We start from the raw sequence: 112,140 nt of genomic DNA, 5'->3' as shown, positions 1-112,140 counted from the left end.
ACCCTAATAATTTTATTTTCACATTAAAGCAAAAGCAAAGATGGCTTTTTTCTTATTCTTTTCCCCATATATCCCCAGAGGCATTGGTTGAATTGCAAATCCTAAATGAAGATATTATAAAGTGTATATAACATACACTTAACTAGCGACAGCATAAGACTCCTCTCAGTCCCCCCCCCCCCTCAAAAAAAAAAAAAAAATTCCATCCAAAATACAAGTTTGCATGTTGTTAGTGGAGGAATTAACACTGGTGAAACATTATGGTTTGGCAGCATGGAACATGGTTTGTTTTAAGTGAAATCTCCTCATTAAAATCAATTAAACTTGACAGGTTAGAAAGTCACTGACCTGTGGATGACTCTCCCTTTAGAGGGCCGGTTTGTAGACATTTATTATAGGCACAGGCTGAATAAACTCCCCAAGCTGCAAATCTGGGACACCTCAGACAGGTCTCTGGACACATAACATTAATTCTACTACTTGAAACAGTTCTCCTTTTTACATCTTTTATTCAGGTTCTTCTTCAGTCCTTTCTTTCCCAGTTGCAGTGAGAAAAGATAAGATCAGTGAGGCTTCATAAACTAGATTTGAACAAATACATCACATGCAATTAACCACTGAGTCACTGGCACGCCCCCATTTAAACGGTCTAAATAGGCCACTTAGTTAGGTTACAATCAACACTGCTCAATACCTATGTGAGATGACCTCAATTCTAACTTTTTTTGCTTGCAGCAAAAGGCTTAATTGTGTATAAATATAGTTACACTTTTACAATATAACAAATAATTCATGTTACTCCAATGTTTAAGAGTTTTCTAGTATGAATGTGTATATTTTTTCACTTACTTTGTTCTCTAAAGAGCCATTATCTTTGTATGTACGGAGATCACAACCAAACGTTGCTATTACATGTATTTTCATATTTAAAAAATGTTTCAAGGATTCCTTAGCTTCCTTAGAAATTCTTCCTTTGAAGTTCCTTAGCTCACATGTACTATAATTGCTTTAATGTGTTAGTGAAGTAAGGCAAAATTTTAAAAACGCATAAGGTGGCTTCACTTTGCTATAATCCCTAACTCAGACTTGATGGTGCAAGGCCCATTTGCTTCACCCATGTTACGCATTGCTGAAAGCATTAGGAGTGTACTGTACAGTTCTTTTTATGAGGCAGTTAAAAAGTCACAAAATCTCGGCAAAACGGCCATCTAAAACTCATGCTTTCCATTTTAAGGTTTTAGATAATGATAGTGGCATGTGATTACATGGCTCAAATTAAGAAGTAAAATGGAAACAATACAGAAAAGAGATTTAGGCTCAAGATCTTGATCATTGTAATGCTTGAGACCTCAATTCTAAACCCATTCTCATAGGCAGAATAATAAAAAGTCTCCTGTATGCTCAGGAGCTACTTAAATGACAAAATCCAGTTACTGAAGATATCGTTCATTTATAGCATTGAGAGAATAGTTTTGTTGCTCAATGGTAAATGGTAAATGGACTGGTTCTTATAAAGCAGTTTTCTACTCTTTGTGAGCACACAAAGTGCTTTACACAACTCGCCTTATTCACCCATTCACACCCATTCATACAAGCACTTTTTTCTATGCTTTTTCTTTTTCTTTTCAATGTGACAGCTTTTGAAGGTGCTCCTGGTTTTGATGTCTAATTGCACATGATTCACATGTGTGCTTTTCACATGTCTTTACTAAATGCCAGCTGAATTTGTTTATTTACTTATGTTGTTTTTATTACAGCTTCTACTATCCTCTTGGCCAGGTCTCTCTTCAAAGAAAGATTAGAAAAAAGATATAACAAATGAAAATACAGAAAAAATAACACCTGCTGCATAACTCTCCAGATTGTTTGAGGTATATACAAGGGCTTGATTTAATATTAAAATTTGTTTGGTGATCTGAAAAACGCAAGTGTAATAAATATGCAAAGAAAAAAAAGAAATCAGGAAGGGATCCTTCATATTCAAAGTGGTGGACATGAAGGATCTAACATGTCGAAAAGCGCTATATAAATGCAATCCATTAAATACTGCAGACAGGCCTGGTTTCCTTTGAATTTAGTGAAGTTTTAGACTAAGATTGACACTATTGTTCTTAGCAAGGGATTAGACCTAGAATTGATATAATAATGGCTGTAGGTCAAGAGGTAGAGCTAATAATTGGAAGATTGGTGGTTTGATTCTTGGCTGCTCTAGGCTGCATGCCAAAGTATCCATGGGCATGACCAAGTTGTGTTCACTGGAGTGTGAAGTTACATTGAAAGCACTTGGAAGAAAAAAAAAGGTTTTGTGTAAATGAAGAAATTTGTATTAAGTATTTTCAGCCCTCAAGTAGAGTATACTCTATGCTACAGTATGTATACAATATGTTTTTGATAGACTGTAAGTCAAAGCTTGGAAAAAAAGAAATGTACCACAATTACACCACACCACAAGAAGACAATATTGAACAAAACACAAATGTAACCCTCCAGTTGACTTAAAGGTTAGCTGGAGATCGCTCTAAAGCGTAGTGATGGTGTGACGGACCATTAGTTTTAGACAGGTATAAATATGTGAATAAAAACCGCATTTTAATGACGGTGTCAAAGAAGCTCATAAAGAGCAAAGAGTCTAACAGCTAAGTTAAGTTAACGCCTCAGTGCCTCGCCAAAAATAGCACAAAATGACCTTCAGAGTTTACTGCAGTGCCGTTTGATTGTATACTGTGTAACTATATTATGTCCACTGAAACACAATCAGAGTGTGCAAGGTTAACTTCCACTAGGCGCTCATCACGCAATCACTAAAACATAAACTGTACTTCCTATGGCTCTCCATAAGGACCTCCTCCCACCCAGTGAGAGCACACACACACACACACACACACACACAAGAATAAAGAAAAGAAAAAACAGGATTGAAATGGAAACTGTAAAACAGAGATATGAAGTCCCAACATATCCCGTCATACGCATTTTCTATTCCACAGGTTGGTGTATAAATGACTTGTGTGGCGTTTGTTTGACGTGACACTCCCCCTTGGTCGATGGGAGGCCGACGTCACCCTGCCAGCGGAGGAGTGGATGGCCTGTGCAATAAAAATACATGAAGAGAATTGAGGAAAAGGAGAAGATTGGCCGGGGGAAAAGCAACAACACGGCTGTTATTCCTTTCTTCACGTTCCGCTCGTGAACCGTGGACTTGAGCTCCCTTCTGAGGCGCACTGGGATGTTTTTTCGCCTCTCTATCAAGAGCTCGGGCAGAAATGCTGTGTTATGTGCGGCTTTCTTGGCTTTTTGAGCGCACCGAGAGAGATAACTGTACTGTATCCCAGCCTAGCGGATTGGAGTGAAAGTCCGCCATATTCTGCCTTACCACGCCCGGGAGTGGAGCCATTGGAAAATAAACGGACAGCCTTATTCATGCGTTTTTCTTGTTGCCCTTATCCGCAGACGGTAACCTGAACGCGAGGGATTTCGTTTAATGAAAAATATCAACATTGACGACTTTGAAGAGAGGGTGGCCCGGCTCGGATGACAATGCTTAACGAGATCACACTGAGCAGTACAGAGGATGTGTCTTAAAAGGATCTGTTGATCATATTGAGACGGGAAAGCAGATTACACCTATTAAGATTGCACAGATATTCCACCGAAACCGCTTTGGACTGTTGTTTTGAAGCTGTCGGGAGGCCCCAGATAAGCGAAGCAGGGGGAGGGGGTGGGGGGGTCAATAATTTCTCAAATATCTAATTTTCCTTTCCACCACAATCTGTGCGCTGTTGGGACTCACTATAAGGGCGTCCACGCGTTATTTCACCACCAGTAGGCCTGTATGAGGACGTTATTTGGCATTCACAGGCCTGTTTTTTTTTTTTTTTTCTTTCTTTTCCTTTCTTTCCTTCTGCCCCTGAAATCTGGATGAATCACTAAGAGGGGAAAGGAGTGCGAGTTTTACAAAAGGAGAGAGAATGACCCTGGAATCCATAATGGCGTGTTGCCTCAGCGAGGAGGCGAAAGAAGCCAGGCGGATCAACGACGAGATCGAAAGGCAGCTCCGCCGGGATAAGAGGGACTCACGCCGGGAGCTGAAACTGTTGCTTCTCGGTAAGCTCGACGGGGAGAGCAATGCCAAGCCCGCATTCCTCTCTCACTAAAAATGCCTTTGTCGGCTGTAGGGAGTGGGGGTTAATGGGGTTTCCCCACCTGAGTGAAGTTTGGGTGGTAGGGTAGAACTATCTCGGTGTTATGAGTCGAGTGCACAGATTGGCAGGTCAGCAGAGGGAGGAGATGCTGCCCAGTAAGGCCTGCATGGCTTCCACTATATTAAAAAAACCACCTGATTTGAATAACTGTGACTGGCTAGTGTCGAGGAAACAAATGAGCGCTAGCTCTCCATTGACTCCTCCATGCTCTTTACAGGTTTGACAACAACCTGTGCAGCCAGATCTTAAGGGGCCCATCCAGGCGGTGTGCTTATAAGAGTGCGGCTGGGCCAAAGTCTGCGCTTTATTGGGCACAATCAAGACAGTTTTGCAGCTTAACACATAACCCTGGCAATCATTATATCCCAGATATCGATGTAGAGTGAAAGCTTGGCCACTTGATGTCCTATAATATGTGTAAACCTGTGTGTGATGGTATGCTCCTGCATATTATATTGTGGAATATTAAATTTCCAGACTAACAGCAGTATTCGGTGCAATACAGTGAGTAATGTATCATGGTTTTAATAGTAAAATTCTAAATTGTTATTTAAATTCTTAAAAAAAAAAAAAACCCTAAATAATGACATTCGTAACTGTCTTTGCAGTGTTTGGTTGTAAATGGGGGAGAAGGGGGCAGATCCTGTTAAGCAGCATTAGTCATACTGAAGAAATGTGAGGAAAACAAGTCATCTACTTACCATCCCGGTTTTAATTAGATTTTCAACAAAAAGCCCATTAGATGTGATGACTGTGGTCCTGGTGAGTGGTGCCAGAAACCTCGCTTCCTGATCTGCTGCTCTCCTCACTTAGTTCCTTAGAAAATGCAAGAAGGCAATGGTCTAAAGTACATTTAGGCCCTTAGATCGCAACATTGCCTCCCGAGTGATGCTTAAGAGGGACTGGATGAGAGAAGTTTACACCTTTGGCTGCTGGTTAAAACAAAACAATGACATGAATCCTTCTTAAATGGATTTGAAGGAGCTCACTGCCACCACCCTTGTTAAATAACTGTGCTGCTGTTGCCCCTTAATCTCTCATAATACACCACAAGTTCATTGTGCAAATTCATAAGCAGTCAGTGACCTTAAACAACAAAGTGTGTGCTATTTGAGGGCAGCTGTTTCTAATAATCTTGTATTTATTTAATCTTTAGTCAGTAATGTGTGAAAATTTGTCAGCCCAAAGTGAAAGGGTAGGCTGTTGTATTTCAGAGGGATTTACTTTACTTTAAAAAGATATAAAGTGAAATGGAGCATGATTATATAGAGACAGGAAAACAAGAAACAGCAGCACAGATTTTAGACGGTAGTATAGACTTTTTTCTGCTGTGTGGCTTTTTCCGGAGTTATAAGAAACATCTAAGGTTTGAGCATGGAGAGGCCGATTAGAGTATGAATAGGAAATGCGTTATGCTCAAGGCTAACCTAGGACAATAGACCTTATTAATCCTTGTAGAAAGTAGCGGCATTCATAAATACAATAGGCAGGCATATGCTTGAGCATCTAAAGCAATCCTGGATAAATTAACCATTTTATTTTTGGACCTGATTCAGTATATCAGCTCATATGCAGGGCTCTCAGTTCACAGTGATTGTTTATTTATTTGCGTGTGTGTTAATGCACACAAATACCACTTCTATTACAAGTGGTCAAGTGAAACAGAGGAAGATGTGCATATGTGAAGATGTGTGCTCTATATGACTGTGTCACCACAGATGCTCTGTGAACTATTATACAGTGACAGGATACGGGTATTCAGTTTTTCAAGCTTGCTAATTGCTTAATTTCCCCGATGGATTTGACCACTAAACTCTCCAAGTCAAGTTCACTAGTTTTCAGGATGACCATCAGTGGGCTTTTCAGAAATCATCTTGGCTTTTAAAACGTCACTTATAATCTTTCAAAACCACTAATTGCTTTGTGTCTACTGGGATCGTGTATGTTGAAACGCAGGCTACACAGCAAATGAGAAGATTGCAAGTTTTTAATCCATTCCTCAAGTATCTCATGTCCATTAAGAGCTAACCGGATAATGGGAATGTTCTGAAATTAACACTCATTTAACCTTATTGGATGACTGAGAATACATTAGCAGCAACAGTGTAGATGAGTTGATTCAGTGGGAGAAGGGCTTGATATGTTTCTCTTAAAAGCTGTCAAGTATAGATGTTGTTTAATGATAGGTCAAATACTGGAGAAACCGATGGTTTCTCTCATATAAGTGACTAATAAAGACTCTCTAGTTAACAAAACATTGATATATATATATTGTGCCTGAATATTTCATCCATACATCTATCAATCAATTTATCCATATCCATTCCCTGCTGCTTATCTGGGTTCAGGTTATAGGAACAACTGTCTAAGCAGAGAAGTCCAGACCCTCTCTCCCTCCAACCGCTTCCTTCAGCTCAGCCTGGGGGACATAGAGATTATATCTCTGTCCCCCAGGCTGAGTTGCTCTGAAACCTCTCGGTAGTACGTGCCTGAAACACCATACTTAGGAAGTGCCGAGGAGGTAATTTAGTCAGATGCCCGAACCTCCTCAATTGGCTCCTTGTGGTGTGGAGGAGTAGCAGCTCTACTACTGAACCTATTCTGAATGACTGAGCTCCACATCTTTATCTAAGGAGAGCCCAGCTACTCTTTGGAGAAACCTAGTTTCTTCTGCTACCATCTCATCTACAGTCTCATTCTCTAGCTCATGACCGTAGGAGAGGGTAGAGACATAAATCAGCAGTTTTGCTTTCAAACTCAGCTCTCTCTTCACCACTACAGACTGTCACGGCATCCACATCGCTGCAGACATGACCCCAATCCGCATTTTAGTTTCCCCAATCAACTCTCGCCTCACTAGTGAACAAAATCCTGAGATACTTAAACTCATCCACTTTCCAGCAATTTGTCCCTGATTCAGAGTTGTCATTCTTTTCTGGTTGAGAACCATTGCATCGGACTTGGAAATGCTAATTCTCATTCCTGCTGCTTCACAAGATCTCATCTTTAAGCCACTCAAGCAGAAACTATCCATCACTTGACTATGCCTTGAAATTGTGTCTATAAAAGTTACAGTTAGTTACAAAAGTTAAAAGTTAGAGTTATTGGCAAAGTCCAGCAGTCGACCGGGATGGAGTCCAGTTTATTAGCTGGTATTATACATCGAGCTCCTTCTGCCGTTGTACACGGACTTTTTTTTTAACATTAAAAAAAGTCTACACTGGATATTGTGCTTTATTTTAAACTTGAATTTCCTACACTATCATTGTTGAACTGATATGCCTGTGACCAAAAATTTTCCTGAAGTAGTTGGGGCAAAAAGCTTTAGAGTTTGAGTGCCTATAGTTCAAGAAAAGTGCATACTTACTACACATCTTTTTAGAAGCACAGCATTTGAGCTGTGAACTGCATTTTATCGGAGTTTCTCACATGACATCGTGTGCACATCACTCAAGATTTGTCCACAATGTATGATGCCAGGAAAGTATGCGTATTCTCCAACTAGTTGGTAGTGGTTCATGGAGGTAGCTGACTCTCAGTAAGTGAAACTGGTTTCTAAGAAAGTGCTGCTCCAAAAACCTCCTAGTGATTGCTTTGGTTACTAGCAGATTTACATGACCGAGAGTTTGCAGACAAACGTGAAAAACTACAGGCAATTACTCGCCATGCAGTACTAAAACTTAAATAAGTGTGATGCAAACCGGAAAGGGTGAAGGTTCACCCTCAGAGTAAAAGTTGTGTCTTTGTACTGCAACTGGTATTTTTCAGAATCTACAGTTTTTACTTTGACAGCAAATGGTTTCCATTTATGGTTTCTGTTGCACTTTTCACAGTTTCTCTACAAGTTGGAGAGTAGCTGGAGAGTATTTTTAGACAGGTCTGCCTTTTTATGCAAACTACAGCATATGCTACCAATCAAAGTAATCATGTTTTTGCCAACTGGTTGGGGAGTACATGACCCATCTGTTCCCTAGAAAAAGGTGGGTCCTGTGAAAAAATGAGGGTCACTGTCCATTTCTAGATTCTAGGCCTGTAAGAGTGGGCCTTTTAGCAATCATTTAATCAGCGACTGCTATCAACCTCATGCAACCACTTTAAGCCACCTGATGAGTTCTCATTTTTTATCTTAATAACTATTAGTTGCCATGGACCAGTCTCTAAGCCTGTGTGACTAGGACCTTATTCACTTTAGCCTATATAGTCATCACGATTGTCATACAGCCAATGTGGCTTACTAGTTAATGTCATGTGCTTAGTGGTCTTGGCTGTGTATACCTCAGTAGTCAAAACGGGATTTAGTTTTGACTATTGCTAAAAATGTTTTGTTGAGGTCAGAGGAGAATGACCAGACTGTTTCAAACTGTTAAGAAGACAACAGAAACTTAAATAACCTCTCGGTACAACCAAGGTGTGCAGATGAGAATCATTGAATGGTCTACAACAGCAGAAGACCGCACCACGTGTCACTCCTGTCAGCAAAGAACAGGAAAGCCTATGATTCACATAGACTCACCAAAGCTGGTTAACAGAATATTGGAAAAACATTGCCTTGTCTGAGTGTTTTTCTGTTGCAACAGTCAGCTGTCAGTTAGAATTTGACTTTAACATGAACTTATGGATCCATCCTGCCTTGTATCAGGCTGGTAGTGTAATGGTCTGGGGGATATTTTATTGGCATTGAACATGAATGAACTCACTGTATTCAAACGGTTTCTGTATCCCAATCCAATAGAACACCCTTTGGATGTGGTGGAAAAGGAGATTGAGATCATGGATATGCAGCTGACAAATCTCAGGTCAATAAGGACCAAAATCTCTGAGGAATGTTTCCATCACCTTGTTCATTCTATGTCAGGATGAGTTAAGGCAGTTCTGAAGGCAAAAGGGGGCCCAACCCAGTAGTAAAGACTTTAGCATCATTTTATGGAAGGGGGCAAGATTAGTGCCACGCATTTAGCGTCTGATCCAGTATGAAATATGATCACAGTCTACTCTTCCGTTCTGTTATTGTTTTTAAATAATGGCCAGTTGGCCTTTGAACTGCTGGATATATCATGTCATCTTTTTTTTTAGCTTTGTACTCTATTAGATATTTTAGGAAATTGTCTTAATTGGCACATAAACTCTTGAATTATGGCAGGAGCAAAAACCTGTTTTGTGTTACATTGCTGGTTTAAGGTCAAAGACAAATTGTTATCAGCTCATCCCAGAGTCCAAGTGGCCAAATTTGAAGAAACCCATTCAAAACTCTTTTGGCCATGGGCTGTTGTGGGAATCTAGGCATATTTACTTTATCTAGAAAATAATTTGTAGATTAATAATAGATACCACTAATAATAGACAATTCTTGTTTTATCATTGAGGTCTGAAGCGTCTGTTGACTCTGAAATGGGTTAAACATGACTAATTATTGGGCTTGTCTACATTTGCTAAATTAATTTAAAATTGCTCAATTACAAAAATGGCACGACCCAGCTCCAATCCTTAAGGGACCATTGAACCTAGTTTTTGGTGCTTGTCCCCCTTTACAAACTTTCACATGCATGCCGAAAATTAATTTGTAGACAAGTGGGATGGACTCGAAACATGAGATGCCTTTACAACTTAGGTTATAGATTTACCTCAACAAACACAAAAGATATATTCTAGAATGTCCATTTTGAACAACCAAATAATTTTGAAAATCATTGCATCAGTGCTGGCGTGACTGGGTGAATGAGGCAATTTGCGTAAAGCGCTTTGAGTGCTCAGAGTAGAAAAGCTCTCTGTAAGAAATAGTCCATTTACCATGTTGTGTCATGGCTATGACTGAACAAAGTCCAGCCCTACTTATAGCGACTCTCTCACCAGCACATGGTTGTTATTGTTAGAGGAATGCCTAAAGGTGTCTTATGTTTTGATTAACGTATCAATCAGTGTTTAAGTCATTTTTATTCATTTCAAAATCATTGTTTAGCTTCCAGATTTTATGATAGTTGGGTCCACTTTTGGACAATTTTTCAAAATTTTGCCTCCAAAATTGATTTTTAAGTCAACGTGGATGTGATTGAAGGGCAAAATTTCTACTTGAGATCAAGCGACTGACTTGGCCATTGAAGAATATCCCATTTCTTTGCCTTGAGAAACCTTTGGGTTGCTTTTGCAGTATGTTTTGGGTTATTTTCCATTTGCACTGTGCCCGATCAGTATTGCACCATCTGATTGAATCTGAGGAGATAGTATAGCCCTGCACACTTCACATTTCATCCTGTTGCTTCTATCAGGAGTCTCAATAAATCAATAAATACTTGTGACAGAGTCAACAAAGTCTATTCAGTGAGACAAAGACTTCAGTGAGACTGACTGTTCTTGAGTTAGTCAGAAGTTGTATCGTAATCAAGGAAAAAAATGCAGTCATGCACTTTATTTGTTTTCTGTGGTCTTTCAGGTCTCTTGGTGTATCTGAGCTTGTCAGTGCACTCACTCATTTTAAGCATGTGCCGGGATTGTTGTCAACCTCTTATTGAGAATTACAGTAAATAGGTACCAAATGCAAGTTAAGCACTTGGAACCAACTCCAGATCTTTTTTTACGCTTTTTGACTTAAAAGTATTTGCAATGCAAAAGTGCTGAAGAAATTGAGAATATGGTTTAATAAGGCACCTTGATACACCCCAGCAGTTCTACTGAATTCCCCTTTCTATGGAGTGTTTTGGCTCTTTTCAGTCTCTGCCATTAACACCAAATTGATCCGACTCCTATAGGAGTGATTTTCTTTAGAACCGTTAAAATATAAATATATCTGTTTTATTGTTCAAGAGTTTTAAATTCTCTTAATAAAGTAAGGTTTATTTTATGTACTTTCCTGTCATCCAGTTAAGATTGTTAAACACAGTGAAATCCCTGGTCTGCAGTGGTAGTCCTACTTACAGCAGTGGTCAGTTATGCACATGTATAACTGACCTTAGTCAGTCATAAGGATCTAAATAATGAACTAAATATTCACTTATCATTTCCTGAAAGTATTTACTCTCTTGCATTTAGTGTTAATGTATATTTTGAATACAAGATGCTGTTAAAATTAGGGAGCTTCTGTTATTTGGTTAGTCAAATAAATGAAATGTAAAAACTCCTATCAAAGTAACTGAGAGGGAGAAGATTGAAATCCAAGTCTGTCACTCTTGTAACTGTACAACAGCTGAATAGTTTTCGCTTTCAAATTTAGGACCAAAGAGCGTCTGAGTTTTGTTAAACTCTCATTAGTAGCAAGGCTGAAAATCAAGGTCCAATAATCTATGCCGATGAGGAACAAATCGAAAGTATTTGTAAAAGTGAAACTGGCACTCAGCCTTCGTGTCTTAACTCTACTTAAGGTGCTGCTAAGAACTTGGAAGTGAGTGACTTTCTTTTTCACTCATAGAGTCAGTTTAAAATGAGGTACGTTCTTAAAATGTCTGCGCACTGCAGACAGTAATGGAGTTTGGCGAGTCTTGAAAGCACAAAGTTCAAGACGTCATTTGGCCAGTGAACAGGAGAACTTTTAATTATCCTTTTGATACACTTAAACCAAATAATAAGCACATCTTAAGTGTGAGTGCTGAGTATCTTCAAGTCAAGTTTTAAATGTCCAGGGTATTTAATAATTAAAGGAAAAGGAAGACCGAGCAGCTTGTTTTTTTTTTCCTTTGGTCTTTTGTCTTATTGTGCTTTTGCTTCTGAGTCAGACAACTTTCATAGAACTCGTGCCATGGCAGATGTAATGCTGATCCATAGACACCATTACACACTTGGGTTAATCTGGGGTTGCTTCATCGATTGGAAACGTGACTCAGCAGCCACTAATGGCCAGAAGACAGTCATACAGAGCATATTTGCTGTCTCCCTATCTTTTTCAGTGCCTGTTATACTCATTGGTGTAATGGAAAAGATCCATTAAGACAGAGATGTGGTCAAGCGATTATGATTCGTTTTCGAGTAATTGTGTACAAATCTATGAAGTAATGTGTGTAAAAATATAGCATTCTTGTAGGAGAGTACCTCACTTTTTTTTCTGTGACAACCAGGATGATGTCATCGGCATCCATCCATTTTGCTACCACTCATATGGATCCAGCTAGGCATGCTAGGAAAAGCTGCCAAGACCTCACTACTCTCCACCACTAAAGTTCTTTGGGGGCTTTCCCATGCATGCAGGCCGGGCAGGGTCTCCACCCAAAGCATCTTACCAAGGAGGTACTGAGAGTGCATACTAGACCAAGCCTGATGATTGGGATCCTCACCCAGAGCATCCACTCTACCCACCTCAGACTCTGAGGTGCTAATTCTGTCACCCACTTCACTGGTGTTAGGAAAAAATGTTTTGAATGTATTATTTCTTAAAATTAGTTAAAGAATTACTACCCATTATTTAGGTTATTGTAATTGTTAACTCCCAGTCATTAACTGGAACAACAAGGTAAATAACACTATGCTGTTTGGACAGCAAATACAAATCCAAGTCTAAATCATAAAGCATAGGCTTGTATGAGTTTTGCCTTTCACCCAATTACAGCTTAGATGGGCTTCAGCCCCCAGTTGTGACCCTGACCTGGATAAGCAGTTGAGAAAATGGATAAATGGACAGATGTGGTTTTCTTTGCTTTGTTTAGTGGAAAAGAAACCATATGCATTGTGGTATTCATCAAATTAAGTTGAATATGCATGGAAAAACAATGTATTCTAATACCTTTCCTCAAAGCGACATTTATTAATTTGGAGAATGATTGCTACCTCCCTGCAAGCTTCTATTGGACTACACTAGAAAGCCTGCTTTGGCTTCACTTTTGTTACAAAGAAGTGCAGCATATTCAGACTTCTATAAGAGAGACGCTCAGTTAATATGCACTGCAGCACACATGCAAAACATACTCTTAACTTCATGTTAACTCTTGAAGTTATCCAAGAGGTACTAGTTAAGACTGTTCCACTGGTCTGCCAAGATTCTCAATGAACCAAAGGGAAATCACACCCCCAGTTCTTCACACCCAAATAGTTCCTGTCACCGCTGAGAGGACAGAGATGTTGTTCTTGGTCTGTCACCAGACTAAGCAAACAGGCTGGGAGGAAGAGTAACCAGCACATAATATCATATGTGTGAGTGCATGAGTGGATGCGTTCATATGTGTATGACCGTGTGCATGTACTGTTCATCTGTGTGTATAAATGTTTATTCCAAGACAGGATGTTGTTGCAAAAAGCCACGATTCATCTTAGGATAGGAAATATCCCTATACACATATTTATGTTTGTAATTCTGCAAGAATCCCTTTCATTCACCATAGTTACTTTAATCAGCTTTTCATCATTAACAATGGACCCAATTACTGGGCAGTGTAAAAGGGGTTGCTAATAGCTTTGTACCCATAAGAAAATCATGGGTGGATACTGAACATGGACATTTGGCTTTGATATTAAGCAGTTTATAAACTATATAGTAAAAAGGTTTTACCATCTGGTTGTGTCCATATCAAAGTAGAGCAGTCAGTAGTTGGTAAACTTAAAGCAAATGAAGCAGGTTCTCTCTTACTGTCTGCTATACTGGGAAAGAGGTAATTTCAGACAGTATCCGACTTGATTCCTCCAGCACTGTCTGAAGTTTGAGGACTGAGGACTCCTTAATATGCAACACGAGTATGGATATCGCCTTCAACCAGCAGTTTGTGTTGCTCCATGTCACGCTGTCTCTGTTACAACTTTATAAAGTAATCCTGCCTGTTTGCTTGTTCAATCTTCCTCCGTGATGTGAAATATAATAATGCAGCTTGAATAAAAAAGGCTGTTAGACAGCGGCACTTCGGCATTTTTAAAAACGTTTTTATTTTTTACTGTGGGTGGATTGCTGTGGGGTACAGGTAATTATGGAATGTGAATGAAAGAGTGTAGTTTAAAAAACGAATTTAATGCCAACATCACAAGTTTGTTTTTGTCATTTTCAATGAAAACAAATGCTACACTGCAGAAGTCTATGTGGATTTTTTTTTTCTTTTCTTCTCTTGAAACGCTCTGACAGCCAAGTAAGGATCTTGCAGGGTCCCTTCTTCTTTCTTTTTTTTTTGCTTTGGTTTATAGCAGCTAATTATGATCTGCACTTGGATTTCAGCTCTGCCCCTATAAATGGGGCAAATGCAGTGCAATCAAATTTATTTTATATCCATACAGCTATGGCAATCTCATGGTAAGGACGTTGTACAATCAGTGCCGCCTATGTTCTGCATTTAGACCACTGGCTGTGCAAGAAGCCTCCCCTGCAAGGTTTTAATGCCTTTTCTCTAGTTAACAGTAGTGGATTAATTTTTAACAGTGAAAATAGTCTTAATGTCCATTTAAGAAGCATGACTGCCGACACAGGAGACGACACGCGTCGTCTGGTTAAATGACACTTTGCACAAACCTACTGTATAAATAAACTCTGTGTTCCCTTTTCCTGTGTACTTTCTCAGGCACTGGGGAAAGTGGGAAGAGCACATTTATCAAACAGATGAGGATTATCCACGGAGCCGGTTACTCTGATGAGGACAAAAGGGGCTTCACCAAGCTGGTCTATCAGAACATCTTCACGTCCATGCAGGCCATGATCCGAGCCATGGAGACGCTCAAGATCCCCTACAAGTATGAGCACAACAAGGTAAATGGATTCTTTCACTCCAGCTTTTCACGTTCTCCAACTTAAATGGCAGTTGATGGTGTCAAATAATTAGAGAAAGAGAGAGAGAGAGAGAGACTCTACGATGTGTTACATTGTGCTTGAGTATTTTTAGAGTGCCGTCTATCTTATTTGTAACAGCCATCCATAATCATTTCCTGTCCTTTTATAGACTTCCTGTGTCCTTAAAACACTCAAGTACTCATCACGCCCTTTTGAGTATTTGTGTTTGCATATTTCCTTGAAATCCACACATGCATATATGCACACCATCCCTGCTTCTACACTACTACCATACCCCACACTACTCGCTCAAATTTCACCTTGCTCTCTGTACTTAACACGTCGGCAGAGCCTCTTTGTTGTAGAGGAGTTACCCTGGTGTTCACAGCTTTGGGAACTGGTACAGGGAGTTTTTGCTCAAAGTTTCTTCCATGTGAAAGTGACAAATTAAAGGAAATGATGCTTAGGAGTCCACACCTTGGCACAGCTACTGTGGTCTTCAGTTTCTCTGTGTCAGACTACAGTCCAGGCTGATGTTTAATGAAAGCCTTTTTTAGAGATATTGTGTTTGTTATGTCAGTGTTAAAATCAGGTGTTTTATTCATAATGCACAAAACCAAATGCGCACTTTAATGTGAGAGCATTTTTGGTCTGTCCCATTTTATCAGCATTGTCATTTCCCTAAAATACATGTGCAAGTAGACCACTGGATCCCATTCATTCCATTAGAGGGGTGCAAAGTTGTTCCAATGCATTCTTTTTGGGAACCGCTTTAAGCGTTGCATAATTAATGCTGATCTGGACAGCTTAGAACTTTTTGACTGATTGCACAGTTGCATCATTTATTTGTATTTTAAAGTGAGATGTGTTCACCCAGGTAAGAGGGTTCCACTACGTGTTGTTCAATTATGTTGGCGGTTTTCAAATAGCACGGAAATCTTCGAAAGTTTGAATAACTACACTATTCTACAGACATTAAATTCGTAGTTCAAAACGACACATCTTTTCCCCAGACATGCAGACTGTAACGAGCGAGGAGCCCAGCCACTGCTGTCGACCAAGCGCGCATTATATGACAATCAGTGCAACCTGCGAGATTTAAAATGACATCGCAGCCGTGCATGTTTATGCAGATGTGGTGCACGGCTGTTTTCACTTCCCGTCTCGTGTGTGCATTTTCATGAGGAATGAAACTGATTGTGGTATATCAGTTGTGCATTTTCACCATTATTTTGCCCACTTTAAACACTTTAATTCAGAATATGCTGAATAAATATAATGCTTTTATGATCTATTTTTATGAAACTAAATGCAGGTGGGTTTCTGCTTCAAAATTTCTTCCCAAGCTTTTGGTTCATTGTACAGTTCTCATTCCAGTTTACCGCCATGTCTTGCACACTGCACATCCGCCATCTAATTTATAGTAACAGTCAATTTGAGGTTGATGTAAAAGTCTTTTAGGACCTGTACTAAAGGGTAGAACTGATTGTCTAATGAAATCAGAGCTATGTGCACAATGGAACCGTGTAACCTGTCATAATTTGTACCCAACATCCCTCTACTCTCATATACATACGGGTAAAATGGGAAGTATTTTATCCTTGACAAAAGAATTGACTGACATCACAAGGGAAGTGAAAATGAAACCCATCAATTGTGTTTACAGTGTCTTTCTGGGCTTTTATAGTAAATGTCACTCTCACAGTCTTTCAGGCCCACCCATTTTAAATAGGCCTCAATCTTCAGACCCCAGTCTTCACATGTCTGATGTATGCACGTCTCAGTCATGTACTGTAACTCTGTCTCAGACTAGGTGATCCACACTAAAAACAGAAACTGTGTTTGTGCTGGACTTCAAGGCTTGTAGTGGCAGGTTAAGAAAAAGGTCATGCTGTGTCTGCATGTAGACAGTCACTGATTTGTAAAGGTTCAGCACGAGAGGTTAATCTGCTGGTAAAAAGACTTGTTCTGTGGCTTTATTTATGTTTTCAATCTGCCAGTTATACAGTCAATCACACAATCGCTGTAAGCAAGGACACTATTTTCTGATTGTGTCCAAGTACTGTTTACCATTATCTTCACGAGTATCACGTGCAGTTTATTGACAGGCATTCTTGTGTGTCTGCTACTGCACAAACTTTTTTTTTTTCACAATCATGAATTCAATCTAACTTCAGTTAGAATGCACTGACTCATATCTGTGTCATCACAAAAGATTTACTCAGCCATATTAGATTTAGGAACTTGCTGAATGGTTTTATCCAAATAAATATGACAACTGCAAAGTTAAAAGTAAATCTATTCTTTACATCACTGGTGCGGCTAAAGCCACTGTAGACAATATAATTGATGAACATATGTCCCACTTTGAAGCCTCTGGATGACCTTCTTTTGTAGTCTCCATTTGGTTTAGAATCTGAATTTTAAGGAGCGAGTCTGAAACTGACTGATTGTCAGTCATGAGTTGTTAGCCAGTGAATATATCCCAGAAAATCCTTATTTCCAAAACACAATATGGACAAATTTTTTGATTTAATGTGACCTGAAATAAATGATTGCGGCTGTAAACCGGAAAAGTGCTTAGAGTTCGAGTCGGAGAGCTGTTCTTTATGAGACCAGAAAAGTATTTGCAATCACACGCCTCGCCCCCTGGTGGCCATTGAGAAAAATGCAGTTTTAAGGCACTACTGCTTTAATTGAGCTCCCTTGTTTAAAAGACGTCTAACCCCACTTCTTTTATGGAGGTTTTTGTCCATATTACATATGGAAAAACAATACAATTTAAATTTAGAAAAATGGGTCCCTCCCATGTACCTCAGAGTGGTTTGTTCTGTTATTTTTACCCTGTTTACAGTTAGTAAAGTAAAAAAGGAAATGTGAGGCACTGATATTTACATTTACCACACAGTAAAATTGAACATATTTAATATCTTGTATTACAAGCATTTATTAGTACATTGCATCACCATCTTGAGTGGGATCTGGCAACCTCCAGTTGCTTGAGGAAAATGTGCATCAAGTCCTAACTCACGTTGATGGAGGCAGAAGGTCTGTTCATCTTAAAATCTGAATAGTTTTTAAGTTTTTTGTTTCTGTATTTCACTTATGATTGAATTTTCAGATTCAATGCCTCCCCATTTCACACTCATGGAAGCACCCATGCATGACATACACAATGCAAACATTACGTATCCGTCCTAATCATCAGGAGTAGCTGTGCTGCACTGTTGCTCAACACTTCAACATTCAGTCACGTGTTGATCTCTTGCCATGGGACACAGCAGAGTTTTAGTGGGAATCTGGGCCGACAAAACTTTCCCCTTAATAGGCCCAGTGGGATTTGTGCTTCAGATATTAGGTCCATGCTGAGCCCCGGGGTGCTAAGAAATTCCTGCATACAGAATAAGCGAGTGAGAGCAGAAAATACACCAGTGATAATTAGGACTGTGTAACCTGTGCAGTGATTAATTTGTGTGTCTCTGTGTGTATGTGTGAGAGATACTGAATGCTTGATAAAGTTTTGATAAGTTAAGTTTCTGTTTTCCACCAGGCTCACGCCAACATAGTGAGAGAGGTAGATGTAGAGAAGATCAACAAGCTTGAGAATCCCTACGTCGATGCAATCAAGAGCTTATGGAACGACCCGGGCATCCAGGAGTGTTACGATCGAAGGCGGGAATACCAGCTCTCGGACTCTACTAAATAGTGAGTACAGCCGACAGCCGTTCAGGAAACGGGCGTCAAACTGTTCAACAGATTTCTAAAAGATCTCAGGAAAGAGATTTGTAGTGTCTGTGAGGTGCTGGATTGTTTTTACTGCCTGCCTCCTCAGTTACCTGAACGCACTGGATCGGATCGCTGAGCCAGCCTACCTTCCCACCCAGCAGGATGTGTTGAGGGTTCGAGTTCCAACCACAGGCATTATTGAATACCCATTTGACCTGCAGAGTGTCATATTCAGGTGAGATCGGATTGTTATTTAAAAAGTGAAAATGCAGTGCTGTGTCATTATGTATAACAAAAGCACAACCACTGTTCACTGAAATGGTGTTGTGTGACTTTGTTAGAATATCTTAATAACTTGATGGAGCTATCAGCTGACCTCAGGAAAAGGAAATGAAAGTAAACAAAGTGTTTTCGAGATAGGCTCTCAATGCAGCGAGAATACATGAGTGCACTCACTCTGTGAGAGTTTGAAGACGCTCAAGTAACCTGTGGACTCTACTGCCTTTAGAAAGAGGTGCACATCATCTGATGGTTATACTTACAAGTAAGACTGGGGATTAATATTTTATATGCAAGGAGTTTGATAAGCTTATAAAATATTTAAAAAGAATATTGTGCTTTGTTAATGCAGGTATTAAACTATACTCGATACGTAATGGACTCGCAGGTTCGCCTTTGAAGTTTATCAGATGTTTTCCTGATTATTTTATGTTAATAATCTGATTGAAATCCACTGAATATCTGATTCAGAAGTGGTCAATGGCATCATCACATTTGATTTGTCTTGGGCTTTCCCTTTATTAAACAACCTGCGTCAAGGGGATTAAGTCAAAAGGACAACCACACAAGACACTTCCTGTGCTTACAGTGACGTTGTTCTCTCTCCTGCCATGGCAGGATGGTGGATGTCGGAGGTCAGAGGTCAGAGAGGAGGAAGTGGATCCACTGCTTTGAGAACGTCACGTCAATCATGTTCCTGGTAGCCCTCAGCGAGTACGACCAAGTTTTGGTGGAGTCGGATAACGAGGTGATTTGTCCTTTTATTTTATTTTTTTTAGAAAGACCAAGAGAAATTTCACCAAACTACCGAGAGATTAAATGGTTTAAAGGATGCTCTCATAAATTCCCATTTGAAAATCCTTATTTCATGCGACATAGGAGATTAGTTGTTTGTAAAGATAAAAGCTTTCCCTATTTAAAACAATGGAAATCAGGTTCTCGGGCTGCTCGGTGGTGCTCCAGCTCTTTTTCCCTTGTAAATGATCAGCCAGCTGTTTTGAATGCCGCCTAAGGCCACGTCTCTTTCTTAAGAGGAATCGATGTGTCAGGGTTTTTTTTTTAAGTGTATTAATGAGCAGGTGTGCGTTCATATGTGTGTTGTCTGTTGCTGTTTTGTTTTTTTTTCTCGCGCCCATCTGTTTCCCTCCTTTTTTTGCCTGCATATTGTGAAAGTAGAAGACTGACCAGCTTCACGACCTTTATAATCCAATAGCATTAGATAGTTTTTATTATATAATATAAAATAAGGCATTCTGCTTTGTGCTTTTGATAAACAGCAGCACTGAGAGGTGTAAGACTCGCTATGAGAAGGGTTGCTTGAAATCAAGCGCGAGGGAGAAATTAAAAACATGATTGCCCTACTCTCTCATCTTTACTGCTCTCCCTCTGGTGCCGTGAAACAGTTATTAAAATCTGCACTTAATCAGGTTGAAGGACTGGTTTTTAATTAAGAGACTAACTATCTCTCTGTTTTCTTCCTTTATTTCTGTCCTTCTGCCCCCTCCCCTTCACATAAACTCGGTGTAGAACCGGATGGAGGAGAGTAAAGCTCTGTTTAGGACAATAATCACATACCCCTGGTTCCAAAACTCCTCAGTCATTCTGTTCCTCAACAAGAAGGACCTGTTGGAGGAGAAGATTATGTACTCTCATCTGGTTGACTACTTCCCAGAGTATGATGGTGAGTGTTGAATGATTGAAGAGTGCTCGTACCAAAACACTGACAGAGCTTACGCGAAGCCCCAAAATCAAGACTGTCGAGGTGTTTTTGAGTAAAGACGTCATGTTTTGTTTAACTCTTAAACATGTTCACAGATCACCTGCTGTGCCATTATTTTTGTTAGGCTTCAGTCACGCAGCAACTTCCAGTCAGGATGGAAAGATGTGAAGTCCCCGACTGGATGGTGAGAAGTGGCGGAGGTAGCTAGGTGAAATAAATCACCAAGGGGCCCTGTTGATTGCGTCGGTCAATAACCGATGTTCGTAGATGTAGAAACACTTGCAGAGCGGTCGTAAAACTTGGAAACAAGTGTGATTCAAACTGGGAATAGAGGCTGTTAGTCTCCAAAGTAAAAGTGCCTCATCACTGCAACCAACTTGCTTTCAGACTTTTACTTTGAAGGCAAACAGTCTTGATTTCCTGTCTGAGCTGTGCTCATAGTTTCAGTATCACTCAGCAAGTAAATGCCAAGCTTTTGCAGATAAGTTGGCGTCCTCTATGGAAACTACAGACGGCCATGGAAACCTGCAAAGCAATGACAAGGTTTTCGGTGTAACATCTACACTTCATTACGACCGTTTTCACCTAGCCACTGCTAGTAACTGCTCACCACCCAGTGACCGGTGGTTGTCAAGGGGGGGTCATTGACAGCTCTCCATGCCAGTGTGACTGGGGGTCCATTAGAACTAGTTTGTAGAGCTGACAGGTTAACTATGGCAGGAAATTTCTGCTTACAGTATAATATCTGATACACAGCTTTTAATGTATCAGAGTAATCTCTGCTATTTTTGTCATTTTTTTTTATTACACATATTTGATTTAAGGAAATAAATGCCGAAAAAATATTTCAAACTCGATATCAAGTGATGCAGATTTCAAGTGCTTTAAAGTGGCCCTTTTGTGCTAATTTACAAGGTCATAATTTTATTTCTGGAGTGCACTAGAACAGATTTAATATGTAATTCTTGCTCCACATTAGTTCCTGTCTATTTAAAGGCCAGCTATGATTGGTCACAATGACAAAAGCATTGAGTGTTTCTCACGTACTGCATCATTGGTGCTATTTCTAACTCTGTATCTGAAAGATCGTTCTAACTGTAAATGTAACTTTGAGCACAAACATTTGTAAATGGGGATTTTTAACAGATTACAACGTCTTGGATCAAATATAAGACTTCAAGCAGTGCAGAGAGTTGATGGAAAAATGCCTTCAGCGTGACAGCTTGTTTACATTAGTCATACATAATTTGACAGCATTACAGCAAACAGTGTACTACGCTACCACATTTGCCATGCACTGTGCACCATGGACTAATTGTATCGGTATTTTACTGTTGTGGGGACATGATAAAAGTACATAAAGAAAGTGTTACAGCATTCAAAGCTCGTAGCTTTGGTATTTTAAAGTGTGCAGCTTTAGAAAGAAAAGAAAATGATGTTAGACTGAAGCTTAACTGGTTGCCACATGATATTCTCTTTCTTATGTATATCTGTTAGTTTTGGGTGAGCCAAATAATTAAGCCACAGAAGAGAGGTGTTGACTATAAGTGAAGCATTCCGTGCAAACATTTCTTCTGGGAAAATGTAACAGTATTTGCTTTGAATTTTGGCCTTTGTAGTTTTTTGCACCAGAAACTTACTTATAAGATCAGTAATTTGCGCTCCTGCCATTGACTCAGCATCACTCACATACATGTAGAGCTTTAAAAAAACAAAGTGTAACAATTAACATATAATGTGAAATGTGCACAGGTAGACATTTGAGGGCACGTCGCTATACTGCAGTGAGTAAAGTTTTCTAAGTACTACCTGAAGCTCCACAATGTTTTTAGCTTGAGCTCTAGGGCAAATAAAAAATCTTCGGCTGGCAGACCTGAGGTACAGTCGTGGTGCGTAAATTGGAATGATCCGACAAGTATGGCAGGGAAAAACCATGAAAAAAAAAAAAAACATGGAGGATCTCCACACTGATATTATGAATGATAAACAAGCTGTAGTAATTTATAGCTGTGCATATATACTGATCCACGATATTCCCCCATGCAGGTCCGCAGAGGGATGCCCAAGCAGGGCGAGAGTTTATCCTCAAGATGTTTGTGGACCTGAATCCAGACAGCGACAAGATCATCTACTCTCACTTCACCTGCGCCACTGACACAGAGAACATCCGTTTCGTCTTTGCAGCCGTCAAAGACACCATCCTGCAGCTCAACCTAAAGGAGTACAACCTGGTGTAGAGCAGGGCAGAGCGGGGTGTTCCGACTGCAGGCCCTCAGCACACACTGACTGACGCAATCTGTGAAAAGATAGATCATATATACACACACACATTTTAAAAAAAAAATCTAATGGTTGCATAATACTAATTTATTTGCTGTCTGCTGATCTCTTGACTCCTCGAGGGGTGAGCGAAGTAAATGTTATCTTGCTATTTAAGAAGTGATGAAAAAGTGGGGACAGGATATTCGCGAGGGTTGGGTGGAAGGCGCTCAAATGAATGCAGTGTGTTTCTGTCCCTCCTGCCTTTTTTATAAAAAAAAGAAGAAGAAAAAAAAGTTTGAATTCCTTTTTTTAGCCTTCTTCCTTACCTGTTGTTTCATTCTGAAGCTTCATCACGGGCGTTTACCCGTTTGCCCAGCAGGGAGTGATGAGTTAGATGGCTTCATTTTTTTAATTTATTTTTTTAATCTGATAGACTGATTGGCAAGTCTTTTGATGAGTAGGCAGAATTTGTGATCTCTTTTAAAATGATTTAAAATTCATTTGATATATGCGAGTGGCTTAGATCTTTATTAATCTTACTTTGCATTGGCTTTTGGTGCCATTCAGTGAGTCGAGCATGTGTTTGGAGGGAACAACCCAAGTCGTGTGTCAAGTGACGGTCGTGTCATGGTTTTCAGCTGTCGATAGAACCGTTCGGTTGAGAAATGTGAGTGAAAAAGGCTTTGAAAATTAAAAAAAAAAAAGAAGGAAAAAAAGCTTTGAGCAACAAAGTGGGGACGCACACAGGGACTTCTGCTTTGTCGTGTAAAGATGAACCATGGCAGCGGTCACTTTACACAAACTGAAGGGAGCCGAGGAGGTAATAATTTATCAGACGATATGTTTAAATGATTATGTTCAACTGTGCCACATTAACGCTTTTTATTATGGTAACATGTATATTTATTGCCAAATGCCAAAAAAAAGAGTGAATGAGTGAGAGGGACAGAGGCCCAGACTCCACAGCTGTTCACTGAAATGAAAAGTGTTGCAGACAGGAAAGAGCAGGGCTAACAAACACTGACTCTACCGACCCGACGTATCGACCCTGGAGGTTTTCTTTTCTTTCTTTTTTTTAAATACATTTATTTCATTTTTTTTTTTTGAAGTGTTCAACACAGTCTGCGGTATTCTTCCCACCCCCGACACACCGACCCAGCATGGACTGACCTGAGCTACAGCGAGCTCGTGGGCTCTGAAAGAAGGGGCAGCTACACCCGGCGCAGCTACACTGGCGCAGCTAAACCCGGCGCGTTGAACTGCCTAAAATTATCCAATCACAACCTTGCGCCGTGGGCTGCAGGCCCCTCCCTCCAAGCCCGCGCCAGCCTGCAGACTTATCGAGTCGCATTTTAGCTGTATCTTTGTAATTGTCCAATCACAGCCCGGCTGTCTTGACTGTTGTAGTTGAATAGCAGTGGAGAATAAATCTGGCTAGTTCCTGTGTGAAAGGTAAAGTGTCGACGTTCAGTTGTACCAAAGTGAGCCCTTCTTGTTTCTAATTGGCATTTCTGATCTGCAATCCTTCATTCCCCGACTTACTTTGAGTACTTTTTTTATTTTTATTTCTTTCGTAACACTTCCCTAGATCATAAGCCTGTAATTAACATTTATTGAGGCATAGTGCAATTATGAATGCTATAATCATTGTACATACATCTCTCTCTATATATATTGCAGCATCTTTGTTGGCTTTTTAATCATTACTTTTTTTGTTGTTTTTATTTGTTTTGTTTGTTTGTTTTTTGGCAGATTGAATGTGCGGTATTGAAAATATGTATCTATGTAATTGTATTGTATGTCTAATGGCTAGTTCGTTTATGGAAGGAAAACAAAGTTATTTACATGTTTGTTTTGATTTGTTTTTGTAAGAGGAGAATGTAAATTTTGTGTTATGGCAGTCTGATTTCTCAGCGACGAAACATCGTTCAGCTTCAGAACTGCAAAAAGAGGAATATTATTATCCGAGAACAGATCAATTGGTGTGCCAGTACTAGCAGTTTTGTTAAATTGATTTTTATATGGGAAAAAACACACAAAAAACCCCAACTGCAAACTGAATCTAATCTACAGGGCTAATTGTAATAGTTTAGTTCTTAACTGGCTTCAGGAACAGAGCGCTCGTCACATACGTGTAATGACGTCTTCTCTTGCCCATGTCTTTTACGTTTCGTTTCATTTCACCGCTTTTCAACCAGTATTGATTAACAAGCCTTGCACTTCCTGCACACTTCTCATCCCCACTTCCACCACCACCAAAACCAACCTGCCTCCATTTGTAGCCAAACTGTTTTGTAGTGCAGGAGCGGGAGGTGCAGGCAGGCAATCTGTCGCTTTGTGTCTGATTTTTTTTTTTTTTGATAAGAAAAAAAAAACTGTGTTACAAAGTTGTAATTATCTTTTTGTTTATGTTAATGGGAATGCCAACATGTTGTTGTTGTTGTTGTTGTTGTTGTTTTTCCCCTATTCTCCCAGATACTGTTAAAAACTCAGTACTGAGTCCGTGTACACAAAAGTGCAAGAAATGACTTAACCAATTGGCCTGATTAGCAAGGTGCTTTGTTTCATTTTTACTTGTATTATTTTTTTTTACTTCATTTCCACCTTTGATTGCCACAGTTTCACCAGAATGTACAGTATTATTTTAGACTTTATTTATGAAACGACAGCATAAGAGAAAAATACAGTTCATGTGTACATATTGCCTTACTGAATAAGCTGTGCCTCTGACGTCCCATGTGAGGCACCTGTGTTTTTTCGAGAAGTGAAGCTAGTGCAGCCGATATTGTCCTGTTGTGCAGCTGGAGGATTGTTCAGGGTGTTTTTTTGGCTCGGTGGTCTTTTCCACCGTCACTCTGTGCTGAAAAGAAACAGCTTTGAAGTGTAGCTCTCATGTAGCTAATGTCACATAAATACATGATATTTTAAGCACATTGTGACTGAGTTGTAATCAGAACACGCTTTCTGTTGTTTTCATGATGTTGTCACATCAGATTCTTGTCTTAAAACCCACAGCAGGGTGCGTCTTAAGGCACCGAGCTGCCAGATTAAAGCAGCATTTGCTCCTACGCATCAGGATGTGTAGAATGTGCTTGAAAAGGTGTCACAATCTGGACTCAACCCACCGGCGGCCACCTGCTGGGTGTTGTGTTTTTTTTCCACATTTGGCTGTGTTTTGGCGTCTGCCAGCCACTCTGGCAGGTTACCAGCCCTCGTTTGGAGGTCCTGTTGTTTTCAGGTATTTCAGCTGGCTGGTGAAATTCCATACATGGATGGTTGAGTTTGGCAGGTGACAAGTTAATTTTCAGTCCAGTCCTCGGTGTACTTGAATTCAGTGAAGATCTTACAGTAACCACTTATCAACAGCCAGGCCTAACAGGACTGATATTTGGGGCCAGTTTGTGTCAGATGTTGCCAGGGATGAATGTTTTGAAGCTGAACTAAGATTTCAGCTTCATCAGTGCTAATGATCTTCAATTATAGATTTGCAGTGATATCTGATTTTGTTTCCCTGCTTTCAAAAGGTGGCTGTTCACACAAACCCTGCTACTTAAAGGGACAATCCTTGCTTCAAAAATAAACTAAAATAAATAAAAATAAACCACATTTTGCTTTCAGCATACAGAACAGCAACTGCACGCTTATGTGAGCCTTAAAAAAGGATCTCGGATCAGCTGAGATTTCAGCTGATTCGAGATCTCACGTTAACGTTTAGATTTTGACAGTGAATAAGAAATATATCTCAACTTGCAGAAATGCACATTATGGGCTTTGTCATAAATGTGAGCCACGCAGGACTTGTTTCCAAGCTTTGCGAAGGTTGGCGCTCCTGTCATTGTTTGGAGTGAGCACACGTGAGCTATGCTGAGCCTGGATTTTCCCCTTTAAGAGAGCCAAGACTCCAGCTGACGTTGACATGGTGACACACATTGTCGGCCACCTCTGCTGCTGTTCAGAGTTCATGCAGTATGTTCAAGAGCAGTCCAGTGTTGTGTACAGTACACTGAGAACTACAGGGTGGGAGGTGGGAGTGAGAGTGGGGGAAAGCAACCCATAAACTCCTCTTTTACTGAAGTGTCAGACACATCATTTTTATTGCTTTCAGCTCTGTTTTTTTTCTTTTGGGTTTATTTGCATCCGAATCCTTAATATATGAAGTTTGATGACCATTTTTGAAATAGTGTTATGATGATCTCCAATCATAATTGTGTAAAATTGTTTCCTGTATTCATAAATTCGCACTCCTTCAACTCGTTTCTGAATGAAGCAACATATTTCTTTTCAACTCTTGTCGACTGTGATTTTTAAAAACCTTTTTCCTGTGATCACCTCTACACTGTAGTTTCATTTCGATGTTTTTGAATATGTTTGATCAGGTCACCCGAGTGGTTTTGAATTTTAAATACAGTTTGTATTACAAACTTCTGCAAGCACCAAGAGCGTAGTTTAAGCGAATCTTGTAAAGTAGAACTAAACCCTACAAAGGCCAGTTTAATGGACCGAAGATACTGTAAGGCTCACCACTGAAAGGATGAAATATGAGGTCTTTTTCTCTGTCAGATGGTTAAAAAAGATAGACGGGGAGAAAAAATCAGATGTGGTCTTAATTCACAATCTTCATTTTAAATGGGAGCGAAAACTTTGTTCTAAACTGTTCCCACTACATGCTCAGCTTTGATGATAAATGGAGAGTAAATTGCCTGAAGACTGCTTGTGATTATTTGTTTTATCTAACACTAATTTACAACTTTAGTTGTTTAGTTTTCAACTTTTTCTGAGAAAAAGAAAAGGGTTGGTTAAGTTCAGGGTAATGTTTTCAGAGGATGCTGTTTTATGATTATTAATTATAATCTGGGGCCATCGTGGCTCCACCAGTGTGTGTGTGTGTGTGAGTGTGAGTGTGAGTGAGAGTGAGTGAATAGTGGAATTGTAAAGCGCTTTGAGGGCCCCGAAAAGTGCTATATAAATACAATCCATTATTATTATTATTATTATTATTATTATTATTATCATTATTAATGAGACACAAAGAGCGAGAAGTGTTTACTGGCTCTGTTTCGGGGAGAAACTTGCTTCTTTTAAAAGCACCACTTGAAGGGTAGAACACACTTATTTAACTTCATATCCACAGTCTTAGTACTTCTTTCTTTGTGAACTGGAAAAACAGTTTTCCAGGCATCTTAAAGTAAAAAAAAATCCTCATATTTTAATTAGTTGTTATATATGTGAACTTTTCGCTACTTGTGATCATTCGACATATATACTGCCACCACTGACTGCTTATACTCTGGATAAATGCTGTGATTACCTCGCTTATATTCTCAAAAACCCTGCTGCAAGATCACAAAACGGGTACAAAACACTCATTCCTTCACTGTTGGCCTTCCCGCCCTCTAGCGGGCGTGAGGGCCAGCCAGAGGGGCCCTCCCTCCTCCCTGCTGCCGAACTGCTAAATGCGTTTCCTGTCCCTGGATCTCATGAATTGCGAGTGTGATATTATAGAAACTTCCAAGGAAAGCGAGGACAGCATGGAGCACTTCCAAGAATGAGCCATGGCACTCCATGTCCGATTAAAACTCATCTACAGGTGAATTCCTCCTCGCTCACCGTTTCCACAGGTTGTGGCAGCGAACTTCCCATTTTATTCTTTTCTATTTGTAGCCGGTGCCACGCCCTCCCGATTCGTCAGGATAAAGCTGAAGTGTCGTCCAGGTAGAGTATAACTGCAGCATTTTGTCCAATAGGAACAGCTCGTGGTGCACCTTGTTGTACACCTCGATGCTTAAGAAAATCAGAGAGAGAGAGAGCTTTGGACTTACCCCTGAAATCTAGCACTTTATATTTTAGGAGCAAACTTTTCTGTTTCTGTGGAAGTCGAAGGCGCAGTTTTGAAGATGCTCTGTGCCTTTTTGCGTCTGAAGTTGTGAAGTGCAAGAGGGGGCAAAGAAGGAGCATTTTTTTAACACGTCTGAGTTTCCTTTTTCTTTTTTTTCTTTGTCTTTAATCAAAGCCTGCGACATTTTTACAGCCGAGTGGTCGTTGGAGAGCAACCTGGTGACTTTCAGCGATGGCTGGATGCTGTGTTTCAGCGGAGGAGAGAGAGAACCAGAGGATCAACGAGGAGATTGAGAAGCAGCTGCGGAGGGACAAGAAGGACTCTCGCAGGGAGCTCAAGTTGCTGCTTTTAGGTGAGCATCACTAACCTGAACACCAGCTCGGAGGGTAACTGACTTCACGGAGTCCTCCTCATTCTCCTCATGCTCTCAAATACCATGCTGTAAATCATTCAAAGGTTTGATCTTGATTGTAGCCATAAATGTTCTTTTCCGGGCAAACGAAAAGCTTTAAAACATTTGCTCGTAAAGTTGTTCCTCTAGCGGAAGGATCCGGGCGTTTTCATTTTCAGTTGTGGGGGATTTTGGAGACGGCTCGGCAATTGCCATTTCACCGCTTCCTGGCCACACCTGGCCACGGGTATCATGGCAGGTGGGACAGAGCTCTGACGCCTGTCGACTAGTATTCATTTAGTCATATGTAAGAAGAATGCACAGTTTAGAAGGGAAAGGAGTGGGTATTATATCCAGCACGCTACATTTTGTCATTGACACGTGTGGCTACATGAGAGGATTCAAGTCATGAGCAGCGTTTCACAGTTGAGGCGCACTGGCTTTCCGAGAACATCCAGGGTATGCGCAGCCGCGCGCCATGGCGCTGCCATTGATTTTACGCGTGGTCGGGGGTTTGAATCCTTGAGTACTTTTTGTCTGCTGGGGTTGCTAAGTTTCCACCTGGCCACAGAAATGCCGAAAATGGACAGACAGACAGAGAGAAAACGGATCGTTCAAAATGATATCCGTTCCTTTCCTTTACAACACTTTTACACAGTCCTGTTCGTGATGACCTGTGGAAAGCGTTAAGGCGTGGTAATAGAGCCTTAACCTCACCCCCCCCCCCCCCCCACACACACACACACACACACACGCACACACACACTCTTCCTGAATATAGGGGGGTTGCCCTGTTCTAGGGTTATATAAGTTTATGGAAGCGGCTTCCCGATCCAGAGGAAACTTGCTGAACATGTATCAGGCGCATTTTACTGCAGCAGTGTGGGAGCACTTCAGGAACGCAGTCGCCATCCACGCCTCGGTCAGTGGTGTGTTTGAAAGCCATAACTAGCTGCTGCGGGCGCATTTCATGCAAACGTCATGCAAATGCATCACGGAGCATGAGCTATTGGTTTTTACCAACTGTTCTTTTAGCAGATCATTTCACTCAAAACACAGCGTTATGTTTCTGCCTGCAAGCCAACATTTATTTGCTTTAAAAGAAAAACATTTTCTGAGCTCACTGAAGGCTGTTACAGACAGCTGGACTGCAGCAGTTTTGTTTAACACATCACAAAGGTAGTTGAGAGAAGTCAAAAAGTGGAGTGAAACAACTTTCCAGAAAAAAGGATGACCCTGGAGTCTCTGTTCAGGCTGAAGGAGTGTCAAACATAAGGCCCAGGGCCCAGAACCTGGCCATCAAAGAGCCCAACTCGGCTCCCTAAATAACTTTGGATAATGTGGTAAATGCAAAAAAGAAGGACATAAATGTTATCATTCAAAGTGTATTTTTTTTAAAGCTTTTTTAGCGACAAAGACACCAACTGCCCGGTCATGCTGCACCAAAGTCAGTCTGCAGGATAAAGTCTGGGAAATAAACTGCTTCTTTCTGTCATTTTTAAGCATTTCATCATCATTCTCCTTTCTTAAAGTGGGAGAACAAAGAGTCACGTTGGAGTGTTTCTGTTGCTTTCTGAGGTACTTAATGTATACTTAAATGTCTTTACACAGACAGAAAAAGGAATGATTTGGAGGGTTTTCTTTTCCAGGTAATAAATCTACTGCTCCAGCCCACTAAGATCAAACAGGGCTCTGTGTGGGCCACAGTGTAAAAGGAGTATGACAGCCATGATCTAGAAAGTAGCCTTTTGTTACCTGGTCAGAGTGACTCAGCTCTCAGTGGATTTCATTAGGATGGTCAGAGTCAGGTCTACTGAGAGTGCAAGAGATTATATTATAATATTTATACTATATATGCATATAAACATGTATAAATGCACATGCACACACTTACAAATATGGATATATGCCCTCGATATATCGATATATACCCTCAAATATCTATACATACATTTACATATATAGACACTGAAATACTGTTTGGTTCTTCTTTTTGGAAGAAGTGTTGTTTTTTCTGTTATTTTTAGCTGGAAGATGTTTGAATGTAGCAGTAGATCTGCTGGATCTCTTTTTTTGTTGTTGTTTTTAAAAGTCAAATTTTGCAGATTAGTGACTTCTCATGATTTTTGTTTTGTGCCTCTGCACAGTCGCTGCCTGGCAGGTACATTTCAGTTGTGAAAAAAAGGGACAGGGCAGAGTTTGACAGGTGGTAGTAGTCGTTATCTCATGACACTAACACCACATTCATTCACACGGGCACCACCGCCTCGTGTTACAGCGTTCCCTGATCGAGGAAGTGTGCAGATATGAAGCTGTTTGTGGGCTTGTGGTCAAATCTGTTATATGTGTGTAGCTATTTCATGTTGGCCGCCGGTCTGCAGAGACTTCTGTAGCCGGCATTAATCGGTCACAAGGAAATTGTAAAACCTGACTCTGCACCACGCACACACGCACGTGTCCAGGAATCAAGATCAGTCAAGAGTCCAGCTCAAGACGTCTTTTTCAGCTTTATTGACAGATACAGTGAAGAAATGACAGGAAAGTGGGGGGAGGGAGAGAAAGAGAGGGGAAGACAAATGGCTAAAGGGCCATGGGTCAGACTTGAACCTTGGCCGGCCATTCTCAGCCTTATGGTTGCCTGCTCAACGCACTGAGCTAAACTGGCACGTACTATAAGATATCTTGGACATCCCAGACTGCAACGTGAATGACATTTTTTGTGATTGGTGTTTCAAACCTTTTTGTATCTGACAGACTATTTGAATTGAAAATCATTCATGGGGTCAGTTGTCACAGTTTATATCTACTGTAGCTTCTACCGGTGGCGTCTGAGGAAGAACATTCTGCAGGGACAGTGAAGTGATTCGTCAGTTTTTATAGCTTGACTATCCTTTAATTTTTTTTTAAAAAAATCCTCTTTGAAATCAGCACCATTTCACTAAAACAAATTCAAATGGTAAAAGAAATTTGACTGATTGGCAAGTTAATCAAGAATGATATTGACAAATAGAGAACTATCAAAAGTTCATTCTAGAGACGATGATGGCAAAGATTTGTCACAGATCAAGGGCAAAGATTAACTGAATAAAGCATTAACTGAATAATGTGACATGAAGTAACGATTGTAATACATGCAGTCCGAGCTCGTTAACCTCCCTCCTTGAGGTCCAGCCTGATTTGCCTCCAATCTGAGCACCTGCCTCTCCTTCTTCTCCAAAATGATCTCATCTCCGAGAAACTTGACTTGTAAACAAGGTGCATGCAAATGCACACAATTTGTCTAAGATTTGTTTGTTAAGATGTAAAGATGATGACATGCAAAACAGCTGGGAACCAAGGAGCTGACACACACACGCACACAACAAATGCCCACAAGGTGAAACTCCCCACCCATCCCCGCATAAACCCACACATACACAAACACAGCAACCTCCAATATTCAGGTCTGTTAACAAACACATTTGTTAACGAAATCTGCTGTGCATCATGTGATCTCAATGAGAAAATTACGAGCTTTTGCTGTAAGAGCTGAAGAGTAACATGGCAGAAAGGGACTCTGTGTGTGTGTGTGTGTGTGTGTGTGTGTGTGTGTGTGTGTGTGTGTGTGTGTGTGTGTGTGTGTGTGTGTGTGTGTGTGGTTTGCATACCTTTTAATAAGAACAAGTAAAGTATGCTTTAGTGAAATATAAGTTAACCGAAAGACCTTTTAGATGGAGAGCTTGAGTCCAAATACACACTGAGTCTCTGAGTTATTAAGCGTGCATCTGATCCTGTCACTCAGGAAAGGTTTCAGGGTGAAAAAGTGCACCGTTCTTGTTGAATTTATTATTGGAAGTTAGGAGGGCTTTTGTTTTATTTATTTTTCCATCTGACCAAAGGAAGGTCATTTTTCAGAAGCAAATTATGTTCCAGAGGTTGACTAAAATATTTTATTCAACCAGGTGAAACTAAAGCTATGAATGATATGTTGAATTTTATTTCGGGCAATTTGTGATATTTAAACTTCCTATTCTCGGATATTGGCGAGTGTCCCTTTGGCAGTCAAATATACATTCAAATCGTTCAGCTTGCGTCCCTGCGTGGACAAGCTGGGTATTGAGAGTTGTCACAGAACTTGTTTTTTTTTTCTTTCAACTTATCTCTTAGTAAAAAGTTGTTCATAAAAAGACAGATGGGTCTTTAATGTAGCTGCCAGCTGGCATACAGTATGCAACTGTCACTGTAAGGGGGGGTAGAGACTCCCATTACTTTTTTCGTTTGTGTCTTTTCAGCAGAGAGCTAAATTTGCTTGCTTGCAGTGGCCATAATATCTTTTCTTGGGATAAATGAAGAGTAGAAAATTAGGCTTGTCTTTTATCTTTAACCTGGACCAGATACCACCAGCAAGCTCTGATCAGCTGACCTCAAAGATCTCGTATTTGCATATGAATGTAGTCATTTACTAATACATGGGGGCAACTGACCATGGTAAACTGGAAATAAACCAGTCCATTTCCAATTTAATTAGCACAATTAAAGGTCAAACATCTAGCTAGCACTGACCACACACAACAACTCAAGGTTCAGTGTCTTTCTCCAGGATAGTTTGGCATGCAGAGCGGAGCAGCCGGGGATCAAACCACCAGCCTTACAACAGGTAAATGACCTGCTCTAGCTCTTGAGGCACAGCCTCTCCGTTAAATGGTTCAGACCCAAAGTGATCACTAAAATCTTGGAAGCGAGCCTAAAGAAGACAGAATGGGTGTTTCACAGTGTTGGGCAAGTTACTTTGAAAAAGTAATTAATTATAGTTACTAGTTAGTTCTTCAAAAAAGTAATTGAGTTAGTAACTGAGTTACAAGATTCTAAAAGTAATTAATTACTTGAAAAGCAACTATTGCGTTACTTTTAAAAAAAAAGTTTAATTGGCCATGTTTGACTACTTCTGATGTTTCCTCTACATTTCACCTTTAAAAACAGTTTATTTGCCTTGTTTGGTATCATTCTTTTCAGCACAACCTCACGTGTCTGAATTAACAGTTGTGTTTTCATTTTGACATACTGTATTAACACAATTGATCTAAAATCAGACAAAAAAAAACATAAAATCAGAGTAGAAAGTTATATTTTTTACTGTAACAAATGGTAAATGGTCTGTATTTGTATAGCACTTTACTTAGTCCCTAAGGACCCCAAAGTGCGTTACACATCCAGTCATCCACCCATTCACACACACATTCACACACTGTTGATGGCAAGCTACATTGTAGCCACAGCCACCCTGGGGCGCACTGACAGCGGCGAGGCTGCCGGACACAGCCTCGCCTCTGTCAGTGCGCAAAGAACAAAGTTATTTGCATCCATTTACCTTTTACCCCTTTTTTTACAATAATCATTTCAAACTATTTACATAACAATCAGCTGTTCTGCATTCAATAAGATGTCACACAAATTATTTGTGCCACTCCAAATATTTCTGTCCACTATAAAGGAGAACATCACTGCCTGACACCTGCAGGTCTGACAGCAGCAGGTGTATCACTCCTCCTGTTTTTGTTTTTTTGTTTTTTTTTACACCTTGAGACGGCAGTCGCCTCATTGTTTTGACACACAACACAAAACTATCCACAACACCACACACTAACTACACAGGACAACACATTAACTACACACTCCAAACACGCTAAACGTCACAAATCTCTCACATCTACAAACTCGCTCTCTCTCTCTTTTTCTGTTGTCTGTCTTTCTCGCCGTCACTCCTAAAACTTCCCCCTCTTCCTAAACTTTTTTTGCTCATAAGCAGAGAGTGCTTATGTTAAGTTTAGACAGTAAACTTGGAGAAACTATTCAGGGAAAAACACCGCGTATATATTGTTTATCATGACTCTGGTTTTACGTGGCCTATCAACACAATTTAAACACTGGTATATATCACCTTGTTGCTTGTTGCCCATCACTGGTGTTACATGGGACCTTTTAGAGGACCTGTTGAGCAGCCTCACAGCCACATTCTGGACCATTTGCAGGGCTTCTGGGGATGATTTGCTCAGGCAGGGAACAAAGGCAAATAATTATAGAGGCATGACAAAATAAAAAGCACGTATGATCACTGCCATTTCACAATGAGACACACACAATATGTTTGAGACAAGCAATAAATAAAAAAACACATTTGTTCTTAACAGAATGCCTGATGGGAAGTAACACCAAGACAATGTAAAGTTTATACAGAACATAGTTGGAAAAAATAGTAATAAAAATAAGAAGAATAAGAAATACTTTATTTATCCCAAAAGCTGAGAAATGACTATGTAACAGCAGTTACATATACTGTACTAAAGATAATACATTTTCTAAACACCCCTCCACCACTCAAAGTATTATTGAATTTCTCTAGTAAGTGTGTGCATATCAATACATTTAATAAAATATTATCTATGTAGCTCTCAGCAGCACACATATGAGCTCCATATCAACCTGCAAATAAGTAATGCTTACACATTTCAGTATTTATAGTATAATAACAATATCTGCTTGTACAATAAGTACTCTAGTTAGACTAATGTTATTACTGGTGGTTTTGATACTTAAATACTTCTAGGTACTATGAGAACCTGTTGTCTGATGTCACAATCAAGACAATGAAAGCAGTCGTAACTGACTCATCAGCATGAGTTCTTTAAAATTCAGAAACATGACAATTAAAATGGTCAAATCCTGCACCGATGAGCACTGCTGAGAAACAGGCTGTCACGTGAATGCAGATTTTTGAAAACAGACCTTAGACATAAAACTGCATTCCCGTCTCCTCACGCAGCCAGCAGACAATTACTTTGATTTGCAGAAGGTTAATTTGCAACGCTGCAAAAAATTGTAGACCAAATAAATCTATTATTGAGTTTAATCCTCAATGTGTCTCACAGGCACTGGAGAGAGTGGAAAGAGCACCTTTATCAAACAAATGAGGATTATCCATGGAGGAGGATATACAGACGAGGACAAGAGGAGCTATGCCAAGCTGGTGTACCAGAACATCTACACGTCCATGCAGACAATGGTCCGAGCTATGGAGGCTCTTGGTATATCTTTAACTGATCCCCAGAACCAGGTACAGGCAGACTGACTCTGTTCCAGTCCTTTACAATTAACATTTGATGGATGGTTACCTCATTGTTACCTCATTGTTACCTCACTGTCTTTTTGTCTTCTCGGTGTGTCCATAGAGCCATGCCAGCGCAGTCCTGGAGGTGGAGGTGGATAAGGTGAAGGACTTAGATAGCAACCTCGCCATGGCTGTCAAGAGTCTGTGGGGTGATCCTGGAATACAGGAGTGCTATGATCGGCGCAGGGAGTACCAGCTGTCCGACTCCACCAAATAGTGAGAATTAGGCATTTATGATGTTTAACAGTGTGCGCAGATCTCTGTACTTTTCTAGATCAAATTATATTGACAGGATTATTAAATGAGTATAATATTCATGCAGAAGGAGGAGTCCCTTCTGACCACATAGATGAGTGCCTGCTGATAGAAGAACAAAAATCTTGCTGAATATAGTCTCTGTCACTGCCACGAACGATGGCAATAAAAAGAGAAGAGCTTTTTTTCGGCTTGCTGTTTTTACTATTTTGGGAAATGCAAATTTGATCGAAGCTAAAACAAAAAGTATTTGTTCTCCTGCACTGGAGCAAAGTCTTCATTTCCCTTGAGAGTTTGGTTTACATTTTAAGTTTTCTACGTGTTTTCTGTATTTCTCCTTTCTTAGTGTTTTTTTCTCCCTGCATATTTTTCTTTTTAGCTATCTCACAGATCTGGATCGGATTTCACAGCCCTCATACATACCTGACCTTCAGGACATCCTCAGAGTCCGAGTCCCAACCACTGGTATCATTGAATACCCCTTTGACATGGAGAATGTCATTTTCAGGTGAGGTGCATATTGACATCTTCTGCATCTTCTGAGTTTCAGTTCAATTCAGTTCAGTTGGATTTATATAGCATCAAATGACAACAGCAGTCGCCTCAAGGTGCTTTATATCTTAAGGTAAAGACCTTACATGTGTAAAAGGTAAGTGAAGAAGAAACACTCAGTGCTTCATGGGAAGCCCTTAGCAGCCTAGACCTATTGTAGCATAACTAAGGTAGGATCCAGCCCTAACTATATGCTTTATCAAAAAGCAAAGTTTTAAATCTAATCTTAAAAGTAGAGAGGCTGTCTGTATCCCAAATCCAAACTGGGAGCTGGTTCCACAGAAGAGGGGCCTGAAAGCTGAAGGCTCTGCCTCCCATTCTACTTTGAAATACTCTATGAACCAAAATAATAGCAGCAGCACTGGAACTGGCCACAGACATGGCACCAACCTCGAAGGTGGCGTGACTTTTCTTGGCTGCTTTTATGACAGGATGGTTGATGTGGGTGGTCAAAGATCAGAGCGGAGAAAGTGGATCCACTGCTTTGAGAACGTCACCTCCATCATTTTCTTGGTGGCACTCAGCGAATACGATCAGGTCCTGGCTGAGTGCGACAATGAGGTGAGAATTTAACAACACAGCAAATGATGATTTCAGTTTACATCCTCCTGGAGTTTTACATGTGCTTGATCCCTTTAAACATCTCAGAACCGCATGGAGGAGAGCAAGGCCCTGTTCAAGACCATCATCACCTACCCCTGGTTCCAGCGCTCATCTGTCATACTTTTCCTCAACAAGACCGACATCCTCAAGGAGAAGATCTTGTACTCTCACATATCCACCTACTTCCCTGAATTTACAGGTTAGACTGAGTGAATGCTCATCTTGATTTCAGCTCTTATTCCACCACAAGATTTGTAATTACTTAGCTGATCTAATTAAGTCCTTCATCATACAATCACTGCACGGTACTCATTTTTATGGAAGTGTTGAAATAGACTAGAAATACTCAACTGACACTATATTAGGTACACTTTGCTGGTACCAGGTTGAACCTCCTTTACCATCAGAATTGGTTTAATTCTTCATGGCTGGGATTTAAAAGGGAGCTGAAAACATTCAGCAGGAATTTTGGTCCACATTGGCAATCATTAGTCTAAGCTCCGCCCCTCCCTCCTTGATACAAGCCCACAAGAAAGTCACCAAATTTGTTCTGTGTTAAAAACCCATAATTTGTTCAAAATAAAATAACTGATTGGTTTTTTTTAAACACATTTTTAATCTTTAAGTATCAAGACTTAGAATTTCAGTTTTGGTTTGGTGTTTTTGGCTGACAAGAGGTGAAACCATGTGTGGTCTTCTGCTGCTGTAGACCATCTGCTTCAGAAGATGCTCTTCTGCATATCTTGGTTGAAATGAGTTGTTAATTACCATTAGTTACTATATCATCGCGTCTGGCCATTCTCCTCTGACCTCTGACATCTGTGAGGACTGCTACTCACAGATCATCTTTCACTTTCAGACTATTCACTGTAAACACTACAGATGGTTGTGTGGGGAAATCTCAGTAAATTTGAAATACTCAGACCAGCCTGTTTGGTACCAACATTTAAAGTCACTTAAATCACTTTTCTTCCCCATTCTGATGCTCAGTTTGAACTTCAGCAGGTCGTAAAATGCATTGAGTTCCTGTCATGTAATTGGCAGATTAGATATGTGCATTAACAAGCAGTTGAACAAGTCTACCCAATAAAGTGTCTGGTGAGCGTATGTTGAATTTACTGACATATTTAAATAATATCAACCCTGAATTGCAGGACCTCAGCAGGATCAAGTAGCAGCTCAAGAATTCATCCTAAAAATGTACCAAGAACAAAACCCGGAGAAGGACAAGACGTTGTATTCTCACTTCACCTGCGCCACGGACACAGAAAACATCCGCTTTGTCTTCGTGGCCGTCAAAGACACCATCCTCAGGCACAACCTCAAGGAGTTCAACCTGGTGTAGAAAGGTTGCATACAACACAGGAGCAAATGCATACAAGAGAAGACCTGAGGAAAGCCGAAATAGAAAAGAATCTAATTATCAATCAAGCTTAAACCAAAAAATTTGAAATTGTTTCATTTCTAACAAGGGGGATCCAAAAAAGAGAGAATACAAACATCCTGTACCAGACATACTAACATGAAATTGTGTTTAGATGCTTTAGTTTCCCTTGTAGTTTTTTAGTATTTGCTGTAAATGATACTTTACAGTGGAAATGAGAAAGTGAAAATTAGTAGCAAGTAACTGACCTGTTGTGTGAACTACTTATTTAAATAGACATATGATCTGAGTGCTTTGATCTATGTAAATGTATCCCCATGTAATAGTTTGACAAGGATGCTCTTTAGCCCGGTTTTGTGATTTCATAATGTTTAGAAATGGTTGCTCTAACACTGAGACGCCTTAAGTGCCTTATTTACTCAGGACAGTCAGCAGAGCCACGGAGTTCATAGAGTGTCAGATGTAAATAGTCTGAGATGTGCTTTAGGAAAAAAAATACAACTGTTTCTTCTATTTATGGTTATTTTAAATAAAGAGATATAATTATTTAATAAAGAGTACAAGTCAGGTGCCTGACGTTTTCTTGTTGCGAGGAATAAATGAAGACCGCTTTGAATTCAAAAAAACTTTTGGAATGGAAAATGAAAATGGAAAAAAAAAAAAGCCAGCGGAGTGAATATTTTGTTCCCCGAAAACAAAACGACATTAATGGCAGCAGAAAGTATTTAGCAATATTAAACCGTGATGCGCCCAAGACCATGTTTGGCATTGCATATGTGTGGTATAAAAACATAAAAATCACAAAATTTCATACTGCAACCTCCTCATAAAGTCTGATGCGAGGATGGATATATACAGATAGACATCATATTAGGTCATATACAGCAAACTGATGCATGTAAGTACAGTATAAAAATAGCATGCATCTCTGACTCACACACTCAACAGTCTTTATTCTGCAATGTATAAAAAATAGGAAAAAGAAGAACTTTAAGGATGCACATTTTTTGAATTATGTGTACTATAAAGCCATACTAATTCATATTAGCATGCCTTTTATATAATCCAGTAAAATAAACAGTGTGCAACATTAAATGTGCTACAACAATTACAGTTAATTTGGCCTCAGTGATACTCGAGGGATTTTTTTTTTCTCCTATCATTCACTGTTAAGATTGACATTTCTACACCCAAATCCTCCTTTACATCCAGAAATGAAAGTTAAACTGAATCTCTAAAGCTATGGTAGGCAAAAATGTTTTTGGTAGCATGCAGTAAAGAAAAAAAGGCACTGGCACACACAGAGCTTGTGTGTTTAGCATTTCTCGATCTTCAGAGTCAGTACTTAGGTAAACTCTCTCTTGCATCCTCCAATTTGGTGAGAACCCACTGAAAATAAATAATGACCAAAGTTAGAACTAATTATTTTCACTAGTCGTGTATCCCAACTGCAAGGAAATATCAGCTTGAGTCCAAATTGCAAACTTACTTTGGCTATCTCTGGAGTTTTGAAGTTTATTATCTTCCCAAACTCTTTGGCATGAAAGACTGACTTCACTCTCTCCTGCATTGGAAGGCGAGGTTCAGTGTAGAAGGGATAATAATAATAATAATAATAATAATAATAATAATGAAGAAAAATTTGAACTTTTAAACAAAGGCAGCAGCAGTGGAAATGCTCATCTCCAGGATTCAAAACAGGGCTCCACAAAGCAACAGCTGACACCAAGGATGCTACATCCAAGTTTTATACAGTCTGTGTTAAGCTGTGGGCTGCAGCCCCCTGGTGGGAAATGAAGGTACTGCATGTCAGAGGTATGAAGTCAAATCTTTACATTAGTTACAATTTAATTTGAATGTAACGCTGTTAATAGAGAGTCAAGTACAAGAAGTACATCAGAAGATTAAAACAAATGAATGAAAACAAAGGACAACTCAGGGCATAAACAAATTCAAACAGGACCTATCTGATTACACACTGATGTGGCAAGTGACCAGTGTTGGACTGTTAGAACAGCTTTGAAATTCATATGAGCTGTTCGCACTAAAGTAAAAAGCACCATCACTTCATGCGGATACCCTCTCCGCGCCAGCTGCAGTTGTAAGGCTGAAGCCGAACAAAAAGCACCCTGATAACGACTGTGTTTAGACTGTTCCTTCCCATTCCATGCAAGGCCACCTGGGTTGGCTGGAAGACTGTTTACTTAGCCTAGCAGGGCGAAGGACACTGTCTCAGCTGAACTCTGGACACGCATACATATACACTGATATGCACACACTCATCCCCCCTCCCTTTCCAAACGCCTTCGACGCTCATTCCCTTCCGATGCTGACGGTGGATCAAGGAGACCAGCGCACAGGCTGCAGGCCCGGATGTACTGTCTAAATCGGCTGTCTCTCACCCTTTACCCACCCCTGTTGCTTGTCATGTGTTTCTTTGGCGTATTTAGAGTTTTTTTCATGTGCTATGTGCAGAGGTGTTTTTTTCTGTTCTCAAACTGATCTCCCTGTTGGAGCTCAGTCTGGTGGGAGTTATTTTTTTTCTCCTTATCTTTCCTCATGTGGTGCATTTTCCATTGTTATACCTCTCTGACCTGTCTTCCCCATGTGATGTTTGTGTAATGTATGTATGGTCAGAAGGGTAAGTCGGCGCTGGCAAAGGTCGGCAGCCTTAACCCAATTTCCTTCGGGGTCAACCTTCAGGATGAATAAAGTTTTATTGAAATGAATTGAAGTGCACAATCACATAGCACAGACAGAAATAACTGTACCTCTTGATCCCTTGGAAAGTGCTGCTGGCCATGTCAATAATGCCTCCTGTTGGTCGAGCTACTGCACCAACCAAACCTTTTCCAACACCTTTAAAAAAGCCCGCTGCCCCCTCTTTCTGGGCACCTGCATAATAACACAAACACTGCAGCTTAAGTTCAAAGATCTTCACGGCCAAATGCCAGAGTCAAGTGTTCAATGGAAACACACTAACAGAACACGTAGTTTTTTTATGCCCTTATTTTATTGGACTAACATGTTTATACTTGTGGTCAGACTCATCTTACCTTTAATAGGTTTGGTAACGATCCCTGTGATCCCACTGACAAATCCCTGTGGGAAAAGGAAGATAACACTGCAGAATAAATGACTCATTACAGCCGTGCATTTTCTTTCAGACTAGTTTGCAGTGTTGTTGTTGCTAGTCTTACTACTTCCTACATCCTGCATTAACTGCGTGTTTCCTGCTGATAAACAGAGAGGAGCAACTTAAAAACCAAAGAAACCAAACAGTTTTACATACAGACACCAGTCCTTTTCCACCCCTGGTCAGCCCCTCTCTCAGACCGCTGGGCTGTTTGTTCATAGCTTCTCGTCTCTTCTGCTGGTACTCTTCATCCATTGTGATCGCTGCGACACCCTTTGCCATGGCACCTGTTATCCTGGAGGCTGCACCTGCAATACCGCCTGAACAACAAACATGATTCGTTACCTGAGACTATTTTTTAATATATCTTAAATGTTCATGTCAAAATTGTGTCAGTGAAATTTTGCACAACACTGTAGATAAAGTTAAAAATGGAAGATAAATAAAACAAAATTAATTTTTGAATTAGAAATTCCAGTGATTATTTAGCAGTTTTGACCTGATCCTGTTGAGCTAAGGCTGACTCTGTATTACCCCTTTAACACCATTTCATGCTTACCTACAGCTCCTCCCACCAGCGCCTTAACCCCAAGAGCCATTCCTTCAACAAACTCCTCAGGGCCCTGGATGGCTCCCTAGAAAAAAAAAAGAACAGTTATTGTGAATGTTAACCTGAATCCAATGTGGCCATATTTTCTAAATTACACAACGTAACTAATCATAGGTTTTATAACGCACTTCAAAGCTAAAAGACACAGTTGAACTTGTCAATAATTTTATTGGATATCATTACCTGATAGGGCTCATAAAAGAAAGCCTCCACCCCTTCTGACAATCCTCTGATCAGTCCAAATGGGTTTCCAAGAACATCGAGGCCCAGCACCAGCACATACATCTGCTTAATAGCCTTGAGATACACATAGGTGGAAAATCAAAATATCACAACAAAAGAAGACAAGACAAATTGCCACTTGTCTGGTTTCATTGTGCTTGTATGTATTACCTGCTTAGAATAATGTCTGAGGACCTCCCACTGGAGCTGCTGAGTGGTGTAGAACTGGTATGTCAATTCAAAAAAGGCCAGCCTGAAATAAATGTCACATTCAGCCAAGAAGCAGGGTTGGAATCACCAAGAACAAGTCACATGGAAGCAATTTAATGCTAATGGATGGCACATGCATGCTGTCTATTTGAGCCTTTTTCTGTATTCATACTTGAAGACAACATCCTGCACGTCAGTGAGCGTCGCGCCGATACTCTTTAGCAACAGATTTAGCGACTGCACAGGGATCAGTTCCGAATCTCTCTTCTGTGTCAAGCCATCCTCTCCGCCTGTGCTCAGAGAGAAACTCAGCTGCAGCTGACAAAACAAAAACAAAAACAAAAAAAACCACAAAAACATCAGCAGGCATTAGTATGGCAACAAAGAAATTGCAGAGATCAGTTCAGACACTATTTGTTTGACAGAAACTGCAGTCGCACACAGCTTAATGGGGGAAATGTGGAAGTACTCGTAGAGGTTGATGGGAGATTTGTCAGCAGCAGAGACATGGTTCAGTTTATGTCCTTTTCAAACAGTTCCACCTACAGCATCAGGGGAAAGGCACAACAGCTGTTGAGTTAACTGAATTATAATTATAACGCAATCTGAACAGAAAGCTAACTTTGTGTGTGTGTCAAGGCGTGTAGCCAAAATAAAATAAAAAAAGAAATCAAATCAAAATTTATTTATAAGCACATTTAAAAACAACATGGGTTGAGCCAAATTGATGTACATAGTAGAGATAACATAGTAAACATACATAGTAATTACTATAAAAGACTAGTCATAATTGAAAGCTAGAAAGTACAATTTTGTTTTCAACTGGGTTTTAAAAATGCTGAGTGTTGGGAAGACCTAAGTGAAGGGGCAGACTGTTTGGGTGCAGCGATCACAAAAGCTTGGTCACCTCTGTTTTTCCGTCTAGTTCTGGGGATAGTCAGAAGCAACTTATCTGCAGACCTAAGTATGGAACGCCAGGACAGACATAATGAATTAATTAAATCAAAAGTCTGTAATTACAGAAAATAAAACATTTAAAATACAGAAACCTCGTGAGCTGACATCCAGGAGGGCCTAAATAGTCCTTTATGGCCTTCTTTCTCACTTATTTCTTCTCTTTGAACAATATTTTCTCCATGTGTGGAGCTGACCACCAGACACCATGTGCGCTAGCATAAAGTGACTGGGTGGAGACCCAAACTGCAAACAACTGAACCCTCGATACTTCACCACCAGAGGGTGCAAAAGAGCAAAATCTGGACATACAGCTCAACAAAACATAAAATGCAAAAGACCGTTACACTCCCACCAATCACTTGTGATTTAAAGAATAAAGTATTGCCTATGAACTAATGAATGGCTTTTAAATGAACTATTATGAATTATATTGTAAGCAGAGTGCAGTGGAGAATCTTCTTCTTCCCCTTCCATCAAAATGACTGTCTTCTGAATGGGTCTTTCCAGGTGAACAGGTTTGGAGGTACGTTTTCATTCTTTATCCAGGGTTGGATCACTCAGCAGCAATTTCACTTTGGTCACTCTTCCATCCTTTCCAGGGTACACTTCAATGATCCTTCCACTGGTTGCGTGGAGTTATCTCATCCTTCAGATGATCATTGATCTTAGCATTTCTGTGCTCTTTGGTCCACTTCTGTCTGCCTTGAAGATTTAACAAATACTCTTTTTTCCACATTGTCCAGAAAGTGTTGGCGAGTAGTTGAACATGACGCCACCTCTTACGGAGACAAAGATCTTCCTTCACAAACCGTCCTGGAGGTGGGGAGATGATTGTGGACTTCATGGTTAGTATGTGGTTCGGTGTTAAAGGTTCTGGGTTTGATGGATCACATAGTTGGTCAGTAGTCAATGGTCTGCTATTAATCACTGCCATGACTTCATACAAGAATGTCCTTAGAGAGGAGCTCTAAGGACGAGTTGTCTGGCTGATTGTTCCAGAATGGACGTGAGAACACTTCTTATGGTGCGAATTTGTCTTTCCCAGACACCACCCATGTGACTAGATGCTGGGGTGTTCATGATAAAATCGCAGTCCAGTTTCCCTAGCTTGGCTTGATCCATCTCCTTAAATGCTTGCTGCATCCAAGAATCCAGAATCCGTTAGCTCGAAGTTCGTTCATGGTGATCCCTTGTAAATGGTAAATGGCCTGCATTTGTATAGCGCTTTTCTAGTCCCTAAGGACCCCAAAGCGCTTCACACTACATTCAGTCATTCACCCATTCACACACACATTCATGCACTGGCGACGGCAAGCTACATTGTAGCCACAGTTGCCCTGGGGCGCACTGACAGAGGCGAGGCTGCCGGACACTGGCGCCACCGGGCCCTCTGACCACAACCAGTAGGGTTAGTATCTTGCCCAAGGATATTTGGCATGCAGCCAGGAGGCAGCCTGGGATCGAACCACCTGCTGACCTGCTCTGCCACCTGAGCTACAGCCACCCCTTGTCCTTGATGGTATGTCTTCTCATGGCAATGTTTGACCAGTGTTGTGAAATCAGTTTTACCTCGGTTCTTTTTATTCCTCGAGCATCCAGAGATGGCACCGGACTCAGTAGTCATTTTCACAAAACCTTTATTCATCTTTACTCATCTTTACTTATCTTCATTTATCTTTACTCTTATTCATTTATCTTTACTCTTCTTCATTTATCCTCATTTAAGCATGCATCTTCTAGAAGGGAAGACTTGCCAGACCGGTGTCCCTCTGCAAATCTTCACCCCTTTGTTCGTTACAGCCAGCTTTATAGAGGCGTCCCCATCATAAAACCCCCTACGGTGTGCTGCAAACTCTGTGTCTGTATCTATGTGCACGAGCACATGAATGCCTACATGTGCGCGTTCCCACGTGTCTATGTGAGTGCTCGTGTGTGACTGTGTACGCATACCTGTGTGTATGTGTGGGTGCACATGAGTGAGTGTGCGTGTGGATGTGTGTGCGTGACAGTTAAAACACTGTGGGTGTAGGTGACTCCCTAGGTTATAAAACCCATCTCCCTTCCAGACCACAGTTATCCAGTTACAAATGTTGAGACCCCCACCCAAACATCCTCTGGGGAAATTCCACTCAGCATTAACTCTTCTCTGTTTTACTTTCACAGTTCAAGTGGGGGAGGGGTCTCCTACTCCTAAGTTCACGACACAGTGAAGCCTTTATTATATTGAGGGCAGTGTCAATGTCTCTACAATAGTTCTACATTCTATGTTAACACATTTCTAAACTCTAAAATAAGCTAAACACTCCTACACCAGTAATGCTGACACGTGACTGTCTCTTGGCAGGATTGCAGGATGCTTGACATTGGGATGCAAAGCTGCATGTGTTAAACGTCCGCCTACCCTAAGAATGCCTTGGTCATCAAGGAATGGACATAATTTGTGTAATTTGTTAACCTTGTCTTTGAACTGCATCACATCGTGATGTTGCAAGGTTTTTATTTCCTGAGCAAAGGCTGTTTCTTGAACCATCTTTATGATTGTTAACTCTGCTTCCTTTCTTTCTTGTACATTACTGATGTCGTGTGATCTACTCTTGTGAACCTTTGCTTCTTTCACCTAGCGCTTGAGTCTAGCAACTGCCTTAATCATTCTCCACTAGTCGGTAAACTTGTGTAGGCGATCTAATAGAGACCCTTGTTCCTCCACTTATATCTTGTGAACTTGAACCTTCTTAACCTCTGGGTCACTGGTTGATAACTCTCCCACCTTAATTTCACCACTGGGTATGACTTTCTGCCAAAGGAGATCTGGGCCTTTGAACCAGTTTGATGTTACAAGTTGTTCTGCTGTGATGCCTCTTGAGGAGTGGTCTGCCGGATTATCTTCAGAAGTTACATACTTCCATTGGGTTGAATCTGTACTTTGTTTGATGCGTTCCACTCAGTTTGCAACAAACACATGAAATCATCTGGCTTCATTGCTGAGGTATCCAAGTACCACCTTTGAGTCAGTCCAATACCTTTCTTCTGAAATTTCCATTTCCAATTCCTTTTTCAGCATGTCACCAGTGCGCACAGCAACAACGGCCGCTGACAACTCAAGCCGAGGTATAGTTGTGACTTTGGTTGTTGGAACTCTCAATCTTCCCATCACCAATGAGCACTGGACTTCACCAGATGTGCTTACTGCTTGAAGTTTGTAGTGCTGTGCCTTGAAGTTCGAAGGAATGTAGCATCTGCGAACCTTTACGTCTGCAAGGTTTTCCAGGTCACGCAACCAAGACTCCCACTGAGGTTGAAGACTGTCAGGTAAGGTCTCATCCCAGCTGAGTTTATCTGGACACATTTGTTGCAAGATCTGCTTTCACAGCAGAATGAAAGGTGACACAAACCCAAGTGGATCGAACACAGAGGCAACTGTGGCCAATACTCCTCTTCGGGTGAGTGGTTTTTCCTTAACAACTACTCTCAACTGAAATTGATCTGATGCGACACACCATTGTAAGCCAAGTGCTCTTTCCATATGTACTTCACCGAGTGCCATGTCTAGATCCTTGGCAGCTGCAGCACATTCTTCCTTCGGAAGTGAAGCTAGAACTTGGGTGCTCTTTGAGATGAACTTGTGCAACCGAAGTTTGACATGCTGCAGAGTTTGTGTGCTTGATTAACAAGCTGTATTGCCTGATCTTCAGTGTCAACACTTGCTAGTCCATCGTCAACATAGAAGTTGGTTTTGATGAACTTAATGGTTTCTTCATCAAAACGTCCTTCTCCTTCAGCTGCAAGATGCTTGAGGCTGTAGTTGGTGCAACCTGGAGAAGATGCTGCTCCAAATAGGTGTACCTTCATCGTATAGACAGTGAATGGAGTTTCAGGGTCACCGTTCTCCCACCACAAGAACCATAGGTAATCTTGGTCGCAAGCATGCACATGGAATTGGTGGAACATGCGTTCGATATCACACATGAAAGCCACTGGACCTCTTCGGAAGTGACACAAGACTCCGAGCAAGGTGTTTGTTAGCTCTGGACCAGTCAGGAGATGGTCATTTAGTGAAGTGCCTTGAAACTTGGCAGAGGTATCGAAGACGACACAAATCTTTCCGGGTTTTTGTGGATGATACACGCCATGGTGTGGGATGTACCAAACTGGTGTTTTGTCAATGTGTTGCTCTGGGACCTTTTCGGCATCTCCATGGGCTAGCATCTCATCCATGAATTTCTTATAGTCCATGTAGTTCTGCTTGTTCCTCTTGAGCCTTTTTTCTAAACATTTGAGACGATGAATAGCACATGCCTTGACTAATGCCAGTCTTCATCATTGTTAGAAATTTGAGATCTTCTTGAGAGACCTTTGTATCTTCTGGTGCTTTCTCAACAAAGTCAAACTCCAACATCTTTTGGACCTCTGTGGGAGAGATCATTTCCTTTATTTGAGTTCTGTAGACATAGTGTTAAAAGTCCGCTTGTTCATTGTAACTGTTTTATACTACGTTACCCATGGCAATCAGTGCAAACATACATTACACATAGTGAACCTTGTTGGTGAGGTTTAAAGAGGGCTGAATGTCAGGCACTACTTCCTTCACAATGACTTGTTGACTTACTCTGAAGGCATCTCCATAATCGAGACATGGATTGCCATAACCCACAATACTCCATCCCAGATCAATTCTTTGTGCGAACGGCTGATTTTCCTTTCCAGACACAACCTCACGAGGATCAAATGCTTGGGGGCAGTTGTACCCAATCAGCAGACCAACATCACAGCTTTGAAGTGGAGCGATCTCACTTGCAATGCATTCGAGATGAGGCCATGCCTTGGCTGTTCCAGGCATTGTAATGTGATCTCGGTTTGCAGGTATAAAATCTCTGGCATATGTTACTGGTAGGGAAATGGTCTTATCTGAGTAGAATCCTCTGACTTGTAGACCTGAGAGCTTGCGACAGGACACAACTGTGTTTCTTGAAGACATGGTAGTGAGCTTTAGCTGAGTCTATTCACCTTTTATATGCAGAGCTTGTGCCGTTTCTTCAAGAACAAAGGTTGTATCGCTCTGTGTATCAAGGAGTGCGTACACAAGAATTTCATGTTCTGGCTCACCTTTGGTTGAAACCCATACTGGAATAATGGAAGATGTGTGAGTGTCGTCAACATTCAGCGTGACTCTGTTAGAAGTTGGTGGACTCTTTCAATTTTGTTCAACATGTATCAGGTCCTACTCACACAGCTGGGCATACTCTGGACTTGGTCTTCACCTGTGGTGTTTCCCTTGACCACATGAACTTAAATGATGTTTCTTTTAGCGATCATGAGTCAGTCTTTTTTAATGTATTGTTCAATTCAAAGTCTCTTCCCCAAAGTTTTATTAGGCGCAGGCGCTTTATTGATGACTCTGTCATTTTAAAGTTTTCTTCTCTTTTTAATTTTAAACCTTCTTCTGACGAGATTGACGTCCTTATTAATTCTTTTAATGAACACTGTCTTGCCATTCTTAATCAGATTGCTCCTTTCAAAACGAGTCATTGCACTGTTAGTTCCTGCACACCATGGTTAAATAATCAAACCCGTGGTCTTCGACGCTCCTGTCGAAAAGCAGAGCGTCTCTGGAAGTCCACTGGGCTGGTTGTCCATCGGGAACACTTCAAAGAACTTCTTCACTTATATAATGAGTCAGTTAAAGAGGCCAGATCCTCTTACTTCAATAATCTCATAAATCGTCATAAAAATAACCCAAGAATTCTATTTGATACTATCAATAGTATTGTTTCTCCTTCAACTCAGCATGCTGTGTTACTTTCTGACGAAGACTGTAGCACTTTCCTCAATTACTTTGTAAATAAGGTGATGGACTTGAGATCCAAAACCTCCTCAAGTGCCTCCCCTTATGAAGATGCCCCTTGTTGTCCCGGGTCATTTACTTCTTTTTCTCCAATCACACTCAATGACTTAATTGCAGTAATAGGTAAAATGAAATCCTCATCATGCTCCTTAGATATATTACCTCCCTCTGTCCTGTCTGGGACTCTCACCAGCATTCGTCCCACATTACTATCCATCATCAACAATTCAGTGAGGCAAGGCCTATTTTAAACATGCTGAGGTAACCCCTCTGTTAAAAAAACAGAATCTAGATCCTACCTCCCCTAGTAGTTATCGTCCTATTTCAAGATTGCCATTTATAAGTAAATTACTAGAAAAGATTGTAGAAAATCAGTTCAGGTCCTTACTATGCCGATTGCAGATTTTTGACCCTTTTCAGTCTGGCTTTCAAAAGCAGCACTCTACGGAGACCGTTCTCTTAAGGGTCTATAATGATCTACTAATGGCATCTGATGCAGGAAATTGTTCCGTGATCATTTTGCTTGATCTTACCGCTGCCTTTGACACCATCGACCACAAAATCCTACTCAACAGGCTGAAGGTTCTGGCTGGTGTATCTGGCACTGCCTTAGACTGGTTTTCTTCCTACTTATCAGACAGGACTTTTTCTGTTAGGACTGATAGGTTCTCCTCTAACACTGCTGCCCTAACCTGCGGGGTTCCACAGGGTTCAGTTTTGGGTCCATTATTATTTTCTTTTTATATGCTTCCTTTAGCTGGCATTATTCAGTCTTTTAGTGACCTGTCTTATCATTTCTATGCCGATGACATTCAGCTGTATATGTCCTTTAAGCCTCATCAGCTGGATAGGCTGTCCACCCTAGTCCAGTGCTTAACTCAGGTTTCTGACTGGCTTTCTAACAATTACCTTGTTTTAAACATGAACAAGACAGAGACCATGATCATAGCTCCTCCTGATCTATATTGTAAAATCAGTCAGGTTCTTGCCCCTTTCTGTTCTTCTGCTAAGCCAAATATTCGAAATCTTGGAGTAATATTTGACTCTTCTCTGGGCCTTGACTCACACGTAAAATCTCTGTCTCGTTCCTGTTTCTTTCATTTAAGGAATATTTCTAAATTGCGACATATGGTCTCCTTAGCTGAACTGGAAAAAATTGTCCATGCATTTGTGTCATTGCGTTTAGATTATTGTAATTCCCTGTTTACCAGCTTGGATAAATCATCTCTTTCTCGCCTCCAAGCTATACAAAACGCAGCAGCCAGACTACTAACTCGCTCTAGCAAGCGAGCTCACATCACTCCTATTTTATGTTCTTTACATTGGCTCCCAATAGATTTTAGAATTCGTTTTAAAATTATTGTTTTAACGTACAGAGCACTAAATGGCCAAGCCCCAGATTATTTATCCAAGCTTCTCACAAAATACACTACTGCTCGCCGTCTCCACTCACAGACTCAGAGTTTGTTGGTTGCTCCCAGAACACGTCTGAAGATGAAAGGGGACAGAGCCTTTCAGTCTGTGGCACCAAGGCTGTGGAACAGTCTACCTCTACAACTACGTTTGGTTGACTCTGTGGAATCCTTTAAAAAACAGTTAAAAACTTTACTGTTTAAACAAGCTTTCTGTTGACCAATGCTTTTTACATTTTTATATTTTTAATTTACATTTAAACTCTATATTGTGTATATTGTGCATTTTGCTATTTATCATACTGTTTATTTTAATCTCTGTGCGCAGCGCTTTGTGACTACCTGTCTATGAAAAGCGCTTAATAAATAAACTTTACTTACTTACTTACTTACTTAGAAGTTGCTTCACTTGTTGTTGGTGTAACACTGTCGTCTTGTGAGACGTCTGAGTTTGTTTGTCTTGTCCTGTCACTGTTCTTGGTTTGGTTTTTCCTTGTTCTCTCTTCCTTAGTATGATTGTCATGAAGACATGTTGGATGCCGTTTATTACATGTGTCACAGGTTTCTCTGCTTTCACAATCTTTGGAGTGATGACCAGAGTTTAGATAGCCAAAACATAACTTCTTGTCTTGAGTAAACTTTAGTCTCTCAACAATGCTCTCACTTATGAACCTTCTACGCTTAAGTAGGCTGTGACCCGACCTTTCACTGTACACACAACTAGCACTAACAGTCCTTTCATTTGAGTTAGTTGCTAGCACCTTTGCTCCATTGCCTCTGTTCCTTGGTGTTTTTGCCCCTTCAATTTCACTTGGCTTGAGAGCAATGAGAGATGTTAATAATAATAATGGATTGCATTTATATAGCGCTTATAGCGCTTTACAATTCCACTATTCATTCACTCTCACATTCACACACTGGTGGAGGCGAGCTACAGTTGTAGCCACAGCTGCCCTGGGACAGACTGACAGAAGCGAGGCTGCCATATCGCGCCATCGGCCCCTCTGGCCATCACCAGTAGGCGGTAGGTGAAGTGTCTTGCCCAAGGACACAATGATCGAGACTGTCCAAGCCGGGGCTTGAACCAGCAACCTTCTGATTACAAGATGAACTGCCAACTCTTGAGCCACGATTGCCCTGTTATGGGATTACTAATGCCACTGCATTAATCACACAAATCATATGTTAACCTCATTTAATTTTAGTTTTAAAAAACTCTAATATTTCTAACAGATAGCTGGTGCTTAGAATAAAGTTGAATAACTATTAAAAAACAGATGATGTAATATTTCTGTACAGGTTGCAGTCTTCATGATTAAAATTAATTAATTCATTAATTAAAACTGTCAAAAATTATTTAAGTCTATTATTAAATAATTAAATGTGTAAATAATTAATTAATTAAATGTGTCGTAAATATTGGGGTTAGAGTTAATTAGGGTTAATTAATTATTTCCAATTTTATTTAATTATTGCCACACTTAATTAAATATTTAATTAATTCATTATGGCAGTCCTGGCATTCCATATATAAGAGCTCTACTTGGATTCCTTTTTGTTAAAAGGTCCAAGAGATAAGATGGAGCTAATCCATTTAGAGATTTAAAGACAAACAACAAAATCTTGAAGTTGATTCTACGACGTACTGGTAACCAGTGTAAACGTACCAGGATTGGGGAGATATGATCAAATTTGCGAGTGCCAGGCTGTCAGGAGTCGGGCCGCCCTATTCTAACTGCAGACGCGAGAGTAAGGCCTGGTTAATACCAAAATAAAGACTATTGCAATAGTCAAGCCTAGAAAAGATAAATGCATGTCTCACTCTCTCAAAATCGGCAGATGACAACATGGTCTTGATTTTTGCAATGGCCCACCCCGAGTTAGAAAGAGCTGGTTTTAATAATAAAAAAATGTCTTTGTTTCTCAAATGAGAAAGAGATATCGAGAAACCAGGGGCGATTCTAGGATTAGAGCTTTGGGGGTGCTGAGCACCCAGAGAGCTGCCCAGCAAGGCAAGATAAACTTTACACGTCACGATGAGACTTCTTCCCTGGCTCTGTCAGTCCCTGCATCCTTAAATGTCTCCAGTTGTCCCGAGTTCTCTATGACTGTCTCCTTGGTGCATTTAAACCCCTGTTCCTCCCTGGCCTCATCGTCTGTTGTCTTCATCTCCGTTATCAGTCATCATAATTTTACCATCTCTGTGCAAGTCTGCAAATTTCTTTATTAAGTCATAAGATTCTTAAATTCATCAAGTCTTTCTGTGCCTGGGTCCTCGTCACAAAACATGACATCGCTGTTTTGTACATTTTAACACAATTTAATCCCACATTTGTGAAAGAAAAACAAAACACTTTTTTGAAAAGTCTGTAAAAAAAACATCAAATCTGATAAAGGTTATTTAAATGCTGCAAAAGAAGAATGGATTGGAATTTTAAAAAAACATATCCTAACCTTAATTACTGGGGGGAATAATGAATGATGCTAATAGTGAGTAAAAAGTAAACAGTATAATACAGATACATAAAAAACACTCCCAAAACAGAATAAATTATTACAAAATATTAATAAAAAACTATAAAAATGGAGGCAACTTTGCCTGTGGTAGAATGTATACAATGTATGAAAAAATCTTTACTGCAGATACTAATTTGACTAATTTAATAATACTAATTTTGTGTTGTAACATTTATGAGTTTCATGCTTTCATAGTGGTACTTGGGAGAGCTTGACATTTTTATCAGGTGGTACACACTGTAAAAAGTTTGAGAAACACTGATAAGTGTATGTGTGCTTTTGGAAAACATTTAAAGCTGCTGTACAGAATCTTTGAAACAAGCTTAAAACATTTTTAGAATATAAACAGAGCACTCTGCTTCTCTTTACAGCTCCTCACTCCACCAGGGCACCGTTTGGCACTTTCTGATAGTGTGCAAATGTGATGTACGTACTGCAGCAGTCATACAGACAACTGGTCAGTCCAAAAGTTGGCCTACCTATTACTGGCTGAGGTTTTAGTAGAGTTGTGGCTGAACCATATAAAAATATATCATTAATTTTAATCTCCCCAATCAATTATAATGTTATGTTGGAATGTTGTTAAAGAGGGTCAAAAATGTTTCAACCCAGTTTGTTTTGCAGATTCTGTATAGCAGCTTTAATATAGGGAGGACACAACCTCCAGATTGTGAGTAAAATCAGGTTTTTTCTCTTTGTCAGTTTAACAGTTTCTGTTTTGCCTGTCACTGCTCCCTGTCTGTTTTCTTACCTGGTTCTTCCTGACCTTGCACTTTCTCCTCACATTCTCCTCTTTCCTCTCTCCCTCTTTGGACTGACAATCATACACAAATAGATTCAATTAGATGAAAAATTACATTAATATGAAAAAAATATTATTAAGATCACTAACAAAAAGTCCTCTCTCAGTGTACTTTCAACCATAAGGCAAATAACCAAACCACATGAACATATAATAAAATATATAAATATTGAAACACTGATCCAACATTATTCTTGATTAAAGGATCATTTGATTTTACACTTTTACCTGAATGTGGCTCCTTTTTTGAAAAAAGGAGTTATAAGGTTAATGGGCATTCGGTCAGTTAGCTAGTTAGTATCCATTTCAAACAGGACAGTTAGTAGCGGTTTTTGATACGGGCGACACGGGCGGCTGCCTGGGGGCGGAATCGTGGTGGGGGACGGCATCACGGGCATCGGCAAAAATAAATAAATAATTGCTCGTACTCATGCTGCCCCGACATCAGCCAGCGCATATTGGGAATGGCATAGGCACCGATCGGTTTTCTATCGCCCATTTGCTGGGAGTAAGGACGCCCTCCGTTTGCGAGGTGTGCCTGCTGCTTGCGACACAGGGAGGAGAGGGCGTGGTGGCGGGGGATTCTCTGGCTGGCTGGAGCAGCATCTTATAACCAACTTGCAAAATAAAACAAAATAAAAACAAAACAACAAACACGAAAACACCAGACATTATGATACAGACTTATAATTTGCACTGATGTATTTTCAAAACGTGAAAAGTGAGCGCGAGAGCCCTCGGTGCGCCTGCTCGCTGCTGAAGTCAAAGTAAACTTTATTGTCATCTCCGCTACAGTCCAGTATATAGAGAGACGATATGACGAGGCTCCAGTTACAGCAGCGCAAGTACACAAACAATAAATATAAGAAGAGTAAGAAAATAATTATACACTTTAGGACCAGGGGTAAAGGGATCAATAACAATTTAAAATTTATAATTTACAGTTTGATGATTTAAAGTCTCACACACAACCCGTCGAAAGGGGAGGGGGGCCGGCTGCTTCCAAACAGAGCACATTTCATTCATAATATTGTAAATCCAAGCCCATTATGTATTCGTGATTTGAATCTTTGGTTGTGTGAAATCCCAGAAATACACCTTAGACAAAGTGAATCTGTGAACTAAGGTGTAGGTCTATTAGGTTAAGTTGTGGCGATCCTCGAGTTGGTGGATTTGTGTTCATACTGGAGGGCAAAATTAAAACCAATAGAAGATGGACAAGAAAAGTTCAAAGCCATCAGGTGCTCAGTTTAGAAAAAATAGAAAAGAAGAGGAGGAGAAATGAGCAAAAGATACAGGTAAGCAGATGTGTCATTGGATAATGGCAGGTCATCCTGAAACAATCAGAATCAGAATTCTTTATTAATCCCTAAGGAAATAATGTGGATTACAGTTGCTTCAAAAAGAAATGGTAAAAATAGTAACAGTAACAGACTAAACTCCAAAAAATACATCATGTTACAGATTTTAATATTAATTAGTCATTGTCAATTGTTGATTTGTCCTGTTCTCATTGTATGGCGAATTATGATGGCTGTTTGGTAGCCATTTGCATGTAATGTATACTCTCTCTCTCTCTCTCTCTCTCTCTCATATGTGTGTGTGTTTCTCTGGTGAAATTCAGTATGGTTCCGACATGTTCATGTACAATCCTTAATATGTTTTGTGTGTGTGTGTGTGTGTGGGGGGGGGGGGGGGGGGGGGCAGAGGGAGTGTTCGCCTGGGGAGCCAAACAGGCTAGGACCGCCACTGAGGACAGTGGTAACAACAGTAGGCTAAGGACAATTTTAAGTTTTAGATTTTAAATAGGCTGTATCCATTTCAGTGGGAGCAACAGGACGGTCAAATGTCGCTGATTTTACTACAGAGTAGGACGGATTGTAGGGTAGCAAACATCTAAGAAAAGTTTTCAACACTGCAGGTTGCCTGGGTGCAATGTTCTTCAGCTAAAAAGAAACATGGCCTCCTACCGAACTATATAAAGAGCAACTGAAGGTTAAATGCAGCTAATATGTCCTGTTTTAAGCCAGGCACTAACACCTCCGCTCCACTGCGTCTCAGCCACCATCGCTCTGCAGCAAGAGCGCTAGAGCCAGAGGAAGGGAGGGGAGAGCTGGAACAAACCATTTCTTTTTTTTCTTTTTTTTGGGGGGGTATCTATACTTTTGTTGTTAAAATGTTACGTCTCAACCAAGTACTGTATGCTTTTTATATTAGTGTGTCACACAAACAGCAAATATTGTCATGAAAGTAAGAAATCTTTGGGGGTGCTTTGATTCTGTGTCTGTCTGTGCTAAAATCGCACAGACAGACAGACATTTTGGGCTAAAATCGCCCCTGCGAGAAACACTCCTAAATCTTTGGCAAACGAGGTTCTGAACTTTTCGGGTGGGCCAAGGTCAACGTTTAGGGAAGAACAGGGGCTGAATAGTATGATCTTTTTTGATCATTTATATGCAAAGAAAATTAACGTGAACCATGATTTAATGTCATCAAGACTCGTGAATTACGAGTGTGATATTATAGAAACTTCCAAGGAAAGCGAGCACAGCGTGGAGCACTTCTAAGAATGAGCCATGGCACTCCATGTCCGATTAAAACTCATCTACAGGTGAATTCCTCCTCGCTCACCGTTTCCACAGGTTGTGGCAGCGAACTTCCCATTTTATCCTTTTCTATTTGTAGCCGGTGTCACGCCCTCCCGATTCGTCAGGATAAAGCTGAAGTGTCGTCCAGGTAGAGTATAACTGCAGCACTTTGTCCAATAGGAACAGCTCGTGGTGCACCTTGTTGTACACCTCGATGCTTAAGAAAATCAGAGAGAGAGAGCTTTGGACTTACCCCTGAAATCTAGCACTTTATATTTTAGCAGCAAACTTTTCTGTTTCTGTGGAAGTCGAAGGCGCAGTTTTGAAGATGCGCTGTGCCTTTTTGCGTCTGAAGTTGTGAAGTGCAAGAGGGGGCAAAGAAGGAGCATTTTTTTTTAACACGTCTGAGTTTCCTTTTTCTTTTTTTTCTTTTTCTTTAATCAAAGCCTGTGACATTTTTACAGCCGAGTGGTCGTTGGAGAGCAACCTGGTGACTTTCAGCGATGGCTGGATGCTGTCTTTCAGCGGAGGAGAGAGAGAACCAGAGGATCAACGAGGAGATTGAGAAGCAGCTGCGGAGGGACAAGGAGGACTCTCGCAGGGAGCTCAAGTTGCTGCTTTTAGGTGAGCATCACTAACCTGAACACCAGCTCGGAGGGTAACTGACTTCACGGAGTCCTCCTCATTCTCCTCATGCTCTGCTGTAAATCATTCAAAAGTTTTATCTAGATTGTAGCCATAAATGTTCTTTTCCGGGCAAAAGAAAAGCTTTAAAATATTTGCTCTTAAAGTTGTTCCTCTAGCGGAAGGATCCAGGCGTTTTCATTTTCAGTTGTGGAAAAGCTCAAAATTTGCCATTACTTCACCGCTTCCTGACCACGGGTATCATGGCAGGTGGGACAGAGCTCTGACGCCTGTCGACTAGTATTCATTTAGCCATATGAAAGTAAAATGCACACTTTAGAAGTCATTGACACGTGTGGCTACATGAGAGGATTCAAGTCATGAGCAGCGTTTCACAGTTGAGGCGCACTGGCTTCATCCAGGGTATGCGCAGCCGCGCGCCATGGCACTGCCATTGATTTTACGCCGTGGTCGGGGGTTTGAATCCTTGAGTACTTTTTGTCTGCTGGGGTCGGTAAGTCTCCACCTGGCCACAGAAACACACACACACACTCACTCTCTCTCTCTCTTCCTGAATATGGGGGGGGGGGGGGGGGACGCATTTTACTGCAGTAGTGTGGGAGCACTTCAGGAACCAGTCGCCATCCACGCCTTGGTCAGTGGTGTGTTTGAAAGCCATAACTAGCGTTTCATGCAAAAGTCATGCAAATGCATCACGGAGCACGAGCTATTGGTTTTTACCAGCTGTTCTCTTAGCAGATCATTTCACTCAAAACACAGCGTTATGTTTCTGCCCCCAAACCAACATTCATTTGCTTCAAAACCAAAACATTTTCTCAGCTCACTGTAGGCTGTTACAGACAGCTGGACTGCAGCAGTTTTGTTTAACTCATCACAAAGGTAGTTGAGAGAAGTCAAAACGTGGAGGGACTTTCCAGAAAAAAGGATGACCCTGAGGTCTCTGTTCAGGCTGAAAGAGTTTCAAACATAAGGCCCAGGGCCCAGAACCTGGCCATCAAAGAGCCCAATCCAGCCCCCTAAATAAATGGTAAATGGCCTGTATTTGTATAGCACTTAACTTAGCCCCTAAGGACACCAAAGCGCTTTTCACTACATTCAGTCATCCACCCATTCACACACTGGTGATGGCAAGCTACATTGTAGCCACAACTGCTCTGGGGCACACTGACAGAGGCAATAACTTTGGATAATGTGGTAAATGCAAAGAAGAAGGACATAAATGTTATTATTCAAAGTGTATTTTATGTCAGTCTGCAGGATAGTCTGGGAAATAAACTGCTTTTTTTCTGTCATTTTTAAGCATTTCATCATTCTCCTTTCTTAAAGTGGGAGAACAAAGAGTCACGTTGGAGTGTTTCTATTGCAAATGCGTTTGTTTTTCTCATGCCGTCTGAGCTATTTAATGTATACTTAAATGTCTTTACACTGACGGTGACCGAAAGTCTCCTTATATTTCAGTCGCATCGCTATAAGTGCAATGAACCACACGCATGTCCGCCCCTCCCACACTTGTTCAGTATGCCTACTGCTGTACTGTTGAGCTGCTGTTAACTTCCATTAAAGTATATCCGGACATCACTCTCTGTGCCCCACTCTCTGACCGGAGTTTAAGTCCTGAAGGAGCTATCATCCCAGCATCCCAGAGATAACTCTCTAACAGACAGAAAGAGGAATGATTTGGAGGGTTTTCTTTTCCAGGTAATAAATCTACTGCTCCAGCCCACTAAGATCAAACAGGGCTCTGTGTGGGCCACAGTGTAAAAGGAGTATGACAGCCATGATCTAGAAAGTAACCTTTTGTTACCTGGTCAGAGTGACTCAGCTCTCAGTGGATTTCATTAGGATGGTCAGAGTCAGGTCTACTGAGAGTGCAAGAGATCAACACCTTCACTTTCTGCCCTTTTTTGTCAGAGGCCTTAAATTTGACTTGAACAGCTGCCGACTTGCATACCGAGTCATCACAGCTCAGTAGATAGGTATAGTCAAATATTCAGTATGTTAGTCGTCTGTGTATAAATAACTCAACTTTTTATGCCTGAGAAGGATTAAGAAGAAGTATAAACTTATATGATCCTACCCCTCCTTCCTATTTATGGAATGATAGCAATATTTATCTTACTTTCAAATGACCTGCCAATTACCCACACACACATAAAAGTGCATTCATACCTACACATGATGTGCATACAACAAACATATGCAATTATACATCTATACATACATGTATCCTTACATTCACCTACACACCTACCCACGCTACAGGATCGTTATCACAGTTGTGATAAATAATATTATTTATATTATAATATTTATACTATATATGCATATAAACATGTTTAAATGTATACATGCACATGCGCACACTTACAAATATGGATATACACATACCTTCGATATATACCCTCAAATATCTATACATACATTTACATATATAGACACTGAAATACTGTTTGGTTCTTCTTTTTGGAAGAAGTGTTTTTTCTGTTATTTATAACTGGAATATGTTTGAATGTAGCAGTAGATCTGCTGGATCTTGTTTGTTTTTTTTGTTTGTTTGTTTTTAAAAGTCAAATTTTGCAGATTAGTGACTTCTCATGTTTTTTGTTTTGTGCCTCTGCACAGTCGTTGCCTAGCAGGTACATTTCAGTTGTGACAAAAAAAAAAAAACCCCGGAGAGGACAGACTTTGACAGTAGCCGTTATCTCATGACACTAACACCACATTCATTCACACGGGCACCACCGCCTCGTGTTACAGCGTTCCCCAATTGAGGAAGTGTGCAGGTATGAAGCTGTGTCGTACATGCAAGCTGGACACACACGCACACACCGACTGCCCAAAAGGTGAAACTCCCCACCCATCCCTGCATAAACCCACACATACACAAACACAGCAACCTCCAATATTCAGGTCTGTTAACAAACACATTTGTTTACCAAATCGGCTGTGCATCATGTGATCTCAATGAGAAAATTACGAGTTTCTGCTGTAAGAGCTGAAGAGTAACATGGCAGAAAGGGACTCTGTGTGTGTGTGGTTTTCATACCTTTTAATAAGAACAAGTATGTATTCATCTAGTAAAGTGTGTTTTAGTGAAATATAAGTTAGTCGAAAGACCTTTTAGATGGAGAGCTTGAGTCCAAATACACACTGAGTCTCTGAGTTATTAAGCGTGCATCTGATCCTGTCACTCAGGAAAGGTTTCAGGGTGAAAAAGTGCACCGTTCTTGTTGAATTTATTATTGGAAGTTAGGAGGGCTTTTGTTTTATTTATTTTTCCATCTGACCAAAGGAAGGTCATTTTTCAGAAGCAAATTATGTTCCAGAGGTTGACTAAAATATTTTATTCAACCAGGTGAAACTAAAGCTATGAATGATATGTTGAATTTTATTTCGGGCAATTTGTGATATTTAAACTTCCTATTCTCGGATATTGGCGAGTGTCCCTTTGGCAGTCAAATATACATTCAAATCGTTCAGCTTGCGTCCCTGCGTGGACAAGCTGGGTATTGAGAGTTGTCACAGAACTTGTTTTTATTTCTTTCAACTTATCTCTTAGTAAAAAGTTGTTCATAAAAAGACAGATGGGTCTTTAATGTAGCTGCCAGGCAGCTGCCAGCTGGCATACAGTATGCAACACCTGTGCAACATCACATGTAATAATCCAAATTTGGATCTTTTTTAATGTAAATATTATAAATATTGAGTTGCAGTAATAACTCACCAGGATGCAGCTCAGTAATATTTTAAAGTATATATAAACTTTATGCTCTTGCAGAAGGGGCATGGATGCATGACACTGGGCAGGGGTACATTTTACTGTATCGTAGACAACTTCAAGTTTAAAATTGTCACTGTAAGGGGGGGTAGAGACTCCCATGACTTTTTTCTTTTGTGTCTTTTCAGCAGAGAGCTAAATTTGCTTGCTTGCAGTGGCCATAATATCTTCTCTTGGGATAAATGAAGAGTAGAAAATTAGGCTCGTCTTTTATCTTTAACCTGGACCAGATACCACCAGCAAGCACTGATCAGCTGACCTCAAAGATCTCGTATTTGCATATGAATGTAGTAATTTACTAATACATGGGGGCAACTGACCATGGTAAACTGGAAATAAACCAGTCCATTTCCAATTTAATTAGCACAATTAAAGGTCAAACATCTAGCTAGCACTGACCACACACAACAACTCAAGGTTCAGTATCTTTCTCCAGGATAGTTTGGCATGCAGAGCGGAGCAGCCGCGGATCAAAATGACCTGCTCTAGCTCTTGAGGCACAGCCTCTCCGTTAAATGGTTCTGACCGAAAGTGATCACTAAAATTTTGGAAGTCAGCCTAAAGAAGAAAGAATCGGTGTCACATGGGACCTTTTAAGGACCTGTTGAGCAGCCTCGCAGCCACATTCTGGACCGTTTGCAGGGCTTCTGGGGTTGATTTGCTCAGGCAAAGGAACACAGACAAATAATTATAGATGCATGACAAAATAAAACATCCCTCCACCACTCAAAGTATTATACTATAGGGTAATTGAATTTCTCTAGTAAGTGTGTGCATATCAATACGTTTAATAAAATATTATCTATGTAGCTCTCAGCAGCACACATATGAGCTCCATATCAACCTGCACATAAGTGATGCTTACACATTTCAGTATTTATACTATAATGATATAATCTGCTTGTACAATAAGTACTCTAATTTTCTTATACTTAACATTTATTTTCTTCCTCTTTATTGCTGTAGTTAGACTAATGTTATTACTGGTGGTTTTGATACTTAAATACTTCTAGGTACTATGAGAACCTGTTGTCTGATGTCACAATCAAGACAATGAAAGCAGTCGTAACTGACTCATCAGCATGAGTTCTTTAAAATTCAGAAACATGACAATTAAAATGGTCAAATCCTGCACCGATGAGCACTGCTGAAAAACAGGCTGTCACGTGAATGCAGATTTTTGAAAACAGACCTTAGACATAAAACTGCATTCCCGTCTCCTCACGCAGCCAGCAGACAATTACTTTGATTTGCAGAAGGTTAATTTGCAACGCTGCAAAAAATTGTAGACCAAATAAATCTATTATTGAGTTTAATCCTCAATGTGTCTCACAGGCACTGGAGAGAGTGGAAAGAGCACCTTTATCAAACAAATGAGGATTATCCATGGAGGAGGATATACAGACGAGGACAAGAGGAGCTATGCCAAGCTGGTGTACCAGAACATCTACACGTCCATGCAGACAATGGTCCGAGCTATGGAGGCTCTTGGTATATCTTTCACTGATCCCCAGAACCAGGTACAGGCAGACTGACTCTGTTCCAGTCCTTTACAATTAACATTTGATGGATGGTTACCTCATTGTTACCTCACTATCTTTTTGTCTTCTCGGTGTGTCCATAGAGCCATGCCAGCGCAGTCCTGGAGGTGGAGGTGGATAAGGTGAAGGACTTAGATAGCAACCTCGCCATGGCTGTCAAGAGTCTGTGGGGTGATCCTGGAATACAGGAGTGCTATGATCGGCGCAGGGAGTACCAGCTGTCCGACTCCACCAAATAGTGAGAATTAGGCATTTATGATGTTTAACAGTGTGCACAGATCTCTGTACTTTTCTAGATCAAATTTGGTTTACATTTTAAGTTTTCTACGTGTTTTCTGTATTTCTCCTTTCTTAGTGTTTTTTTTCTCCCTGCATATTTTTCTTTTTAGCTATCTCACAGATCTGGATCGGATTTCACAGGCCTCATACATACCTGACCTTGACGACATCCTCAGAGTCCGAGTCCCAACCACTGGTATCATTGAATACCCCTTTGACATGTGGTCTAAGGATCAGAATGTCATTTTCAGGTGAGGTTGCATATTGACATCTTCTGCACTGCACAGAGTTTCATTTCAATTCAGTTCAGTTGAGTTTATATAGCATCAAATGACAAACAGCAGTCACCTCAAGGTGCTTTATATCTTAAGGTAAAGACCTTACAGTAATGCAGAGAAAGTGCCAACAATTAAACAACTCCCTTTGAAAAAGCACTTGGTGACAGTAGCAAGGAAAACCTCCCTTTTAACAGGATGAAAACTCTAACAGAATCAGATTCTGGGAGGGGCGGCCATCTGCTGCAACTGTTCGGGGATAAGGTGAGGGCGACAGGACAAACAACACACTGTGTGAGAGAGCCAGAGATTAATAATAGCTAATGATTAACATTAACCGCCTCAAGGTGCTTTATATCTTATATCTTATATCTTATGCATGTGTAAAAGGTGAGTGAAGAAGAAACACTCAGTGCTTCATGGGAAGCCCTTAGCAGCCTAGACCTATTGTAGCATAACTAAGGTAGGATCCAGCCCTAACTATATGCTTTATCAAAAAGCAAAGTTTTAAATCTAATCTTAAAAGTAGAGAGGCTGTCTGTATCCCAAATCCAAACTGGGAGCTGGTTCCACAGAAGAGGGGCCTGAAAGTTGAAGGCTCTGCCTCCCATTCTACTTTGAAATACTCTATGAACCAAAATAATAGCAGCAGCACTGGAACTGGCCACAGGCATGGCACCAACCTCGAAGGTGGCGTGACTTTTCTTGGCTGCTTTTATGACAGGATGGTTGATGTGGGTGGTCAAAGATCAGAGCGGAGAAAGTGGATCCACTGCTTTGAGAACGTCACCTCCATCATTTTCTTGGTGGCACTCAGCGAATACGATCAGGTCCTGGCTGAGTGCGACAATGAGGTGAGAATTTAACAACACAGCAAATGATGATTTCAGTTTACATCCTCCTGGAGTTTTACATGTGCTTGATCCCTTTAAACATCTCAGAACCGCATGGAGGAGAGCAAGGCCCTGTTCAAGACCATCATCACCTACCCCTGGTTCCAGCGCTCATCTGTCATACTTTTCCTCAACAAGACCGACATCCTCAAGGAGAAGATCATGTACTCTCACATATCCACCTACTTCCCTGAATTTACAGGTTAGACTGAGTGAATGCTCATCTTGATTTCAGCTCTTATTCCACCACAAGATTTGTAATTACTTAGCTGATCTAATTAAGTCCTTCATCATACAATCACTGCACGGTACTCATTTTTATGGAAGTGTTGAAATAGACTAAAAATACTCAACTGACACTATATTAGGTACACTTTGCTGGTACCAGGTTGAACCTCCTTTACCATCAGAATTGGTTTAATTCTTCATGGCTGGGATTTAAAAGGGAGCTGAAAACATTCAGCAGGAATTTTGGTCCACATTGGCAATCATTAGTCTAAGCTCCGCCCCTCCCTCCTTGATACAAGCCCACAAGAAAGTCACCAAATTTGTTCTGCGTTAAAAACCCATAATTTGTTCAAAATAAAATAACTGATTGTTTTTTTTTAAACACATTTTTAATCTTTAAGTATCAAGACTTAGAATTTCAGTTTTGGTTTGGTGTTTTTGGCTGACAAGAGGTGAAACCATGTGTGGTCTTCTGCTGCTGTAGACCATCTGCTTCAGAAGATGCTCTTCTGCATATCTTGGTTGAAATGAGTAGTTAATTACCATTAGTTACTATATCATCGCGTCTGGCCATTCTCCTCTGACCTCTGACATCTGTGAGGACTGCTACTCACAGATCATCTTTCACTTTCAGACTATTCACTGTAAACACTACAGATGGTTGTGTGGGGAAATCTCAGTAAATTTGAAATACTCAGACCAGCCTGTTTGGTACCAACATTTAAAGTCACTTAAATCACTTTTCTTCCCCATTCTGATGCTCAGTTTGAACTTCAGCAGGTCGTAAAATGCATTGAGTTCCTGTCATGTAATTGGCAGATTAGATATTTGCATTAACAAGCAGTTGAACAAGTCTACCCAATAAAGTGTCTGGTGAGCGTATGTTGAATTTACTGACATGTTTAAATAATATCAACCCTGAATTGCAGGACCTCAGCAGGATCAAGTAGCAGCTCAAAAATTCATCCTAAAAATGTACCAAGAACAAAACCCGGAGAAGGACAAGACGTTGTATTCTCACTTCACCTGCGCCACGGACACAGAAAACATCCGCTTAATCTTCAAGGACGTGAAAACAGCCATCCTCAGGCACAACCTCGGGGACTTCAACCTGGTGTAGAAAGGTTGCATACAGCACAGGAGCAAATGCATACAAGAGAAGACTTGAGGAAAGCCGAAATAGAAAAGAATCTAATTATCAATCAAGCTTAAACCAAAAAAAAGAAATTTGAAATTGTTTCATTTCTAACAAGGGGGATCCAAAAAAAGAGAGAATACAAACATCCTGTACCAGACATACTAACATGAAATTGTGTTTAGATGCTTTAGTTTCCCTTGTAGTTTTTTAGTATTTGCTGTAAATGATACTTTACAGTGGAAATGAGAAAGTGAAAATTAGTAGCAAGTAACTGACCCGTTGTGTGAACTACTTATTTAAATAGACATATGATCTGAGTGCTTTGATCTATGTAAATGTATCCCCATGTAATAGTTTGACAAGGATGCTCTTTAGCCCGGTTTTGTGATTTCATAATGTTTAGAAATGGTTGCTCTAACACTGAGACGCCTTAAGTGCCTTATTTACTCAGGACAGGCAGCAGAGCCACGGAGTTCATAGAGTGTCAGATGTAAATAGTCTGAGATGTGCTTTAGGAAAAAAAATACAACTGTTTCTTCTATTTATGGTTATTTTCAATAAAGAGATAATTATTTAATAAAGAGTACAAGTCAGGTGCCTGACGTTTTCTTGGTGCGAGGAATAAATGAAGACCGCTTTGAATTCAAAAAAACTTTATTGAAAACAGCATGAAAAAGAAAAAGCCACTGCAGTGAATATTTTGTTCCCCGAAAACAAAACGATGTAAATGAAATTGAGTGATATTATATCGTGATGCGCCCAAGACCAAAATCAAATCTTTGAAATATACATCAGAGTAAACAGCAGCTGATAATAATAATTAGCATTCCTTTATTTTCAATATATACCTTTTCTCTGTATAATTCATCAGCATGTTTGGCATTGCATATGTGTGGTATAAAAACATAAAAATCACAAAATTTCATACTGCAACCTCCTCATAAAGTCTGATGCGAGGATGGATATATACAGATAGACATCATATTAGGTCATATACAGCAAACTGATGCATGTAAGTACAGTATAAAAATAGCATGCATCTCTGACTCACACACTCAACAGTCTTTATTCTGCAATGTATAAAAAAAAAAATAGGAAAAAGAAGAACTTTAAGGATGCACATTTTTTGAATTATGTGTACTATAAAGCCATACTAATTCATATTAGCATGCCTTTTGTATAATCCGGTAATAGAAACAGTGTGCAACATTAAATGTGCTACAACAATTACGGTTAATTTGGCCTCACTGATACTCGAGGGATTTTTTTTCCCCCCTACCAGTCACTGTTAAGATTGACATTTCTACACCCAAATCCTCCTTTACATCCAGAAATGAAAGTTAAACTGAATCTCTAAAGCTATGGTAGGCAAAAATGTTTTTGGTGTCATTATGAAAGGGGGGGGGGGGGGGGGTCAACAATAGCGTTTGTGGGGGAGTGGGAGTCCTCTTCTACCTCTTCTTGGCTCTCTTGGGCAGTGAGAAAAAGGTGGAGGGTTAAGAAGGTTTTCACCCGCTAGAGCCGGGGGTATCCACATGAAGCTCAAGGTCAACAAAAATCCGTTTTTAACTGTGCGTAATGTGCAAAATCCTGCGCTCATCTGGTGGGAGAGACTTTAAACTGAGAGGTACGAGCTGCAGGTGGAGGCCCGCTCATTCTTTTCCCCTTTCAAAGTTTGTCCAACAGCAGCTTTAATGTGTGTTTGATTAGAACAAGTACATCTAAGGAATCACAATCCTCCATTCGTACAATCCTTCAAGCAGGCAATAACAGAACCTGTTCGTAAACTCCAGACTTAACGTTTTAATAAAGAAAACCATAATAAAAACAAAAAACATGACCAGGTGTAAAATAATGAATGCAAAGCAAAGTGGATGGAAATCAGCAATCTGTCTACATGCACACTGTGTCTTTCAGCCCCGACACACACCGACAGTCCACATCGTTTATTCACTAGTCACACATGGAGGGAAAAAAAGTAGCATGCAGTAAAGAAAAAAAGGCACTGGCACACACAGAGCTCGTGTGTTTAGCGTTTCTCGATCTTCAGAGTCAGTACTTAGGTAAACTCTCTCTTGCATCCTCCAATTTGGTGAGAACCCACTGAAAATAAATAATGACCAAAGTTAGAACTAATTATTTTCACTAGTCGTGTATCCTGACTGAAAGGAAATATCAGCTTGAGTCCAAATTGCAAACTTACTTTGGCTATCTCTGGAGTTTTGAAGTTTATTATCTTCCCAAACTCTTTGGCATGAAAGACTGACTTCACTCTCTCCTGCAGTGGAAGGCGAGGTTCAGTGCAGAAGTAATAATAATAATAATAATAATAATAATAAAGAAAAATTTGGGTAGTAAATAATGGTAACATCTTTTTTGTTTGTTTGTTTTTACCTTGGCCTCAATGCGAAGTCGGCGGTCCTCTATAATGGTTGGATCCTTGGTGAACTCTTCAAACAGATACTGCCACTCACAGGTCAGCTGACCAAAAGTGCCTTTGGTCACAAAAAATATTCCCCTGGGAAAAAAAAGATGAGTGTTTAAAAGGAATGAATATCTTGTGGAAGAACAAAGAAAAATTGAAACTTTATATTTCAGTTTCTTTATCCCCAAAACAATGATTTTCAGTCATAGGCATTAAAAAAGTAAAAAGACATAAGCTGAAGCCAACATGGGAGTGCCTTAAACCTTAATCTGAATGCCACCAGATGGCGATAGCTGTGGTTGTAAAAAGACTTTTGGTTCCATCTTTGTGAAAACAGCTTCCTGTCTCGACTGTAAACATTTTCCAGCTCAGTTTGTGGGTCAATCATTCATTTTGGTTTAACTGAATTAAAAAAAAAATGGATTTTTGAATAAAACTTCAAAATGACTTCCCAGTCAGTATACAGCTTACTATCTCGTTACATCCATATTTTGGGCGGGATTTTTTGCTTTTTTTTTTTTTTTTTGGGGGGGGGGGGGGGGTGGTGTTTTGCTTTGTTTTTTTAAACCAAGACAGCAGCAGTGGAAATGCTGATCTCCAGGATTCAAAACGGAGCTCCACAAAGCAACAGCTGACACCACGCCAGCTACATCCAAGTTTTATACAGTCTGTGTTACAGTGTGGGCTGCAGCCCCCTGGTGGGCAATGAAGGTACTGTATGTCAGAAGTATGAAGTCAAATCTTTACATTAGTTAGAATTGAATTCGAATGTAACGCTGTTAATAGAGAGTCAAGTACAAGAAGTACATCAGAAGATTAAAACAAATGAATGAAAACAAAGGAAAGAATTTTCTTCACAGTTGATCTGAAAGCCTTGGTAGAAATACGCAAATACTATATAAATTTTACAAAAATTTTAGCATCCAAACTGATTAGAAAAGAAAAAATTATGCATCATTTGAACCATATCTCAGCTCTTGGTCATTATCTCAAGTAAAACACTGTCTTGAACAGAAGAAAACAAACAAAAAAGGGTAAAGAAAACCCCCCAAACAAAACCACTCACCTCTTGGTGATCATCAGGAAGTCAGATTCATTGACTTTAGCATGAGCAAAGTACCTGTAGCTGGCAAAACGTCCATTCTCAATTTTCTAAAAAAAGAAAGAGACTAGAAAAATATCTGTCCAAACAACAACATTGAAAAATACATCACTGTCTGTCAAAAACTGTATATAAAAGTAAAGGAAGCATGAGCTACCACAGCAAAAAACAGTGAATCAGTATCTGCACAATAGTTTCCCTGTAACGAGACTGGAACATGTTGTGGGATGCAGATGCAGGACAGGATGAAACAAAGACGATGGCAGGTGGAAGTTTGAAATGCAAAGACTTTATTAAGAACAAAATATCAGTGAAAGGTTCCAAGTAATGACAAAAAAAAGATAACAATGAAGGAAAAAAGTGTGATTATGATGACTTAAAGATGAACACTAATAAGTAAACTATTGAGAAAATGCCTGGTCCACAACAATGGCTTTTTATAAAAAAACATTGCACTGTTAACATGCAGCTCTCAGATGACATTTCAGGATATTTAATTGAGAGACCTTTACAAGTGCTAGGACTGTGTTTTAGTTTGGACAAGAGGACACAGACTTTCAGACTTTAGTTTTCTGATTAGATCATACGAGTCAGCATGTGTGACCTTCACACAAACCTTCTCCAGCAGGAAACAAATACATCAACCTTAATCATGAATGGTTAATGGTCATGTGATACGAGGTTTACAGCCAAGTTGGACTTGGCTGAAAAATGGTGGCTGGAGATCATTTTTAGTTTGTTGTTGTGGAGCAGGGGAAAAAACAAAACAAACAAAAAAAGGGTGATGAAAACAAACAAACAAAAAAAAAAAAAAAACACAGTTAACAACAAAATATAAAAAATAATAAAATCTTCTAAACCAGTGACACCAGTAATGAAAGTCCCTACTTTGGTTCACTTTAATCTAACCAAACATGATCTCCAAACTTTGAGACAACCCTCCAGCACAGACTACACACAAAACACCAACTCTACAGCTTTCGCTTCTGTCACTGCTAGCTGTTTTCACTCATCTCCCTTATCCTCTGAGCCAGATCTACGCCATTCACTGTACGCCACTTGCCTCTGCGGACATGACAGGAGAAAAGTGTGGAGGGTTAGATCAGACAGAAGGTGCGAATCTTTCTGCTGATAAGGCGACTTCAAGGTGAGAGCCAAGGAAAAGTCTGGGTGACAAATCTGCAGTTTCAGACTTTAAAAGTATGGAGAGTAATATGTCTTAAAAGTGTTACAAATGCGTATGGTATGATCTACAAGTGTAAACTAAGAAATCACACAGGAAGTAGAGATGTCCTAGTTTTCCAGTGGGACTTGAACACAGTGCAAAGTGCACTAAAGGCTTTGCAGGTAAGTGAAAGGGTTTTTTTTGTGTAGTTTCAGACATTTGTACAGACAGAAAGTTTTTTAAAAGAGAAAATGATCAGATTTGTGAAGCTGAACTTAAAAAAAATGTGTCTGTAAATGAAACTAATTTTACTTGAGGCCAAATTACTTTGTATGTGTGTGAACTGAAGCACGCATTTGTGAGTCATCGAAAGTTTCACACAATAGAAGTCATTTACAAACAATTTTAAAATATTATATCTGACCTGAAAAGACTAACAAGCATTAAATGCTCTTGGATCTATAAAAATGTAAATGGCTGTAAACTGGATCACAAAGCCCTAATGCAATAGCTTAATTATTGTTTGGGCAGATAAGATAATTATGGTGGACCTAAAAAGATGAAATTTGCCAGACTATCAGTTTAAACAGATCAGAATCCCTCCCAGCTTAGACTGTGATAAGCATTCCCTCTTCTCTCAAAGACACAAGGAAACATTTGGGAACAATCAGGAACAATGGTGTTGAAGGCTTTTTAACAAAAGCATAAACATAAAACTGAAGAACCTACTCTGATTTATAGAACTATTACTCTATATGTCCTGGTCCTAATTTAAGCTGAAGGAACAACTCAGTTACTAACACATTACTACACACACGCAAACCTAAGCTGGTGAGACAGAAAGGTGACAAACTGAAGAAAGTCTTGAATGAAGATGAAGTTAGAAACACAACGATGAGACAGTCAACATGGAGCAGACTGGCAATGATGTGAATCATATGACAAGATTTAAAACCCTTTTTTTAGCTTTAAATTTTGCAGAATCTTTATAAAAAAGCACCAATTTGTCCGCTGAAGTTATCTGGCCTCTCTTGTAGGCTGCTTTAATTTATCACCTTTCTGTAAATTTTAGGGAAATTAGGATTTTTACTATTAAACACAATGTGAAACTTCAACCCACTCTATTCAACTCACAGCTAGACAACGTCAACAAAAGGTTAGATAAATATCAGACCTGAAACACATGTAAGCTGCTCTGAAATGTGAAAATATGGCAAACATGATATATTTGGATTATATGCAGACATTCTGTTGATTTCTGGTGTGAAATACAGCAAATATAATCTTTTTTTATTTCCTGTACCCTTTTATTCTTCCTTGCAGATTACAAGATTTAACCAATGCCGCTTCCTTTTAACCATAACTTATAGTGATATAAAAAAGAGACATTTTTAATTCTATCCATCTGTAGCGTTCACATTTGTAACAAAGTTGCTGATAAAGGTTCCTTCTGAAAACTTGCATGGACATCCTCATATGCATTAATGATGCACATGGACCAGCCTCAGTTTGTAAGCTATTCTGCAGTCTGGCAGCTTAACCATCGTGTTGAACAGATTTGTCTCTGATTGCTTTCCTGGTTGTCAGTCTTGCATTGACCTCTCATTTCTTAATGGCATCTGAACACTGGGAACACGGTAGCTGAAACCTTTCTACCATTAATGAAGTATCACTTGGCATCAATATCGCATCCTCTGCCAGAAGAAGAGTTTTTGTATTGTTTGTATTGACTTCTTTTTACTTCAAAAATTAAACAAATATGTAATTTGTCCAGAGACTGCCAAACCTATTCCTACAGGAGTAGTAAAACTTCCCCAAACAACAAAGGCAACCATTTAGGGCAGGGGTCAGCAACCTTTAAGACCCAAAGAGCCATTTGGACCTGGTTTCCACGCAAAACAAAACACTGGGAGCCGCAAATACTTTTTAACATCTAAAATGAAGATAACACTGTATATATTGTTTTTTTTTACCTTTATGCTTTGTGTGAACAACTAAGGTGTGTTGCTTAAATCCATGAAGTGCTACAGAGAAAATTACATTTTATTTATTTAAATAACACATTTTGAACTCTTAAAGAAATATAACAAAAGGAAAGACACCCAGCTGAACTAAAATGATCCATGTAGCAAACAAAAACTGTTGTGAGCCGCCACCCTTATATCACCTTTGGGCTTTTGGAGCCTTGACCTGACTTTTAAAAAAAATAATTGGAAAAAAAGCACTATGCTGCTGAAAAATGAAAAGTAGATAATTACAAAATTCCGCCTAAATATGTATTTTACCTGGTTAATGTGTGTGGCAGGGCGTGGTCTGCAGCGCCGCTGCAGGGGAGGCGGACGCACCTGAGCGGCACCCGCAATCACGCCTCGCCGCCTTAACGTCTGTGCTATCTATGCTGTTGTTGGTGTGTGTCGGGCTGTGAGCTGAAAAGCTACAGCCAGCTGTATGCGTACAACCGTGTGTGAAAAGTGGTCAATAAAGAGAAGCTGTAAAGCGTGTTGATGGAAACATCGTCGTGTCTGCCGTGGTATGTTTACAATGGGACTTCTGCTCCTGAACCTCTGCTCACAGCGTCTGCAAATCGGGGCTGTACGAAGTCACTTTCATCTTTACGCAGGACTGTAAGCTGTCATCTGTGAAGCGTGAGCGGTGTTTGTTTTTAACATAGTTCACGGTGGAGCTGCTGACATAATCTGGATCCGAAGATCCATAATTGGCCTCAGTTGAAAGTCTCAATAAATGAATGGTGTTTCGGCGGGTACACCAGCTTCCGCGAGTGTGACGCTTATTTTAAGCGATGAAAAAACTAATAGAATATAATTTTATTTTTATATTTCAATATTACAATAATCTTCCGATTTAGAACTACAAGTTAAAAAAGAACTAACATAAATAAAATACACTTCAGCTAAATACTTCTAATTTATTTTCCCAAACCACGCGGAGCCGCACTATAAGGACTAAAGAGCCGCATGCGGCTCCGGAGCCACAGGTTGCTGACCCCTGATTTAGGGCATCCAACACAGCTAAGAAAATCAGTCAAATAAGTTTGAAATGTAAAGATAATGACACCACATCACAGTAAAGATAAAACAACTTTAAAAATTAAATGACATGAATGCAATATTGTTAAGAGTTTTCCATCTTTGTAAAAACTGGGAATGACTGTAAAAAGGTGATGATGGAGAGGGGTTTTTGTCTTACCTGAAGCATCTGACTGCCGAGGCCTTCCCGCTCCTTATATGGTCGTATGACACCATCCTCGTGGATGAAGCGAGGAGGACGTAGAGACTGAACATCTTGTGACGTCTCTGCTGCCCTATATCGAGACATTTGCATTTGGAAACACACACCTTCACACAACTCAGGGCATAAACAAATTCAAACAGGACCTATCAGATTACACACTGATGCGGCAAGTGCACAATCACATAGCACAGACAGAAATAACTGTACCTCTTGATCCCTTGGAAAGTGCTGCTGGCCATGTCAATAATGCCTCCTGTTGGTCGAGCTACTGCACCAACCAAACCTTTTCCAACACCTTTAAAAAAGCCCGCTGCCCCCTCTTTCTGGGCCCCTGCATAATAACACAAACACTGCAGCTTAAGTTCAAAGATCTTCACGGCCAAATGCCAGAGTCAAGTGTTCAATGGAAACACACTAACAGAACACGTAGTTTTTTTATGCCCTTATTTTATTGGACTAACATGTTTATACTTGTGGTCAGACTCATCTTACCTTTAATAGGTTTGGTAACGATCCCTGTGATCCCACTGACAAATCCCTGTGGGAAAAGGAAGATAACACTGCAGAATAAATGACTCATTACAGCCGTGCATTTTCTTTCAGACTAGTTTGCAGTGTTGTTGTTGCTAGTCTTACTACTTCCTACATCCTGCATTAACTGCGTGTTTCCTGCTGATAAACAGAGAGGAGCAACTTAAAAACCAAAGAAACCAAACAGTTTTACATACAGACACCAGTCCTTTTCCACCCCTGGTCAGCCCCTCTCTCAGACCGCTGGGCTGTTTGTTCATAGCTTCTCGTCTCTTCTGCTGGTACTCTTCATCCATTGTGATCGCTGCGACACCCTTTGCCATGGCACCTGTTATCCTGGAGGCTGCACCTGCAATACCGCCTGAACAACAAACATGATTCGTTACCTGAGACTATTTTTTAATATATCTTAAATGTTCATGTCAAAATTGTGTCAGTGAAAATCTGAAATTTTAAGGGCTCCAACATGGTGCTAAAAAGTCTCAGATGTGTAATGAAACAGCCACAGTTCACTGTTAAAGGCAATATAATGCTGAAATTTAACAGATATAACACTATATTAAAAACACATGCAGTAAAACGACAAATGCTCAGTTATTACACTTTTCAAATTACAGCCCTATATAGCAGCCATGAACCCATCACAGTCAATCAACGTGTATAATGACAGCAGATAAAGTGAGGACAGCATGCAGGGCTGTACAAACTCTTTAACGACCTTCATTTCTTTTTATTTATTTTTTTTCATGTGGTGATGAGCAATAATTCTCCGAGCTTTATTAAGTTTTTTGTTGGACATTTACTGCTTTTTAACTCATTTTCAATCTAGTTTCAGATTTTCACAGGATTATTTTTAACATCTGATAAGCTTCTTAACACTGATGTCAAGCATATAATGACACCAGGCTAAAGGGATGAATCATTATTGTTTCTACACATAATGGACACTTTCAATTAAATTTTATTTTTAACCAGTTTGTTACCAGCAGCCTCTCAAAAAAAGCAAATGATTTGCTGAATCTATGAAACATGGCAATGATAACACAGTTTGACAGACAGAAAATAGCTGAAAACAAGTGAAGGAAACTGGACAGTTGGGAGGGACAAAGAAAGAAGTTGCAGGTCTAAAAGGCATGCCTCCACTTAGGCTGGACCTCAACGTAAGTGAAGCAGTGTGGGATCATCTTTACAGAAAACAGAACAAAAGGCAACCAGCATCTAAGGAAGAGCTTTGAATGTCCTTCAAGAAGTCTGGAGAACTATTTCTGAAGACAAGGAAGCTGAGTAAGAGAGTTCAGGATGTGATAAAGAATTGTAAAAACTGTTTTTGCTGTACATACTGTATTTCAAAATACAAAGAAATGAGTGCAAGACTTTTGCACAACACTGTAGATAAAGTTAAAAATGGAAGATAAATTAAAACATAATTAATTTTTGAATTAGAAATTCCAGTGATTATTTAGCAGTTTTGACCTAATCCTGTTGAGCTAAGGCTGACTCTGTATTACCCCTTTAACACCATTTCATGCTTACCTACAGCTCCTCCCACCAGCGCCTTAACCCCAAGAGCCATTCCTTCAACAAACTCCTCAGGGCCCTGGATGGCTCCCTAGAAAAAAAAAAGAACAGTTATTGTGAATGTTAACCTGAATCCAATGTGGCCATATTTTCTAAATTACACAACGTAACTATTCACAGGTTTTATAACGCACTTCAAAGCTAAAAGACACAGTTGAACTTGTCAATAATTTTATTGGATATCATTACCTGATAGGGCTCATAAAAGAAAGCCTCCACCCCTTCTGACAATCCTCTGATCAGTCCAAATGGGTTTCCAAGAACATCGAGGCCCAGCACCAGCACATACATCTGCTTAATAGCCTTGAGATACACATAGGTGGAAAATCAAAATATCACAACAAAAGAAGACAAGACAAATTGCCACTTGTCTGGTTTCATTGTGCTTGTATGTATTACCTGCTTAGAATAATGTCTGAGGACCTCCCACTGGAGCTGCTGAGTGGTGTAGAACTGGTATGTCAATTCAAAAAAGGCCAGCCTGAAATAAATGTCACATTCAGCCAAGAAGCAGGGTTGGAATCACCAAAAACAAGTCACATGGAAGTAATTTAATGCTAATGGATGGCACATGCATGCTGTCTATTTGAGCCTTTTTCTGTATTCATACTTGAAGACAACATCCTGCACGTCAGTGAGCGTCGCGCCGATACTCTTTAGCAACAGATTTAGCGACTGCACAGGGATCAGTTCCGAATCTCTCTTCTGCTTCAAGCCATCCTCTCCGCCTGTGCTCAGAGAGAAACTCAGGTGCAGCTGACAAAAAGCACAAAAACATCAGCAGGCGTTACTATGGCAACGGAGAAATCGCAGAGATCAGTTCAGACACTATTTGTTTGACAGAAACTGCATTCGCACACACCTTAATGGGGGAAATGTGGAAGTACTCGTAGAGGCTGATGGGAGATTTGTCAGCAGCAGAGACATGGTTCAGTTCTGTCTTTATGTTCGTTATGTCCTTTTCAAACAGTTCCACCTACAGCATCAGGGGAAAGGCACAACAGCTGTTGAGTTAACTGAATTACTGACTAACTGAATAATCATAATGCATTCTGAACAGAAAGGTAACGTTGTGTGTGTCAATGTGTGTAGCCGACCTCCTGTTCTGCGCTCGTGATGCTGTCGTTCTCTGGGGAGAACAGCTCTAGGATGGCGTACAGGAAGCCCAGATCAAGTTTTAGATCCATCTCCTGAATTAAAACCACAAAGTACCTGAGGCGAACAGAAATCAGGACTTAGACGAGTACAAATGAGAGCAAATTTCAGGAGTTAAACTTTCGGTTAACAGAGAATTGTAAGATTTCAGCTCACCCAAATATATTATTGGTCTTAAAAAGGACAAATAATATATTTATTTGTCTGGTAGATCATAATCTACCAGGTAGATTATGATCCTGACCTCCATATACAATAACAATGAATATCAGCTAGAAAAACATAATTTGAGGAGACAGTGAGAAAAGAAAAGAAAAACAATTACTTGATGCGTGAGATATCAGAGTGCCCCGCTGCTCGGGTAACAATGCTGATATCAGTTAGAGGTTTGGGTTCTGTGGAAAAAAATGTACAGAGTATGATAATAAAGACCAAAGAGCTAAAATAGTCTATTATTGTAAATAAACAGATAACAAAAAACCTGCATTAACAGACCTGTCTCCATGGCGACAGACTTTGGCAGTTTCACGGGGTAAAAAACGTAAGGGAAGATGGCCCCAGGTAGCTGATTCTGGATCTGTAGAAGGAAAGGACACAGGTCTGTTTAGTGCACAGACCAAACAGAGCTACACAGCTACGAAAAGGCAATTAAGAAAAGCCTTTAGCTAACTTGCTTGATCTTCTTTTTCAATAATGATTGTAAATTGAATAAAAAATTTTCACCTGTATCCGGTGAACTTGGATACGATAGGCGCTCTGTCGTGGTGAAATGCTGTACTCCACCTTCACACCCGGCAGGAAGTGCCTCCTAAGAGGAGCATCACATGGCTTCATTATCTGCATGTCCTGGCCAGTGGGATTAAAGCACACCTGGGAGACAATGACAAAAAAATTCAACAATAATGATAAGTATCCCATTATCATGTGCAATTTCAAATTCAGTTTTATGAACGAGTTTACATGCTATGTGGATAATCTAAAACCAACTATTTTCATTTGCTTTTATCCACCATTTTCATATGACAGAATAAAAATAATTGCAATATTTAACCTGAAAGCCGTTTTCCAGATCGAAAATTGCCTTGTCTACGGCCCCAGATTCCAGGTAGTCTTTGAACTTGTCCTCCATAACTTCAGCTTCTTTAATGGTCAGAGGCTTCCATCGACTCTTCTTCTTAGGTTTGAATTCCCACACAACATCAGAGCTTAAATAAAAGAGGAAAGAAATGAAAGTCTCAGATTAGTTAAGCAAGAAAACATAATTTATAGATAAAATTTATACACTCATTGGTCACTTTGTTAGGTACACCTGTTGAACTGCTCGTTAAACCAGCTATCTAATGTGTACATCAAAAGGCGCTTTTTAAAAATAAATAAATAAATTTTAGGAGTGTAGAGATGGTCATGATGACCTGCTGCATTTCACACCTAGCATCAAAATAAAAAACACAGGATTTAAGTGATTATTGTTGTCAGATGGTGCCACACTGCTGATCTACTTGGACTTTCCCACAAAACCATCTCTAGGTTTTTCAGAGAATGGTCTTGAAAAAACAAACAAAACAAAAAAACAACTGAAAATATAAAATGTCTTGTTAATCCCAGAGGCAAGAGCAGAATGACCGACTCCTTCCACCTCATAAAAAGGCAGGAATAACACCATTAGGCACTTGATTTAACCAAGATCTGCAGATGGACATTTCTGAGTGCAGAACACGTCAAGGCTTGAAACAGATGGGCTACATGGCACCTGCAAATTAGAGTTTACTTTAATTTACTATTTATTAAGCAAACACAAAAGCGCAGCACCTTGTGATCCCAATGAAGGCAACCTCTTGGTTGGTGCTGTTGTTCACCAGCGATAGGCCCACATGCCGTAGTGTCAGGAAGATTTCCTGTTGAGCAACCTGCACCTTCTCATTGTCACAGAGCATCTTGAAGACCCGTCGCTCCTCAGTGAACAGCACAACACGCTGGAGACCTTAGAACAGATAAATAAAATAAATAACACACATTTCTTTTGTAACCCAAAGGAAAGTTGTTGTTCATTACCATTAGAAAATGAATCAGGGATAAATAAAACCTTAGAAATGAGTCAGACTTGCAGTTCATAACGCCAACATCCTGCCAGAAAACTGTGTGTTTTTTAATATATATTTTTTTAACAGTTCTAGAGATTATATTACTACAATATGGCAACAATTAAGCACTGGCAATAAACTGTGGAAACTATAAACATCATTTCAGTTTATTCAACTGCACAAAACAGCTGAGCATTTTAAGATCATTCAACTTTACCTTCATAAAAGGAAAGCACAAAAAGTTTGCCCTCCTTGTTTACGTCCTCTCGCAGGTCCTAAAAGACAAAGCGTATAAACTTCAGTATCTTTAATCTTTATTTAGATACTCTTCCATCGAAAGGAGCCAGCTGAGGTGGTTCGGGCATCTGACATGGATGCCTCCTGGGCGAGGTGTTCCGGGCATGTCCCACCGGGAGGAGGCCCCGGGGCAGACCCAGGACACGCTGGAGAGATTATATCTCTCGGCTGGCCTGGGAACGCCTTGGTGTTCCCCCGGATAAGCTGGAGGAGGTGGCTGGGGAGAGGGAGGTCTGGGCTTCTCTGCTTAGGACCCGGCCCCGGATAAAGCGGAAGAAGATGGATGGATGGATGATCCAGATTTACATGATCTGTATCTATACAGTTTTAAACTAAAGGTAATCAAATTTATGACCGATTCATCACCACCAATAACATATTTACAGTTATTAACAATGAATTTGCAAAGGTGATACTACTTTAAAGACCTCACACTTAAAATATATATTATCTATATATATTCACGGGTTACTGTAAGGTGTGAAGTACATGAATAGGTGCAAAAAGTCTCAGCAGTCACAGGGTATCTAAAAACCAGCAGGTTCACATTCAGTAAGCTCATTATAATTACCTGCTTTCGCAAGCAGTACAGCCTTTTTCCCCCCTCAGGATTTCATTTATGAATGAACCTATGATAGACTTTTAATATGCAAATCTTAAAGTAAAGCCAGCCTAATCAAATTTATACCTAAGACAGCAAATACTGCTTTTTTATAAAAATACGTTCAGCAGAAACTGATTTTATTTGGGAAATGTAAGATATTTGTTTTTGGGGAAAAAAAGGATTACTGATAAACATTATTATTCAGACAGTTATTATTCTGACACGTGCAGTACCTCTTCACTCTTTAGTGTCCCAGAGTAAGTGCTGCATTTCCAGGAGAGCGCTCGTGACCCAGTGGGCTCAGTCCAGGTGTAGTACACAGCTTTCCCAGCCTCCAGCTCCTCATGCTCCGCCTTTTTCTGAGAGCTGCATGTACACAAACCCACCAAGACAGACACATGCCGTATGTATCAGCAACATGAGTTAAAGCTACCAAAAATGAAACAAAGCAAAACAATTATTGACTTTGAAAATACAACAGAGCCCCTCCACCACAATCAAGGACCATGCCAGCAATCATTTTCTCTGAGTTGTCTCTCAGCCTGCAGCAGCAATTTTCATCAAAAGACAGAAATATGTCACCCAGAGGTCCCCAAATTCCTGGAAATAAAAGGCTCAAATATGCACGTTCACATATTAGTGAGGATTCTGAAACAAATATTCAATGGATCATAAAATGAAGACTGAAGGAAGAAGTGGCGAAGCTGGAATCTACAAAAGGGTATAAAAAGCACTAGTCGACAGCACTACAGGAAGAAGCAGGTGGTGTGATTCCTTTGGAGGAATCCCATCCAGTCAGCAGCATTCACATTTTTCTATAAGATCATAACAGAGATGAAAGCAACACTGAGTAAATGGCTTAAGATTTGTATTCTGCTCCTTTAGATCTGTGTAAATTTCCGGTAGATCAGTAAAAAAAATAAATGGGTAATGGTGTAGGTCTTTTATAAATAGAAAACTGAAACTGTGACACAGTCAGTGGCATTATGTTATGTACAGTGGAACCCCGACTTACGAATACCCCGTTTCACGAAAAATTCAAGTTACGAAGGCACTGAACGGCATTATTTCTGCCCGTGTTACGGCAAAATGCCCGAGTAACGAAATCCGCTGGCTCTGATTGGCTGAGCCTACAATGCCCACAATGCCTTCCGAATCATGTGACAACCCCTTGGCTTCCGTACTTGCGCTTCGCTGTTCCACTTGAATGACGTATTGTTGTTCTAGTTAGCAATTAGCCTATAGCCTATCGTTCAGCATCGCCTCACTCAAAAGGCACAATGGGTGCTTCGACCCTTGGGAATGAATTAATTTCATAAGTCGGGGTTCCACTGTACTTAAAAAACAGAGTTTGAATATGGCAGAAGTAGGCCATGATATACACTAAAAGGAAATATTGAAAGTACAGTGATTCCTAAATACAACTAATATAACTTTAGTTGAGGGAGCAGAGTACAGAGGCAAACTAGAATCAGAGCTCAAAGGATCTTTTTTATACTTCGGTTTATCTACACTCGTCCATCTGACCACACTCTGCACTCAAATGAACCATTAATGTAACATCGAGAACAAACCATGATTAGCTGCTGCATCGTTTGCATATTTAGTTAACTCTGGTTAATGTTTGGAGACATCTTCGTGATATACTTGATCCTTCCTCTTGGCTTCGCCCACATTCCCTCTTTCATTTTTTTTATATACCCACTGTTTTACTTACTTATGTGAATTGTATAAGAGAAGCTATAAAGAAATTTGAAGTCCCACACCTACAAAACTGTGGTTTCTATAAGTCTCGAAATCTGCTGCCAGAGATCAGACACCTAAATATTTTTGGAACATCAGGTATTCATCATTCTATGTTAACCTGAGCTACGCTCCTACAAGTCAACATGCAAAGAGCCACGGTGCCAGATAATGAGTCTGAACCTAGCTCAATTATTTTTCTAGACGATGGCATTTTAAATCTAGCCTTCAAAAAATGATGTTAGAAAAATGTCTAAAAACACCCCTACCTTCTTCTTCTATTTTTTTAACTAATGGCAGACTTGAGGTTTTGCTAAACTCTTTCCACTGGATTTTTTTTAGGCAAAGCTTAGACGATCCTGTGGGAGCTAATATGAAACCACCCATGCGTTACTCATAGTGCAGTTTAAATAACCAAATGTACTGATGTGTGTTTAAATTGTTTTTCTTTTACCTTTGTCAAAGTTTACTAGACTGATTACTTCCTATAGGAAATAACTTTTCTCTGGTGATGACAATGTAACTACACTGATGGTTCTCTTTTGTAATTCCTGTTCCTCATTTCTATCTTTATTTTGAGTTCAGAGTTTGTCAGAGGAGTTTCCCTTTTTCATATTTTCTACCTGTCCTCCTCCACTGAGAAGGAGAGGTCAAGTATCTCGTCAGCCACCCACGAGGATTCTGTCCGGACACTGCATGACCCACAACACACAAACAAACTGCTATCAGCAAAAATAATCACAGGCAATTATTATTAACTTAACTGTTTGAGGCAACTGGAACAGAAGAACAATATTGTTACTCAACAAATATGCAAAGACACATGTCAATAAAACATGGAAATGGAAATGTTTTGCGTGACGAAACCTGTAAAATTAATGGCTGCTGTTCATAAAATGGATAAAAACAAGAGACAGAAATAACTAGAACACTAAGAAAAGGTTTTATAAGTACATTTGCCACAAAAACATCCTACTTCTGGATAGAGCACCTAATATTAGGGTGAATGTGGCACACACAAAAAAATCTAACTGAAAAGAAACATTTTGCATTTTGAAAGTATTTCAAAAACACAGTTACAGACAACACCAAAGATCTACACTAATGCTAACAAACAGTATGACAGAATATTTTTTTAAAAAAACACTTTAACTAAACACTGAAAGTCCCTAGGAAACAGAATTTCATAAAAACAGTTTAAACCTCAGTGACAGGGGCCTAGAGGCCAGTTTGCAACCCTCTGGGAACCCCTAGTTGCTAAGGACAACCGGTTGACAAATGGTTGATGGAGGTTTTTGGCTGTAGCTGAGTGAAATCAGTTGCAAAGATAGTGCTCAACAAATACCCACGTTGTGATTGCTTTGTTCACTAGTAAGCTGTTATGGCTGCAAATGGTCTGAATGGAAAACACCAACTTTTCTGCAAACAATTGCTGTTAGTGAAACCTAAAAAAAGACAAACCTAAAACATTTTCTATATTTCCTTTTAACTGTGCCCCTTGGTTCTCTCACCTCTGATGGAACTGAAGAGTCTGATTTTTAGTGTGGTTGATGATGAGGAAAGGGGCTGCGCCATCATGGTAGTCAGAAAATTGAATAGTGGCCGAGTGTTCCGACAGATTCATGTCTACTATAATCCCACCCGCCTACACAAAAGAAACAAGCAACAGTCTGAAAGCCGTAATACAAAAGGCATGTGTGTGAAAATCATGTTAATCACCTCAATTACACATTATGTAAAAAAACAAACAAACAAACAAACAAACAAAAACAAACTTATATGCACACACAAATATTATTAACTATGTGCATTTCTGCTTACTTTGTTGTCCAGATGTAGCAATAAGCAGTTCTCTGGTCGTTTGAAGTCGATAGTCACTGGAGGCGATAAGGAAGCTTCTACTTTAATTTTAAGCTTCTTAGTGTCACTCTCAGGCCAGAAAGGGATGGCTGACTAAATGTGGGGGGAAAAAAACCAATATGCTAAATGCTTCTTGTCAGATTATCAGTAGGTAAATACATTTTAAAACTTTATCAAGACATGATCTTTAAATAAAGCATTTTTATGCACAAGAAACCTTTAGTCACATTAAATTTATAGAAATCAATCAGCACACATGTTCAGTTGTTACATCACACCTATTTATAAAGTTAAATGTAAGAATACCCAGGATCTTGTGTCTATGATATACTCAAACCAAAACCAAGACCTTAACCTGCATTGTTCAAAAAGAGAAAAATCTGAACAGGCTCTGACCTGTTCTGGTTTTGCCTCAGTCCAAGTTTCTTGCCCGTCTTCGCATATGAACACACTGTGCTTAGTTCTGTTGACCAGCATGTAGAAGGGCACAAAGGTCACAATGCGGGTCAGACTGAAACTGCTTGCATCGATCTTCACACCGACCTGAAATAAGACAGAGAATAAGACAGACATATTACATGAATACAAAAAAAGTACATATCCAATACACCTGCCTCTTTGGATCCTCTGCCTCCATCTCACCCTATCCCTCATCTACTTTCCCTCTCAACATTTTCACCATTCCACCTGTCTTCCTCTCATCCACACAAATGTATTTTGTCTTTCTCCCACTGACTATCATTCCTCTTCTCTCCATAGCATGCTTCCACCTCTTCCCTACTCTCATTGTAGATCAAAATGCCATCTGCAAACATCACAGTCCACGCCAACTCCTGCCTGACCTCATCTGTCAACCTGTCCATCTCCAGTGCAAACAAGAAGCGGCTCAGAGCCAATCCCTGACTATCCCACTTTTTCTTCGCCAACCTCTTCCTTTACATATTTTTTTCACATTTTTATATAAACAGATAAAATTTCAAATCTTACCAGATAATCTTTGAATCTGCCTTTGCATTTCACATCCCCGTGGCTCCCAACTGTGTCCAGAGAGAATTCATCAGATAGTTCACTTTCTGAGATCATAAGACGAACCTGGGGGAGGAAATAATTTAATCTAATAAATGTACTGAACCACTGGGACCACTGTGAACAATAATCAAACATGTTTCTTTTAAAGAGCTTTCAGTAAGACTGACTTAAAATAAATACCTTATTGTTTCGCAAGAAGTACCGAGGCTTGAATGAAAAGAGCAACGGCATCTTGTAGTCCATGGGATGTTTGCGGTGAATGTCATCAGCCTTGTACTGCAACAACCTGTCAGTCTTATTTATCATCCAGTACGGTGAATGGATAGCAACCACCATCTGCCCCAGATCATATTTAACATGAACTGCTATATCCAGCTCAGCCCTCTTCCTTTCCACTGCATCTCCATCTTCGTCTGCATCCTCTCTTAGAGACTTGAACACAATGAAGGTGATCTCTTCCTGATCACTGTTGAGTCTGTACAAGACAATAATTGTTTGTTTGTATCAGAAATGTGAAACAATTTAATGGAGACTGCATGTCTCTCCTATAAATATAACTATGCATCAGCATTTTTTGTCATGTTATTTAAGATCAACATACAATAAATAGAGAAAATGTGTCAATAACAAAAAAAAAGAGATTAAGTCACACCTATATACAGAAGACCAATCCTGAGCCAAGTACTCAATCAAGCGAAGATCAAGGCTTGACTGGTTGATGACTGCAGTGTGAAGCTGAGCAGAGTGACCAGGGTCCAAAGTAGCCTCAGGTGCAGAGATTCCACTGTTCTGTTGAGCAACAGGATGAAGAAAACAAAAGGTGTCTCTGCATTTGAAACTTCTACCTTGCTGCTTTCAGTTCATGCCAACTTGTAAAGAAAATACAATGGTTGGGGAAAAAAAAAAAGTCCCCAGTTACTTAAATTAAGATAACAGAGTTCCATATTACACATTTTTGCTATATTTTTTTCCAAGTATAAAATGAGACATTTTAAATATCTAAATGTGAGTGAATTTTCTTATCTTTCAGTTAAAATTTCTAAACAGAAATGCCAGCATTGGACAAAACTAGGTTTATTAACTATTGCTTGTTTTTTGGGGTTTTTTTGCTGCATAGAATCAACAGATTTTTTTCCTATTTTGGATGAATGGAATGAATATATTTACTTCAAGTTACCATGTAGGAAGCTGAAAATGTCATATATAACTAGTCTTCTGCAGCTTAATGTTACAGAAGTCTACAAATGAGGTGTTAAATACACACTAGATATTTGCTGTTGTATCTTGCCTTAATGCAGTGGTTCCCAAACTTTTTTTGCTAGGCCCCCCTTTGTTTTACAAGAAAAATGTTCGCGCACGCACGCGCACAAACACATCCTCCAACCACACACACCCATATTTTGCTTCATTGCGGTTTATTTCACACCTCAAACATTTAGTAAACAATTAAGCAAATACAAGTAATCTGCAATAAATTACTTACTCTGTTATGCTACGTCCACATCTACACGGGTATTTTTGAATACGCAGCTGTTTCGTCCACACGTAAACGGCGTTTCGAATCACCGAAAACTGAGATTTTTTTAAAACTCCTTTTTTGCGTTTACGTGTGGACGAGGAATACAGAGTTCGTCATGCAACGTCAAAGGTATGTGCCTTTATTCACGTCACGCTGTGCGCGACGTTATTGTTTACATGAGATGAATAGCAGAATGGCAGATAGAGACAAAATACTGTTAATCTGACAATCTGCAGGTTTTACATGCTTACATACACACGCAGTTACTGTCCCTCCATTTAGAAAGGCAGAGGCGTCACGGTGTAATTATTTTACATGTAGTTTTATTTTATGTGTTTTAATATTCAACATTGCTATCAATACATTTTTCCAAAAATGCCTCTCTGTGCAAAATGGGTTTAAAAACATAAACAGCTGTGGGATACTGTTTGTCCGTGATTTGAACCAGGGAATAAATCCTGGCAGGATCAGCCTGATGTTATTTGTATCCCTCAGTAACTTTACTGTATAAAGAGCTAATATCTCCAAAATGTCAGGAGTAGTTAGTCATTATGAGAAGTGTTTGTGAACTAAAAATCAAGAATGTGGGATTCTGTTTGTCCATTATTTAAACAGCCCAGCGCTGCTCCTGACGCAGGGAAAACCAATTCTGTAGGGGAGACCTACCTCGGCACTTATGCAGGTGAAACCAAAGGGAAGATATGCTTCACCATATTTTCTAGTCTTTGGCTTAGAATGAAGTTGGTTTGGAAACATATTCAGCTATGCTTCATCTCCTGCTTTGCGTTTGTGTAGGTGCCCCATACCGCGCCCCCCCTGCAATGGCTCTGCGCCCCCCCCCTAAGGGGCGGGCCCCACACTTTGGGAAGGTCTGCCTTAATGTTTAAACAGTTACAAAATTAAGTAAAGTCATGCAGAGCAATCCCTGCTTTAAAAAAAACTAATGATAAAAGTACAAACATCCAACACATAAAGCAGTATTATCCACATATGCCTAAGTAATATGAATGTGCTGGTCTCTGACTGAGGTCCTATGGTAGCATTACATACTGTAACAAAGAACACTTCCCACTTTTAAACAGAGCAAATACAGCTGTAAAATACACACACTATTATTTTATTGAACATTTACTCACATAAACCCACTTTGTATGTTACTTTTCAACATTCAATGGACTACCTGAGTACAGATTATTACATGCATCCTACCTTTAGACTGTAGGTGATGGTGTAAGGCAGAAGGTTGCGTAGCAGGATGGAAGGCCACAAGTGAAGCACGAAGGGCACATCAAAATTCTCCCCAACATCTCCGGTCTCTTTGCACGTCACTGCATCTTTTAATGGCACAATGTTGATGGTCATCACACCACCTTGGTTTCCACGGCGACGGCAGATTTGCTGTAGGCGTTTCTCAGGCTCCAGGTTGTTAACGTCCTCGTAACTGAAGCCTTCTGAGCAATCATACTGCTCACCCTGACTATCATCTGTGCTCTCTATTACTGGCTGAAGGCTCAGCTCAGATCTGTTTGGAGGGTAAGGGCAGTAAAGGTTAGAGGTTATTGTGTTTTGTTGTTGAACAGAAACAGAAAAGATCTGGAAACATAAAACAGAGAGTGAGTGAGTTAAGTTGTGTGCGTAAATATGTGGGCCAATTTAAGCATTTGCTCCTACCTATACGAGTCCAGAGGCACACAGAACTCCTCGGCAGGGAGGGCAGTACCCAGAAGGGTTGATCCTTCAAAAACGTTGAATGGTATTGAGAAATGATTGATGAGCTGCGTAGTAAAAAACAAAAACAAATCACTGGTTACTGACACTTGAACTTAATCTGAGAGATCTATCTGGGCATATTGGCTTATATACTAAAAGCTACTTATTGGGAGTTCCCACAGTGGGTAGCTTCCTAGGCTTAATTTAGGAGATTTCTAAACTGAATATGCTTCCTGATGCAACCCCAAAGGCATTTGCGTCTCCTCCCGGGATTGAAAAGAGGATCTTTCGCTTGATAGTGAAAAACTAAGATACAAAGACTTCACTGTGGAGCCACTAAATTGTTCAAAAATGCCATAAATTACATTTAATGATTAAATAAAGGATAGTTGAGTGTCTGGAACATTGATCTCTGAGGGTGCAATTCTAAACTCTAACACAATATATGCCACTCCCTTCAGAGAGCAGTACAGGCTCTAAACAAAATACAAAAAGGAGTGGGGGGGCCCTTAATGCAACTAAATAATAACAAGGTTTTTTGGCCTTCAAAGCAGAGTTTCAAAGTCATTTCTGAGCGTTCAACACAGATAGCATCGTCAGAAGGAAGAGCGCAGGGCAAGCTAGCGAGACAGAAGTTAAGCTCTCCTTGCAACATGGCAAATTGAACCTCCCCCACCCTCATTCAGATCTGGCGTTTGGAATTGGTAAGCGTGTCATGGACTAAAGTAAAACAGTATGTTGGATGTGCCACGCAATGCTCAATTAGATGGGTGGGAACTAGTGTGTTAGCGCAGTTAGCTCGTTAACGTGTTGGACACACCGTCGCAGCGAGAGGGCGTCACCCGTCACTATGGCAACATAAACAAAACATAACTGTACAAACAGAACCCCGAACAGCCCTGACCCGCCTACCATATGCTGCTGAGAATATAGCCCAGAAGAAGCGTATAGTATAGCTTTTATTTTGGAAAGCCATTTCTCTGTATAAACTCTCTTTTCCAAAGAGATGATTTCCTCAATCCGATACGGGCTTGCAAAATCGCTAGCCCGGACGTCCCCAGCTAGGCGAGTTGCTCCAGCAGATCCCGGGAATAACATCGGAGATCTCTGTTCCAGAGAGCGCAGTCCTGGGAACAGCTAAGATACTGCGCAGGACCTCAAGCTCCCAGGCCTCTGGTAGAGGACCCGAGCTTGAAGGATAAACCGCCCGCAGGGCGGGCGGGGTGTGTGGTGTTGTGTGTTGATTATATATATATATATATATATATATATATATATATATATACATATATAATATATATATATATATATATATATATATATATATATAATATGATGATATACACATGATGGGAATGATCATCCTACATACCTGGAAAGGAGAGCGGATCTTGATGTACTTGCTGCCTTCTACAGAGGAAATCTGACAGACCAGGAAACGAGTGACTCCTGAGTTAATGTGCATTACACTGTACATTCCACGGCCCACTTTGATCAAAGGGATCACACTGGCTGAGGTGTGACCATCTGGAGCTGGAAAAAGAAAGAAAATAGAACGTACAGGCTCTTTCTGACTGGCATGAAGTTTAAAATTTGGTGACTGACAACAACAACAACAACAACAATAACAAACAACGTCAGATATACTCTTAGAGAATAGAGCACAAGCTAATTAGAAAATTTAAAGAAAACACATAAAACATATATTTTTATGTTTTATCTTTGTGTAGTTGGAGATAACTGTAGATATATCATAGCTGTCTGTTTTCAGCATAACCGTGATAGTAAAGTATAACTCACTAGGCTGTATGTAATAGTCTTTTCCACTCAAAGAGGTAATTGCTGAGAAATGATCAGTGTCTGTTGTGGTTGAATAGTCCATTCCAAGGGATTCGCCATTCTGCATCTTCACAGTGTTAGCGATACTCTGCTGTCCAACAGGACAAAACATCTCACTGTGGCGCACAGAAACTGGTAGGCCAAGACGGTTTTTGACTACAAATGGAGCTTCATCCTTTTGAAAACACTCTGCTGTCTGTTTGGCAGCTTCAGCAAATGCCTGGAGAAGGACAAAAACATGCATATCACACATCGATACACACCTCTAGACAGGTATTTTCTGTCAAGCCTTTGAAAGACTTCTTACAGTGCCCAGGTTACTCAGCATAGCCAGTCCACATTTGGAAAGTGTGATGTTGAGCTGATCTTTACTGTCGATGACAATGACTGTCTTGTAGTCTGGGATATTGGAATCCACTTCATCTGACATTTCTGTGTACTTCACAGGTTTCTTTTTCATCTGGTTAGAGGACAGTAAAGTATTAGACACACCATGTGTATTTTTAAGTATTATTTTTAAGAATGCTATATGCATGCAGAATGCAAGTATACATGAGTACCTTCAGTTCCAGCACCCATGGTCTGAAACCATCTCTTGTCTCATCTTCTAAGGGCTCCAGCAGTGGCTCCCACACTCCCATCACTTCATTATAATAGTGAACCTAAAAATAAAATGCATTACTAAATAGAAAAAAAAATTCTGAACAGCAGCCAATTTATTAAAAGAACCACATGTCTATTGGTTTGTGTTACCTCTAGGGTAAGCTGACTGTATAAGTTAATGAGCGTGGACCAGTTCTCCACATCTCCCTTGAAGGAGGACTTTGCCAGAAGCATGGGGATGGTGCGATGTCCCACTCCAGCCTCCAGAGTCACACAGATTGATCTGATGTTCACCTGCAATTATTTTGCAAATTCAAATCATAAGTTATTATATGGCAGCATACAGTCAGCTTTACCATATTATAATTTCAGCCAAAATGCTAATAATTACCTTTAGGGACTCTCCCTGTGGTATTAAGCAGGTCATTAATTTGGTGTCTTCATCGTCATCTTCTTCTAGGAACCAGAGTTTGAGCTCCTTCCAACTCTGCTTATCCCACAGGTTCACAGCAACAGGGCTGTCCAACTTCTCAGGGGTCTCTGCTGTTGGAGTGAGTGCTGACTGGATAGTAATCACAGTGTTGATTATGACTGGAGATACCTGTGCATGAGTCAGACACATGGGAGATAAAACTTAAGGTTACTTGCATAAGCCTGGCTCTCAGAGTAAACAAGACGTGGCAAGCAGCAACAGCAGCCAAGTCAATCAGGTCCTACAGGAATGACAAATCACACCAAACACATTGCTGTATGGCTAAGTAGCATGACATTGTGGCCTATGATGAAGACTTGGGTTCAGGATTAGGCGGAAAAAACAAAACAAAACAAAAAAAAACAAAAAAAACCAGCTTGCGCCAGTGATGGAGAAGTTAGCTAAACACTCCTGTCTATTGAGAATTAAGCTAGCTAGCCCATACTGGACGTTGAGACATGTCGCTACACCAGATATTTAACTAATGACTGCGTAGTAGGGCAAGCTACTTAAAGTTAAGCGTTTCTGCCCGACAGAAATAAATTTCTTGCTTTTAAAATTTGCTTTCATTTGATACAATTTTTATCAACAAGTGCAGATACAGTCCTGTTAGAGCAACAATAATATGCCCCCTTATTATATCCATTACAAGGAAACAAAAGTCTGAAATGTTTTTTTATCAAAAAACTGTATTTCCAAGGTAACACACTGCTGTAACCAGATGTAGGGATTGACTTTCTGTCTCGTTTAACCCTCGGATGGTCATAGTCAAAAAAGGGACCCTTTTGGGTCCCTTTTTTGACTATGACCATCCGAGGGTTAATTAAGCATGCATACAAGGCAGTGGTTTAACCCCAAAAAGTTCAAATTTAAAAAAAAAAAAAAGGCTTTCATTTGCTAACAACAAAGAAGCTGGAACTACAACAAAAACACAATCATTTCAATTTGAAGAACAAAATATGTGGCCACATGTAATATTAACAAAACAAATACCTTAAGTGAGAGAGCGTTGATGGTGACCTCCATAGCCTGAGGGGAGGTTGGAGACTGAGTACTTTCGAAGTACACCTGACATGGCTGAAGCACTGTAGTCACATTGTTTCTCCTCTTTTGTCTTAAGAATGGACAGGCAACAACCTACAACAAAAGTGACCAGTTTAAAAAAAAAAACCCAACCTAATCATATTTAATTTTAAATATGCGTTAAGGAATATTAACATTTTCCTCTGGATACATAATTTTGAATTCTTTGAACATGCAATTCTGACTACCACAATACATTCCAAATACAAACCTTGAGGTCCTTGATAACAGCAGTCGTCCGTGATCCTTCAGCACCATTTTTCATTACTAGTTCACAATATGTGGTCATCACCAGAGCTGGGGCCTCATCACGAGTCAAGTCAGCTACAAATACAATCTCTGGGTTTCGCACCACAACATTCATTTCAGTCTTTGTTACCGTGGCTGTCGCTGTAGCTGGGAGGCACAGAGAGCATTAGAGTAAAACTTCACGTTAAATAATTAGAATACGCCAGTTTAACTTGATAATCACAAAACTCATAATCTAGACTCACTATATAAACGTATATAACATCTATATTATCTTAAAGCATCTATAAAATGTTGTATTGTAATGAAATAGTCAAAAATGAAAGTTTTATAAACATAAGGCAAAACAAAGATGGGAATAATTTGGCAGTTTAAGCTTGTCGATTAAGAGAACTGACATGATTTCGGTTAACTAGATTAAAAGATTAAAACTGATAAAGTCAACTCACCAGACTCTTTAGATGTGACCGATGAGTTAATGTTCTTCTTATCGCCAGCACCAGTACTGTTCTTGGGTTGTGGCACTTGGGCAAAACCCTGCTGGGTGGCCTTAAGGAAGATATCGGCCACCGTGAGCAGAAATTCCATGCTGGCACATAGATACACATCCTGCACCACTGTATCTAAAGTGGTGCCTTCACGGGTTTGACGATAGCTCACTTCCACCATGTTGTTCTGTTCTGCACCAGGACACATTGCCATCATCCTAGAGAAAAACAAAATAGGACTATGAGGAAAAAAAAGAGTGAACACAATAAAATAATTTACTTTACACTGATCCGTCAAGACACGGCTTTTTTTCTGTGTTTCGAGTCTAAATGTGTCACTAGCTTTATAAGTGGTAGCCGTACCTTGGGGTGATACTTTTGGCTTTCGGCCTCTTGTCGTCTAGAAGGCATTCAGCAAGTTGTACTGAGGCCTTCATGGAGCTGTCGGAGTACATGTGGACAGAGGTGGAGATGGTGCCCAGAGTAAATTCTGCTAGCTTCAGCTGCTCATCATGTGGGTCTGACGGCTCATGTTGTGGGTGTGACTGGTCATGATGTGGGCCTGACAGCTCACGTTGTGGTTCTAACTGCTATTAAAAACAGAAATTACACAGACTTTCTTTACTAAACGTGCCTCACAAAATACAGACTGACAAGTCTAATTCTATGATGTAGTTATGACTTGTGTATGTTTGTACATATGTAACAGACTTGGCATTACCTTATCCTCATTGGAGCTGTACAGAACCACAGTCAGTGAGTCAAACTTGAAGTTCAATTTCAGCGTGTTCTTTCTCAGCTTGCTGTTTTTCTGTGTCTCTACAACAGCAGCTGTCACCACTGTGTTACCTATTAACAGCATAATCAGAGCGCAGAGTTCAGATTAAAAGACAAGCTACTGGATTTTAGTCAGAATTGTGCACTAATTAAGGAGAACATGTTTCAGATTTCATTAGCTACATAGTTTTGTGTAAGTATGCCCTGTCAAACAACAACTCATCTGTTTTTTGTTTTCTGTTGGTTTTTTTGGTAAAAAGTTATCTGACCAGGCTGTTAAATCATATGTCTATATTTAAAGCTCTACCAAACACACATAACCATATCAAACATAACCATATACAACAGCAACAACTTACTGCTGGGTGGTCCAGTGGTGCCAGACTCCTGGGAGTCTTTGTTGGATACAGAGTCAGAGGACGGGTCAGTGGCAGGCAGAGCAGCTGGAGGTGGACCAGCATCAGACTTCTCTGACAGGTTCTCATTCAGAGTCCTCAGGACAATGATCATGTCATTCTGGCATAGGAGCAGCTGTTGGGAACATAGAGAGATGATTTTGATAAAACTATTTTTAATTCTCAATATAAGCCTCTACACAATTGTGGGATTAAAAATCAAAAAACAAACAAACAGGTAAGATATATGAATATATATACTTACACTCATGGGCTTTAGATGGACCCCAATATCTATGTCAGGTATTTCGTGGTACCAGCTGGAAGATAGATTTCTACGGATTTCCAAGTCTAGGCTCACTGGCTTCAGCAGTTGGATCTCTTCTTCAAAACGTTCATTTTTAAATTTGGCTCTGAAAGGAACAAAAACATAGATTTACAAAGGTCTGTCGGAATACTGCAAATTCTAATCAATCACAAACACAAGCATGCATATTTTTTAAATAATACCTCCCACAGAAACTGACCTGAACATCTTAAGGTCAGTCAGTCTCACAGTCATTATATCCACAACAGGTGGGATGTTGGCATCTGATTTACAGGGTTGCTTGGCAAAACGATTTTTGATAGAAAGCAGACCAAGGTCAGCTACAATGACATTTGATGAAGAGGAGGACTGGGGGAGGAAGATGACGGGTGCATTGAAGTGGACATCAAGAGCGATCCGAGTGGTCCGTTCAGCCAGTTCTTTCACGCCTGATGCTGCTTTTTCTGCAGCCTGAACTGTTACCTCAGTTAGTGCCTCTTTAGCCTCCTGGAAGTTATTGACAAACTCCTGTAAGGAGATGGGGTGGGGAAAAATATTTTTGGAGAAAAATTAATAAGATCAAGTTGGAATGCAGAAATATACAGAGGTAACGTAAATAATTATATTTATAATTATAATTTTATTATTACCTTATCTAATAAATTAAAACACCACTTTCACATGAGTTTTACATGTGATAAAAATTGATAAGAGCAACAGATTAATTCTGCCCACAAACGTGATTCTTACCAGTATAGATGAGAGAAACTTGTTGAGGAAGATGACCTGAATGCAGCCCACACTTAGTGTAACAGTAGTGTCAACGTTAGACATGTCCAGATAGGCATCTCCTTCAGTCGCATCTGTATAGTTTACCATGTGGAAGTGAAACACTTCCTTATCTGCTATAGACACAGCCTAGAAAAAACAGAGTGGCACAGAAAAAGTTGTTATTCAGATTTGCCTGTGCCACATGATCAGCAAGTGACACAAAACAAAAACATAACAAATGAAGACCAGAAACATCAATGCGGGAAACAATGACCATTTCTTTTGTGTTTTTTTTAAGTACAATGGTAAATATTCATAAGCACTGGCAGTCGGTACCTTTTTGTAAAAAGCTTCTTTGTTACAGTCCAGAATCACAATGTTCTTCAATTTGGCCGAAACCTCCATCCCCTTCTTCCTCATCAGGACCTCGGAAACCAGACCTAGACAATTACGAAAGCCCCAAGTTGTACAATGAATTGAAGATTTGACTAGAAAAAGTTCATTAGAAAACTCTATATACAGCAGAGTATAGCAGAAATAATAAACAATTAATAAATCCTATTGAAAGCACTGCCAGAGTACCTAGGTACACAGAAAACTCTCTTTCATACCTTCAATACTGATCTCTGAGATCCTGGCCTTCTGTCCTCGAATGAAAACTTTAAGGCAGCGGAGATCAGTTTTGATATGCAGATTAACCACATCTGCAAATTTTGACCTTTTTGAAGCTGGGGAAAAAAGGTGAAGGACAAGAAATAAAGACATTACCTGTGAACAGCTGCAAAAAAAGGAAATGTATTTCCAGTGTAACATTTAACCTTTGATACTGCTCTGAAAATCTGTTTCATTAACTGTGAAATATCTGCTCTAGTAGTACAATGTTCTCATAAATGGTGAGACAATAACAGCGTGCAGATAATATCAGTTACGTTTTTTCTTGGTTACAGCAGTTTCCTCCTTTTTCTCTTCCTCCTTCTCTGCTTCAGCATCGTCTTCCTCAGGGATAGTGGGAAGCTCCTCCTGCTGTCCTTCCTTCTTATTAGATTCAGGAAGGAGCTTACTGAGGAAGTTCATGGTATTGAGGAGAGCCTCCGTATGGAGGTGAACATCCAGTGATGAAAAGGTCACCTGATGAAGAAAATTAACCTTTTTGTCTGAAATGATATTTTGATTCTTCTACCCATTATTAATAATTACTGTAGAAGAAACACTGCTGTTAACTGTGGCCTTTTTCATCATCTCTCAGCATGCCCTAAATAACATCATGCTATAAATAACAAAATGGGAACATTAAGTAAATAAAATAAATATTATTGCTAGGTTATTAACATTTCCCTCACCTTGATGAGCTGCTCAGTGTTATTATATTGAGACTTGAAGTCGGGACCATTCTTGTCAGCCTAGAAAAATTCATCCAATCTTTAATATTAAGGTGATTTACCACAGTTTTAAAATATTTATAGAAAATATTCTGAAATGTTTTCACGTAACGTATCCCATATTACTTTGATATACTCCAGAGTGAGCAGGTCGACTTCTTTGTTGTCCAGTGTGGTGATCAGCTGTACTTGCTTGTCTTCAGAATCTGTGCAAGGAAAAAACAAAACATGCCTAATAAAAAATTAAGCAAAGACTGCCCTGATGATTTGCACATTTTTATTAGGATAACTGTAATCATCAAATGTTTAACAAAAATTAAGGCATTGCTGGTATCTACTGACCCATGTATTCAGGACACTTGAGGCAGATCTCTCGCAAGTAGGTATTAGACGTCATGTCAAAGGTGCGCAGCTTCAGCTCAGTGCCCAGACCCTCTATATCTAAGTGGAGCACCGTAACCTCCATACTTCCAGACAAACGACAGAGCTGAACAGAAAACTGGACAAAGAAGACAGAGAGACGATGGAAAAATGGGAAAGATGATGATAAAGGTGGTCACAAAAATAAAAGGAGGTGGAGAAATTTAACTGAGGAATGCTAAAGAGAAAAGGCAGAGTTTGAATTTTCTTTTTCTTTTTATCTCACACAGAAATAACTAAAATGACTGATAACAAGGTTAAATAAAAATAATTCTTACAGAATTTAATAACTATGTTTAATTGTGCAGAAAGGGAAAAAAATATTTTTGTACCTCACTGATCTCAAATGTCATAGAGAAGTCAGTCATGTTCTTTTGTGCATCTTCCTTGATGAGACTTTTTCTTTTGCTTGCATCGACATAGCGCAGCGGCATGGGATTGTCTGGAAAAAATGGTTTCTCCCCGATGGGAGAGCTGGGCGCATCATAGAACAGATCCTCCTCTGACCCTGGGATATAATTAAAAAATAAACACAATCTGTGGTAGGAATACACACAGGATTTTTAAAGATATTTAGCAGTAGGACCAAAACAAAACTGTGTCTTACCTAATGAGGTGATGCTGATGGTCTCACATGACTCAAAAATGAGAGAAGAGCGCTGATCAAAGTTCAGAGGTTTTCTGGGAGTGAGATGAGGGGTGAAAGACTGCCTAGGCTAAAAATAAATAAATAAATAAAAACAGTTGTATTAACAGTGTTAGTAATAAAATCTATCTTTACTTTTACTAGTCCGGCAATTCCACCTCAATATTCAACTATTTGTATATTCATTCAATGCAAAACCCTCAAGCCTTCAAATTTGAGATGTTTTTCTTTTGTTTGCTTGTTTTGCTTTTTTTTTTTTTTTTTTTTTAAATTGGGGGAAAAATGAACCATCTCAGCCGAGGCTTCCTTCTCATTCATAGCAGCGATCATCATAATTCAGTTCACCCAACTGTTGCCAACTGAATGCCTGTGCAGTATAGGGATTTCTACCCCCATCTGAGTCAATGATAATAACAGAGCCCCAAAAATTTAATGTTTAAAATCCACTATAATTATCCATAGAATTTTCTATTTTGTTACGTCATTTTCTAACCACTGTAAAGGACAACAACAACAGTAACTACTAATAAGAGAATTGAAGGCTTAATTTGTTTGCAGCTAATGTGCACAACCTTCAAGACTCCCAAGATTCTAGTTTTTAGAGATTTTAGTGAAATCCGGAGAGGACCATCTCCATAACCCTCTGATCTTACCTTTGGAGTTGATGATGGAGCATTGCCACGTGCAGCAGGTTTGCTTTCAGGGAGCGGGATACTTTCCACCAGCTCCAGAACACTTCGAAGTTTTACATCAGAAATACGAAGAGACAACAGAGGAAGCTCTCCAGACATCTTATATCTATAAGACACATACACAAAGATGCATACAAAACTTACAACCTGAAACTTAAGCTTACGTAATACTCTTAGCTCTAGTCCTTACAAGATAAATATTTTTAGTTGTGTATCTGAACCCGCACTATATTTATGAATATTTACTAGTGTTAGAATCCGTCTTCAATACTGCACTTTTTTTCTGTCTTTTCTTTTTTCTTTTTTTTTTTTTTACAGTGAAACTTTTCAGGGGGGAGGGGGGGAAAGAAAAGTATTAATTTCTCCAAAGAAAAGGGTTAAGAGCAAGTTCAGATTTTCATACAAAGATTTCCTTTAACCATCAGTTGACTGTCAACCAGAAACATACTTACTTTGGCATGCGGGAGTCTTTGTTGATCATTGCCCTGCTAAAAACCACCTTTAGATCCACTGGCTCTAGGATGTGGAGGGGTGACTGTTTCTGTTTGCGGGCCTTTTTCCAGTTACCATCTATCACATAAAGATAAAGTTTTATTATTATTTATTTTTACTGAGTCCAAACAGAGGCAGAGTAAAAACAAGAAATATGTCTGTTGGATCAATGTGTAAGTTTAGCAATATCCCTTCCAGGACACAATACCTGAAATCAATGGAATATTTTTTTGCTAAGACATAGTAAAGCCATTAGAGCTACAAGTGCCAATCACTTTCATAAAGACATTTCCTCAATGCTGTCTGTATGACTTTTTTTTTCCTGTGTAAAACCTATCAATACAAACAAAGCCTAAGCTTAGTGATTTTTAAACAGTAGTTAGAATAAAAACAACACCTCATCAATCAACATTATGTGTATCAGTCAAAAATGTGTTACAACTGTGTTGTGTCTGTGTGTGTGTACCTGGTTTGCTATAAAGAAACTGTAGGCTTTCAAGTTGTACATCAAAGCTATCGTAAGCTCTGGACATGATGTCCTCAATGTTGCTGGAACTCACACACAGCTGAGGTAGATGTTTCCTGCTTTGACTGGACATCTGTAAAAGCACAGAAACATGAAGGCATATATTGGTAAGTTACCTTGGATTTCCAGCCTGCTGTCAATCTTTATTCACATTTGACACTTCCCCACCTTGAAATGGCCAAGATCCAACAGCAAGATGTTCTGAGTGCCATTGTAAAAACCGGTCTGTGGAATGATCACGTAGGAGGCCATCAAGTTCACCTTCAGGTCGAGAACCTTCTGTGTTTCAATCACATACAGTAAACCTGAAATATAAAATGTTAATAGGTCATCAATAGTAGTTTTGTCTCCAAAGGTGGGTGAATTTTATTGTTGTGGGATTCATAAAATTAACTAAATGTGTGGTTTTGTTTAATGAACCCTGAGATTCTATTAATTTAAGTAATGTTTAAATGGCAAATTCACCTAAAAGTTCTAATAAGGAGAAAACTTCAATAATGAAAAAAAAAACCTTGAAAAATCTTCCAAAGCCCTCAGGAAACAATCACTTTCAAGAACATAAACAGGAAGACTAAACAAGGAATGTAAACATTCGCCCATCAAAGACGTCCTTAGAGATCCTAGAAGATTAATCATGATAGCAGATATCTGCAGTTTATCTTAAACTCACCAGTGGCTGTGCGGTCTCTAAACTGCTCCAGTTTCATCAGGGTTGCATTCGTGAGCTCATCCAGCTGCATGTCATCAGGAGGCCTGAAGAACGCTGATATGCTGTTCACAGTTATCTACACAGACACACAGACAGAGTCAAATATGTATATATGTACTGCTTTTGAGGGTTTTTATTTTTGCTGCTCATTCTCACTCAGTGAACCACTCACAGCATCATAGATGATTTCCAAGGGTTGTGATTCTACGTGAAGCCGCTGGTTAGCGCTCTCGTCCAGGGGGTTGGTCTCAAACAGGATACAAAGCAGTGGGGTCCCTGCTCCTATGGCTGCCTTCCTTGATGAAAGGAGAATTGGTGGAGGTTGCTTATTGGTGAGGCCAGTGACCTCAAACAAAGTAAGCTTGGCTGTGATTCTGGGAAGAAAAGAAAAGAAAAAACACACACACACACACACACACACACACACAAGCTAGTGTTATCAAGTATCTACCCTTGTGGAGAAAAAAAGACCAGCTACAAAGTTGTTATTTTTTTTAGAAGGCTGGAACAAACTTGAGGGCTTGTGCTCCAGGTCTCTGTGTGAGTGTGGAGTACAGCTCTCCCACAGTCAGCCTGATGATCTCGTTTTTGTCCTTGTCATCTTTAATTGACATGGACAGCTTCTCCATGTGGAAGTTGACCTTCATGTTCTCAAACTTAAAGATATGACACAAAGAGTATAAAGATAAAGTAACAGAATACTTGTTTTTTTTACAATTGTAATATTTGCTTCTGTGCGACAGATAACCAAGTGGAAGTGTATTATTAGTAATTGAGGGGGTGTTGTGGGGGAAAGTGACTCACATCCTTTGGCAGATTGGGATTAGCAGCAGTCTCGCTGTATCCAATGGCAGTGTAGAGTTTGGCTTTCTCAGCAGGGGTTAACAGCTCATCAAACCCTGACACAGAGATGGTAAGAAGAATAAATGGAACGGACATAGGAGGAGTAAAAAAGCTAATATTACAGGCTGTTACTACAAAGACATTCCACATGCACATGTCTATCTGTAACCTACCTCCAGTCTTAACTTCTTTTCTTTCTGTATCAGGCTGTGCCCCCCAGTTCCACATCCAGCTGATCCAACCCTGAGACTCTTCTTCCTCCATCTTCATCCCAGGACGGTAAATACGCAGGCCTGCTTTACTTGCCTAAAGAAGGAGACGAAACAAAATGTCAAATGCTTCCCCCTTTTCACTTTTCTGAGGAAAGATGGCAAGGAAAAAAACCTGACCAGCCCACAAATGATCTGTTAGCATCATTTATCCCTCAGATGGAGGCCCAACCCATTTTCTAAAAAAGATTATTAAGGTAGTCGGTCCTGACATTTTAACTATTTTTAATAGTAGTCTCAGTTCTGGAGTAGTACCAACTGGATACAAGCACGCTGTAGTGCAGCCAATAAACTGAACCTTGATTCTTCTGTTCTTGCTAATTTTAGACCTGTTTCCAAGCTTCCGTTTCTGTCAAAAATTCTAGAAAGGATTGTATTTGAGCAGCTCCAAACCTTTCTAAATAGTCATAATATTTTTGAGAAGTTCCAGTCAGGCTTCAAAATCCACCACAGCACAGAAACTGCCCTCCTAAAAATACTTAAATGATATTTTATTAATCACTGACTCAGGAGACCCAGCTGTGCTCCTGCTCTTAGACTTAACTGCAGCCTTTGATACTGCTGACCACAGCATTCTGATCTCCCGCTTGGAGCAATGTGATATCAAAGGTATCCCCTTGGAATGGTTTAGGTCGTACCTCTCCGAGAGGACTTTTTCCGTGAGCCTTGATGATTTTATTTCTTCCCCAGCTCTTTTTACTTGCTACTACCGCAGGGTTCCGTATTAGGCCCAATTCTTTTTTCAATCTATATTTTGCCCCTAGGCCTAATCTTTAGGAAGCATAACATCTGCTTTCACTCTTATGCCGACGACACCCAGATTAATCTTCGGTTTAATAGAAACACCTCCACGCCCATGGAATCGCTAGTCAAATGTCTTGACAAAATTAAAACCTGAATGGCCTCAAATTTTCTTACCTTTAATGAGGATAAAACTGAGGTAATTATTTTTGGACCAAGCTGTAATTTCAATGCGCCAGATTTGGATTTATGTAACCTAACATGTGCTGTTAAAACGCATGTAAAAAACCTGGGGGTTTTCTTGGATAGCAAACTTACATTTGAGAAACAAATTAATTCAGTTGTCCAGCGGTCCTTTTTTAAATTAAGGCTCCTATCCAAAGTGAGATCTTTTTTATCCTTTAAAAACTTGGAATGAGCAATTCGTTTGTTCTATCTCAACTGGATTACTGCAATTCACTATATGTGGGTGTCAGTCAGTCCAGCTTGGCTCAGCTCCAACTTGTACAGAATGCTGCAACTCGCCTTTTGACTCGTGTGAAGAAACACCAACATATTACTGCCGGTGCTTGCTTCCTTCATTGGCTTCCAGTGCGTTGTAGAATTAAGTTCAAAAGACTTACTTTTGACTTATAAGTGCTAATGGCCAGGCACCGGACGAGTTGTCTAGACCTTTTGCAGCTTTACTTATAAAGTGCTAACATAGGCAAACAATGGCCCCCGGACAGTATTGATGTCATGACCTTTCAGACTGTTATACCATGAATCCCCATGGTAGGATTTGTAAAGAATTTATTCGTAAATCAGGGTGGAAAATAAGTATTTGGTCAATAACAAAAATACAACTCAATACTTTGTAACATAACCTTTGTTGGCAATAACAGAGGTCAAACGTTTACTATAGGTCTTTACCAGGTTTGCACACACAGTAGCTGGTATTTTGGCCCATTCCTCCATGCAGATCTTCTCGAGAGCAGTGATGTTTTGGGGCTGTCGCCGAGCAACACGGACTTTCAACTCCCGCCACAGATTTTCTATGGGGTTGAGGTCTGGAGACTGGCTAGGCCACTCCAGGACTTTCAAATGCTTCTTACGGAGCCACTCCTTTGTTGCCCGGGCGGTGTGTTTTGGATCATTGTCATGTTGGAAGACCCAGCCTCGTTTCATCTTCAAAGTTCTCACTGATGGAAGGAGGTTTTGGCTCAAAATCTCACGATACATGGCCCCATTCATTCTGTCCTTAACACGGATCAGTCGTCCTGTCCCCTTGGCAGAAAAACAGCCCCATAGCATGATGTTTCCACCCCCATGCTTCACAGTAGGTATGGTGTTCTTGGGATGCAACTCAGTATTCTTCTTCCTCCAAACACGACGAGTTGAGTTTATACCAAAAAGTTCTACTTTGGTTTCATCTGACCACATGACATTCTCCCAATCCTCTGCTGTATCATCCATGTGCTCTCTGGCAAACTTCAGACGGGCCTGGACATGCACTGGCTTCAGCAGCGGAACACGTCTGGCACTGCGGGATTTGATTCCCTGCCGTTGTAGTGTGTTACTGATGGTGACCTTTGTTACTTTGGTCCCAGCTCTCTGCAGGTCATTCACCAGGTCCCCCCGTGTGGTTCTGGGATCTTTGCTCACCGTTCTCATGATCATTTTGACCCCACGGGATGAGATCTTGCGTGGAGCCCCAGATCGAGGGAGATTATCAGTGGTCTTGTATGTCTTCCATTTTCTGATGATTGCTCCCACAGTTGATTTTTTTCACACCAAGCTGCTTGCCTATTGTAGATTCACTCTTCCCAGTCTGGTGCAGGTCTACAATACTTTTCTGGTGTCCTTCGAAAGCTCTTGTCTTGGTCATGGCGGAGTTTGGAGTCTGACTGTTTGAGGCTGTGGACAGGTGTCTTTTATACAGATGATGAGTTCAAACAGGTGCCATTCATACAGGTAACGAGTGGGGGACAGAAAAGCTTCTTACAGAAGACGTTACAGGTCTGTGAGAGCCAGAGATTTTCCTTGTTTGAGGTGACCAAATACTTATTTTCCACCCTGATTTACGAATAAATTCTTACAAATCCTACCATGTGAATTCATGGATTTTTTTTTCACATTCTGTCTCTCACAGTTGGAGTGTATCTCTGGTGCAAATTACTGACCTCTGTCATCATTTTAGGTGGGGGAACTTGCACAATCGGTGGCTGACTAAATACTTTTTTGCCCCACTGTAAGTCTAGGATGGTTCATAGAGGAGATCGGGCATTTGCGGTTGTGGCACCAAAAATGTGGAATGATCTACCTCTCCACATTAGAAAGGCCCCAACTGTTACTCTTTTTAAATCGCATCTTAAAACACATTTTTTTACTCTGGCTTTCGAAACTGTATGAGAGTTGCCAATTCTTTTATCCTAATTTTCTTTTAATTTTCTTACCTGTTGTTGTTGTTAATGTCATTGTTTAATTGTTATTTTGTACAGCACTTTGATCAACTCCCTGTTGTTATTAAATGTGCTTTATAAATAAATAAATGAAATGAAATATAAGAGAAATTGTGCAGAATATGTAAATTTACAGTTAACGGCACAGTGCTGCACCTTCTGGAACCATGGCAGCCTAATCCTCAACCCCCTACATTCCTTTGCTTACTGTATAATTATCGATTATGTGCCTAATTTGGCCTTTTGGCTTGCTGGAACAAACATACGCCAGCACCAAGCTGCTGAGAGGCACTGTACTGTGCATAGTTCCAATGAATCTCAAATTGTTGTCCTTTTTTATGGATTTGTGCAACAACTTGAGATCACAAGACAAAGCGCAAAATGTGATCCAGCCATTACAGTTGATCAATTCATAAATCAGACACAAGGTGTCTAAGCTTATTGAAGTTCTCTCAGTTATGTGATACAAAAAGCTTACCTCCACTTCAGCCTGCTGTCTGGCCAAAGTGATGTTAAAAATATCCAAAGTCTTCTCGGGCTTCTAAGAATAAACACAAAAGAAATCGATTAGAGCTTTCACTAGATTCTATAATTACTACAGTTCTATTTTTGGGGAAATATGATACTAATAAAAATAGAGAAGAACTTGGGAACACATTTAATTTCAGATGTTAAATTCAATTATTTTCAAGTCTATCTCAAAAACTCAGCATCAAGCTCTAATGCACTTCAATCAATCCCTGTAGGCTTGAATACTAGATATCTTTGTGAGCAATTATGGCTAGAAATATGACAGACATCACTTTAGAAAGCTACTGAGAAGTAATACTATTGTAATCAATTACTTCCATATTATATTAGCTTTACTTTTGACATAGGCCTTCAATTATGATCACTACAGTCAAGTAAAGCAACTTTCGCAAGCATTTGTCTTATAACAGTGACAACAGGTATGAAATTGATATTAAAACAGAATTACTGGTAATATTAGTATATCAAATTAAACTCAAAACTTTCACCTGTCTAAACTGTTTATATGCAGCATGGAAATATAAAAAATTATAATAATTATAATAATTCAAATGTTTTAGTCTTAAGACAATAATGTGAAAACATAGACTAGAAAGGCAAACAGTCCCATAGGTCTCTCTGTTTATTTCCTTTTTCCCTTTTCCCTCTCCCCTGTTCAGTTTAGTTCCACCCCACCTCTAAGTCTTTGAGAACCTCATCGCTGGGTTTCTTGCTGGTGATCTTTGTCTTGTAGAGCTCTCTGTAGCTTTTTACCATCTGCCGGTGTCGGCGAATGTGTTGCCATGACCACATGTGGAGACCTGGCTTCACATCTATCTCCAAGACGCCTGTGATCACATACTTCCACCTGGAAATCAGGGAATCAATGTAACAATTTGTAATACTAAGTGGACCGAATGTAATGTGGTAAATGACATGTACATATGGGATCCAGTTTTTGAAAAAAGATTACAGAAAGACAGGACAGAGGAAATGATGTGATAAATATGTGACAGTGTCTTCTGACCATGTTTTGGCGTTCTTGTGAACATGGACCTCGGGTCTGTACTTCCTGTATGGCAGATTACGTGACATCATATCCACTGAGCACAGCAGCTCCAAGATGCTAATGTACTGGAATAACAGGAAGTCAGCAATTACATCATCACAAAGTACTCTAGTGCAGTTATTATCTGACATTGTTTATGTAGTTTATCCTTAACAACCCAATTTAGCTCTCTCTTTCTTATAATATTCTATTTTAATGAAACTTTAACACATACAAGTTTAAACATCTCTATCACACACACACACACACACACACACCTGGGCTTTGTTGAGTTCAATTGCCACCTCTCTGAGATTGACCATCAGGTCCACTTTAGGGGAGGAGAAATCCACATCTGACCTGGGATTCATCCGCAGTTTTGCATCAGCTGAAATGGGGCGAAAAACTGTGGAACAGCAAAAGGAATTAAGATGATTTAAGAATTGCAAATGTGAGCATTAAGATGGATTCACTACTTTTTGTGCTGCACATGGCAAATTTGCATCTATTTATAAAGAACTTAAATAACTTTACCAACGTTATCAGTTCAAAAATATGTAAGCTGTTGCCTTAAAGTGAAACTGAAAACAAAATCTGTTGAGATGTGCTGAAAATCTGGTCTCGTGACTCAGTGGTGGTGAATCAAATTCTGTGAATCACCCGGGGGGGGTTTTGGTGCTGCAGTGGCATTGCATATCATCACAAATCATTTCTTCATCACTTTCTGTCTGCAAAATTTTTCATAGACGTTATGTAATGTGCTTTGAACTTAGTTCCACAAGAATGACACTCACTGAAGTCGTGAGAGGAGTGGACGTCCATGCTGCTCTGGAGATGTTGCTGTAAGAATGCAGAGGAAGTGAAGATTTATTTACATACTGTTTTTTTGCTTTGCTAATTTCTTGGCCTCCTAACATATTTGATTTCTTTTTTGTTTTGATTTAACTATAATGTATGGAAGAAACCCACTACTATATCATGTGTATGACATAGTGCTAAATGAAACACCTTTACATAACTCCTGTGTAACCGAAGATCTGTGCCCTGTGTGATCACAACATAACACTAACATTGTGTCTTCCAGGAAAATAGGAGGTGGCTAATTCCAAGTACATATTAATACGTTAATAATACAGTGACTCACCAGGGCCCGATCTGAAGTGTGACTGGAGAAAAGTACTGAGTTAACATTCCAGTAGGCAAACAGGTTATCTAGTTGTACCAGCTGAGAAAACAAGAAAGATAAAGCAATTAGTGATGAAGCTGTTTGCGATTACAAGAAAAAAAAGCTGACAGTGTTTGACAAGGACTTCTTAAAGTTTTGATTATGCTCCAAAATTATGAGGAAATAACACTGCTGAAAGAAAAATCAATGAAGTTTTCCAAGAGTTAGTCTTTAACTTCAGAAAACTACTTTAAAGCCAAAAACAAATGCTATTAAACGTGTATGTGGTATTTTTTTATTAAAAACACCTACCTACCTTCCATACCACCTGTACAGTGGTGGTAAACAAGGTAGATAACATGGTTGGATTTCTTACCTTGAAGAAAAACTTGGACTTCTCATCTAAAAGACTGGGTCTCCACTTCGCGTCAGCTGTCTGTACGGTCAAACAAGCAGTGAGGTTCATTAAAAGCTTAATATCTAAATGTAAAATAGCATATAATTTGACAAGAAAGACACATCACCTGAAGGCTGAGGTTTTTCAGTGACACTCCAAATGACAAAGGGCAGTTTGGATTTGTTACCTGTCATTAACAAAAAAAGGAGGAAAATAAAGAGCTAAGCCTTATGGTGTGGTTAAGACAAAAAAAAAAAAAATCAGTTCTTCTATTGTAAAGTGCTCTAGAAACAGTGTTTAGTTCATTTAAAGTAGAAACATGTATAAACTTGCAGGACCATAGATAAAATTGTACATTATTATGGTAACTCAGCTTGAATACTCACATGATCTTCATAGCGCACGTGGATGTTAGAGATCTTGACTTGCAGGTTTTTAATGACCTGAGTGACAAGCTTTTCCGTAAAAGTGTCCTGTTTCTCAAGCTTGGGATTCTCTGTAAAATGCAAACGATTTAGGTTATGAGGCTCCAGCAGGTCCCAAAAATTACTGAAGATTTTCTCTAAAGGACCTTCGATACACATTCACTGTGTATTTCTGTATAATTGGAATGACATTCAGCTGGCCTTAGCTCTCATGACTGCCTGATGAACTTTACAGATAACTAAATTTTACTTTCAATATTTTAATGATTATTTCTGACCTTTCCTTTTTTAGCATGTAAGCAAATATTAGCTTACATAAGAATGTCAGTGAATCACATTGCTGTTAATAAAGCTGCATCTTAAAACATTTTAAAAAAGAAAAAAAAAAATAGTACACATTTTTATTTAAATTTAGAAATACAATACAAACCTACACTGTATTTTCACCTACATGCTGTAAATTAAGAAATTAAGATACAACACTTTTCACCTTGAAAGAGGACATAGTCTTATAAAAAGAATAGCTTGTAGATAGGCACATACACTTGTGGTGAGGAGTTTACACACTCATCATAGGCATGGAATGAATGCCATTTCTTTTTAAACTCATCAAAGATGTATGTTGTACAAATCTGGAAAAATACCAGTTCAAAGACATAATTAAGAGCCCAAATATACCCTGATATTCATGTCCAAGATGAGTGGTCAATTATTAAGTCAATTATCAAGGATAGATTTTTTCTAGCTAATGGCAAGTGTATATTGTTGAAATGACAAAACCAGGCTGTCCCAAAAATACAGCAACACAGCAGTCTACCACTACAAGGAAAGACAACTGCTGAAGTGGTGTGATACTCAAGTGCTAAACCACACATAACAGAAAGAGCGTGAAAAACGCTGGCTGCACAGGAACTCGCAGCCATACAAACCATGACCATATGACATTAAATCTGTGTGTGTGACTATACGACATATTTTATAAATTTTGATATTGCTTGTTTGTCTATGCAAAGTTAACACCAAATGTTCTACTGCCCACTGGCTCACGCACTGGAGCGCATGACTTATGTTTACACAGCCAGAGAGCAGCAGATGAGAGCCAACAGGAAATATCAACATTTGGGGTTTTTTTCTCTAAGAACCTGTTGACCATGACAAAGGCTGTTTTCATACAAAACCTACAGGGAACACTGCCATACAAACAGATACACACTGAGGAGCTTTGCTATAGTAACATGTTTACAAAAAAAACCTTACAAAATAAAATAAAGATGCACCCTGACCTTGCTCAGCAGCCTTCAGCTTTGTCTGCTCTATCCGCTGTAGTTCCCTCTGGCGAGCCTCCTGAAGCTGCTTCTCCTCCTTTTCTGCATCATACTTTATGCCTGAAAGAAATAGCACCAGAAAAAATGTGCATCTTTCTGTATTATTATATTTGATAAATACTTTTACTTTAATAGAATTAAATTATTTTAATGTATTTTTGAATCTTTAAAACATATTAACACAAGTGGCTTACTCAGCTTACCAAAGATGTCCAACAATATTCAGCTACTGTGTGTCTACTAAATGTGGTTTTTCATTCATTTTATACACTGTAATGTCTACTGTGAATACTTGGATCAAATTTGTTTATTTTGATGCACATATTAAATCATCTTACTTGCTGTGGGAACTATAAGCAGGTAGACACCATCCAACGTGGCCTCCACGGATTGTGTGTATAGGTTCTTCCATGGTATCTTCAGTTGGAGACGCCCTAATCACAAAAACACCCAAGTAAGAAAAGGTTCTTCTGTACAAAGGTACTAAACTAAACAATTATGGTCAGTAAGAGCCAGAGTAAGAGTAAGTCTTACCTATATGACCAGCCTTCACTTTAAAAGGAATATCAAGTTGGCTCTGCAACAAAGCACAATGAATAATAAATAAACACATATCTGTGAATGCCAGGATGTAATAACTAATGCTGTTTACTCACACACTTAACTGCAACTTACCAAGGCATTTTCCTTTATTTCAAGATTATTAAGCACAGCATCACCTAGAGGGCCAGGAAAACGTTGTTACTATGGTAACAGCATTATGGCTTACCATTTGGGTAAAGTGTAGCTCATATAGAAACTCAATCTAATTAAAGAGGTTTCAGGACTTTTGACTTAATGCAACTCGCACCATAGAGCTCCAATAATTCAAATCAATCGTAACACATTATTCATAGACATACTACTCATGTAAAACAGTCTATGAAAGACAACTCGTTTTTATACATTTGTTGATTAGAGAAGCTGGTATTAAGATAAAGTTTGGTAAAACAAAGTACTTAATGGTTTGACTTAGTTACTAGTTTTAAAAATTGATCCAGGTTCAGCGGCTAAAGCCAATTTTCAAATACTCATATTTGTGTACAGTGCCAAAGATTTCTTGGAACGAGTGGGTACTTAGTATGAAGCACAGTACAGAGTCATAACCTGGCTGTGTAAAAGGGTGTGACCTCGAAATGCATGATTCCCAGACGCTCGTATGCATGCAGTGCTCAAACAGACTTGCGGGAGCAAATAAGATTAAAAAAAAAAAAAAAAGATGACTGGAACAGTCGGAAATAACGCTGTGTTTCAATATATCTCGATGTCAACATTTGACTGCACTGTCTCGTTCACGGTGAACAGTTTAAACTGGTTTGGGAACGCATAAAGTGACACTAACAGCTTCCTCAGCTGTTAGTGTCATACGCCTGGTGGCTAGCATACGTTAGCATTTAGCTAGCTAGCTTAGAGAGCGAGCTAACCAAGTAAAATGACAAACACAAGTTCAGTTACCTCCCCATATGCCGAGCTTTAGCTGCGAGCTGTCAAGGTTGACAACGTAGTCCCCTAAAAATCGGTTGAGGACATCTACAACCACGCTTTCGAAGACCATTGTGGCGTTTCTCTCATCTGCCTATCACCATGTTTACATCCCGACGAGGACTCGTTCAGGTTCAGCGTCAGATTAGGACGTCTTCCGGGGGTGGGCGGTGCTTGACGTCACCTGTAACAGCTACTTCAGGAAACAGTACTAAGAAATGTCAAAGTCGTTATTTAATGGGATAATAATAAACTACACCCATACTTGGGAAATTGGCTATGAGTAGCGTAGTCACTGCCCTGAGCTGCACAGCACAGTTGCCTTACACCTAGAAGGTCCTGGAGTCTGAATCCAACCCTTGCTGGGGCCTGTCCATGGGATGCTTAGAGGTTTTTTCCAGGTATTTAGGCTTCCTTACACAATTCAAAGACATACATGGGATGAGGTTAATGCGTGTGCCTGAAATGGTTCTAATAAGTGTAAATGTGAGTGTAAATGGTTGTCTGTCTGTGTTAGCCTTGCCACAAAGTAGCAACCTGTGTAGGGTTTACCACTTGCAACCCTGATTTGGATAAGCGCAAGACAGTGGATGAATGGAAGGATCACACCCATTACATCTTCTTGCCTACGTTCTGCTACACAGACAGACTCCTCTACAAGAACAAAGCACCTAGCTCTGAAATTAACCTGTTAACCTGTCCTGGGCACATCAGAGGATCATCCCAGCACACCAGAATAATTACATATAATATCATTATTTTGATAATTGAAAAGTTTAAATGTGTCCAAACTCCTCTGTGATTATACAACTATAATACCATTACCTTAGTTGTGTAGTCATGATAGTAGTGTGTTTAAAAGCATTAAAATCCACCGAAACATATATGCTAGATTTTAAGAAAGAGTGTCAGTGTGATATTTTGAAACGCTATGTCATAAGCCTGAAATTCCCTGGCTTCCTCAAAATGGTTCACTTATCTCACAGTCTCGCTGACTCCAACATGCAACAAAGTCTAATGCTGTTTCATGTAGGTGTTGTTGAGCTTTTGGATAAAACTGATATCACTCCAAATGAAGGCTTGCAATAACGTTTAGTTGCTATTATATGAGCTCAGGCAACTGCTGCTTCAGTCTTTATGGCTGTTTTTGAAATTAAGGATCATGAGTTTCACAGTATTAACTTGTATTGGGTAATTTCAATAGATATTAACAAACAACCTTTATTTGTCACATACACAATCATACAGAGTACAACATGTAGTGAAATGCTTGTGTCCGCGCTGCAGACAGGCTGCAGACAGGCTGCAGACAGGCTGCAGACGTGCCCGTGCCACTCCAGGGCTTGGTTTTAGCATGGGGGATCTAGCCATACTACTCATGTTACTGGATACCAGAACTTGCGACTCCCACTGCAAAGGTGTGTAGTCTTACCACTACACTATCCAGCTCCCACACATATTGTTAT

The 112,140-nt window shown here is 39.8% G+C and overlaps 5 protein-coding genes and 1 long non-coding RNA gene across 9 annotated transcripts; 4 read left to right on the top strand and 2 right to left on the bottom strand.

The window, feature by feature from the left end:
• Positions 1-3,047: 3,047 nt before the first annotated feature.
• Positions 3,048-23,544, top strand: LOC120733418 (guanine nucleotide-binding protein G(q) subunit alpha). Its single transcript, XM_040031602.1, has 7 exons — positions 3,048-4,104; positions 14,660-14,844; positions 18,416-18,570; positions 18,698-18,826; positions 19,489-19,618; positions 20,398-20,551; positions 22,637-23,544. Exons 1-7 carry the CDS (start codon positions 3,969-3,971, stop codon positions 22,825-22,827), a joined length of 1,080 nt encoding a protein of 359 aa, XP_039887536.1. The 5' UTR covers positions 3,048-3,968; the 3' UTR covers positions 22,828-23,544.
• Positions 23,545-27,473: 3,929 nt separating this feature from the next.
• On the top strand, positions 27,474-40,000 carry LOC120733420 (guanine nucleotide-binding protein subunit alpha-14-like). Its single transcript, XM_040031605.1, has 8 exons — positions 27,474-28,564; positions 28,863-29,040; positions 35,985-36,169; positions 36,285-36,439; positions 36,858-36,986; positions 37,462-37,591; positions 37,679-37,832; positions 38,788-40,000. The coding sequence occupies exons 2-8, from the start codon at positions 28,920-28,922 to the stop codon at positions 38,976-38,978; spliced, it is 1,065 nt and encodes a 354-aa protein (XP_039887539.1). The 5' UTR covers positions 27,474-28,564; positions 28,863-28,919; the 3' UTR covers positions 38,979-40,000.
• A 1,591-nt stretch (positions 40,001-41,591) lies between these two features.
• On the bottom strand, positions 41,592-43,555 carry LOC120733421 (vacuolar protein sorting-associated protein 13A-like). The gene is made up of 7 exons (XM_040031606.1): positions 43,368-43,555; positions 43,157-43,238; positions 42,947-43,060; positions 42,713-42,788; positions 42,310-42,473; positions 42,074-42,119; positions 41,592-41,912 (listed from the first exon to the last, which is right to left on the bottom strand). Exons 1-7 carry the CDS (start codon positions 43,553-43,555, stop codon positions 41,734-41,736), a joined length of 849 nt encoding a protein of 282 aa, XP_039887540.1. The 3' UTR covers positions 41,592-41,733.
• Positions 43,556-57,286: 13,731 nt separating this feature from the next.
• LOC120733419 (guanine nucleotide-binding protein subunit alpha-14-like) lies at positions 57,287-66,212 on the top strand. Its single transcript, XM_040031604.1, has 7 exons — positions 57,287-57,937; positions 63,072-63,256; positions 63,361-63,515; positions 63,667-63,807; positions 64,556-64,685; positions 64,773-64,926; positions 65,882-66,212. Exons 1-7 carry the CDS (start codon positions 57,817-57,819, stop codon positions 66,070-66,072), a joined length of 1,077 nt encoding a protein of 358 aa, XP_039887538.1. The 5' UTR covers positions 57,287-57,816; the 3' UTR covers positions 66,073-66,212.
• Positions 66,213-66,904: 692 nt separating this feature from the next.
• On the bottom strand, positions 66,905-110,822 carry vps13a (vacuolar protein sorting 13 homolog A). 4 transcript variants are annotated; one of them, XM_040031597.1, is made up of 76 exons: positions 110,648-110,822; positions 109,829-109,872; positions 109,688-109,730; positions 109,492-109,587; positions 109,112-109,213; positions 107,790-107,899; positions 107,531-107,590; positions 107,383-107,442; positions 106,986-107,066; positions 106,636-106,681; positions 106,120-106,247; positions 105,821-105,927; positions 105,490-105,661; positions 104,762-104,824; positions 101,006-101,138; positions 100,794-100,888; positions 100,503-100,645; positions 100,162-100,363; positions 99,951-100,065; positions 99,449-99,585; positions 99,221-99,353; positions 98,715-98,832; positions 98,224-98,368; positions 97,532-97,640; positions 97,257-97,432; positions 96,847-97,003; positions 96,631-96,710; positions 96,466-96,525; positions 96,055-96,253; positions 95,737-95,853; positions 95,462-95,565; positions 95,105-95,272; positions 94,575-94,882; positions 94,313-94,460; positions 94,012-94,183; positions 93,597-93,724; positions 93,239-93,465; positions 92,837-93,093; positions 92,350-92,534; positions 92,049-92,192; positions 90,975-91,184; positions 90,734-90,877; positions 90,541-90,642; positions 90,288-90,440; positions 89,942-90,200; positions 89,514-89,674; positions 88,103-88,206; positions 87,641-87,953; positions 85,565-85,701; positions 85,093-85,387; positions 84,871-84,975; positions 84,280-84,426; positions 83,845-83,976; positions 83,535-83,668; positions 82,647-82,715; positions 80,514-80,646; positions 79,597-79,654; positions 79,108-79,279; positions 78,350-78,503; positions 78,022-78,168; positions 77,794-77,875; positions 77,624-77,693; positions 77,241-77,355; positions 77,006-77,119; positions 76,754-76,899; positions 76,543-76,624; positions 76,333-76,446; positions 76,099-76,174; positions 74,763-74,926; positions 74,527-74,572; positions 74,242-74,365; positions 73,990-74,104; positions 69,582-69,667; positions 68,485-68,608; positions 68,294-68,368; positions 66,905-68,193 (listed from the first exon to the last, which is right to left on the bottom strand). In XM_040031597.1, exons 1-76 carry the CDS (start codon positions 110,745-110,747, stop codon positions 68,143-68,145), a joined length of 9,885 nt encoding a protein of 3,294 aa, XP_039887531.1. In that variant the 5' UTR covers positions 110,748-110,822; the 3' UTR covers positions 66,905-68,142. The 4 variants fall into 4 exon arrangements, with proteins under 4 accessions (XP_039887531.1, XP_039887532.1, XP_039887533.1 ...); XM_040031598.1 differs by having other exon boundaries at positions 93,239-93,462; XM_040031599.1 differs by lacking the exon at positions 82,647-82,715 and having other exon boundaries at positions 110,648-110,821.
• On the top strand, positions 91,696-91,999 carry LOC120733422. The gene is made up of 2 exons (XR_005695821.1): positions 91,696-91,800; positions 91,873-91,999. It is a non-coding gene; the product is annotated as an uncharacterized LOC120733422 (long non-coding RNA).
• Positions 110,823-112,140: the final 1,318 nt, after the last annotated feature.

The sequence above is a fragment of the Simochromis diagramma genome, unplaced genomic scaffold, assembly GCF_900408965.1.
Source record: "Simochromis diagramma unplaced genomic scaffold, fSimDia1.1 OVJJ01000284.1, whole genome shotgun sequence".
Lineage (NCBI taxonomy): Eukaryota > Metazoa > Chordata > Actinopteri > Cichliformes > Cichlidae > Simochromis > Simochromis diagramma.
The sequence above is the reverse complement of the archived record's forward strand: the minus strand, read 5'-3'. Positions and strand labels throughout refer to the sequence as shown.

What these genes read in the sequence shown, in the direction of transcription:
- vps13a (XM_040031597.1), bottom strand. Translation starts at nt 110,747, where the DNA reads ATGGTCTTCGAAAGCGTGGTTGTAGATGTCCTCAACCGATTTTTAGGG. An exon ending in TTCTCAGTGGAGGAGGACAG is followed by an intron (nt 80,647 to 82,646) that starts GTAGAAAATATG and finishes GTGTACATGCAG; the next exon opens with CTCTCAGAAAAAGGCGGAGC. An exon ending in TTCCTGATGATCACCAAGAG is followed by an intron (nt 68,609 to 69,581) that starts GTGAGTGGTTTT and finishes TTTTTTTCCCAG; the next exon opens with GGGAATATTTTTTGTGACCA.
- LOC120733418 (XM_040031602.1), top strand. Translation starts at nt 3,969, where the DNA reads ATGACCCTGGAATCCATAATGGCGTGTTGCCTCAGCGAGGAGGCGAAA. An exon ending in ACAAGTATGAGCACAACAAG is followed by an intron (nt 14,845 to 18,415) that starts GTAAATGGATTC and finishes GTTTTCCACCAG; the next exon opens with GCTCACGCCAACATAGTGAG. An exon ending in TGGTGGAGTCGGATAACGAG is followed by an intron (nt 19,619 to 20,397) that starts GTGATTTGTCCT and finishes AACTCGGTGTAG; the next exon opens with AACCGGATGGAGGAGAGTAA.
- LOC120733420 (XM_040031605.1), top strand. Translation starts at nt 28,920, where the DNA reads ATGGCTGGATGCTGTGTTTCAGCGGAGGAGAGAGAGAACCAGAGGATC. An exon ending in TAACTGATCCCCAGAACCAG is followed by an intron (nt 36,170 to 36,284) that starts GTACAGGCAGAC and finishes GTGTGTCCATAG; the next exon opens with AGCCATGCCAGCGCAGTCCT. An exon ending in CTACTTCCCTGAATTTACAG is followed by an intron (nt 37,833 to 38,787) that starts GTTAGACTGAGT and finishes CCTGAATTGCAG; the next exon opens with GACCTCAGCAGGATCAAGTA.
- LOC120733421 (XM_040031606.1), bottom strand. Translation starts at nt 43,555, where the DNA reads ATGTTTTTGTGGTTTTTTTTGTTTTTGTTTTTGTTTTGTCAGCTGCAG. An exon ending in GCTGGTGGGAGGAGCTGTAG is followed by an intron (nt 42,474 to 42,712) that starts GTAAGCATGAAA and finishes TTTGTTGTTCAG; the next exon opens with GCGGTATTGCAGGTGCAGCC. An exon ending in CGTTACCAAACCTATTAAAG is followed by an intron (nt 41,913 to 42,073) that starts GTAAGATGAGTC and finishes GTTATTATGCAG; the next exon opens with GTGCCCAGAAAGAGGGGGCA.
- LOC120733419 (XM_040031604.1), top strand. Translation starts at nt 57,817, where the DNA reads ATGGCTGGATGCTGTCTTTCAGCGGAGGAGAGAGAGAACCAGAGGATC. An exon ending in GCTCAAGTTGCTGCTTTTAG is followed by an intron (nt 57,938 to 63,071) that starts GTGAGCATCACT and finishes TGTGTCTCACAG; the next exon opens with GCACTGGAGAGAGTGGAAAG. An exon ending in TCACTGATCCCCAGAACCAG is followed by an intron (nt 63,257 to 63,360) that starts GTACAGGCAGAC and finishes GTGTGTCCATAG; the next exon opens with AGCCATGCCAGCGCAGTCCT.